Raw genomic sequence first — 120,226 nt, forward strand, 5'->3', positions numbered from 1 at the left:
TTTTTTGTCAAAAAAAAAATGTACTACATAAACATGTTTGGGTTGAAGATACATCAATCCGTGTCATAAAGGAGTGGCTTTGTAGCTACCTGGGGAACTTTCTGAATGGTAGCCCAAATAAGGTCAAAGTACACAGGAAACTGCTCTATAGCAAACAAGGTAACGGGCAAGCAAGTCACTGCATAAATGGGTCTCTATTTTTTTTTTTCATTTTTTAAGAGCTAGGGAATTATTTCCAGAAAGCAAATGCGAGCTCTTATCTTTTTTATTTTGTATTTTTTGAGAGGTAGGGAATTATTTGCAGAAAGCTTCTAATTTTTTGTTTTAAAAAATGTTGCAAATATTTAAAATTTTGCAAATAGCTCGCATTTGTTAAATTTGACCTAGAAAAATTGTATTTAACTTTTTTGTTAGATTTCGCATTTATAAGTATGACTTTTAGAAAATTAATTTAAAAAATGTTAGGAAAAAAATTTAAAATGATATCTACGAGCTCCATAAAAAATATAAAAGTAAATGTAAATATTGTTTGTTTTGTAGAAGTTGCCTTTACTAAAATGGTGTCGGTAGTAAAATGTTATTTTAAAATCTGTACGAAAATCTTATTTTTCGGAGAAAGGTTAGAGAAATTTTGTTTAAAAATCTGTAATGTTTAGAGGAATAATATTTTTTTTTATTTTAGAACCTGCACGTGGCTAAAGTCATCAAATATGAGCTAAAACAAAATCAGATTAACAATAATCTTTTTAATATAATTTACTATACATGCATAATTCTTTTATAATAACAAAAATTGGTAATTGTACGGTTGAAAATACGTTATTTAATTATAATACATTTAAATGGTGGAAAAAGTACACATGATAGTTCTTTCTATCTCATACATCAATGTTCTTTCTATTTTATAGATCAATGTAAAAATAGAATGAAATTGTTAACATGTAAGGTGTTGAGTATTTGTTGTGAATAAAATATTAAGTGTTTTTCCTTTTGTATCAAATAAATGTTTTTGATCAAATTATAATTTTCCTTTGTTATTAATGAATCGTATTTATTTGTTGACACCGATGAATATTAGTTATAAGAATATAATAGTTAATAGTCATTAATATATGTTACAATGTCAACCGTAATTTTAGAAATTGCATAACACAATGTTATTTAAAAAAAATTATATAAGTTATTTTTATGAATTGCATGTTATTTGTTTGTTAGTTGGAAAGGAAAAGGAAAAAAATGAAAGCAAAGAAAGGTTAAGGAAGACGGGCGTGACACTTGCTGTAGAGAGACCACTGATCCGATCCTTGGATGGGAAGCTTGAATATAAATCCGAGGACTTCGCATGATGGATCCGAGGGCGGATCTTCTGACCTCGGATACACTCCTACAGAAGTACAGACGAGGGATCGGATCTGTCTTAGCTCTCACGAATCCGACTTCGGATTGCTTCCATTAAATTTCCTAATTTTTCTCTTCTTTCGTTTTTCCTTCATTTTTCTCCTAATTTCTTGTGCACTTTATCCTCGGGACTATCTTCCCATTGATTTCAGCTCGTGCATGAACTTCGTATGGAATGGCCCCCACAATCTCAAAAAAAATAATGCATTTATCCACCCATTTAATCAACTAAAAAAAATGGGCAAAATTGAACATTTTGGCCATTTACTTGATATTGTGGACAATATTGTTTACAAATTTTAAAAGAATTTTCCCAAAAAAATGGACAAAACTCCCTGTCAACAACCTCAATTTCAAGAAAATTAACCTTATGACAATATTTCCAAATACAAAACCAACATTTTCAAGCTATAGACAACTAAAATGTAAAACAGTTTCAAGCCATAGACAACATTTTCAAGCCATTTTGAAGCATAATTTTTCTTATTTAATCAAATATACTTTGGAAAATGTAAAAATCCTAATAGCATAATAATTCATTCCAAGCCAAATAAGAATTAAACTTTTCTAAAATACACATAGCATTTTATCCAAAGGAAGAATTAGACACTTAAAATTGGAACATTTTGGGTATTTAATTGGAAGATTTGGAATGAAATATTGGAAAACGTTTTCGAAAAATTTTGACAGAGTTTCCCCATAAAAATGGATGAAATTCCCTGCCAACATCCTCAAATTCAGAAAAATAACTCCTCTGTACAGTATCTCCAAATATAATTCCAACATTTTGAAGCCATAAACAACTAAAATCATGCATTTCAAGACACATTGTCGTCATTGTAGAGGAAGGTAAAACAACCTAAACTTCCAATTAAAAAGGTGGTGATGCAATTTGAAACCCTTAATCATCACAATCATCCAATTTGTGTCCAAAATGAGACAACAAAGATACCAAACATGCTTAAGTAGCACAAGATGATTCAACTAAAAGAAAAATAAAATGTACAAAGTTTGTCTTAACAAAAGAAAAGAAAAATAAAGAAATAAAAGATCCAATCCGCTAAAGAGCATCATGGCTGCTGGGAACGAGGGTCTACTCCCTCCTCGGCTCCATGAGGACCCTGTGAGATACCAATATGGCCCTCCTCCTGATGAGTTGTAGGAGTAGGGGACCGGCGGATATGGAAATGATCCTCGATCGCACGAAGACGGCGATCGTGTCGGTCGAGCCGCTCGGTCATCATCCGCTCCGTTTGGTCAATGCGCTCGATAACTCGCGTCTCCATACAACAAATGGCATTTAGGAGCTCTTGCCACTTGGAGCATGGTTGAGGAGGTGGTCGCGAAATCGGAGGAGAAAGAGTCTGTTGTGCCTCCGTCCCTTGAGTTTCCGCTTGTGGTTCAGTGCGAGGAGGAGGCTGAGTGGAAGTCGATGCTTCTCCTGTGTCCCGGACCAAAGCAGCTCCAAAATCCGTAGAAATACCCAAGGATTTGAGTATCGTAGCATTCACCTCCTCGGCCGACCTAGTTACAACCGCTCTCTCGGTTGCAAGAGGAACCTTGAGCTTCTCAAAAACAAGTGATAGCAGTCGAGGAAATCCGAAACAAGTGTCGCCGGGCCTCATGCGAGCTGTGGTCCGCATATAACTGATGATAATGCTGGGTAGAGGAATTCCGGTCAACTGCCTACCCACTCCATGTATCATCTTATCCAGAAAATAGAGATCGCTATTTCGGATCTCCCGTTTGCCACTCTTTTTCGGCACCACATTAAAAGCAAAAAGATAGAAGATCAGGTGGTACCGATGTTCGAAGGAGTCGGCATAAACCGTGAGTTTTTTCGAATTTCCTCGCTCACGATACTGGCCCTTTAGACGTTCCACAGCCTCTCCGACTTGCCAAGGATCTCTAGCTTTGAACTCCTTGGTCAATTTGACGTCATCGCCTTCGTCTTTGAGTTCGACGAAGCATCTCAGTGCATCTCGATTGAGAGCCACTCTCTTGCCTCTAACCCGTGAGACAATGAGGTTGCCACTGTGGCTCTCCTTGTTTTCTACATTAGCATAGAACTCTCGGACTAGGTTGGGGTAGTAGTGCTTGGGCAACTGAAGGATGTTCTCCCATCCAAGTCTCTTGAATGCTGTAGAAATGTGATAGTGCGCGTCCACCTCCGGTGCCAAGTGTTTCTCAATGATGATCTCCTTGTCCAGTCCGGCTTCATACCACTCTTGGTTTTCGAGCGATGTGAATCGTGTGGTATCGTAGTCTGGCGGTGGCTCGTCACGGCTAGTAGATGCGGTCTTCCGGCGAGAACGAGGTGGCGACTCAGGCGAGGAAGATTCTTGCTCAGGTGACTCCTCGTGCATAGAGGGTGTGTGTTCCTCACTTGAGGAAGGAGTAGGAGTACGAATGCGAGCCCTCCTTGTGCGAGCCATAATACCTATACCAAAAAGCTTCGAACGTTCATTAGAAAACGGATAAACTTGCTCACACTTGTTAAATAAGAATTTTAGAAAATTTCGGCAGAGTTTCCCCTTGTAAAAGGGCTAAACTCCCTGCCAACATGTGCCAAAAAAACACAACCAAAAATCCTAGATAGACTACTGAAGCTCATGGTTAACAGAATACATCAAGTAAAACACAAACAAATTGAATTACGGTTGTCATATAATAATACTATACCTCGCAGTTCTAAGTTACACCATATAATGGATGCATTTTTATATGCTGAGATAGTTTTATGTTCAACTTGATAAAATTTTACAGGCAGAAATTTTTATCTGGTTTTGAAATGCCTAAATTGAGAGCAGAAAAATTTTCGAATGATAACACATTTTTTAAGGGATATATATTCCAAGTCTAGATTTGGCATATATAACAATACTATTCTACCATTCTATGGTACTCCTAATGAATAATGTCTGAATTGAATACAAAGAGTTAGGAGATCCTTGAACCGGTCAATAAACCAGGATTGCAATTAAATGAGTGTTTCCAAGGCCCTTTCCCTCCCCCCGTTTTACTTCTTCTGAAATCTTCAATATTTGGTACTAGAATCAATCTTTGTTAAGAAGGTAAACTTTTGGACAAAAGGCAGATAGACAACAAGCCAAAGGCCCAGAAAGGCATATGAGACTCAGAATCTCAAATCCTAATCCCAAAAGGCATGCGTGGAGTCTTTTGATCAAAATCATAACTATACAGTTGAAGAGCAACGGCTCCAAGATTTTGCGTGGAGTCAAGGCGACCAAAATTTTGAGCTAGAAAACATGAAGTACCTATCTGAAATAAAATCTTAGAAAGCTCAATTGCATATTTTCAAGTAAAATCGTCATCAAACAAATCAATCTTTTCAATCTTAACCATCATTTGCAGAATGTATATGCCAATATAATCATAATTCATTCATTCACAATCCATAATTGTTTCATAATATAATCATAATTCATTCATTCACAATTCATACTTCGGACATAATATAATCATAATTCATTCATTCAGCATCAAATTCATTCGTTCAGATCAAATTCATTCATTCAATGAAAAGAACATTCACAAGTCTAAATAAATAAATTGCTCATGCCCAAAAATTGAGAAAAACTCTTAAAAATATCACCAAATTCATAGTTTTGAAAAAAATAAGCATGAAAATAGCTGTAACAATCTCTTTAAGCACAATGTGGCACAATTATATCAAGAAATCCCAGCAAACATGCATTTATCATAATATTCCCAAAAACTATAAAAATTGCAGAATAAGAAATTATAAAATGTGATAGAAATGAGCAAATTGTTACCTCAAATGTGTAGATTGATAATGGAGGATGAAAATGGTGTAAAATTTTACACAGAAACAAGCCAAAATACCCCCCAATTTGAGGATATCAGCTGCGGCCTCAAATGAGGTTTTGAAGATCAAAACCCTTGTTTGATGTTGTTTGTTGGTAAAATAGATTGGGGTTACTGATCAGAAGAGGTTTTTGGAGGTTTTTATGATGGAAGATTGGATAATTGATGGTTAAAATGGAAGATTGGAAGAAAAAGGTAGGGTTTCGATGAGAAGAGGGAAGAAAATTTTTAAAAATAGCAGAAACGAAGCCTCGTTTCTGCTATATCCGCGAACCGATCCGCGCTCGGATCGGTTCAGTAAGGTCTCGGATCCGACAGGGCTCGGATCAGTTTCATCAGAAACACAGACGAGCCCTCGGATCTATCTGGGTTGAACTGGATCCGAGCTCGGATCTTTCATCCGTGGTCGGATCTTTCTGGGCACCTTGTGATCCGAGCTCGGATCCGTGATTCTCTGCAATAATTGCAGAAACTGCAATTTTTTGGAACTTTTTTTCCCTTTTTCCGGCTACTTCCAATTCGGAAATTGGACAAACATGGATCAATTCTAAAGACTAACGCACATGTAATATACCACAAACACAATGTTCCAACCTCTCAAAACACAACAAACACATTTACATTGGAAATCGAGGGGTGAGGAACTTTGGTCATTTATTCACTTTTACACTAAAAGGGAATTTTAGTGCATTAAATACATATCAAAGGCCTCCACATGCTTTTATAACCATGATATCACCAAAATTCACTTGAAATGCACAGTGCATGTATATGCAATGGAATTTCTAGGAGCACTTAAAACACAATTTGGTAAGAAAAACTGCCTTTTGACACGTGTTCTTGAACGAACATTCAAGATCGAAGTTCCGACATCTAACTGATTTCATGTGTATAAAATAGAGGTGTAGGGCTGTATAATGCATAAGAATACTCATCTAACTGAAAATATTTTTGGTAGTGTTTAAAAGAGTACTCATATAAAATGAGAACTAAAATAACTCGTTCGCGTTGGAACACTCATATTCCTGAAAATTTAGAATATATAAAAAAATGTCACAAACAAACGTATGTAATCCATAAGTAAGGTTATTTATACAATAACAATACAAGTAGCGTGCAGTCAATGGTGCCCAAGTTTCCCGTGAGTACCACATGTTGTTGGTTTGGGTATTCTTTGGCTTTGACGTGGTTGGTTTGGCACTATTGTATGAACCTGAGTAATATTCGATAACAGTGTAGCATCTTGATTTTCAGTGCTTGTGCCTTCACCTCCTTCACATTGCTCAGAAACATGGCGATGTGAGTCCCTATCGGTTGTAAACTCTGTGTACATCACAGGGGACCTGTGAGATTGGCCAATCGATACACCTCTGCCATGCATGCCTTCGGTCTGAGGTGTGACAAAAGTAGATGCGCCAACTTAGTCTTCCGTAGCCATAGAACCTCCATGGAAGCTAGTCTGTATGGTTGGTTCTGGTGATCGGAGTCTACGACGTCGCCCACCGCCATGCTGACTTCCCTGGGTATTTCTAGGAGCTCGCTGGACACGACATGTATCAGGGTATAATGGAATCTCATGTGGTACGTGTGGAGGGCGGAATGCAAGTCGGCGTGACTCTCCTACATGATGCAAAGACGTGGATGCAAGCTCGGATAACTATTGAAAGTATCCGCTGTGTTGTTCATCACTAACTATAAGAGAGTCCTGTGCCATGAAATACATTCGAGACATGGCATCGCTCTGCAAAAACAAATATAAGAATTAGAATGAGATACTAGGGTAAAAATTAGTTTTAACAGTGAATACGCTCAAAGTGATTATTAAAAGTGAGTTGGAAACAAACTGTACAAGATATTGTGCCCTAGCGCTATCACCCTGAAAGCCCTCTGGGAAAGCGGGAAATCGACTCGGATTTGAGATATAAATCACTGTCCGCTCCCGATACCACTGAACATACTCATCCGATGGATATGTAGTATCTGCAATTACAGTGCCGTCTTGTACATGCACATGTCGATCAGTCCAAATATCAAGATATTGTCTATGCGTGGTGCTCCAGTCTTGATTCACCCTACCACGGCGATCTATAGAATGTAGAGCTGCTTGATTAGCCGTTAACCTCATAGCAGGCAGGGACTGATATAATCCAAACTGCCGCATAACCCGATGCGGGAGGTGCGGCTCAACTACATCCCAGCAGATAAGATACGTTATGGACCTCCAAATGTCCCGACCTGCAGTACAATACGCAGGAAGAGAAGCGAGAACGTCCTCCGAATATGGCTGCCATATGAACTGAAAAAATATAAAAATGAAAGAATGATTTCGACAAGAAAAATAGAACTTCGTTATAAACAACGAAGGGAGCAAACTACACCAAATATCCGAGCTCGTATCGAACCTGAAAGGGTGCGGATCCATCACGACTCGGATCCACACCTTCGGAAGCACAGACGAACCCTCGGATTTATTTGAAATTTTTTGGATCCGAGCTCGAATCAATGGATACGCGCTCGGATCCGTCTGTGCACTGACAATCCGAGCTCGGATCTGTAGTTCTCTGCAATAATTGCAGAAACTGCAAGTTTCTAACCATTTTTCGCACTCTTGCTAAACAATTCGAAAACACGCGGGAGACAAACGTTTTAGGCCATCTAACCTCCCACGCACATGTAATATACCAAAAGTATAATATCAAATCTCGTAAAACACATCAAACACTGCTACATTGCAAATCGAATGGTGAGGTCCCAAACACGTTTTTCCCTTTTTTACACAAAAAAAGGCACTTTTGGCCATAACATGCACATCAAAGTCTAAACAACTATCATTACTGGACGTTAACTCCCTGCCAACAAACATCTTCTTCCACCTATGTAATGCAGTATGACAAACTTATGATTTGAATTATCCAGATATTGGCAGAAAAGACTAATGGCACGATTTTGGCAAAGGCCTATTGTCCGGACATATGTACAATACCTCTTCAGGACGCAGTCCTGTCAGCTGATCTCGGAATGCGGGCACAACATGCCTAACAACTCTGTGTACGTCCAAGTCATTATTCCACCTATATTTAATAAAGCAGGAAACCAAGCTTAGGCAAATTGAAGTTGGTTGGATTATCAAATGCCATTAAAAAAATCTAAATGGGTGCGAAACGCGCACCTAGCTGCATATGGACCAGGGTAATGCTCCAACGGCGCGATTCTGTCCGGCGTATGGTTGGTATATGTTCCCAAATCCAGAGCTGTTAGAAAATTAGAATCAATGTTAGAATTGCAAAATGATAAAATGAAAAAAATCGAAGATTGATGTTCCTATTGAGTGTAATGTACCTGTAGCAAAACTAAGGGACCGGCAATAACCGATTTGGCAGGATGCGTGGCATCACAAAGTGACCGATAGAGAGTCGCCAAACACGCACTACCCCAACTATATTGCCCAACAGTTTCCAAGTCCCGCAGTAATGGAAGATACAACAAAGGGACTTTGTTTCCGGACTTATCCGACAATAAATGTCCACCTAATATCAGTAGGATGTAGATGCGCGCACGCTGCCTACATTCGGCATCTGAAGCATCGGCTGGCAACTCTGTATCCAAAGCTCTTGTTAAACATCCCAATTTTAGCCTCTGTCCATCAAAGTATCCAACTGCAGGAGAAAATCTAAGGAGCTCCTCACAGATGGCTCCCCACTCCTGAATGCTGCGGTATGTGTCTACCCCTATAACCGGTGGACCATCGATGTGCAAACCCCACAACACCTCTACATCCTGTAATGTCACGGTAGCTTCTTCCACCGGTAAATGGAATGTATGCGTCTCGGGCCGCCATCTCTCTACTAAACTTGTGATCAAAGAATGATCAACCATCTGATATCCACTCTCTAGCACCCCCTCAAATCCAGCCAAGACAATATAACGACAAACCGGATCAGGAATAGGCGTATGCTCCCAAAAAGCTCTGTCACACCGTCTGACATCTAACTGATTGCCCTGAATATGTCCGTGAAAAATGGAATGTGCCCGGTGTGCAGTTCCCGCCGATATAATGTCGTGCACGTATGGTCTTGGATGTAGGCCTGCAGGGATAGGGGTGTCGGTCATAATCCCAGACAAATATCTGCAACGATTAAATTGGAAGAACAATGAATAAGTAAAACCCAAAAAAGTATGTTGTATCCACTTTTGACAAATCAAAAAAGGTCACGGCAAATTTTTAGCAAGTTTTGACCATATATCCGCTAAACATCGCCTAAAACTCCTTACCTCCGTATTTATATTTTTTTTAATAACATTTGTTATCCCTCTATGTATTCATAGCGTGCAGCAATGTATTTGTATTTATATTTTACCAATTAATATAAAAATTTGACAGAATCTCCCCTATAAAGCGGCCATAACTCCCTGCCAATCTATATACAAAAATGACATATCCTGTACATGCAAGAGTGCTTACATATATAACACATCTTCCAAGCATTCCTTTAACATATAAGTTACAAATCAATGGATAGGGGATTTAGCGACCAATGAATAAAACTGTTGGGCTGCACGTGTAAACTAGTTATTTCAATACATATCAAAGTACAAAATGAAGCATGCATTTGACTAATGAACAATGAAAGTCAGTAATGTAATTATTTAAAATAAATCCAGAAAATTACACAAATGAACTAGCTCCTTTACCCCCCGACAAAAAAAAATTCCTCACTGACGGCTAGGTGAAAATTTCTAGGGAGTCGATCAAATCAAGACCTATAATTCAAACAATTTCTCCTATTGTGACCCGCCTGATGACAATTTTGACATCTTCTTGGTTCGTCTGCATCCCTTTCATCCATCTCATTCTGAATTCTTCTACCTCGAACTCGCCCTGCCCGACGTGAAACAAATTTGCTCCTGTCTGCTTGCAGGTCCCACCCAACATGTTGCCAAGTATCTTGATGCGGCAGTGGGTTAAACTTCCCTGAATACTGGACGACCCACCTTGTTTTGGTAAACTGTTGGTCCACAAGCAATCCCGGATTGTCACCTCTAATCCTGCACACCGCCAAAACATGTGAACAAAGACGCCTGTATATCTGCCACTTTGTACAAGAGTATGTCTTATCAAAAAACCTGATGGTTTGCGTATTGCCTCCTTTACCATCGACACGCCGCCCTGTGATGACCTTGTATACGCCCGATGGGCCATCGAACTCAACGACTCTATGGCCGCCTGCCTTCCGTTCAGCATTCTTAAAACGCCGCCATATGTTTGGGGGAAAAGGATTGCGACAATATGAAGCTTCTTCCCTTCTCCTCTTAAATAACTCAACTGTCCGATGAAATGTCATATCAATGCATGCATGAATTGGCAAATGACGCACCCCCCGCAAGACATTATTATAGCTTTCGGATATGTTGGTAGTTAGAATACCCCAACGACGGCCATCGTCGTGTGTTAGGCACCACTTTTCTGGACTAATGGCTGACAGATAATTCCAAGCATCCGGAAACATGCTTCGCAGTTCTCTCCTGAACATTCGTCACTTGCGTAATTGTCTTGCCCTTTCCATTGCCCAACACAACTTGCGAAGGTGTAAACCTTTGAAATGTGTCATCAAATTGCTCCTAACATGTCGCAAGCAAAATCGATGGTATGCTAAAGGTTCCTCCCAATAGTCAAAGTGTGTCATAGTATAGATGATACCATTTTGGCGATCAGAAATGACACAAAAAGGATGTCGATCAAGCGCCATATTATATCTTAATTATTCCATGAACCACGACCAACTGGAAATCGTCTTCTCATCCACTATGGCATAAGCAATTGGTAGAATGTGGTTGTTCGCATCTTGAGTGACTGCAACAAGGAGTTTGCCCTTGTATTCGCCACGCAAATGAGTGCCATCAACGCATATAACCGGCCTGCACATGTGAAATGCTTCAATAGCCGGTCCAAACGCCCAAAATACATACTTAAAGGTCTTAACTCGATCCGAACTATCCGAATGATGTGACCACTCCACCACGGTGCCTGGATTGGATTGTACCAGGGCATCAAGATACTGTGGTAGTTCGGAAAAATTGGCCTCCCAAGATCCAAACACAAGCTCAATTGCTTTACGTCTGGCATACCAGGCTTTTTTGTAAGACACATCAACCTTCAAGTTTTCTTTAACGGAACTTAGTATGTTCTTGACCTTTAATCCAGGGTCATCTTCAACCCTACGGAGGATGTGCCTTGAAATAACGGAAGCTGTCAGGCTTGTATTGTTATTTCTAATCATGTCGTCCAAGCAGTTATGGTCATTGACCCATTTTGTAATTTGCCACATTTCATGAGTCTTTTTCTTTACGGCTCTAACACACCAGTCGCATAGTGGATACGATGGCGCGGTTGAAGTGGAAGGAGTTCTTTCAATTGATGATTTGCATTTAGCAAACCACGTGTTACTCTTGCTCTCAATAACTCTGAACTCCCTATTGTGGTTGATGGACCACATCCTAACTGCTCGGCTGAGCTGCTGCTTACTCTCAAATCTCATATGGAGACGTATATTATTATTCTCCTCAGTGAATGTTACGATACGCTCCAATCCATCCTCCTCTTCTATATCATCATCATCATCTATACTCCCAAGATCGGAGAAAAATGCCATTCCTCTTGGCACATATGCAGAGCTGCCAGCTGTGCTATTGCGTCTGTCCTCTTGGAACATATCGAGGTTTACTCTTAAACCCCCACCTTCATGCTCTTCATCCGAATCACTACCAGACACATCTTGCGACTCCGACTCTTCAACCTCTTCCGCATCAACTTCCCGGTCATCGTCTTCCGGATCATCTTCTTCGGAGGCACGGAGTCTATCATGTATACTAGCATATACATCATCTTCAGGGAACTGCGCCAACCCTGACCACGGTTAGAATCGATCCCATGTGGAGAAATATGGCCTGATGGCCCTGGATCTTCAAAACTTGGAATCGAATCCAGTCCATGAAAATATTCCTAGGCACCCATGGATCCTGATGTGAGTCTTGGTTCTAATGAATACATAGAGCGATCATCATGCATATAGTGACATGCCGATGAAGTCTCTGGAACGACTGAACTAGAACCAAAGTTAAACTTTGTTGGATCCATGAATGCATGTACAAGCGACATCATTGGACCAACATTACCTATTGGTCCAGTGAATACGCTGTTAACTACAGGCATTTGGACGATTTCTTCCTTCTCGATATAAATCTCCGCCATGTATGAAACTCTTTCGATCCAAAGATCGTACATTACATCAAGAGTTTCATCATCCACCACTGCGGAAACAGTATATTTCGAACTCTCCAACGGTTGACGAAGAAACAATTTCAAATTGAACACCCCTTTATCGACCCCAATATAGTGGTAAATCCTGTCAACCAACTCCCCGTATCCAATTCTATGCCTCAAAGTGAATGTCCGGTTGGAAGTACGAGGCAAGTAACAAACAAAGTCACCCTCGTAATGTATTTGTCCTCCCCAGTATAGGTTTACCCGCAGAGGTCTTTCTACAGACATGTCTGTGAAATGAATCCCTATTTTTGGGACAATAAATTAAAATTAGTAGTCCAAGGGTCCAAACAAATGAAAGAGGGTGCACTCTAGGTCGAAATTGGAACTATTAAATAGACTAATTTCGATCCAGATCCAGATGTTTAACTAAAAATTGAAAACATGTATGAAATATACTATAAATGACGATACGAATAGCCTAAAACTCCGAACGAAGTTTTTGGAAAATTTGGACAGAACCTCCCTTAAAAATAGACTAAAACTCCCTGCCAACCTATCCGAACAGGGTAAGAAATGTACACGCGTAACAAATGTGAACTCACGGAACTCGAATTTTCGAACTACGGCATCCAAAAAAAAATTAAAAAAAAAATAACCAAACCTCGCATTTATTATGAAAAAGCATGATCCGAGCTCGGATCATTTATGGCATCCCTCGGATCCAACATGGTTCGGATCCGAGGGAACGGATGATCAGACGAGCCCTCGGATCCGGGTGAACAAATATGGATCCGAGCTCGTATCCATATTATCCGAGTTTGGATCCGTCTGTGTAGGGTCTTATCCGAGCTCGGATCATGCTTTTTCTGCACTAATTGCAGAAACGGAAAATCAACTGCTCCAACATTGGAAAGTGGAAACATTGTACGAATTCGAAAAATATAACGTATATCCTCAAATCCACCACAAAAATTGCAAAAATAAGCACAACCCACATCAAATTTAAACCCAAATTTCACCACAAATCTGAACTTGTCTTGGATTCAAGTATTAATTAAAATTAAAATGCTATTACTGAGGCATTGCAAGTGAAAAAGCCTAACCTTTATGCTGTTGGAGAGTTGGGACGGCAATGCAGGCAATTTTTTGGAAACGACGCTCGCGAAACCAGTCTTTGGATGCTCCGGTCAGCTCGGGTATTTGGATGCTTCGATGTGCAGAAACCAGCTCTGTTTTATTTGTTGTGCTTTTAAAATGCAATTCCGAAATCTTTGTTTTCCCAATCGACAGCTATGTTTGGCGTTCTGCTTCAACAAACTCACTTTTCTCTTACCTATGTTTGGTGTTCTGCTTCGACAAACTCACTTTTGTCTTTTTTTTTTTCGAAATTGAGTCTTGGCGGTGTGAGGTTACTAGGAGCTCGCATTCCTGGAATGCGAACTCACACAGCTCGCATTCCACGAATGTGAACTCACAGAGCTCGCATTCTGAGAATGCGAGCTCGTACTAAGCTCGCATTCTCAAAATGCGAGCTCGCCGAGCTCAGAGCTCGCATTCTGGGAATGCGATGACCCCAATTACCGAAATCCCTCCAAAATTCGCCCTCGTTGTAGAATCCTTTTTTTTTTTCCATCACAAACTAAGAATTCACCCTAGAAACATGACTAAGGAGGTGACCGAAAAGCACGTGCAACGAGGGATGAAATTGCGAAGCAGTCAAATGGGGGCTTGGGAAATTATGGATTAATCCCGAAATTTCAGTCAGATTCGAGCTTGGGAAATTTGGGATTAACAAATATTTCCAATTTTGCCCTTGAAATTATGTCGGTGTGCTATTTTTAGCCGAAAAAAGAGCAAATACGAGCATTAGAATCAAACAGACTCATAATTTATATGTTAGGAATTATTTTGATTGATTTTAAATGTTAGGAACTAAAAAAAAATTTTTGTGAAAATGTTAGGGACCAATTTGACAATTTCTCAGTTGCATAATAAGTGAAGGACTCAAAGACCAAAAAGTGGAAAGGCACACAAAACTGCCACGTGGATCATCATCTTCCACTCTAAACTCCACCTTCTGTTGCTGCGCATATCCCCACGTGTTTGTATACTTGCAAAGATGCAATAGCAGTGTTGCTTCTGATTCCTAAAAAAGAAGAAGATTTGGTTCAAAATTCAGCTGTCTTTTTGTGTGAATTTGATGTCTTCATTGGCATTTTCGTCAGTTTCTTCGGCCCCTTTACAGACTCTTTCTTTCTCAAGCTAATAAGCTGAAATGCACTTCAAACTCTGTACCAACTTTGGATCATCAAAATCAGCCTTTTTCCGACATGGGTTTTCTCTTCCATCTCCTAATCTTTCGGGGTTTCTGTTAAAGTCTTCATCTTTCAGCACAATCAGTGCTAGAGCTGCCACAGAGAACAGCACTTATGGTATCACAGTGACGGTAAAGTGTGAATTCCTTGTTAGTGCAAATTCTGCTTTCTTTTCGTGGATTTTGTACTAAAATTTGTGTATTATTTGCAGTAGTGTAATGTTAATAGAGGGCTTTGGATTATATTTCTAATGGTGATTTAACTGAAGGAGAAAGTCGTTCTTGATTGGAATGTGCTTAATTTGGGGGTTCTAGTGAGAACGGAATATGTAAGTTTTATTTATTTATTTTTTAAATCCAAAAACAAACATCAGACTTGAGTTTTTTAAACTATGGTGCAAAAGTGAAATAGCCGAAAATTGTGATAATTTGTGTCGAATTTTGTTCTCAAGTAAGAAGTTTCAGCTGGAAAGGTTTTTAAGCAACTATTGCCATCTCCAACTGACTGCAGTTTTTGGCTATGATTGCTTCATGATATAAATGAGTGTTAGTACTGTCGACTGAAGGGTGGTCAGCAATTCGACTAGATGTACTTCAAATGTTGAGTATTTCTGGATATAGAATAGGAGAAACGGAAGGATTTATCAGTGGCGGAGCAACAAGAACAACCTAGCTTCTTAGTAATCTTTTAGTGAAGTTGATGCTGCCTATTTGGTTTAGTCTATTCCTACACTTGTGTTTAAGGATGACCACTTGAAACTGTCTCTTTCTGCTGTACTGAAGCAATTGTTTCAGGCCCCTTGGCCTGGTTTCAACACGGCCAACGTTTTGTTAGCTCCGGACTGGATTATAGAAAGGTGTAATATGAATCCTAAAATATTTGAAATGGATTTGTTTGATTTTCATTTGAAATTGTTCAATGCATTTTCCAAATTGGAGAAATGTTTGACAGAATTTGGTTTCCCAACTAGTAGTCGTAAAGTCTGTTTCTTCCTAAATCCTGATAGTGAGATTCGCAAGGAGAACTTTGAAGAGTGACACTTTCAACAGGAAGCTAAATTAATAAACATTTTCAATAGAAGTTGAATCAGTGGAATTCAAGAGTCAAACGGTATCACATTACAACTAATAGGATCATGAGCTATGCCCCAAAAAAAATAAAAAAAAGAAGAAGAAGAAGAAAGAAGATATTTTTCCTGATATGATCAAATTCAATATCAAAGTTGCAACACCTTTTTTTTTTAAAACCTTACTAGAAGGTAGAAAAATGCTCGATTAAACTAGTGCTTTCTTTCTGCTGCTTCTCTTTCTTGGGAGAACCTATGTTAAGCTGCAGGCAGATTTGTATTTTGTGCACTCAATAAGTATTAATTTTAGTACGCAGACATATCTACCATATATATCTAAGCTGATAGGAGAGTTTCAATTGGTCATCTTCTGCAACAGCAACATATGTTAATATATGGATGAATTTGATGGTTGATCTTGATAGCTAAGGAGGGAATATCTTAAAGCTATATACTATTATTGAATAGATTATGGTTATTTGTTTTGCATATTTACAGTTTGTAATATAACATTAAAAAAAGCCTTTTTACATAATTCCTGTCACTCTTGTTCTTGGTTCATATCCTCATCTCCTATCCTCAACCTCTGTCATTCAACTGATACAATGATATAACTAAACTTGTTTAATAAATGAATTCATCTAGGGTTCAAGGATTGAGATAATCAGCTGTTTTAATAGCTAGTAAAGTATTCTACTGAAATAGTAGCATTTATGTCTAGACTTGTTCTCTTGTCAACTAAAGAGGAAAGGAAATATAAAGTATGAAAAAACAAAAGCTCAGTGGAATGGATTAATATATAGACTAGGAAGTGTTGCTTTTGTTTGATTTTGGTTTCTTGAAGGTAACATTTTAAATTTATTCCCATATGAAGTGTTGAGGATTCTGAAAAACTGGGAAGAAACCATTGATGAAGCCAAAGGAAAGGAATTTTTTGCACTTTGTGACAACTACTAGAAGTGATAATGTATTGATATTTACTGTCCGTGAATACCACAAAGTATGATTAATGTGATCTTGGTGAGAATTCAAGTTCTTTCCATTGCCATGTTGATCTTGACAAACCATTGAAAAGTTAAATTCATATAAGATAACGTTTGTTAATCCATAGTGTGTCTTTGGCTAATGTTCTTGTCATTCCCAATGACCCTCTGTCTTCCCTATGTAAGGGTGATTCTGTGTAAGCTCGATTTCTATGTAAGGTCAATAGTTATGCTTCTACCCACTCTATACAAGATAGAAATCTACTTGAATTGTTTGAGTCTTATTTTCAGTGTACTTTTGGTTATGTCATACTTAAAAGTCCAGTTTTTTGAGCTTTTTCCTTAAACTGACTGTGCTAGCAAAATTTAAAACATTCAGAAAGTGTAGTTGCTATGGTAGACCTTATAAAGTTGGTTCAAAGTAGCTTTTAAATCTGAACATGTTCAGTATTCTATTATACTTTTTTGCTCTTTAAGTGACTGAAACCTTGTTATTTTTTTTTGTACATTGCTAAGTTCGCTAAATTACGAGGAGTGCTCTAAAGTTGTTTTACGAACTTGTGCATTGTTCAAGGAAAATCCAAACTGATCACTCCTCTTGTCTGATTTGAAATCCTTTCAGGTGCTTATTTGGTACCATCAGATGTTGTTTACTTGAATTGTTGAGTAAAACTGACAATGCTTCTCTGCAAAGGAAATATAACTTCTGCATCTATAACTCATTTGTCTTAACTTTTATCTGTCTTTAAGGTCAAGGATCAACATCACTTTATTTGCTTCTTGTTAGCAAAATTCAAAACATTCAGAAATGCATCTTGTAGTGAATTTTCTGAAACTCATTTCAGTTTTTGGTGGGTTTTTGTTACCGTATCCATGTTATTATTTAGTCCAGTTCTGATCTTGATATGTTTTTTATGAATCTAATCTTGTTCAAATCAGAAGGTACCAACTAAATTGAGGAAAATAATTCACCTTGGTCAAATTCCAAACTAGTCTTATACAAATGGTATCATGAATTCTGAAACCTGAATGGTCAAAGATAGGCGTACCAGCCACTATATAAGCCATATTTGATTTAAGCCAGTTTCCGAATTCTGAATTTTTGTTCTTTCTTGTCAATAAGTTTTGTCTTTCTTGGCATCTTTGTCTAAGTTTCATCTTGAAGGTATTGTTTCTTGTATTTTCCTTAATTTAGGTTCTGAATACTTGAATTGTGACCACTAAAACATTGTCTGATTTCCGTTTCCTTTTACTATGTGCACAGAAATGGCACGTCTTCCCATTTCAAATAGGAGGCAATGACGTCGGATCAATGGTATTTTGTGTACCATAGTGAAGATGTTAATTACACTATTTTATAAATTGGCACTATGTTCTAATGGCGTGCTTGAAATGCAGAAAATGCATACTAACTAAAGAGGAAAAACGGGTCAAAAGGATGCAATATTTATTCAGGCTAATTCGTGAGAGTGATAATGGTGATGTCTTGTTCCTAATGATGTGTTGGTTGATTTTTGCTTTAATCGTCAGTGTCTTTTGGAATTGTATTATGTTTTTCATGTGGCAAATATTGTACTTATATGATGGTGTCTGGAATTTTCTCTCTCTGACAATCGAGATGTGGTATTAGAATGCAGTATATGTAAATGGCGCTTTAAATCTTGATGTGTTCTTGTGTTAAATTGTCTATCAATTGATCACTGGCTTCACAGTATTTCTTGACCTATCATCAGTGTTTCTTATCAATTGTAGTTGTGTTCCTTAATGATGGCTTTAATAGTTAACTTGAGCTTGTTCTGCTGGAGTGTTCTATAAATACCTTTGCAATATTCTCTCTCACTTGACGATCGATCGTATGCCCCAAAGCGGCAAAAATTTAGACTGGAAACCAAAGATATACAGGATTATGTATATGAGTAAATCTTATATACAGGAACAGTGTATACACTATCACTATTGGATCCATAAGACATGTACAAAAGTTAAATTTCAAATTCAAATTTTGCATAATTGTCATGCATCTAACATTGAGTGTAGGAAAAGATTGATCCTATATATTAAGGATTAATCTTTCCTACACTGACAATATATACACTATTATCATTGGATAAATGACAATTATGCAAAATTTGAATAATACAATAAAAATGATTTTTTTTTTTTTTTTTTTTAAGGTTACCATTTGCATAAAACTCAAATGAGAGCATGGCTTTGCACAAAATTGAAAAGCCCTTTTAAGAAATTTTCTAAATGAAAATACAAAATAAGAAATATAAATAACATGTATATTATAAAAAAAAAGTAAATCTTATATACACTGGCAGTGTATATACTATCATGATTGGATACATGACATATATATAAAATTTAAGTTTCAAATTCAAATTTGAACTATGTATCATGCATTCAATAGCAAAAGTGTACACACTATCAATGTATAGAAGATTAATTCATTATAAAAAAAAAAAGCATCCAAAAATCTTTAAAATATACTTGAAATCCATTCTTAAGCATAAGCAAACCAAAACAACTACCTAAAGAATCCTCATGGTGGTTTAGATGTTGAATTGGCCTCTTGGCTTTTGTTAAATCAACAGCTAATCTGATCTTCTTCTTGTGATCACTTAACCAACTAATTAAGAGGGAGTATGTAATTTGGCCAATTTAGGAGCACAACAATATGAGAGAAATATATAATTGTAAAAAGAGTAAATTTAATATACATTGACAGTATATTTATTATCGGATGTATGATACGTTTACAAAATTTAGACTTTAAATTCAAATTTAAATTATATGTCATGCATTCAATAAAAAAGTATCCACGTTGTCAGTATACAGGAGATTAATTCATAAAAAAATTCATGACTTTAGCTATCCAAAGAGTCTCAATCCTTTAGTTTTTTTGATAAGGAGGACCCAGATCCAGCTCAGTGATGGGAATTTAAAACAAATTCTTAATGATTGCAAGCTACAGGTGGATAAGTCTATTGGAAAGAAGCATCACCTTTTTATCTTTGTTCGTGTGTTAGTAAAGAGAACCTTTTCTTGTCTTTGCATCCGCCAAAGGGCTGTCAATTATCGTCCACAAGCAAAAGGCTAAAAGGAAAATGTTGCAACTACGCTCACCAACACACTTGTCTGCCAAGTGAATAAATGGATTTGGTACAACTCACACATCATTGAAGCAAGCGATACACTCGGTGTCATATCCCACCGACAAAAAGCACATTGGCACAGACTCTGATTAGGGTAGATGCCTGGATGGGTGAACTGTAGCCCTGTCCCAATGCAACCCCGCCCCAGATGCACTTCTCCTTTTTCATTTACCTTTTTTCTTCTTCTTTTTTTTTTTAAGTAATTGTTACGAAGAGTTTGAGTGAATTTGATTCCGATCATCACTACAAGTCATAACATATTTTGGGATGATAGGTTACTTGTAGAAATTTTTTTTTTAGAGATTATTTATCAACATAATTTTCACGTTAATAATAAAATATGATCAAATCACGTGAGAAAGTGATTCATTTTTACCGAACTAATATGTTTTGTACCGGCTTTATTTGTCAACTTTATCATCATTATTGACAACTTCTCCATGCACAATACTCATAGGGATGGCAACGGGGTAGTTGGACGGGTTGAGAAACATTCCCTGCCACCGCCTCGTCCCTCACCTCCGTTACCCCTACCAGGTGCCCATAGGGTAAATTCATTTTTTTTTCCTTGAACAACTAAATTTATTACTGTTAGTAACTGATGCTACTGCTGCTGTCATTCTTACCGACAACCATAAATAACATACACACACTGTTTAAGAAAAACTCACATCTCAACCCAAAAGGCATGCTGACTTTCAGGTTACACTAAGAACCTTAAATAGTACACACACACATCACTCACAATCGGTGTGGGATAGAGGGAAAGGGGGAGGGGAAACACCACGATTATTGTCAAAGGCTCACCAACGGCTTTTAACCACTCCAAGATTTTCCTTATCCACCAACAACCATAAATAACACAAACACATACACACTATCTAAGGGAAACCCACAGCCCAATCCAAAAGGTTTGTTGATTTTCAGACTACACTGAAAACGTTAAGTAGTACACATACAACACTCACAATCGATGTGGGATAGAGGGAAAAGGGGAGGGGACGGCTGCTGCCATTCCTACATACTATAATTTTAATTACTACTACAATTGTCATTACTAGTCCAATGATGCCCCTTTATTTACTAATGTCATCACCACGACACTACTAATGGTACTCCTACTACGACTAGTAGTTTAGCCTAACATAACATAGAAAAGACTAAAAGAAAAGATGAAATTAACATCCTATATACACGCTGTTATAACATAATAAAATTATATACAAAATCAATTAATTGCAATTATACATAACTAATTAATACTTTTATTCTAATTAGAACTGATTTATGATAATTAGATCATGGGATAAAAAAAAGATCTCCTGCCCCATTATCATCCAGGTGTACCGCTACCGTATTCTTGTCCAATTTCAAGCATAGTCGTGAGAGAAACCTCTCATGAAGAAGGAAATTAATAAAAAAAAAAAAAAAAAAAAAAAAGTGAACTGTGAAACTTCATGGAAAACTGCACGTGCCTGTGGGCTGTCACTGGTGACAATTGGGATACCTTTTCTTGAGCTTCAGAGTTGAGAGAGTCTAAGCACATTCAATCAGTCAAATGGATGCAATATTATTAGCAGTCTTTGAATTCAGTGCTACTGTTGACTTTTGCATCACAAGCTCACAGCCGTCAAGCTATATATGCAAATCTTTGGCTTAAATATTACTGGCAATGGCAATTTAATAAAGCAATTGTCATGTTGTTAGCGCAGGACCAGGAAGGGGAAATGGGAATGGGGTTCCCTGTCTTTCAGTCAGCCTCAATGAGTGCGAAACCACCACATTATTGGCCTCATTACCTTAACTTGCATGGAAACTTCAATCCCTTCGGCCTCAGATCTCTGACTCTATCCACCCCATTAAATTTTTCCTTCACATTTTGAAGTTCTTGAAAGCACTTCCCACCATGTTCTTTCTCCAACTGCCATCTCCTCCTCTTCCAGAGAATCTTTTCTAGTGACAACTAGAGAGGACAATTCTGCAGTTTTTCATTAATTCTTTAATCATTCTCTTCGTTAAATCTTTCTTGCAATCTTGCAGAATATAGAGTATGATTCGGTCCTAATGCTTCTTTAGTTAAACTTTGAATATACTACATGTAAACTAGGATCTCATGCTTTTGCTTTCTTTTAACTGCTCTGCTTGCAGTTCCACCTCAGAGTGCTACATGTAAACTAGGATTTAGCTAAATTCTTGTTGGCATATTACTGTGGAAGAAATTTGAGGTTTTGCAGTGGGTTGATTAGCACTTCATTTCCCAAGAAATGGAGGTTTTTCGTATTGGGTACAGTTTCTTGCTGTCTTTGTTCCTACTCCTGCTTGTTCACGCTCCTAGTGCACAGCTAGTTCCTGCAGAAACAAGAATCCTTTACCGAGTTCAACAATTTCTTGAATATCCAGACGTTCTTAAAGGATGGAATAACTGGACAAACTTTTGTTCTCTCCCTCAGTCACCTTCTTTAGTCATCTTGTGCTCAGGTAATCACATTACTGAGTTAACTATTGTTGGAAATAAAAGCAGCCCTTCAAAGGTTTCAAAACCATCTGCTGCAAACTTTTCCATACCTCAGAGAACTCTGTCCCAGGGATTTTCAATTGATTCATTCTTTACAGTCATAACTAAGCTTTCCAATCTGAAAAGGCTGTCATTAGTATCCCTGGGAATATGGGGACCATTACCTGCCAAGGTTGATAGGCTTGATTCTCTAGAGGTGCTAAACATTAGTTCCAACTTCATTCAGGGTGGCATCCCCCCAGAGATTGCCACTTTCAAGAACCTGAAAAGTCTTGTTTTGGCTGATAATCTGTTAAATGGAAGTATTCCAGATCTGAAAGGCCTATCACAGCTTGAAGAGCTAGATATCAGTAACAATCCTCTTGGACCTAAGTTTCCTTCTTTAGGCAACAACCTGGTACGTATCAATCTTAGGAGCATGGCTTTGAGATCCCAAATTCCTCCAGATTTCATTAAGTTTAGTCGTCTTCAAATACTTGATATCTCATCTAATAAACTTCAAGGACCAATTCCTTCATTTCTGTTTTCTTTGCCATCAATTGAATCCATAAATCTTGCCAAAAATCAGCTAAGTGGTGAACTTCGAGCAAGTGTATCCTGCCACGAGAACCTAACCTTCGTTGATGTGTCAAATAACCTTTTAATAGGAATGTTACCTTCTTGCCTTGCATCAAATTCCAAAAACAGGAAAGTCATTGATTCATTTAATTGCCTGTCAAAAAATACAAGTTCCAAGTATCAACGGCCATCCTCATTCTGCCATAAAGAAGCTCTAGCAGTTCAGCCTCCTACTAGAAAACAAAAAGAGCGAACCACTGTCAAGCTTGGCCTTGTACTAGGTGTCATTGTGGCTGTTGTTGCAATCATTGCTGTACTTGGCGTTTTGGTCCTGGTCGTGTACAGGAGATTGGAGCGGAATAGAGCCAAAGAATACAAATGCGAGAGCTTTGTTTTTGACAAGAATGCTGCTCATACCTCTCCGGTTGTTCATGGAAGTAAGTTGTAGCATCCACTTTCCTACCTGCAATAATTAAACAGACAAATCTGATAATATTACTCCAAAGATCATTAGATGCGTTTGTTCTTGTGATGTGACATTGAAACAATTGTGGTGCAGGGCATGTGCCACGCACAATGAGAATAGTATCATTAAATCTTCCACCGTATCATGTTTTCACATTGGAGGAGATTGAAGATGCGACAGATAACTTTGACGCTGCCAACCTGGTTGCCGAAGTCTCTCAGGCTCAGGTAAAGAGTGAAATCAGCGTTTTTGAAGCTGACATTACTTGGTTATAGTTGTAGATTTAACCTGAAAACTGTTTAGGAACTAAAACCTAGTTTTATCATTTTTGTTATAGATCTACAGAGGTTGGCTGAGAGATGGCTCAGCTGTCCTGGTAAGATGTTTGAAGCTAAAGCAGAAGTACTCTCCTCAAAGCCTGCAGCAGCACATGGAAGTTATTTCAAGACTCAGACACAGGCATCTAGTTAGTGTTCTTGGACACTGTATTGTCACATACCAGGACCATCCCAACACACCAAGCAAGGTCTTCATCGTGCTCGAAAATGTGGCTAATGGCTCACTAAGGGATCACTTAACTGGTAAACATAGACTAGATTTCTATCATTCTCCATATCTTTAAGATTCAGCTCCTATTCCTTGAAAGGCAATGAGATATTATGTATTGACAAATTGGCAGACTGGAGAAAGAGGGAAGTTCTTAAATGGCCACAAAGAATCTCGATTATGATGAGTATTGCAAAGGGAATTCAGTACCTACACACCTCTGGTGTTATTGGGAATGATCTAAAGATTGAAAACATATTGCTGGATGAGAGCCTATCTGCAAAAATAAGCAGCTATAACTTGTCCTTGCCATCAAAGGTAAATCTATTCAAGCAACGCTCATTTAGGACATCTCACTAAGTCAACAAGTCTCAAATGTAGCACATCCCTAATATCATGTGTTGCTGCAACTTCACAGGTGGGTTCCGAAAGCCCTCTGAATGGACAAGATAGCTCCTTATCTAGCAGCAAAAACACGGACAAAGACGACATTTATCAGCTGGGAGTTATATTGCTTGAAGTTATTACTGGTCGACCAATCATTTCTCCAAGCGATATAGATGACCTAAAACTTCAGGTAACCAGCAACAGTTTTACTTATAATTGATAAATGAAAATCTTTACTTGCCTCGTGCTGCTTTTGATGATTCAACTAATCAAAGCTAAAATGTACTTTTTCCAATGAACAGTTGGAAATTTGCTTAGCAGAATCGCCATCGAAACTCAAAGATTTGACTGACCTCTCCATTAGAGGAACATTTGCATATGAATCACTAAAAACAGTAGCTCAGATCACCATAAGTTGTTTAAACAAAGAATCAAGCTCGCGTCCATCAATAGAAGACATTCTTTGGCACATGCAGTATTCAGTTCAAGTTCAAGAAGGATGGAATACTAGCAGTGGAAATCTAGCCACAAAATTCTAGGATCGGCGTGGTTTATCTTATTGATGGTGCAACAACTCATTGCTCTGTATATCAAAATTCAGCGAGGATGGAATACTAGCAGTGAAAATCTAGCATCAGTATGGTCTAGCTTATTGATGGTGCAACAACTCATTGCTCTGTATATGAAAATTTTCTGGTTTGAATGTTCTGGAATTTGCTGTTAACACTTTTGCCATATGAAATTGAAGGATAGATTGTACTATAATCCAATTTGGACTTCAAGAACATGACTAATCAAAGTACTTGGCAAGAGTCCTAGTTAGACGAATTTTGGCATGCTGGAAAGACCAGTACAGGCATTAGTTTCAGCTTGAATCATTCTCACCACTGTCGCTTGTCACCTTTATAACTAGTTAAACAGGAGCCTCATGAGTTTCTTGAGGCTACCACGGTTTTGGTTAATATGTTACAGTAGGATTGGTCTGATGATGGAAGGGTCACATACTTTGACACTTAGGGAGCTCCTGTTACTGCAACCTTGAAAGACCAAAATTTGAAAATTTTGCTCATATGTTTTTTTTTTAAGGAGAACATTGCTGGTCTCTAAATCCCAATGAATGAATGATAAATAGATTACATCCAGCAGGAATGAACTCAATCTCTGAGACAAGCGTAAGTAATTGTGATAGAGGAATTGATAAATTGTAACATGGCAGCAGTTAGGAAAGCCCATTTTGGTGCATGGCTCTGTATAGATTTCACATTCGTTTTTCCTCCAAATCAAAGATGGTCAGTCCAATAACTCCTTGCACTTGGCTCTTGCCAACATTTCCAAGGGCATAACTCCAAGGGCACAATTTTTCGATCTCCCAATCAGCCTTTATAAATATGGGGGAAAAAAATCTCTTTCCAACTCTCAAATGGGCTTGTTTTCTCAGCCTGCATCTCAGCAGTTAAGCTCAAAATCCTCTACCCTATTCCAAGTTCGTATATGTAACAACCATAAAATGTAAAGGATTAATTTTTCCTACACATTATTAGTATTTGATTAATAATAATCATGTAAAATTTGAATTTGAAATTCAACTTTTACATATATATTATGAATTTAACGATGGGAGTAAATACACTCTAAGTATATAAGATTTGCTCAAATTTAAATCAGCTCTAATTCAAAGGTTAAAAACTCAAGAAATTAAGCCAATCCAATGCCGAAAAAAGTTTGGTCATCATAGCTAAAATTTAACCTGTTATGCTTACTCTTTAACAGTCTTGCTACCACATTGCAAAGGATGCCTCAACCAAAAAAAAAAAATGAGGAAATGGAAGGCTCCATCCAACCAACCAGAACAATGGTCATAAAATAAAATAATATATGGTCCTTGGAAAAGTTATCCAATTTGATAAATATGTTCAAGCTACCTGATCTTTGGTTGTTTTGAAGAGAATCGAGAATCATTGGCTCTGCCCACTTTCTGCCATCCAATTGCGAGAAAGAAAGAAAAACTATTGCTGAACTGGCAAAGAACTCGTACTCCCAATTGAAAAAACTAACTCTGGTCATAAATTAAGTGGACGAAATCACAATCTCAATAGAATCCCGAAAATTGAATTTCTATTGAAAATTTTCAAGAAATGAGCCCAGAACAGGAAAGACTACGGCGGCGTAAAGGATGGCTCACCAAATTTCGCAGCTAGTAAGAAATGGGCTTTACAGAGAAGTTCTTGCTCTCTACTCTCAACTCCACTCTGCCTCAGTCCCAGCCTCATTTCTTCCCAAAAACTTCGCATTTCCTTTTCTCCTCAAAGCATGCGCCAGCCTAAAAGCTCTCTCCCAAGCCCAGATGCTGCATGCCCATATTATTAGAACTGGGTTCCAGTTCCAAATGCACACTGCTACTGCTCTCACGAATGTCTACATGAAACTGAAGCTGGTGGAAGATGCAACCAAGATGTTCGATGAAATTCGTAAACCAACTATTGATCTATGTAATGCCGTCATTTCTGGGTTTGCTCAAAATGGGTTTTGTAAGGAGGCTCTGAATATGTTTCAGCTAATTAGTTGTCGAAGGATTAGACCGGATTCCGTTACTATAGCTAGTGGCTTATCTGGGTGCAGTGATGCTGAGCAGGGTGTGCAATTGCATTGTTTGGCTATTAAGATTGGTGTCGAAACCGATATTTATGCAGCAACGTCGTTGTTGACAATGTACTTGAATTGTGGAGATTTGGGCTCGGCTGAAAAGGTTTATGGATTGATTCATTGCAAGAATGTGGTTTGCTATAATGCATATATGTCGGGGATGCTGCAGAATGGGGCTCATTTACAGGTCTTGAATGTGTTTAATGAGATGAGAGGATCATCTAGTGGAAACCCGAACTTAGTTACGTTGATCTCGGTCGCTTCTGCTTGCGCAAAACTTAAATATCTTCGCTTTGGGAGACAAGTCCATGGGTTTACTATGAAAGGATTATTAAGATTTGACACTAAGGTTGGAACTGCACTTGTAGATATGTACTCGAAATGTGGCTCTTGGGATTCTGCTTATGGGGTGTTTAAGGAACTGGGTAATGGTAGAAGCTTAATAACATGGAATTCGATGATTGCAGGAATGATGTTGAATGATCAAAGTGAGCTTGCAATTGAGCTTTTTGTACAATTGGAAGATAACCAGTTGACGCCAGATTCAGCAACATGGAATTTGATGATCAGTGGGTTTTCCCGGTTGGGACAAGAAGCTGAAGCTTTCCTCTTCTTCAGGAAAATGCTCTCTGAGAATATATTGCCCAGTCTGAAATCTGTCACAAGTTTATTAACTGCTTGTTCAGCTCTGTCCGCGCTGCACTTTGGACAAGAGATTCATGCACATGTTCTTAGGTCAGGGATCAGTGATGATGAATTTTTGGCCACTGCACTCATTGATATGTATATGAAATGCGGGAAAACTACTTTAGCCGAATGTGTTTTTAACCAATTCAACATAAAGCCTCGTGATCCAGCATTTTGGAATGCAATGATATCTGGCTACAGCAGAAATGGCAGAAGTGAAGATGGCTTTAAGTTGTTCTACCAGATGCTGGAGGAAAAAGTGCATCCAAATTCAGCAACTTTCAACTGCATGCTCTCAATGTGTAGTCATACTGGCGAAGTTGACTTAGGGTGGCAAATTTTCCGGTCGATGGTTGTTAACTATGGTTTACAACCAACTTCAGAGCAACTCTACATCATGATTGATCTACTTGGTCGGTCTGGTCAACTGAAAGAAGCTCAACAACTGTTGGGAGGAATAACAGATCCCTCAGCCTCTGTTCTTGCTTCGTTGCTTGGAGCTTGTGAACAGCATGCCGATTTTGAGCTGGGCGAAGAGATTGCTAGAGAGCTTTCAGCTTTAGAGCCTGATAATCCTATTCCCTTTGTTATTCTATCCAACATATATGCTGGACTAGAAAAGTGGAAGGATGTGGAAAGAATTAGGGATATAATGAGCAAAAGGCAATTGAAAAAACTCCCTGCCTCCAGTACGATAGGAGTGATATGAAGACAATAGCATGTAAAATTACAGAGATGAGACCTGATTTTGTGCAAAACTGTTCAAAGGCTGTGTCCACTCAAACAACGTTACATATTTGGCTGGCAAAGGCATCAACAGCCCAACACTTCTTGTGCTGCAAATCCAGAATAGTTATCGAAGAAGTTTGCCGGTTCAAAGATAAAGCAAGAAGATATTGACACCAGTAACTAATTGATCAGTTAAAAAAGTGCTGAAGCAACATGACTAGCAAAACTTGGTGCGTTATCAAAAGTGAAACTTTCAACCCTTATTTGAGACAGCAGAGGAAAAAAGCTGGAGAGCAATTGTATTCTGAGCCAATGATAGAACCTATTTGAGAACAACAATTAGGTTGTCCAAACAGTAAAATTCTCGTGTCCTAAAGTATAGTTACAAAGCTGAAATAACAATTAGCTAGGTTGTCTAACCACTGAAATTCGTGATCAACAAGAAACTGGACATTTATAGTTATTCAGTAAACAAAAGATTTTCAACTGTTAAAATAGTTAAAACCTTGACTAAAGCTGCACCAAATGGCTAACCTGATCTTTGCAAAGGAGTAAATCCTCCTCCAGGTGAATTTCTTACTGTGCAAGATTTTGTAAACATAAAGAAACATGATAAAACTAGGACTCTTAGTTCTATTTACGGTTCTTAATGCCTATTTATAAGCAGTTTCTCATCATTTATTTTTTTTCTTTTTTTTTTGTACTAATAAAACAAAATAAATTATCTGCTTAAAAAAATGGTTCTTAAGAAATATTTAGTACTTGAGGGACTTGCAGTTGCTCACAACTTGTTTCCTTGTCTTTCATGGCCATTGCAGGCTTCCATCACTTTGCCACTAATGTGGCGTCTTCAAATCCATATCGATATGGGTGTGTAGTGTATTAATATGGTTCGATTGTAGTTCAGTTATGATCGATCCTCCCCTTGACTCAGTTGGATTACCTCTTAGAATAGGTTAAAGTAAACGTAGGAGCAGAAGTAGAGTAAATGGCGATGACGGAAAAAAAAAAAAAAAGGCAGATGCAGGCAGCAACAAAAGGTTCAAAAACAATTGGGTAAAATACACCAAGTGGTTTATGTAGCGATCGATAAAGACGCAAAGGCACCAAAGCGATACGTGTAAACAACTCACATCTCAAGAAAAGTGGACTACCTTGAGACTTTGAGCAGTGAATTTTATTAAATCCGTTTGAGTATTTTAGCCTAATGATTTATGTGCAATAGTTACGTCAGTTATAGGTATAAAAAAAATATTAAAAAAATGGAGAATGAATTATGGAAAACTAAAAGTAGAGAGAATTACAAACTCGAGATATAGAGGACTAATGCCTTTGCCCTTAAAAATTAGTTTTTCCTTCTATGTTATTTGCACTCCTACTACTTCATTTTCATCTTGATGAGACTATATTACTCCTATCGTAATTTTTTCTTCTACCCTATCTTGTGTTCACATGTAAGGAAGTTGGGCACAATTGTGTTCTTTTTTTCTAAATCTACATAACTCTGGTTTCTCTTTTCTAAATCTACAGAATTGTTTTTTAATTTATTTTTCATATTCTTATTTTAATTCCAATTTTGTATATTTTTTATGAACACAATTGAGGTTCCATTGCATCATCTGGATACTAGATGCTATTATACTTTTGTTGAAATATGCTAGAAAACTTCACTCCCACTATGGTGGCTATATGAATTATTCTTAGTAGATTTTTTGAAGTATTAGTGTTATTTTTATGAGACATTATAGTTATACTTAGTTTTTGGTCATCTTTGAAGATTGGGACTTTTTGTTTTTATTTTTTTGGGTTTGAAGTTTGGAATTTGTTTATATTACATTGTTAGATTGATTTTTGGCAACATGTAGTTTTGTGAAGTTTTGTAGAAAAATACATAATACATATTAGTGATAATTTTAAATTAGCCATTTTAATGTGTAATGGAATAATTAATTGGTTTTAAAATGTAAGAGAAAATCTAGTAAAATTAACTCACAGGCAAGGAGAATAAATTAGGAAGGGAGTAATATAGTCTCGTCAAAATAAAAATGAGATAGTGGGAGTGCAATTAATATATGAGGAGTACAAATAATATTACCCTTTTTTTTTTAATAGAATAGACAGACACATTTAATCCGTTACACTTGTAGCATTCCTTTATTTTGGTTCCTATTCAGTTTCTTTGCACATTTAGTCATTAACATCTAAAATTCAACTAACCAATAACAGTGATTGGTTAACTGTACAATCCGTTGAGGCCAACCACTGCGGACCAGCGGTCAATAAATCCTATTATATTACGAGGAGAGGTCTTAGGAAATTACACTTAAAATGATGTTGGCAGTCAAACTTACTTGGAGTTTGATTCACATTATGTTGGTCAATTATTCCATGTTAGTGTTTAACAAAATCTATTTGATAGAGATTTGTATTTGTAAGATAGGATAATTTCAAACCTCCCTTTTGGGTTTCTGATGATAATTGAGGCCACCTCTCCTGTTATTTGAAAAATTACGCTTAACTTTCTTGATGTTATGAAAAAACTATGTAATAATAATCTTCACAAACTTTACAAATTTTCGGTAAAAATGAGTTTAAAAGAGAAAAATGAAATTTCTTTTGTAGTGATACTTCTTTATCCTAAACTCTAATGTCATTTAATCTAGTACATTATATTTCACTCTCAATTTTTTCTACTAGATTCATTAATCAATTTATAAAAAGGTTGACCAACCAGTTAAGGAGGCATTTGTTAAAATAAGTACTTTCAAAAATTACTTACCAAAAAAAAAAAATGTCCAAAGTACCAAAAAAGAATGCGTTCAAAACATGGCTTAAATTTTCCTATGAAATGTTTGAAATTTTCACCAAACAGATAATGGAAATAATTGACTTTTTAAGATTTAATTTGTTTTACATATTAGAGAAGGGTTGTATTGGATATTCATCGATTTTTTTTTTTTTTTGGCTTATATCATCCATTGTTATCAAGATTTACTTTCTAAAGGAGTTTTCATAGTTTTTCAAACCAGGTTTCCATAGTTTTTTAAACATCAAGAGAAATTGCTGAAATTATCCCTTGTAAGATTTGATAAGGACGAATATTTTGTCTTAATTATTTTGCTTGACTACTTTTGCAGTGATGATAACACAATTTTACGTAAAGTAAGTCACGTTTGAATTGATATTCATGAACATTTACCAAAAAGCACAAAACCCTTATTCATCTAAATTATCTTCTCCATTAGTTTCTTATTTTCATGGATTGAAAAAAACCTATTTCTTATTTGGTGTAAAATTGATAAGTTAATAAACTATCACAACAACATCTTTTTTTGCATATTCAAATTTCAAGAAGCAATCTGTCTTCTCATGCGTGCCCCTAGGAAGTTGTGGTGTCTATGCACATTTTGATTTTTCAATAGTACCTTGGATGTAATGAACATATTTGATAGGACAATAATAGAGAAAGCATTTAGTATTGTATAAAAAAGATGTGTCCCATTTGGATTAGCTATTTTTTAAAATATTTTTAAAAAATTTTATTATAACAGAGTTTTTAGAATATATTTTAAAATATTTAAAAGTAGTAGGATTTTTAGAATATTTTTTGAAATATTAAAAAAATTAAAACTATTTTTAGAGTACTTTTTAAAAGTTTTTACCGTATTTGAAAAATTAATTTTTGCAAAACACAAGGATGAATAAGGACTCAAAGCCCAAAAAAGAGAAAGGCACTCAAAACTACCACGTGGATCATCATCTTCCACTCTAAATTCCAACTTCTGTTGCTGTGCCTGTCCCGGCGTGTTTTTATCACTCACAATAGCACAATTGCTTCTGATTCCTGAAGAAGAAGAAGATCTGTTTCAATTCAGCTGTGTTTTGTGTGTGAATCTGATGTCCTCAATGGCATTTTCTTCAGTTTTTTCGGCCCCTTTGCATACTCTTTCGCAAGCTAATAAGCTGAACTTCACTCCAAACTCTGTTTACCCTGTCACGGGTTCTATTGTTTCATCAATCAAAACCAACTTTGGATCATCAAAATCAGCTTTTTTCCAACATGGGTTTTCTCTTCCATCTTCTAATCTTTCAGGGTTTCTGTTAAAGTCTTCATCTTTCAGCACAATCAGTGCTAGAGCTGCCACAGAGAAGAGCATTTATGATTTCACTGTGAAGGTAAAGAATGAATTCCTTATTAGTGCAAATTCTCCTTTCTTTTCGTGGATTTTGTATTAAAATTCGTGTATTATTTGCAATATTTTAATGTTGATAAATTGCTTTGGATTATATTTCAAATCGTGATTTGATTGCCAGAGAAAGTCGTTCTTGAATGGGACATGCTTAATTTGGGGTTCTAGTGATAATGGGCTATGTAAGTTTCATTTTTTTAAAAAAAAAAAAGAGGCAAAAACAACATCAGAATTGAGCTTTTAACTATGGTGCAAATAGCCGAAAATTGTGATGATTTGTGTCGAATTTTGCTATCTAGCAAGTAGTTTCAGCTACAGAGCTTTTCAAGCGACTATTGCCAACTTCAACTAAATGCAATTTTTGGTCATGTAGATTTTTCCTATATAAAGGAGCGTTAATACTATCGACTGATGGTTGGTCAGCAATCCGACTAGATGTACTTCAAATGTTGAGTACTTCTGGATTGAATTAAAGAAATGAAGGATTTATCCATAGCAGAGCAACAAGAACAACCTAGCTTCTAATTAATCTTTTAGTGAAGTTGCTATACCTATTTTGGTTTAGTCAACTCCTACACCTGTGTTGAAGGATGACCACTTTTTTTTCTTTTGTCGCAACTGTAGAATTCCTATAATCTAATCTAGCCTAATCTAGGGGGGAGAGGGAAGGGGATTCGATGTGAGTAGAGACTCCATCGAAGATGGCCAATTAAGGCCGCCACATAATGTGGCAATTTTTTGGTGGGAGGCAAGGGTCGAACCCTTGACCTCCCGCACCACCAAGACTTTTAAAGGCTTGGTGGTGACCACCAGGCCAAAGGCCCAGTGGCGAAGGATGACCACTTGACACTGTCCCTTTTTGCTGTACTGAAGCAATTGTTTGAGGCCCTAGGCCTGGTTTTGACAGGGCAAAAATTCTGTTCAGTAACATGAGTCCCCGATTGGATTATAGAAAGATGTAATATGAATCCTAAAATAATTGAAATGGAATTGTCTGATTTTCATTTGAAATTGTTCAATGCATTTTCCAAACTGGATAAATGTTGATAGAGTTTGGTTTCCCAACTATTAGTGCGCCTAAAGTCTACTTCTTCCTGAACCCTGATAGTAAGACTGGCAAGCAGAACTTTGAGGATTGACACTTTCAGCAGGAAGCTAAATAAGTAATCACTTTCAATTGAAGTTGAATCAATGGAATTTAATAGTCAAATGCTAAGACATTATACTCTGGTCTTGGGTTTTTCTTTTGTCACATTCCCACAAGGATTTGAAAGAAGAAGTCTTCATATTTCATAAGATAACAATAAGTTGGTTGTCCAGATTATTGTATGGTTCAAATTTATCAGAAGAAGAAGACTTTTCTTATTGTAGACCTTTTATATGGAGCTTTAATTGATTTGGCTAGGAAATGATTCAGTTGCTTTATAATATTATCTTGATTAGGCTTTGTGTGTTGAGTATTCTGTTCATGGTTCTGACTAGTACACCTTTTATCTTTTCCTTACAGTAAGTGTCAATCAATTTGGCCAAACGAATCCCATTTGTTTCAATTTGTATTTGCTACTTTATAATCAAGAAGCTTGCCCATTTCTTGGTTTGATGCTATTTTTCCTGTTAAAATCTGTTCTCTTCTATAATCTAGATAGAACAGGAATGCGTACTTCCTGCATGGTAATTATATTTCGTGCTCTCTGCAGGATATTGATCGGAATGATGTTTCACTTAGCAAATTCAAAGGGAAGATCCTTCTGATTGTCAATGTAGCATCAAAATGGTATTCTTACTGTTGGTGTCAGTTGTTGACATTTCTTTTCTTCTGTTCCAGGGGATTATTAGTACTTCTGTTGGAATCTTGAATCTCTTGGTTGATTTCTTAAAATAAGTTGTAAGACTGAAGGTTATCTATCTGACTACAAGTAATTATTTTATTCAGTGGCTTGACAACTTCGAACTACAAAGAGCTATCTCATATATATGAGAAGTACAAAACTCAAGGTGAGGTAACTTAGTAGAGGGAACTTTTTGAAGATCTTTATATTGTGGCTGTAACATCCATATGACATTTGCATCATGTTAGAAATGCAATGCATAGGATGAATAGGAAGAGCATTAAAGCTTTATGTCCATAGTTTTCTTAATTTTGCTTAGTTACGAATATGGTGGTGTAATGAGTTAGAAAATTACTAAGCCGTGCATCTTACTATTGTTCAAACTATTTTATCCAGCTATTTGCAGAATGTGATGTTTGTGAACTGGGTATGCCACTTACTAATTTGTTTTTTAAATTCTGTTAGCACAGTGGCAGCACAATTTAACCACAAGTATGAAATTGAAATATAGCATCAGGTGGTTTAAAGTTTCAAATTCAAGATATTTATGTCTTTTGAAATTTGAGCTTAGTTCTTTCATTGCGTTCTCTTTGCATCATTTACTTGCATTATGCTTGTTTATCATTTTTCATATTACTTCTTGCAAAATACTGATTCTGGAATTTAGCGATTTTCAGTCTTATCAGTTTCCTTTTCAACACATCTATGGACTACATGAAAGTACATGACTTATTTTCATATAGATAAATTTAAGTTATAGAAAGCATGTTCTCTGAAGAAAGTAAGAAAATAATCTCAGAACACCATCTGAAACTTTTAGGTGTTTGTGTGTACTGATCATAAGTGCTTGCAGACTTTTTAACCAAATTGATTTTGGGACCATGCTGGAGATCCTTCTATAAATAGGAGTTAACACCTACAATTCAAGTTAATCCAGTCATATCCATAGTTTGATTAACAATAATATTGGTTATTGTGTTGACTCCTTTAATGGATAATATAATTGGCAATCTGAATGTTCCCCTTTTTGTTGTAATTGAAACTCTTTACTCAGGAAGGTCTTCATAGTCTTTTCTGTAATCACAAATTAGCTTGCAGATGACTGGCCCTACATAGGTACAGTTATTTGCACCTAAAATTGTTGCCAACAATGTTAAACCATGCAGTGTTACATTTTTCTTGCATTGACAATGCTTCTCTTCAGTTGTGCTCTTCTTGTTAACTACATTAAACATGTGTTATTATTGAATATGACTTTTTCCCATCTTTTGAAAAGTTCCAGAGAGAGAGTTGAGATCTTAATTCATTGAGGTTAGTTCAATTCTTTGTTCTAGATTGTCAAAAAAGGTGAAAGATAAAAAGAATATAAAATGCTTTAATATCCTAGATTCAGTTTTGGATAATCATAACTTGAGGAGGGAATCTCACTGTCCTTTTCCACGTTACATCAAACTCATGGTCCTTTTCTTGATCCATCACATAGGTTTTGATCCTACCCTTATCTAATATAAGGACCTCACTCCAAGCTTTTTGTATTCCAATTTTTTCCTTGCCTAATTAGTTTTACTTATCCCCTCCATGAATTTAGATCAATGGGGTTCAGGCAGATTGACAATGCTTTCCTGGCAATCTTGCATTGATGATTAATAGAGCTGCCTGTAATGGCTGAAATATCTATTGGCATTTGCAGGGTAAAAATAGTATTTAATAGCATTTTCATTCTATATTTGTGTTTCACTGTGAGGATTTTATCTTGCTTCCTCTCTGCCGTATGAATGTATAGTCATTACTTCGAAGTTGAAAAAAAAGTTTTCTTCAAATCAGCTTAATTTGTAGGCCATTTGGTTAATAAGTTATTTCATCTTCTTTCTTCTTTTTCCTTCTCATATTTCAGATGCATTTCTTGATCTATTTGGTTTCTTTTTCTGCCTTTATCTTATTCATTTCAATTAGATAACCTAATCGGTGAGCTGTGGGAACTTCACTTATGGAAAATTCTGCCAAATTAGGCCTTTTTGATGTAATCTAATTGGATTCTGCAGAAATATGAATAGGAAAGATGATGGTGGCAATTTGAACTCTGGTGAATTTCAGTCCTAATAATCCTATTTACACGCATAATTTTTACATGCACAGCACAACTATTCATCAATTAAGTGTCTCATATTATAGCGCTAAGATCCTTATGCATTCTTTCTTTATACATAGTGTGTTTTCTTGTTGTCTTTAGGATGGAAATGTTTTGTAGCAGCGAAATGCCATATGCATATTGTTTCTAAGTAAGAGTAAATATGGAGGTATCATCAAGATGAGATGGATATCTATCTGTTACATGCTTCAGTTTAGTTGATCACGTTGTAACTCTGAATGCAGGGTTTGAAATTCTAGCCTTCCCTTGTAACCAGTTTGGAGGGCAAGAACCAGGGTCAAATCCAGAAATTAAACAGTTTGCCTGTACAAGGTTTAAAGCAGAATTTCCAATTTTTGATAAGGTGCTGTGGATAATATTGTTCTCCATCACTATTTTGGCAACTTGGCTTTTCGGCATGGTGTTAATGAAGTGCTAAAGGTTTCTATAACAGGTGGATGTTAATGGACCAAATACTGCCCCAGTCTACCAGTTTTTAAAGTCAAATGCTGGAGGATTATTGGGTGATTTGATCAAGTGGAATTTTGAGAAGTTTCTAGTTGATAAAAATGGCAAAGTTGTTCAAAGATATCCACCTACGACATCTCCTTTCCAGATAGAGGTATTGACTTTGTGATACTCCCTTGCAAAGTTAAATATGGCTAGTTCAGAATTGAAATGAATTTTGATAATTTGAGAAGTGAATAGAGCATAATTTGGAGTATTCATCAGATGCAATTTCAGAGACAACATTTATTCCTTCACCTACTGTAGATTAACATCTCTGATGCAAGGCCCTTTTATTAATGTAGCACAAGTCTGATCATCGTCATTCCAAAGTAAAATAGAATTGTCACAGGCATTTTGCCCTATGAGTATAGTTTTGATGGCGAGTTCATGATAATGCTGAAGAGATCCATTACTGGTGCATGATAAAAATGCATTAGAGAAGAAAAAATCTTTTCAAAAACAAAAAAGTACTTTATGTAAATAATGTAAAAATATAGTTCTTGCATCACTGACTTCTATAAGCACCTACTTTTACATGATCTGTCTGATTCATGGATCTTTCTTCCTGTAGCTATGAGGAGTCTATATTTATCTAATTTTTTTTAAATCTTTTTGTACAGATTGCAGCTTTCAATTTTGCAAGCAAAATAAGTGGTAATTTTTATTGCATAAACAGATGAGGGTAAATGAGAAAACTAATGAATGAGTAGTGAGGCTTAATCTGTACATCAAAAGCTTTCAGAATAGTACTCAATGAAGACTTATTATCATGTTAAAAGTGCATGCAGCAGTACATATATTAATGTCTGGTTTTAGCTGTTGTGCATCGAAATTTGGTGGTTCAAGTTGTTGCAGGCTTCACCTTTTGACTTGATCTATGCCTCTATTTTCACATGTAAATGGAGAGATTTTCCTGATTAATAAAAATCACCGGTGGACTTGTGTTGACATATGTGGCTGTTGTACTTCATGTGGACCTTATCATGAGAATATTCTGTCATGGACCGTATTATAACTGAAAAACTTCTAAGCAAAAATTTGTTTACAACTTCAAAGGGAAAAGGGGAGAGAGATAGAGAGAGAGATCTGCCAATATAGAAGCCAAACTTGTCATACACTTTAACTGACATTATGAGGTAAACACATCTTGATTCCCTGTATTATAATGTTGCCTTAACTAATTCACTTGTGATAAGCTTTCTTTACCATGTCTAATCAATTGAGGGATAATGGATGGAGTTAGCATGATCTCTTCAGCCCTTTGTTGAAGTTAATCTAGCTGCTTTTGATCTTGGAGAGAGAGAGAGAGAGAGATCTACCAAGATTATAGCTATACTTATCATACAGTAATGTGACATTGAAGCTAAGATGTTTTAATTTCCACTCTTATCTTTTTCCCTCTCATCTAGTTCACTTGTAATAAGATTTCTTTACCAAGTCTAATCAATCGAAGGATATTTGGTGAGTTAGCCTGCTCTCTTCAGCCCTTTGTTGAAGTTAATCTAGCTGCTTTTGATCTTGAAGTTGGCGGGATTTTCTGTTTTCATTGATTTGTCTGAGGTTGACAGCCCTCTAATGTAGTTAAGTTGAAGTTTTACATAGTTCTGGTTGTAAAAGCTGTTGTCTTCTGCAACCTTTTTCATTGTATGCATAATCTGTGTTGAATAAGCTTACAAGCCTCATCTTTTATTAAATATCTCTTTTTTTGTAGTTCCTTTTTTTTTTTTTTGGGCCGCCTAAACAGCAGTTCAAGTAATTCTATTTCACTGACAAACCTGTCTTTTCAAACATTACAGAAGGATATCCAGAAGCTACTTGCAGCATAAGCTTTCAACCGCTCCATTGAACCAGCTATGTAGCTACTGGGCAAAGGATAACCGTACTCGAGTATCACATCATTTGGAATAAGCACTAGATCCTTGAGATTTGTTTTTACTTTCTGCCGCCTTCTTTCTTCAATGAAATGCTCCTCGAGTACTACTGGTGTAGAACATGTTCGTGGGTAAACAGTATAATCCCATTTCGTTAAGCATAATGTTTTATACCAACCATACAGCCCTTTTATGTAAAGCTAATGTGATATGAATATGAGCTCGACTTTTCCTGCCAAGATTGCTCAAAAGGTAATGTGACAAGCTGCTGCTAGTATTTTCAGCTAATGACGCGACCATCTGATTTCCTTGTCGGAAGTTGTCTTGGCAATTAAGAACAAGAATAGCTTTGTTAACATTTTCCGAACAACAGATTGTCTTGTGAACAGATAACTGAAATGTAAAATATCTGCCTACTGGTTGTAGCAATGAAACAAAAAGTTATGGAAACTAAACTGTCCAAGTTATAAATTTTCGAATACATTTATTTGCTCTGCTGGTTGTTTCATCTTCTCTGTTGTGTAAAATGGTGTTGCAGGGATGGATTGTTAATCTTTCACCAAAAAAAAAAAAAAAGAAAAACAGTGTAGATCTTCATTACATGGATTCTTTGATGTTTATTCTATTTATGTGAAGCAAGTATACCATTAGACATTTCCTTGAGCAGCAACCATTGACAAGATTTAGTTAATTACGAGTATGATATTACCACATTTTGGGGTTGAAGTCATTCAGGTGGTGAAAATTGATGCTATAAACGGATGAAACTGGATCTTGGCAACACATTCAACTTATTTTTTGTATGGTCAAACCCTAGTTGCTCAAGAAATATATGTGTGTGTATTCTCTACGTGTGTGCGTGTGCAAGCACACCAAAATTAAAGTGACTAAGTACTTCTCTCTTGTAAATTGTAAAGTTTATGTGTGTATTCTCTACGTGTGTTCGTGTACGCACACATCAAAATAAAGTGACTAAACGTGTGGACGTGTGCACGCACATCAAAATTAAAGTGACTAAGTACTTCTCTATTGTAAATTGTAAATTTTTTAGGTGCTAAAACGATTAACCCGACTCAACATTGAAGTTGTATTTCAAGAAATTTTAGCTTGTTTATGAGGTGCATTAATGTAACATAAATTAATGAGATTTTGATACAAATACTTATGTCTAAAATATAATATGTCTTAATTCTTAACTAATTTTTCTAGCATGGGAGGAGACTTCTAGCAACAAAGAAAAAGTAATACTTTTTTTTTTTTTTAAAGATATTTGGATAGTGGTTTTGGGGTGTTTTATAGAAATTTACCAGAGCACTTTTTATAAATGTGTCAGTAAGATATAAAGATAGTTGAAAACATATTCAGAGTTTTTTATAGCGTGTTCCCCAAAAATTCCACCTTAAAATTGTCTATTCAAGTGGGAAGCTATATTTGCTCCCATTGCAAAAACCTATAATATGTATTTTTCACAAGATTTATAATCTGTCTGTATTGCAACTTGCCTGCGTGTGGCTGTAGTTGCTTGTCAGTAGCCACAGATAATATTCTTGAAAGAACATTATCCAAAGAAAGTAATAAATTAATAATACAAGCATGGATATGTGAAAGCATTGCAATGCTTTTCCAACCTTCCCAGCTAGCTTTTCTGGAATTCCAAGAACTGAATGGCTGTGCTTTCTAGCAGTCCTGTTCTTCCAACTTCTTTACAATCTTGGAACAAAATCATAAAGAAGCAAGTGCTTGAGGGGTGTCACGAGAAAGCTATTCTAAGTTTCATACATATGCAAGAACTTGGTCATTTTGCTGATAATTTTACATATCCCATTTTGCTGAAAGCAGCTGCAAATCTTTCGCTGGACAAACTCGGATTAGCCCTTCATGGTCAGATAATAAAAAATGTTTTCTGTAATCATTCTTTTGTTCAAACTGCATTGGTAAATCTGTACTCAAGTTTTGGATGCAGCAAGGATGCCTATAGGGTTTTTCAGCAGATTACCACAAAAGACATCGTTGTTTGGAACTCAATGTTAGATGCATATGCTGCTGCAGGTCAGATGGAGGATGCAACGAGTATCTTTGGTTCAATGCCTTGTAAGGACCTTTTCTCCTACAACACAATGGTGTCTGGATATGCTAGAAGTGGGAACATGATATTGGCTGAAAATATTTTCAACATAATTCCAAGAAGAGACACGATTTCGTGGAACGCAATGATTTTAGCTTGTTGTAATGCTGGAGAAATGGAGAGAGCAAGGAAATTTTTCAATCAAATGCCCTCGAGAAATATCATCACATGGAACACAATGCTTGCTGGCTATTTAGGCAGGAATTGCTTTGATTCTGCGATTGCTCTGTTTGAGGAAATGAAGGAAAAGGAGTATAATCCAGATTACTTAACAATTACCAATGTATTATCTGCCTGTGCCAGCTTGGGATTGCTCGAAAAAGGTGAAGAAGTGCACATTTTTGCTCTAGAGAAGGGACTAACATCAAGTGCACACGTAACAACTGCTTTGATAGAAATGTATGCTAAATGTGGAAGGATTCTGAGTTCTTTACAGGTTTTCTATAAGTCCCAAGTCATGGATATCTATGGTTGGAACGCAATGATTTCAGGGCTTGCTCTTCATGGTCAAGCATCTGCTGCTTTTAAACTCTTTGATGATATGAAAGGGAAAGGTTTAAGGCCTGATGACATAACCTTCATTGGCTTGCTTAGTGCATGTAGTCATTCAGGATTAGTACACAAGGGTCTTGAGCTTTTCAGTTCTATGGAGAAGAAATGTGCAGTAAACCCAAAGTTGGAACACTATGGATGCATTGTTGATCTTCTGGGAAGAGCTGGATTTCTATGTCATGCATTCCAACTGATTGAGTCGATGCCGTTCGAACCGGGAAAATCCATTGTAGGTGCTTTGCTTGGTGCTTGTGTGATTTATAGGGATACTGAAATTGGAGAGAAAGTGGTGAAATTGTTGTTGAAAAGAAATGGAAGTTTAACTGATGGGGAGTATATGATGGTGGCTAACTTGTATGCTTCTTGCAAGAATCTGGAAGAGGCTAACAGATGGATGAATATGATGAATGCTTCTGGTATTACCAAGACTGCTGGATGTAGTATCATTCAGGTCAATGGGGAAATGTATAGATTTGTAGCTGGGGATAAAAGCAACTTGATCAATAGTAATGCTATCTAAATGAGACTCAAATGTAGAATCTACGCTGCTCACACAGCCTTGTAGAAATTTCAAGAAATCAAATAGCTCCTATATGGTAAAATTAAAATTAATCTACATTAGCGTACCCATGTTAATTCTAAGGAAAAAAAATGATTAACAAAGCGACTCCAACTTTATGACTAAAGTGTTGTTAGATAAAGGATTAATTTTTCCTACACCGTCAGTGTATACACTAGCAGGGATGGATAAGTGTCACATCACATGAATTTGAATTTGAACGTCAGATTTTGTATATGTGGCATATATCTAGATCAGCTAGCATATGCACTCTCGGAAGTCAGCAATTGCCTTTTGAGTTGGATTAAGGAAATAGGTTTAATTTCTTCCTCTTAACTATTGTTGGAAAAAAAATAGCATATGCACTTTCAGTGCATAAAAGATTTACCCGTTAGATAAAATAAAATAAAAAAAAGACCCCATTCTTCATTCTCTACTTTTTCACTACATCCTCTATCTAATATATCACACAGTCCAAATTTGTTCTAAAAAAAATCTCATAGTATTCACTCTCATTGTTCAACAATATAGTTCTGAGTTACTTTCATATACACTGAAAATGTATATACTATAGTTGGATGTATGATACATATATAAATATGGATTTTAAATTTAAATTTAAATTAGTTGTCATATATCTGTATGTACAGTGTAAATGTACAGAAAATTAATCGTACTATTATACATGTGGCTTGTGTGTCAACGAAAACAAAAACCTAAGGCCTATTTACAACCAATATTGCTAGCAAGTGGAATTATGTAGACTCTTCCCTGCTTACAAGTTCAAGATTGTACCTAACTGGCGGTTGAATGTGGAGAGAGGCGAGAAGGTAGGGAAAAAAAATAATAATAAAGCAAGTAGATTTTGCCCTGGTCTGTTAAAAATAATTTTTTATCACTTTATCTTTTTTTTTTTTACCGGTCAAGATTACTTTTTCTTTTTTTTTTTGGTCAGATGGAAGCTATAAAGCTAAAAACTACAAAGAAATAACACGATGATGAGTCAATCCATACGATAATTAAGAAGTTGGGGTTAGGGATGGTAACAGGGGTAGGTGTTCGCGGGGTGAGTTCAATGGGGCGAGAAAAAATGCAAAGGGAATCCTTCCTGGCTCAGCCCCTGTCTTAGTTTAATATCATGTATATATAATACACGGGATTAGCTTTTATGTGCTGACAATATAGTGATTTTTTTTATACTAATAATCTTGAATTTATGTCACATGTGCATGATTTGAATTTCAAATTTGAATTCATGTTACGTGTGGCATGATCTAAATCTACTTGTATAAAAAAAAAATTTTTATACTAACAGTGTATAAAATATATAATATAATATAATAATATATATGTAATATAAACTGAAGAATATGATATTTTTCTGGTGGAATATAGTATAATTTTTTTGTTAAATTTTGGGGTAAAATTTTTGTTATGTTTGTTTGCTTTTTTTGCTATGGCATATTGTTTATTAAAAAATAATTATAATTGATTTAGAATTTATATAATATCAAATATAAAGAAACAGATACACAAGGTCAAAATAAATTTTAATTTTTATATTATATTAGATTGTTTATCAAATATTCAAAAGAATAATTAGTAAATTTATTATTAGTGTTATACATATATAAAAATAAAGTCACATAAAAAAATAAAATATTAATGGAGCAATGGCAGGAATTCGCAATGCAAGGCAAGGGATAGCGACGGATCAGGGGAGATTTAAGGTAATGGGCGGGGGATGTGGGGCTCCCTCGCTCCAAACCGTGTTGCAAGAGCTGGTGGGTTTACAATTTGTATTAATGAAGATGTATTGGGCCAAAGATGGACAACAACATATCCAGTTTTGGTCTCAAACAAAAAAGAACAAATTCAGTCCAACATATCCAACTAAGTGGCCTTAGACCGAAGGCCCCATTTTTCCTTAGTAGTTTTTGCAACACAAAATATATCAAAAAATTTTGAGTAGTTTTCATGTTCTATGATATGTTTATATTGGAGAAATAGAGTGATGATATATATCGGTCCAATCAAACAAGAAATAAGCATTTATTTATTTTGTGATATGTGTCTAAAAGCTTTCGTGTTGATGAAAACCTATTCCATCGAAATCCAAAATTAAACCAACGTCATCGTCACGGTCTATAAATGTGTATTGAGTGGTACTGGGGAGAAACTATACTATCTATAAAATAAAAGGGATTTCAACTCTAATTAGTGATCATGGCATTGTATAATTTGTATTATCACTATGGAATTTTCATAGTGATTATTTTGGCTTGCACGAAATTCTTGCTGTATTTGTTTATATATGGTCTTAGTTTTGAATCCTTTGATAATTAGATGAACAAACTGCATAAAAATCTTGAAAATGAACTCATTTAATAGCTGGATTCTTTCAGCATAAATTATCAAGTGCTGTTTTAGTGCTTGATGTGAAAACTTTTTAATAACATATGAGCTGTAATGGGGTCACAAATGATTAATTTTGGAAAAACCATAACATATGAGCTGTATGTGAGTTATTTTCCTGGGCATAATCACTTATATATATTTTTTGGTAGTTCTTTTAGCTTACTTTGGATGTTTATGTCTCAACTAATTCAATCCTAACTAGTTTTGGATTTGACATATAATTATTCTGGTCATCACTTTTGGGGCACAACTGGTGATCTTTGTGATATACAAATCTATCTCTTTAATATCTAATTATCTAACAAGGTTTAGAATCTAAGCTGAGGTCAAAAAACTTATTATGTTGTTTATTTCTTCCCCGGCCAATCATTTACATCAAATGCTTAATTAGTTCTGATGTCATTTTCAGAATATTAGATCGATAATCAGATAATTAACTATGCAGTTTTTTCAAACTTCTGTCAACTATAGTGCTATAGCTGGCATATAGTGGATGAAAAAAAAATGCTAGTCACATATTTGTACAGAAAATTTTATGTATCATCCGGTCAAAACATAAGCCTGCTCTGCTAAAAAAATCGGAAGAAATATATATGCACCAAAATCTTATAAAATGGGGTTCACAGATTTAAATACGTAAAACTACTGTTACATTAGAATTTTGGCCAAGCTTGTCTGCTACAAGTTTTTTAACAGTTTTAGCTACAGTAACCTCAAAAAAATTCTCAAAACTTTTAAACTCTACGTACACTTCAAAATATTTAAAAATTTACACACTTCAAAAAAATTTTCTACAGTTTCTACAGTAAGTTACAGTAAAGTTTTAGACAAACACCCAAAAAACTCACTTACCAAACAAGGCCAAAGTGTCTAAAATAATTAATTTTAGACTTAGAAATTCAATTCATAACCATGAACACTTTTGTGTTTGGATTGAACATTAATCTGTTCCAAAGCCAATCGAATTTGATAAACTATAATCTTGAAGCTTCAGCTAGAAGTTGCATAATAAAGTCGCTGTAAAAAGTTATTGTTGCGTCTTTTCTGCTTGTAATTTTTCTACACCAACCTATCTTGAAGTTGAAGTTAGTTCATCTACACCAGCCTTTTTTTGTAATAAATTTTTTTAGTAGGAAATGGGTAGGATTTAAAAAGCGGGGAGGGGGAAGTGGGAGAACTAACTTTTGATTTTTCACGTCTAAACTAACTTCTCACCAGCTTTGTAAACTTTATTTGCAAAACTGAAAAAGGAGATAGTTCATTATTTAGAAAAAAAAAAAAAAATATCAGTTGCATCACCAGATCAACTTTTCATCTTTTCAACTATTTTCGTATTTTAAATAAATCATATTAGAAAAATTATTATAATATTATTTTTAAACATGATTCCAAATAATGAACAGTTATGTATAGCAACAGATATTTGGATCGTTAGATTTACCTATAAGTTTTACTAACATAAACATGCAGCATATTTTCTCAGGGACAGATAAATCAAAGCATTTTTGACAAGCGGAAAAGGCCAGTTACCCCATTTTTTAAAGATTAAATTATCCCGGTAATCACTAAATTATTTTAATAGTCAAGATTTGGCCACTCAACTATTAATAATATGTTTTTATCCATTGAATAATCAGAAGCGTGAATTTTGAATCATTCCGTTTAATTCCACCGTTAGCTCTGCTAGATTTAAGGATTCACACGATTTACGAGATATACTATTAATAGTTAAATTTAATCGAATTGACTGTGAAATCAGATGAAATGGTCCAAAATTTACAATTTTAATGGTTTAGTGAGTAAAAATATACTATTAATAATTAAATGGCTATACAAAAAATTTAATGATTACCTGAATAATTTGCCCTTTTTTAAAAGCCAAAGGTCTTCTTTTATTGTCATTTGTTTATATAATGATTGCTAGGGGCGATTTGGTTCAATGAATACGAGCTAATAGTTTCGCTGTCAATTACCGACAAAAGCTAGACGGGGGGGTTTCTTCCCTTCACACGTCTCTCAATTGTGTTGGTGAACTGCCCAGCTAATATTTTAATATTTGCTTAGACCCCCATTGGATCTGGATTTGGTGGAAGAAATTTTTTTAGTCATTTATATCCGTACTAGATAACTTGGTAGTAATTTGTTTGTATTGTTGCCTTCGCAAATATCATACCCGACGAGTTTTTTTTTTTTGACTCCATATTGAATAGGTGTTTTTAGGATATTTTTCAAAAAAATTTTATATAGTAGTGTATATGAAAAATTTTTATAATAAATGATTGGATGTTTTTTAGAGTATTTTAGAATATTTTTAAAATTTTAATTTTTTGAGATAGTTTTTAAAAATTGAATGCCACAACCCATCACCTACCAATGCCACTAACCCCACCCCACCCCATCCCTCCTGCTCTCTCCTCTCCTTCCTCCCTTCCCCTACGTCTCCCTTCCCCTCCCCTTCCCTTCCTTCCTCTGGCCGAGACTAGAAGGTTGCAAACAGATTTGGTTGTGGTCGCGGCTAGAGAAGGAAAGGGAAAGGGAGGGAGGAAATGGTAGGGAAAAGAGAGGAGGAATGAGGAGGGTTGGAGGGTGTTGATGGTGATTGGTGGTGGTGTGTGGTACGTGGTGGTGGTAAGTGGAAGAAGAAAATGTGATATGGTTTATTTATTTACTATGTTTTTATAAGTTAAATTTGAAATTGGTTGTGTTTTTGGAGTTGTTTTTGAAAGTGTTACTGTAGACTCCAAATACAAAAAAGTTTTTGAAAATTTTTCCATATCCATATAGAATTACAAATATATTGTAGAAAAATTGTTCAAAACGTTCTTCACATTTTACAAAATAACTTTTTCTATTCCTTACTTTTAAAAGTCTAATTTTATATCCCTTACAAATTCACATTGGTCAAATTTGATTTCTACCTAGATTTTTCGACTAGTTTTTGATCAATTAGTAACATAATATTTACCATTTAAATGCACAAAAGATAAAGTATTATGCAATTTGATTCTCATATATTTTTTCATCTAAACTCGCTTCTTGAAAATACTAATACTTCAAACTCCCTTATAGATGCTCATTAGGCAAGTGCTAGGCGAAGCCTGTAGCATTACTTTTCTATCATTTAAATTCCGAAGCTCTATTAATAAGAAATTGCATCTATATATTTTAACTTTCATGGAGAGAATGAAAGAATAAAAGTGATTAACGAATTTTGCTTCCTCATCTTGGATTAAGGTCATTTTCCATTTATTACATCCTCCTTGCCTTACTTGTGCTCCACCTTCAAAGAAAAAGAAAATAAAGTTAAAACCTACTAATGGTGATTTCATTGTCTTGTTTAACTGCAAAATATTATATACACATATATACATATACAGACACACACATACATATATATACATATTTATACACACACACATACATATATATACACACATATATACACACACGTGCGCGCGCGCGTGTATATGTAGTCACACAAACATTTTATTTATTCTCCAAAGAGCAAATTTAGGTTAGGTGTACTAGATGTCATTGCCAATAGACGAGTTTAACTAATAATATTTAAGTACATGGACTTGTAGTATGAGTTCTATATGTAGTTAGGATTTATTTTTCTGGCTAAAATAGCTTTCTTTTGGAGAGAAATGGTTTTCTTTTTTTCTTTTTTTCCTATTAGGGTTAATGACAAGCACATAGATAGTAGGTGTTGAAAATTTATTAGAAAAATTTGTTCGCTTAGAAATTTTTTTTCCTAAATAACTTGACATTCTAGTTATGCTGCTTTCCTAGAGTATGTCCTTCTCATGAAGGCCAAAAGAACAATAGATAAAATTAGAAAGGCCATCTTTGATTTTTATAATGAGTATTTTGTTGCCAATGCTGTCAATAGAACTGGCAGCTTAAGAATGCACAAGGTGTTTCTTACAGCAGACAGGATCTAATCAATGGGCTGTAACTTGATACTCAAGTAAAATAATGATTATTGCGTCCCTAGAAGCCTGAATCCGCAAACAATTTGAGTAAGCCTTGCATAGAGTTATTTAATTCCATAAGAACTTGATTGTTTGGAGTGGTGGTAAGATCGATGCATAGGATGGCATACACTATATTTTCCTAGGTGACATATGATATTCGTGTAGGCATAGTTGTGTATGAGGCTATATTTTGTGCTATTACAAGGGTTATTGATGCTTATCCAGTTTCACTATCTCTGGGACAGTGCAGGGTCTTAATTAGTCCGTGGAGAAGAGTAATTGTTTAGACATCTATCGTCATGGGATAAAAAGGAAGATGAAAGGAAAAATTGGCTTGTGAGGTAAAAGTCTTTACTCAAAGGATACTATTTTGTTTTTGAACCAACGGATGTTGGTGCAAACGGAAGGAGCTTGCATTTCTTAATCATAAGGTTTCGAGTTCGAAATTCATGGGAATGGAAAAGATAACGTTGGGAAAGATTCTCTCACAAGGGGTTTGATTCGGTTCGAACAAGATTAGTCACAAACCATGAAACGGATGCGAATATCTATGGATTATACCCCAAAAAAAAAAAGAAAATACTATTTTGTTGTCTACTCAGTTATTTACATGCATTTTGTAGGAAGTACAAAAAACAAAAAGTTTTGGCTTCCAATCTCCTGATATATTAGTATAAGATGGATCAAGTCAAGTATGGTATCAATCATGATATACTACATTTTGGGTTTTTTGGCTATTTGGGAATAAAGAATATTGCTTTATTAGCATATATTTTGTTGTCTCAATTGCCAGGGATGAATTGTCTTAGCTGCTGGAATTGGCATCTCGGAATTCAAAGATGAATTAGCACTGATAGCTTATATGATTTTTCACTGATGATTTGCTGGTTTTTTTTTTTTTTTTTGGTTGGACGTGAAAAGATATTTTTGGCTGCCATTTCTGTGTAAAAACTGAAAACTAAATGATCGACGTGTAATTTGACTGCTGAGACACCATTACGATTTAATTTGTTGTTTTGAGTTATTTTAATTTCCTTACGTAATGAATCCCACCTCTCCCCTGCTTAAAAAAAATCCTTAGGTAATGAATTTATGACTTGAGATGTTGAGCATTTCAGACCTATTTTGCCGAGTTCCCTTTTTTTTTTTTTTATGGTGATATGTTGGATTTGGAATTACTCTGGTAATAGTCTAATCTTATTTAATAAGCATTTAGCTGGTGAATTAAAATTTAAACACCTGCTGGATTGGAGTTTGGAAGATTGGAATTGTTGTTTGTATTTAGTTCACTCGAGAAAAATGGCTGTGCCCATGGCTCTCCAAGAAATTTAGCTAAAATACATTGTAACTAGTGTGAATACCCGTGCTACGCACGGTGCTGACATTATTGAAAAAAATAAAATGGTGAACAAATAAAGGTGAAAAAATTGAACCAACAAAATTTAAATGTAATATCTGTTTATCAATAGTTTGAAATATAATAGAATGTGTATATCATTCAAGAATTGTCTTTTTTCGAAAGATTGATCCTGAAAAAAAATTAAAATTTATATTAAAAAAGGGAATGATATATTTCTACAAATGAATGTAATTGAATGTTGTTAAAATGAAATACTTACAAATACTAAGCATTCGATTTGATAATCTTTCTTGAAGGTGCGACCACTCTTCACACCAATCCATTTTTAGTACGAAAGCCAAAATTGATGATTTAATTAACTATGTTGAATTTTGTGGAGTGTGTACTACAAATGAAAATGCACGATCTTTGACGATATAAAAAACTGCATATTTACCATGATCACGCAAAAGTATTGGTGATGTGGATGGCTGTCGAACTTGAAGAGAGGCAATATTTTCATTTCTTTGATCTAGAAAAAAAATATACATTAAATCAAAAATAAATAATTTTTGTATTTATTTTATGTGTAGTAAGTGATACATTGTATAAGAATTGTTAACAAAAAAATACAATAGTTAATATAGAAGTAGCATCAATAGAATTTAATACAATTGTGTTGTAATCAAATGAAAATTACACACCAATAAAATTGTTATTAGCACCCATAGTTAATGAAGTAATCCCTATATAAATATATTTTGGTACATGTAGACCCCCCAAACCCCGCAAAACCAACCACCACTTATTGAAAATAAACCAATAAATACACTAAAATGCCTCCCATCTATATCTCAAATTGCACTTTAACCCACGAATTTTGTGCGAAATTATCCCTCTAATTGCTTTTGTCCTTTTCAGTTTTTTCACTTGTCGCTAACTGCTTCATTCCCTCTGCTATCACTTGTATATTAAAATCAAATTTTAATATTAAATAAAAAGGAATGTATTAGTTTATAATATGTTCATAACGTAGATAAATTCTTAAATTTGGAAAAGGGCGTATGTTCTTATAGGCTTCTTTTCTTTTTTTTTTTTGGGGAAAATGAGTTTGTTCTTGTAGGTTTTTTTTTATTTTTTGGATACAGAATTGTTTTTCAAAGATTTTGGTTCGTAGTCCCTACTATGTTTAAACTATTTTTTAATATCCAATTCAATATTGTCTTTTAATTTGGCAGCCTCTATAATTTTTAATTTATTCTTTTGGTTTAAGTTCAGTTAGAATTCGGAATTTTTCAAATATCAAGAGAAACCAGATTTTTTAAAAAAATCACTGTCTTAAGTCAGGTAGAGCGCTGAAATATGAGTCAGGATTATTTCCTTTATGCAGTTAGTTTCCTGATATCTGGTATGATATATAATTATGTCCCTTGGATTTTTTTTTTTCATATAGATATCGTTGGGTCTTTGGCATCACTGCTGAACATAATCCAAACTTAGAAGGACGCATTTTTTCTAATCCAGTGGATGCAAAAATAAAAAAATACAAAAAAATGAAGGTACTATTGTGATTCAAACTCTAAAAAGTAGGATACCATCCTTCAAGAAGTTTCATGCCTTCTTTAGCATCTCAAAAAGATGCAACACAGAACAGTTATTTGAATGCTAATAAACTCTCTTTCTACCAATTTTGAAAGCCCACCCATTAAAAGTGAAGTGAAAATTATTGCAGTCAATGCAGAGAGAAAATGATAAAAAAAAGAAAGGCTAGAATGCAATTTTACCAAAAGGATTTCTGACGAAATTAAAAATTAATCCAATTTTAATAATGGGCGTATAGTGCCTTAGTTATTAGTAGTATCTGAATTGTTTTTCTCTAATTATAAACCATTTTTAATTATTTTTTATTATCAAAAAATATTTTTTTATTTCATGCACGATTATTTTTGGAATAAAATTATGAAAATAACTATCGTAACACCTTTTTTATGTGATAAATGTGCAATAAAAAATAATTAAAAAATTCAGTAATACAAACAAATAAATTTTTATAATATACAATTTATATTAGAAATAGTAAAACTCTCAATCATGAACCTATACCATCCGCAATTATATAAGCAAGCAATACCTTATGTTAGAAATGTGATTGTGATTTTGTGTTTATACTTTATCCTATTATTGACTATCTTTGCTTTACAGTGTAACAATAAGCAAACAACCGTTCATAAGATTTTGTAAAAAATTTTCAGAAATAATGGATGATCAGAAAATCAATGCAATATCATTCATGACAAAAAACAAAACAAAAGCAAAACATACTTAAAAGGCAGAGGGGACCGACCTGGAAAATTAAGCTGGCAAGAATATACTTCCAATTCTCCACAAGAAGGTTGAGTTCTGCTGAAGTCTCTGCACATAATCTCTTCCACTACTGCTCATAAAAGAAACAAAATCAATACATTTACAAAATGAATAGAGAACCAAAAACAAATAAGAAACTGAGAGAGAGTGGGAGTGAGATAGTGGGATAGTGAGAATAGAGAATTTGTAGGAGTGATTGTAGGATGAGTTAAGATAGTGGGATAGCGGGGGAGTAAGATAGTCGGAATATTGATGGGTGATAACTGATAAGGTGGGTTATAACTCACTACATTTTATGTATTAAAATAAATACAAAAATCTAGAAAAAAAATAAGAAGTTTAGAAGTCATTGAGAGGGTTTCTGCTAAAAACCCCTTCCTGAATACATATAGATATAGATTCTTTTGGCACACAAGGAACCGACATAATGAGCAGCTTAGGCCCTCCAAGAAGTTTAGCTAAAATACATTGTAATTATTTAGTTTAGCTAAAATACATTGTAATTCTTTTGGTACATAATGAACAAACATATATGGGCAAAAAAATGAGCTAGAAATTAATTGAAGTTTGCTATGATGAAATATTCCATCCATGAAGTGAGCCCCTAATTATTATGATTTGAATAATAAGAAATTTTTAAACCCTTGTTATGTGTAAATGATGATAACTAAAGAGGTGAGAAAGTAAACATATTATTTTGTGGATTTTTTGCAAATATGATTATGCATAAACATTAAGACTTAATGTGTACTAGCATTCTGAACCATGTATTTATATTTTAATTCAAAACAATAATATATGTACTTATATATTATAGTATAGTATAAAGTATATGAAAAGGCAAAAAATTCAAAAAAGTGTATGCTTAACGTGTTAAAAAAATAAAGTTTACTTCCTGAGCATAAAATGAACTTTCTTAATTTTAATATCCTAAGTAAGTTGAAACCAAAATTTGCTTACCTATTTTCTGTCAATATATGATAACATTTTGAATAAAATAATTTATTTTATAATGATTTACATGATAGAACAATTATAAACTTATTTATCAATATATTATATTATACTCATATATCAAAATTTATAAAATAAAAAACATATATTATAACTAATCCATGATAGAACAATTATTTAGAACAATAATTTATTTGAATAAAATAATGTATTTTATAATGATTTACATGATAGAACAATTATAAACTTATTTACCAATATATCATGTTATACTCATATATCAATTTATAAAACAAAAAATATAAATTATAATTAATTCATTTTTCTCGATTTTAGAAAATTCTTTTTCTCCCATCTTGCACCCCTAAGAGTGCTTGTAGAATAGTACTCTTCATAAACTTTAACATAGATTTAAAAAATCATTGTAAGATGTGTTTTTAGAATTTCTTGAAAACTTGAAAACTATAACCCTTTCCATCCCCTACCGCTGCCTTTTATGACCTTTGTACCTCCTACCACGATGTTATTTTTTTTGCCATAACCTCACAATTCCCATATCTCTATCCAACCTTTTTTCAACTTTTCTCGCCACTTCCCCCCCCCCCCCCCGGCATCTAGCTTTATATACATGTATATATGATATGTCACATGTGTATTGGAATTTTCTTTTTTAAATAGTAGTAATTGCGATCGGTATTTTCAATTTATATTAGTCCAAGATTCCTAATTTCTCCATTATTTTTCAAAATATAACTTAACATATTGTCAATGTTATACTATTATAAAGTAAATTTGGGTAGTAAAATATGAAAATGAAAATTCAATACAAAGGTACAAAAACACCAAATTTATTTACTTTTCTTATTAGTTTTGAATTGAATGATTTCTAATTTTCAAAGGAGAAATATTATGGTTGAATCCATATTCAAGTTCTAATTTGAAAAGTTAAAATTTGAAGCAAAAAAATTTCGTAACTTACAATTTGGTTTTACATATTTAACGTATACTTATACTTGTAATTTCAAAATAAAATTGAAAAGATAAAATTTGAAGCAAAAGGAAAAAAAAAGAAAACCATAGACCTACAATTTGATTTGACATTTTACAATACATTTAACTTTAGCTCTCATAGTATGAAAACCATATAAAATTGAAATTTGTCACAACAATTGCAAGTATTGGCATTTGAAAATGGTACTATTTTTTTTTTTAAAATCCATGACCAATGAGTATTATTTTCTTTTTGTTTTCTATATAATTTGCCCTTTTAGTTAGGGTTACTAAGTTGAAGGATAAAATATTGTTATTTATTTATTTTACTTCTAGTAAGTTCGGTGATGTTTCCTAGTTATTTACCTTCATATTAATAGATTTCAAATCAAAATCCTATATAAGTGGATCAACTTTTTACTTTTAAATTCAAAAGACATAAAAGGACATACATCAATTCGAAGGAGAAGAGCTGCACCACTTGTGACGAAGATATGATGCTACAATAATTGCATTATACAGCAAACTGACTTTGCCGAAAAAGTTCTAGAATTTATGAGAAGGTACATGGAAATTAGCAGATGACGCGTTTCAAATACGAAGTGGTCTCTTCTGATTGACTTGGTATGAAGAAGAAAGGCGAGAATGGCGGAGAAGAAAGACAAATGAAAAAGACCCACAGGAAATTAAGGAAACTGGTGATTGCGTCCCTTTTTCTGGCTATCGATTCACTCAGGTAAATTGTTTAGCAATCATTGGGTAATATTACGTTATCTTACGAATCAATTAGTAGAGAGCAATATATTATATATATGGTTGGGAGCTTTTTCTTTTCTTTTCTTTTCTTTTTCAAAAGAAAAGGGTTTTATTACTAGAATAATTACTACCAAGTTTACTCACTAGGTGCTAACACCAACTCGGAAGATATCACAGATTAATTAGTTTGTAATTTAAGCATGTACGACTAATTATCTACTCTCTCTGTCCCACTTTAATAGTTCTGTTTTCCTTTTTCGTCTGTCCTAAATTGTAATCCACTTTTCAATTGAAGAATGTAGTTGTATTTTAATTTTTCTAAAATATTCTTATTTAATGTAAGTTATTGTTATTATAAACTTATCCCATTTAATGAGAATTAATTCTTTTTTTACCATCAATTTAAGTTTTCATAAAGTTGTACTATAATTAATGTGAGGGTATTTTAGGAAAATAGTTACTAAAATTGATTGTTCCAACAAAATTAACTATTTTTTCTTTAACTGTGTGAAAAATAAATCAGGACTATCAGAGTGGGAGGGAGGGAGTATAATATACTGTGAGATTATACAGCGGCTGTTGGTTCCGGAATGAACATAAGGCACACAAGGTCAAGCTGCCAAAATCATTTTTCGTGGCTGATCTTTTGAAACAGTGATTAAGAAATTGGACTTGTCCATTATCCTTCCGTGTCACTATTGCAACAATACACGTGCCAAGATTAACTTTGCTGTGTAAGTTTAATTTGGGATAATTTCAAAAACACCCCCTGAGGTTTGTAACAATTTCATCGAGGTTTGGAAAATTACATTGATCTCCCTTGACTGACTAAGGGGCTCATTTGTTAACATCACTTAGAATGAAATTGCTCATGTACCCCAACACATTATTTGAGATTAGAAACTAAAATATGAGAATTAAGTAATTATGGCACAAATCAACTAATTAAAGAAATTATCTATTAATAGCATAAAGAGTAATGTGGAAGATACAAAATGGAGCTAATTTGCTACACCAATTAGCTCCATTTTGTGATTAACAAGACTTGACATGACCACATTTCAATCGTATATAAAAAAGACTCGAGTAAAACAAAGAAAGCTAAGAGGACAAAAAATAGAAAAACAAATCTGTTCTTGAAAATTTTTTTCCCCTTTGGTTTAGAAACTAAAGAGATGGCTTTTGTATTAGAATAATTTTGTGGAAATGGCTGAAAAATAGATAGAAGAAAGGTAAAACTGGAAGCTCTTTTTTGTGCAAAAACACAAAAAGCATACCCTAAATTAGGTAAACAATTTTTACTATTCTAAGTTTAATATTTGAAAGTTATAATTTTAGTAGAAAATTATAAAAAAAATATCAAGATAATCATATCTATAATACACCTTGACTGATAATTATTTGCAACTGATAATTATTTTTACTAATACACCTTGACTGAAATGCTAGAGGCATTCGCGGAACAAAATGTTTATCTCTCTCCTGGTAGTAATTTTTTAATCATACCTTTTAATAGATGAATTGATTTTGTTATCAAATCATAAATCTCAAGAAATATTAGTATAAGTTTTCAAAATCTAAGGGAGGTCAGTTAAATTATTAGAAACCTTAGGAAGGTTTCTGAAAGTATAATTTCCTGCAATGTCACAGACATATATCATTTGCCGTCTCATCCCAATGCTAGAAAGAGAATTGTATCTGTCAACCTAGCAAGGAACAACACCTGTCAGCCTAGGCTCTCCAACATGTTTAGGTATATACATTGCAATTCTTTTGGTCCATAGTGAATAGACATATTGAGGCAAAAACATGAGCCAGAAATTAATTAAAGTTTTGCTATGATAAAATATTCCATCCATGAAGCGAACCTCTAATTATTATGATTTGAAAAATAAGAGATTTTTGAATCCTCATTGTGTGTAAATAGTGACAACTGAAGAGGTGAGAAAGTAAATATATTTATTTTGTGGATTTTTTGTAAATATGATTATGCATAATCAATAAAATTTTATTGTGTATTATGATGCCTTCTGAAGAATCCTAGCAGATTCTCTTGATTCTATTTGATATTTTGGATTCAAGAATGGTTGATTAGTTGGTGGGACGATTCCCCTAGAATATCACGTTACCAAATCAAAGAACTCAAATGAATTTAATATTTTGGTCCTAAAAGCAGGGGTAGATCCATAAAATTTATACAGAGCGGGTTTTAGCGAAAAAGGTGAAAAAAAATTAAACAAGAACCAAATTACGTATAAGTGATCGATTTGGAGCTCGAATTTGAGCACTACTAAATTATGTTATGTTAAACCTCAAACTCACTTCAATCTGAAATGCACCCCTCCCTTTCAATTCCAAAAGTTAACCAAGCGTAATTTATTTGTGTGGGAGTGGAGTAATGGAAATTTAGAACCCCCCATGGCGTAGTGGCAGCCAAATTTACCAACCGAAAATGAAAGCTAATTAAGCATTGAAGTGGTGTGGACAGGTTGGTAGTTGGTGGAACAGGGGCAGTGCAACCGTTCCTAGCAATTTTGTGCATTTTGCACGTCGCATAACTTTATTTACACACGACGTAACTTTATTTGCATAATGTGTAACTTTAGAATAAATTTTTGTGAGTCTCACACACGTTATTAAAAATAAGATACAAAAAATGATTTGGACCGTATAATTTTTTGGATCAAATCTTGACCGTAAATAACTCAGGAGCGATCCATCCGCCTCTCATCCGTAGTTAACTTATGCTGCAAATGAATATATATAATTTTCGCCCTCACCTAACGAGAAATTACACAATAAGACAGCAGTCACAATAGGGCCAACCGCCACCCCATCTGCTGACTTCACTAATCACATACCCAGTTGGCACAAACGTATTGGGCATAAGAAAACTTCTGGAGAACAGTTGCGTCATGTGTTCCGTCTTAATTATTAGTATCTAGAAACCACTGCATTTTGTGGATATGATCAAAAACTTGTGGTCAACTAGACTCGGAATTTGGTCGAAATGCAACAAAACAATGATAGGAAATCATTTGAAATAAATTTTTTAGAGAAAAATACTATAATACTTTTTGATGAGATGTATATAAGATAAAATATTAATTAAAAAATGTATTTATGATGTAAGTAAATATAATTATGCAAATATTAAACTATCCAAGCAAATAAAAATTCTGTAGTTAAATGATAGGATTTTCGAATTGTATGCAAGCAAAGTGTGTGTATATACATATACGTATACATACATACATATATATATGTATAGGACAAAATTAGAACAAATTTACATACGTTGAAACTCGAATTTTTATACATACACACATACATACATATATATGTATACATATACAAGGGTGAACACAAAGGGAACGAATCTCAAAAGTTTTCAAAATTTTAAAATCCTCTTTACAATTTTAGTTGTCAAATTAAAATTATATTACTTTTGCCCCTAAATAAAATTATCAGCAATTTTTTCATAACTCTGTTTAACTTCCTTTTTGATAAAGTATCATACACCAAACAAACAATTACTTTCCTTAAAAAAAAGTATACTATTAGCATTTGCTTTTCCAATTGATTATTAGTACTATTTTGAAATAATAATTACAAAGCATTAATTTTCTTTTAACCAAATTTCTTATAACAAACCAACTATTAATTTTTTTTTAATTACTATAACTTTAAAATAGCAACTAAGGTAACACTATACATGTTGTGTAGGAAATAAAAGACAAACGGAAAAAGTTTCAACTACGGTGGTAAATAAAACAGTAGAGAGTCTAATTTTCACATTTTTCCTCGTACTTTGTCTATTGAACTTTTATTTCATATTTAGTAAGATTTATTTGTTATAGAATATTTTTGCTATTATATCTTCAATAATTCGCACTCCTCCCAAACTAAAATCCCGGTCCGTTATATATGTTTATCTATGTATTATATCATGGGACTAGAGAACATTTCCAAACATCTGTACATATATTAAATTATATCATGGGACTGAAGAACATTTCCAAACAGGTTACTGTGAAGAAATCAAAGTTATCAAGTCCCTTTCTGTCTGTTGTCCATACTGTCTTTTTGGTCAGGCTCGCATCTTGTCAATGCACCAATTAGTCATTAATTGATGAAGAACAAAAATATCAGGGGGAAACCAAGCATTTAGAATTAGACTTTTAGGGTTGACACAAGGCTCAGCGGACCTTGAAACTTTTCCCCTTCACAACAATTTTATCTATATATTACACCACCTAATATAGCTGATTATAGTAGATAGGGCACATAATTTTGGAGTAGAGTTTTACAATGGGGAACAACCCTAAGCATTTAAGCGGGAAAAAAGTCTATGGCTATCCTCAGAATACAATGAGGATGCTCAAGGGTAGAATTACTTTAGTATTGAAAGCATGGTTATAGTAGTTTAGGCTACTTTTTGGGTCTTAAAAATTTTTAAAGCTTGTAATTTTACTTGTGAAGATATCCAATCTTCTTGCTTCTATGCAAAATCAAACTTTACTAATTACTAGTTTTTAGGTAAATGACGGCAATGAACGAAAGTGAGAAAGAGGGCCAAAGTCAAATCTAAAAGCAAACTAAATAAATAATGCAAAAGTAGCATCCCATAAACTCTGATATCAATAATACAAAAGTCTACCTTGTTAATCTTTAACCCCGTGATACTTTACAATATCCCCAAATCTTCTGACCTCCCCTAAATCGACAGGTGGATGTATCAAGATTTAGAGATAACAAAAGAGAATGGACAAGTTGTCTAGTTATAATAATTGGTGTCTCGTCTAAACTCGTCAATGCACTTAAATAATAGGGTTAATCTTTTTTTTTTCACTATCTTGTATATATTTTAGAGTAAATCTTATATACACTGACGGCGTACACACTATCATGGTTGGATATACGCTACATATATAAAATTTGAGTTTTAAATTCAAATTTAGATTACGTGTCACGCATCTAATGGTGAAAGTGTATATACTGTCAGTGTATAGAAGATTAATCATACATTTTATTAGTTTTGAATGAATGATAACTATGCAAAATTTGAATTTCAAATTCAACTCTCGCACATGTATCATGAATCTAATTGTGATACTGTATATACTGTCAGTGTATATAAAATTTACCCTAAATAATAACGTTTCACTTACAATGTTAATGGACACAATCATAATTAATTTCCCACTGTATTTAGAAACTCTACTAAATTAATTTTACTTTTATAAAAAAAACCAACACCTTGGGTCTTTTTAATATGGATATCCATTAGTCAAATCCATAATAAACTCGTCAGTATACTTAAATTATGTTTATCTTAAAATGTTAATGGACACATTCATATTTATTGCTAGCTACATTTAGAAATTCTCCTGATTAATTATATTTTTATAAACAGTCAATACCTGAGGTCCTTTTTTTTTTTTTTTTTTTGAACGTGGGCGTTCGTTAGCAAAATCCATGATCAAATATAAATAATGGTTAAATATGGTATGCATCTTTCGATGTCAACGTCTTTACAATTTTGCAATTTTCCCACAATATTCAACATCCATTGCCTACGCTTAAGATTGTGATTTGCCAAAACAATACTTCTTGTGCACACAAGTTCCCACTTAATGCACAATTGCAATCAACATATGATATGGGGACCAACAAAATTTGCCCATGCCGTCAAGCTTCCAAGCTTCAAGATAAGTGATTGACTTGCTCAATGAGCAAGCATTAGCCTTTTTCTTTCGTTTCAAGTCTAAGCATTCATGAGATCATCTAATCTCTCCAATGTCCATTGGCCTTTGTAAAATATTCTCTCTCTTCTTCAAATAAAGATTTGATTTCATAAAGCCTGTGTCGTCGTCTCGTCCAATCAAGGGTTTTTTTTAATAAGAAAAATAAATTTTATTAATAAGATTGTTAGAAATCATCTGGCAACAAATGATTGATAAAAGTTGGGGGAGAATTCCAAAAAGATTCAACGTAATCAGATGATTAGGTATAAAGAGCCAATTCATGAGTTACTTTGTTCGCATTCTTACGAACTCAATGGCGTTATGATTTGATAAAGCTATTCTAATACTATCATCGATCAAAGACTCTGCCGCTGAAGGGACATCATTAGTAGGGCGCAAACTTTGAATAATTACTAGTGCATCACTTTCAAAGAACAATTAATTATGAGATGAACCAATTTTTGCCATAAAGATGGCTTCCGCAATTGCCCCGCTCACTCCTTGAGTAATGATAATATTCCCTCCGTCCTACTTTGATAGTTATATTTTTTTTTTCACACAGTTTCAGAAAAAGTAGTTAACTTTGTTGGAAAAGTAAATTTAGATTGCTATTTTTCTAAAATACCCTCACATTAAATATGGTACAACTTTATGGAAACTAGAATTGATGGTAAAAAAAGAATCAACTCTCATTAAGGGTTAGGTCTACAGTAACAACTAATCACATTGAATAAGGGTATTTTAAGAAAATTAAAATATAACTACATTCTTCAATTGGAAAGTCGACTATAATTTGGAACAGATGAAAAAGGAATACATGACTATCAAAGTGGGACGGAGGGAGTATCACGAAATTGCTTTGCTAAGCTAGCGATAAAAATACATGTGTGATCCCGCCAACCCAGATAACCTGGGAAATTGCAGCATCAAAATTAATTTTAAAGTGGTCTGCAACGTCTGTTTATGAATAGGGTTGAAAACGAATCGAGCCGCTCGAGTCGAGCTCGATACTAATCGAGTTCGAGCTCGAACTTGAGCTCAAAATATTAAGCTCGTTAGCTTGAATATATATATATATTTTTATTTTTATTTAATAATAAAATTATGTATATTATATATATTTTTTATTTTTTATTTTGATAGTAAAATTACGTATATATCCTTAATATTTTATTATTTATTAAGAAAAAAATATTATTTTATTTATTTTTTAAAAAATAAAATAATTATTTTTTTTATTTTTTTCGAGCTCGAGCTCGAGCTCGAACTTGGTAAAATTTAGTCGAGACTCGGCTCAATTAACTCAAAACTCGACTCGACTCGACTCGTTTGCAGTCCTATTTATGAGGGACCATCAAGCAATTTCGCAATTTGCCATATGATTTGCGGAGGGCTCACGTTAGCCTCTTTAAAAGCTGCATGGAGACGAGACTAATGCCAAAGGATTTTTTGCATTTCTATTTGTACAAATAAGAATTTTGAGCATTCCAAATCTCAAAGTATAGCATAGCAAAGTACTAATTATAGGTAGCATCAAATAATTGAGGTGATTTTCATATTTTTTTTTCTTTGTGCCTAGAAAAAGAATATTTCAATTAATTCAATTATGTGTGCTTTACATCACAAACTCTATAGTAATAAAACTTGGTGGCATTTGCGTGCTTTTTACTTCTGCATTGATTTTCTTTAAGATCAAAAGAAACTCCAACGTTTTAAACTTGTTTGGAAAATGTAACTAGAAAAACTATATTGTTATTCCATTTTACTCCACCCTTACATTTTTTAGATGTAAAGAAAAGGTACGTTTTGCCAAGTTAACCTCCCCGTTTGGTAAGTGAGTTTTTTGGATGTTTGTCTAAAATTTTACTGTAACTTATTGTAGAAGTTTTTAAAAAATTTTTTGAAGTGTGTAAATTTTTGAATATTTTGAAGTATATAGTTTAAAAATTTTGAAAATTTTTTGAGGTTACTGTAGTTAAAGTTTTTAAAAAACTTGTAGCAGACAAACTTGGCAAAAAACTCAAATATCAAACAGGGTTGTAGTTTGGTTGGCACTCATTTTTTTTTTTTTTTTCCTAAACAAGCTTATTTCGTTGAATTTCAAACCAATATGCAAAGCAAGAGAAGCACATAAAATTCTGCTGAATTTCATCAGGGGTATTTTGTCTTTTAATTTGCAAAACACAATTGATTTCTTTTGTAATTATAATTCCGTGGAATGTAATTACAATTGCATTAAAACACAATAGACCAAATTTCTTTTGGTAAACTTATTTAAATCGACAATCAAGATTAGTAATATATTTACAAAAGGCAAAATAAGAAACATTAAACTTATACCCAAAATTAAGTCCCTTATGTACAGTGCTTCAATAATAAAGTTGGCCCCCAGTTGCAAAATCTTGCCTTTTCCATTGTAAACTAGCTAGGGAAAACATTCCTAAAGACAATCAAACTTCTTACCTCTAATCCTAACAAAAAGTACCATGACTCTCTATTGCAAAATTTTTTAGTTAAAATGGCAATTGCTTTCGAAATGGGATTTTTTTTTTAAAAATGTTTTGAATTATTGCAAGGTATATTGATGGGATTAATTTTTTCTACACTAAAGCGTATACACTAGCTTGTCGAGATGGATACTACATAATCCTAATTTGAATTTGAACTCCCAACAGGAGAAAAATTTACCCATGTTTATATTGTACAAATAACCAAAGTTATTATTTTTTTACCAATGAGGCTTTAATCTAATAGTTAAGATTACTGTATTAAAACTTAGGCCCCATTTCATAAAACTAAAATTTAAAATTTGAAAATTTAACTTAGGCTCCGTTTTCATAAAACTAAAATTTAAAATTTGAATTCTGAAATTTGAAAATTAAGTGTTGAAAATATTAAGTTGCTGAATTGATAAAATTATATGTGTTTGATAACTAAGGGAATTATAGCATTGAATTGAAATATTGCACAAATATTATACTTTTTTATCTTTTAAAAAAATTATCTTTATTTGGATAATTGGAGAGAAAGAAAAGAGTTTTGCGTGAGAGAAAGTAATTAAATAAGTTGAGGGATAATATTAAGTGTGTGTCTTTCTATGTGTGCTTGCAAGAATATATATACGTGGAAAGTGAGCGTAAATGTACTATTTGTGCGAGATCATGTGTTACATGTGTGAGTGGTGTAATATACATGATCAATTCAAAAAATAGGGGACAATTTTCACTTAAACTTTTCTAAACATATTAAGCACTACTTATCAATATATTAAAGTGATTAGACATTTCAGTTATGAATGAATTAATTAATTTTCAATTGAAAGTTGAATTATCAAACAGCTCCTCGAAGGTTTTATGTTCAAATCCCTCTTCCTCCACGCTTCACTTCAGCTCTTTCTTTTCGTGTTAGGACAAAAAATTGAAAAAAAAAAAACTTGTTTATTTTTGTCTTTACTTCCATTTGTGTTTTATATAATTTTTTAATGCGAGTAGGCGAGCCAGAATTAAACTGCGCAAATCGTTTTTTTTTTTCCCCATTTCGACATTTCGATTGATACAACCGAAGAAAGCTCCTATTTGTGTCCGTTTCTGTGCCTGTGGGGACTAGGTGCAGTGAGTTTGTTTGGATAAGAGTTTATTTGAATGATTTATTTGAGATATTTACTGTAGTACTTTTTATGATGTGACGTATATGAGATAAAAAAATAATTGAAAAGATAAAAAGATAATTGAAATTTACGAGGCAAATTTTTTTTTTCAAATTCTCTCTGTCCAAACAAACTCAGTGTATTCTTTTGATTCAGAGAATAATCAAAAATCAACGGTAATCAGAATCTCACAGCACAGTGCCCGAGAGATTATCTTCACACATTCAGTCGGTCTCTTTCTCTCAAAAGTCTACATGCGTGCTCCCCTTCTCTTTTATTCCTTTTCTGTCCTTATCTTCTTTCATTTCTCTACCCTTTGTTTGCTTTTACCATAAGAAGAAAAGGTTAAAATCATTATGGCTTTTTGCTAATTCTGTAAAAGATTCAACCTTGATATAGATAGATTCGTTGGTTCTTCCCTCAACTGGGTCTCACTTAAAAGGGTTCAAGAATCCAAGTGGGAAATTGTGTTTCTTTTTGAGCCCTTTTAATGTTAACCTCTTGTATATATGTTGAGTTTTGGGTTTATTTGATCTTTTATCCATTTGAACTTGATTTTGATTGTAACAGTTTGGATGTGGATTTGGTATTAGTTGTATTTTGGCTTGTGGGTTTTCTCTGTCTCATCATTGGATTTTTTTTCTCTGTTGCTTTACTTCTTAACTTCCCCGCTCAGGAACATTTTTCTTGGAAATATCAATTTTTGATCTAGTATGTTTAATTGGTGATCAAGAATCTGGTGAGGGATTGCAATTAGTAATTAGAGGCTGAGAGCTAGAAAATAAGTTGATCAGGGATGATATACGCGTTTATATTGTCTACAAGTGTTGACTATTCATTTCTTTCTACTTATGTGAGGATCGTACTTCATAAATGTGATTTTTCATAGTAATTTCAATTGGTCAAAGAACTTTCTTCTTTTATTTGTTTTGAGGAGCTTCTGGAGAATTTTTTTAATACATAATTAAGGTTCAAGGAGTCCTGTTTCTTGGAAATTGGAGTCATTTTATAACTAAATGGGATTGGTATTTTGCTCTAACATTTTACGTAAATTGTTTTGTTGGTTTTAATCATTTTATGTCTTGATCTTTGGGTTTATCGGTTCGTGACTGGCAATTTTTCTGTTTCAGTTGTAAGAGATGGGTATATACCTTAGTACCCCAAAGACTGAAAAGTTATCTGAAGATGGGGAGAGTAAAAGACTTAGGTATGGTCTATCATCCATGCAAGGATGGCGTGCAACAATGGAAGATGCTGTGAGTGCTCAATCAGCTACCCTTTCTCTGCTGTCATGTGATTTAATTTTGAATTTCTGGAATGTTACTCTAGATAATTGCTCTTCTGTCTGTCTGTGACAGTGTGATGTTGATTGGGATATCTTTGGCCTAAACGTACTATTTAGATACTAAAGTTACTTTTCTGGTAGTCAGTGGCGGCAGTTATCTTTTCACAGCTTTTGATGGTTGCTGAAAAGGTATATTTAGCGTTGATTTGGTGTGTTTGTTTTCAAAATAATTTGTCCTTGAAGTGAATGTGATTTTGATCTTGAACAGGTCAAAGGGCATTTTGTTGTAGGTGACAGTTCTAAAAATTTGGAATCTTTTGGGGTGGTGGAAAATCGGGTGGAAAAGTACAAAAGGTGCTGTGCATATGAGAGAAAATTTGAATCTTTCAGATTTGTTTTGCAGTATTTCTAAGGTTGAATGTTACGTGGCTCTGCTGATTGTATGTCCAATGATCTGCTGCAACTCTCTTCCTGTTAAAGTCTGCAATAAAGGGAAAAGAATTGGTGTCAAGGGCCTGTAACACCTTTATCAACTAATTGATTTCTTCCTTACCACTAATCTATCATTCAAGAACTTAGAGCACTACCTGTAGATGTGCTCTGAAACTGGATATCGACATTTTTGTTCTATGTTCCATCTCATATGTGTTAATTTGTGCCTTTCACTTTATACTTGCCGTGTTAGAGAACATCCATTTCTGATACATTAGTGAAATTCCGCATGAGCACATATTTTTGCTTAAAGCAAATTGGCACTGACTATAGTCTAACCATACTATCCTTCTTTCTTCAGCATGCAGCAATTACTGACCTTGACGCTAATACATCATTTTTTGGCGTATATGATGGTCATGGAGGTTAGTTTGACATCTGATTATGTGGTTAGCAGAGTGATTTTTTGAATGGAAAAGTACTTGTACCAGTTATGTTTGATATGGGAAAGGCTATCTTCAATTTTCTGTATTGCTTCTAGATTAATGTCCGTACTTTTACATTCTTTTGTTTCTATTTTATTTTCTTTGCTCAAGCTTGACAATTCCAGGGAATTCTTTTGTTTCTAATTTGGTACCTTTTGATACGAAATTACATAAGCTTGTTGTAGTTACTAATTTTGGAAAATATGTGTATATACAAGATGTACGATTTTTTAATCTATTTTTGGAGGACAGATGACATTCAAGTAAAGTGTAAGATTAAAATGGTTAGGAGAAATTGCTTCTTAAGACAAAAATTGAGAGGGGCTGTTGTGAACGGGAATGGAGTTTTTGCTTTCTGATGACCAATATCTGTTAATGCCCAATAGCATGAGTTGAGTGATGCCAGACCAAGGAATGTCCTAAATGACTGGATTTCTTTCCAAAATAAACGTTATGGAATGCAGTTAAGACATTTGATACTCTTTTTTTATTTCTGTTGCATTTTATGGTATTCCGATTTGTACTGCTGCAGCAGATGATGCACCACCTTTTACCACTGCTGTAACTAAGATTTTAAGCACTGTAACATAAGAGTGGCCTAACTATGTCTGCCGATATTTCCTCATGAGATTAATTATTCAATCTATTTTTGTTGGTTAATTCTATGAGCAGTTCATATCCTGATGAGTAGGAAAAGAACATAGTTTTTTGTTAATTTCCATGCATATTAATCCCATATCTTTTGATTTTCTTGCTACCACAACTTAACCCCAATGTGTTTGCATTAGGAAGTGCTCTGATTTCCTTTCTCTGCGTTGATTTAGCTTTCAGCTTCCTAGGATTCTGAAATTGGTTTTTAGTCGAAAGCTTTGACATCTGATGCTACTAATTAAGTAGATGACACTATATGCTAGTGCCTGACTATATTAAGTAAACTGTAATTGAAGGGGGAAAAACAGGGAATTAGATTTATGGAACTTCTAGTATGATTACCATATTTCAGGTAAAGTTGTTGCTAAGTTCTGTGCCAAGTATCTCCATCAACAAGTGTGTAAGCATGAAGCATATGCAGCTGGTGACATAGGAACTTCAGTCCAGAAAGCTTTCTTCAGGTTATCGGCTTAAACTTTGAATATCTTAGCCCATGTACTGTTTTCTCGGTAATTGCTGTGGCTATTACATGGAACTGTCAATGTCAAAGACTTGCGTTGTGTGCTACCTTTATTGAGGCACAATTTTTCTAGTTTTTTATGAGGAGTTGAGTCGGTGAAAGAAGAACTGGATTATGCATCTTGGTGTTATAATTGTTTCTTCTGGTGATGTTTGTTTGTGATGTTCAAAGACTTGTGTTGCGTGTTACTTTTATTGAAGCACAATTTTTCTATTTTTTTACGAGGAGTTGAGTTGGTGAAAGAAGAACTGGATTATGCATCTTGGTGTTATAATTGTTTCTTCTGGTGATGTTTGTTTGTGATGTTCAAAGACTTGTGTTGTGTGTTACCTTTATTGAAGCACAATTTTTCTATTTTTTTACGAGGAGTTGAGTTGGTGAAAGAAGAACTGGATTATGCATCTTGGTGTTATAATTGTTTCTTCTGGTGATGTTTGTTTGTGATGTTCAAAGACTTGTGTTGTGTGTTACTTTTATTGAAGCACAATTTTTCTAGTTTTTTACGAGGAGTTGAGTCGGTGAAAGAAGAACTGGATTATGCATCTTGGTGTTGTAATTGTTTCTTCTTGTGATGTTTGTTTGTCATGTTCAAATTCTGAAAGGAAGTTTCTCGAGGATCTTGAAGTCATTGATGTTGTAACTTCTCCTAGAGGTCATTTTGGAGATGTAGAACGATGCCTATTTACTAACTGTGCAAATGTCAAGGCTAGAGGAAAAGGATGCCATTGCAATGCAGACTGCGCAGCATATACTTACCTTTTGGATGGATTTGGTCAATCTCCCCTGTAGTTTTTGGTGCATACTAGTGTTTCTCTGTATGTATAGAACTAGTTAATTTTTTTGAGGATCTCCATTACAAGGTAATTGCTTATATCACTATGAACAATTTCCCCTATTTATTAGTAATAGAATGATCTCATGAATCTAGAGTTGCTTTATCTCTCAATGTGGCCCAAACCGGCATTTGCTTGCTGTCAGAGGTCTGGATACGAGAGTTAATCAAGTTGGTGCAAAGGTGTATGTAAACAGGAGTCGTGGGGCTGAGTTGGCATACTTTCCAGGGGGAGCCAAAGGACTTTGTTTAGAACTGTTTTCCCAACTTTTATGCATGCATTTGAATGCCGTTCCATTTAATTTTGTGATTTCCAAACCTAGATCATTGGGACTATGATTCAGCTCAATGAAGTAAATACGTAACTTGTAGCAGCTCATTAGAGATCGACTAATCAGCAAAAAGACGGAGGCTAAACTCTCAGTTTGCCTACTCTTCACTTTTCTTCTACTTATAAAGTCTGGGAGAAAGTCAGCCCCCCAAAGAACAGATCCTCACCCTCTGCCATATAAAAACATGTTGAAAATATACACACATGCATATAGCATTTTAAGCTAATATATAGGAATTTAAGGTATCAGAAAAAGATGCTCATATAAAGATATATGAAGGATTTCTACAAATTCCAGGACACCTTTAAAATATCAAGTATAATCTACATCCTTCCTTCCCTTCTGTTATTAGAGATTCTATGCCACCTTGATTGTACACGCCAAAAATGTGATCTAGGCTCCCATATCTCAATGTATACTATGTCATAAATGTGATCTAGGCTCCCATATCTTAAAGTATACTATGTCATATATGTATTTAAAGTTCACCTTTGCATTCACTTTGTTGCAGAGCCAAGAATAAATATCTTTTTCATCAAAGATATGACACTTTCTTTTATGCATTCTTTGACTTTTGAGAATCAACTGCTCTATGTTGCTCCTCTTGAGCTTATGTATTGAAACTTACCAGCATTGCACATTTTGTTAATTTCAAGATTGGCTCTGATAATCTCATTGACTTAATTGTAATTTAAACTCTTATGGAGATTCCTTTCAGAACTATATTCATTTGGCATTGGTCAATGTATAAGTCAAGTCACACCGTTGCCTTTCAGGGTAGAAAGCAATGTTTATGATTGAATTCATGAGTCGCCTATAGCCTGCTTTTTACTTACAAATCTGTGATTTGTGCGATTCATTGTTTTTTTAGTCATGGTTCATTGAGGATTGACTTCATCTCTTGTCATATATGCATGTGGAGACATTGCTGAAATAGAATGTACATATCATTGGCAGTGACAAAATCAGTTACTGACTGTTTGGGTATAAAATTTAGTTTTTAGATCTCTCTGTGTGGCTTAAACCTGCTGTTCAATTCCTGGTGCAGAATGGATGAAATGATGCGTGGTCAAAGGGGTTGGAGGGAGTTAGCTGTTCTCGGAGATAAAATAAACAAATTCACTGGTATGATAGAAGGTTTAATATGGTCTCCAAAAAGTAGTGATGGACATGACCAGGTTGATGATTGGGCTTTCGAAGAGGTATTTTTGCATTCCAGTTGTTAGATTTCTTGATATCTTTTGATAACGGGATATTGATTACGATATGCTTCTTCTGGTGGAAGCTGCTAATCTGAATGTGCATGGTCAAAATATGGTTCAATGAACCAATTGATGTCCATATGCTGTGGGTTAATACTTATAAGATCTCTTTTATTGCGCATTTAGGAGATAAATTAGTCAGAACCATTGTTGTTTAATAGTTCTTTCTGCTACTATTACACACCTTACTAATACAAAGTCACTGGTCTTGTTGAAGTTAATTAACCTTAATGCTGTGGGTTAATACTTATAAGATCTCTTTTATTGCGCATTTAGGAGATAAATTAGTCAGAACCATTGTTGTTTAATAGTTCTTTCTGCTACTATTACACACCTTACTAATACAAAGTCACTGGTCTTGTTGAAGTTAATTAACCTTACGAATATCTGGAACAAGTTAGCTGGACTGATTGACAAACTTTTACATTGTTCTGCAATTTAGTTGCCATAGCTTTTTTCTTACTGTCTCTATCAAACTTGGTAAAACAAAGACGCCAAATACTAAGCCATGCTTGTAATTAAAGCTCTGTTTTTATTCTTTTTTTGTTCTGAGTATTGATCTGTTGGCCATAAACCGTGTACTGTTTCCTTATGCTTTTTTCATCACATCTTGACTTGGTTCTTTTTTATTTGTTCTTTTAGTGTATTAGGCAGTACTGGCACATTGTCATTGATTTTTTCTAATGATTTCCCCATTGCAATCAGGGACCGCATTCTGATTTTGCTGGTCCAACTTCTGGAAGCACTGCATGTGTTGCAATTATTAGGGATAATCAACTTCTTGTTGCAAATGCTGGTGATTCTCGCTGTGTTATATCTCGTAAGGGTCAGGTAATTACAACTTTTGATGTTGGATTTACAAGCTTTGCTTACAAATGATTTACAGGAAGAGAATATATATACTGCTAAACAGACCTTAAAACATGTCAGTCCCTCGTGTCTTCACTACTGGAGCAGTGACTTGGCACCTGATATTGCTCTTAATTTGCACATTGGATTTACTTATTCTTTGTGGATGCAATTTTTTGCATCTTTGTGCTTATGAAAGCAAATTTGTTGCTCTTCGATGCTTTACCTCCGTGCAGGCCTACAATCTTTCTAGGGACCATAAACCTGATCTTGAGATTGAGAGGGAGCGAATTCTAAAAGCAGGAGGTTTTATTCATGCAGGGCGTGTTAATGGTAGTCTGAATCTTGCAAGAGCCATAGGTATGATCCTGTTTACAACTATAGTTGATGTTCTTTTCCAATATTTTCTATCACAATACATAGAATATTGGCTGCCTTTCCAGTGCCTATGAGAAATGGAATTTTTATATCCAATTGATAGTACAAAACTGAATCTAGTATTTATGTTGGTTTTAAAAGTTTCATTACCAACCTGCAAAACCTGGATGAAACAATCACTTTTTAATTTTTTGCAGGCGATATGGAGTTCAAGCAGAACAAATTTTTGCCTGCTGAAAAGCAAATTGTAACTGCTAATCCAGATATAAATACTGTAAGAATCTTTAACTAGGAGTGCATTTTTTTGTTCTGCTCCACCATTTTAATGCATTTTTCTTATCGCTATGGTTCTGAAGACAAAGCTATTTATAAAACAATCTGCACAACTTTACTTATTATCCTCATGGCCATGGTTCTGGATAGCAGTACCGACTTCTCAACTAGAGTCAGATGCAAAGCTTTGCAGATTGAAAGTCTGTCTGTTTGAAATGTGATTGGTGGTTGGTGATATGCTTAATCTTGTTGGTTTATGTTTTATTCAAGTTGTAGTATGACTTTCTTGAAGTGTTCCCAATAAGATAGTGTGGTGTGGTGTAATAAAGATATCATGACCATGAAGAAAGTAAAATATGCAAGACTGTTGTTATCATTGTTGTTTTTGTTGTTTTATGTTATGATTGGTCCCCAGTTGATCAATAGCTGTGCCTTTTTTGTTCTTTTGGTTGAACTTCCAGGATTATAGGTGATTATACTGGGTGTTAGAGGTAGGGCAAAGAGGGGAGTCTGTTGTTTTCAAGGACCTGCAGTTTCAGTTTGTAATTTAGTGGTCACTTTTTGATTATTTTACCGCTCAATGTATCAAATCTTTTTGCCAAGATTATTATGATGAGTGTTGATAGTTTCCTGGTTCTCTGATCAGGTGGAGCTCTGCGAAGATGATGATTTTGTTGTGCTAGCATGTGATGGTGTTTGGTATGCCATATCAACCTTTTTGTTTTAGTTTAAGATTTTAGATTCCAATATGTTTACTTAATGAAAACTCAATAGCGATACTTCCCAGGTTGGTTTCTTGATTGGATGAGCTATTAGTGTCCCCCCCCCCTCTTTATTATCGTTTTAGCATAAAGTTTTATTAAGGAGTGAATGCTTCTAAGAAAAGAAAAAGTCTATTTACAGCCTGAATTTTTGTTCAGTCATCCTTGTGTGAGCTTATGGAACACATTTTTACTGATTTAATTTTATATTGCTCATGACCCTTGAATTAGTGAATAGCTAGTTCTAACAGTGAATTTAGAAGTATTTTAAATTGCTAATTAAGATTTATTAATCTATCTGAGAAGCTTGTAATACTTTGGTGCAAATAATAGATTTGCTCTACATGCTGATTTTCATTTCATACTATTTTATCTATTGGTATACGCCGTTTTCTCTCTTTGACCTTCCAAATACATGTGTTTGGATTCTTAGTCTCCCATTTTCTGGTTGTGCAAATGCGCACACACATGTTTATAAAAAGTGGTATGCATAAGTTTCCATTAGCAGAGTTTCATTTTGTTACAATTGCTTACAGTATATATGAAAGGTCATCTGTTGCCTGATTTTGTGTATTAATAGTATGGGAGAGCAAGAGTACTGGCTATTCTAGGATTTTTTTTTCTTTTGGGTGGGGGGGGGGGGGGAGGGGAATTTAGTGGTGAGAGACACCAGTTCTAGTTATTTGAGTTTCATATGTTTGGTCAGACATCTGGATTGTGACCTATGTTACTCGGACTTGGGTACAGATGTCGGATTTGGGTACGTGTCTAAGTGTCTAATTTGTCAACCATCTAAGGTCAGGATACAGGGACACTTCTGAAGACTCAGACATGGGTACGTGGGTACGCAAAAACTTCTAGACAATATAAGAATTATACAGTACAGCCAACATACAAGTCATAGCTCACAAAGGGATTGGTGAATTCTAAAGTAACCAACAAGTCATAGCTCAAAAGGATACTAGTGTAATAAGGACTCCAACGCAACGAGTCTTCTACATCTATGAGCTTTCTCACCCTAGTCTTCTCCTCTTGCTTTGACGTCAGACGTCACAAAAGTCAAAGTGTCCAAAAAATTTTCAAAGTGTTCCATACCAGCACCAGTGTCATGTCGTGTCAACATGGGTTCTTTGTCAAATGAAGAGTCCGAGTAACATAGGTTGTGACTATTTCTTGAACAATGAGATTATAGTATCACTTTCTTGTTAAATATAGTCACCAGTCTGGAATGTATTTTGACATTCTTGATGTGTTATTAAGAGGGGACAAAAAGAACAACTCAATAGAAGTTCTAATATCAACCATAAGTATCTCAATATGTCATGTTCTTTAGGTTCTCTGACAAAAGTTGACTTCATATGACAAATTTTTTTTTTTTATTTGCTCATCCTTTAATTTACGCTGACAAATCTGCGATCACTATGTATTCCCTGCTACAAGTGTATCAACTTTGTATGATAGTTCAAAGCCTTCTTTGAGACTGAGTACCCTACATTTTAGTTTTTCTCTCTGTGTTATTGCTGCTTATATAATTGCACGGGCTGCATATTGTTCTTGAGACAGCTATGTACAGCCTTTTTTCTTTTACTGCCACTTATTTGTCTTGAAATGATTGTAGTAAAATGCCTCCGAGGTTTATTTTACAGTAAGAAAGTTGACTTGCCAATTCTCGATTCCTACCTCAAATAGTGAAGTTTACTTCTTCTTGGACCCATCTATATAACGATTAGTCTTTCATTAATTAGTCCATTTTTGCTCTGTCTAATTTTGCATGTGAGATCTGGTGCAAGTTTACAAGATTAACTAACTCTCCAGAAACTCTGTAGAGAATGCAAAGTAATTTAGCAACTGGACAGAGATCTTAGATCGGGCCTTGAAGGAATGTCTTTGGAGTTCTGTATAAATGAATAGGTGAATTTTGCTAATGCATCCTTTGAAATAGCAGTATTGATGACATCAAAGATAAGAGGTACCTTAATGATAGTCAGAAGACTCTTTAACTATTCCTACCTGACCAACAAGACTTGGCATGTTATCACAAAAGAGACTTACACTGACTGATGAATGCACTCAATACAAATTTACAATTCAGTAATTTAAGCTCTCATTCTACTTTGACATGTTGTTTGTAAAAAAGCTAGTGTTTTGTTTCCCATATTTTCCTTCCGAATTTAAGGGAGAGATGATCAGATGGAAGAAGAGGAAGGGCAGAGGCAATTGAAGAGACATTAGTTAATCTATATTACTAACTTTTTGAGCAAGCAGTTGGCCATCTTGAATGTTTTTTCAGGTTGGACTTGAATTTTTTCTGCAGAGGGTTGGGAGAGGGAGGGAGATAGAGAGGCGAAACCTTTTTCCTTGTGCTGATATTTCCTACCTATTACTTTGCGATAAGCATTATTCATGCATGCAACAACTGCTTAGTGTTTACACGATCGGCATTTGTACAACATGTTGATCACCTTCTTCTTGTTTGATATTCCTCAGGGATTGCATGTCAAACCAGCAACTTGTAGATTACATACATGAACAGCTGAGTTCAGTGAGTACACTCTCAGCTTCTGGAAATGTGCGCATATTTGTGGTTTACATGTCTATCGAACTTCAGTTGAGCAACATCATTCACAATGGGTGGAATAATTTAATGGGTGCTAGGACTAATTTAATGGGTGGAATACAGTAACCCACCCTTAATTAGAGGCCACTACCACAATGCCCCCTTGAACTTCTAATTCTGTTAATATGCCTTTTGAGTTATCAAATTGCTTCAAATTAGTCCTATCCAAGTTCTGTCAAGAGTGCCATACAACAGGACTGAAATTCAGCCTTAAGAAATCCAGAGAATTCTGGCTGGTTTTTTTTTTTTTTTACTATTGATGTTTTCCAGCAGTCTTTCGTGTCAATTTTCTTTTGATTTCTGTCTCTTTCATTCTGTTTTGGATTCTGTTTTGGATGCAAAGTTGTCAGCAAATCCAAATTTTAAAGCTACTTTCTTTTATTGCCCGCAATTCAGTTTCACCACATAACTTTTAGCCAAAGATACAATAAATTTGATGAAAATCAGTACTAGTATTGTTAGAATAACCAGCAATTGCTACAGATATACTTAGTGACTCTCAATTCAACAACAAAAAAGAATCCATAAAAATCCCTAAAATCACTATTTGTTGCCAAAAAAAAAAAAAACTTCAACAATTCTAAGTACCAAGGAAATTACAGAAATAAGATTTCAATTTTTTACTTTCCAATTGAATTTTCTACAAGATAGGATGCAATAAATTAAACACCACCACTAGTTGACAATTTTTGAATTACTGATTCAGTGAAACTCCCAGGCTTTAGTGGTATCTTTGTTAATGTCTCTACCAAGGTTTTTGGAAGAGAATGAGTGAGATGGCAGAGATGATGGCAATAACTTTATCAGATAGTTCTTGGCTTCGAAAATTTTTGTGCGTAAAACACATGCTGGTTCTGGTAAACATTCGATGCTTTTGAATAGCTAGACATTTGAAGACAAAATGATAACCTCAAAGAGTTAACTGCCATGATTAGAAGTTTAATAAGGTTAGTGGACTATAGTCTATGGGGGTTTACTGTGTTTTACCCTTGATTTGGTGTTTATTCAAAGGGTGCTTTGAGTTGTTGACCAATATCTTTCCTGGTCTATATACTGTGAGTTTTTAGTCTATACTGTGACTTTTTAGTCTTAATGCTGGAGATAAATGTAGAGGAGGATTTTAGTTCTATTGGCGTTTGAACCAGTACAGCCGTTCATGCTTCTTAAAATTCATCAAAATCTTATCGCTGAGCATGATCTTGATTACAATTTGGACCGGAGTTTCAAGATGTCCTGTTTGACACTGCATGTAAATTATGCAGGAGACAAAGCTTTCCGTGGTATGTGAAAGGGTACTTGATAGGTGTCTTGCGCCATCTACAGCTGGAGGTGAAGGATGTGATAACATGACAATGATATTAGTGCAATTCAAGAAATCAGTCGAATCAGATGAACCAGCAGCTGAAAAGGCTCCTGAGGAAGTTGGCACTGAATCACAACCTTCATCTGAAAATTCCTTGGCTCCTGAGGAAGTTGGCACTGAATCACAACCAGGGCAGAGTGGATCGAGTTAATGGCTGCAATTCTGTTTTCGTTGGTTTGAAACCTCTGAGTCATTCTTCAGAAACTTTAGTCTGTAACTTGTAAATGATTTTTGCCAGTGCTGAAAAGGGACATGCAGAATATGCTTTCTGTGCTCTTCTTTGTGCATTACCCAATTGAAACTTGATCGTTGAGAAGAAGAAAATGTATAGAGGATTGACACAAGTTTGAACATGAGTGATACAGTTCTGATATGATCTGTTTCTTTGCCTGGAATATAAGAGCTTTCTGTCCTTTCCTGGCTTTACAAAATGGAATTCTCGATGAAGACCGGATTAAAGTTGGCAAGTCAACCTTGGAGATATGAGATTTTGATATTATGAGTTTATGGTGCTAGTATCTATTGTTGGAAGTTACTACTTGGGGACAGCTTGATAGATACTATGACAGTAAAATGAGTACCATGCTGCACATATCCATTCAGCATTTTAGTTAAACGCCTTGCAGGAAATTATATGGCTAAGGTCCGTGGGGATTTTTACATGCCCACTGTATAGATGTTGTGCCTTGATGTCAAAAATCGGATTTGACCAGAAAAAGTAAATTAGGAAAAGGGTTTTTTTTTTTTTTTTTTTTTCATTTTTTGGTTTTTTTGTGCACTGTTTTTTGTTTCTTTTTTGACTCTGTTTTAATGTTTTCCTTAAATTCTCTTGACTTGAGTTTGATACTCAAAACTTTTATAGTATTCCTTTTTTATTTTTGGATAATTTGGACAACTATAAATGCTCGTGAAATTTTTTAATCTCAAATTTTTTTTCTAAATTTCCATATTTTGTCAAATAAGTATAATGAGAGTTTTTTATCCAAGGGAAACTCTAAATCTTATAAAGGAAAAAGCAAAAAGAAGAAAGGAGATGACTTAAAAGAGTCAAATCATTTTCTGTGTGATCACTTGTGCTGTTTTTCTATTAAGTAGGTTTTGGACACGACATAAACAATGAATTTAGTTATAAATGTGTTATTGTTCACTTAAAGTCTATAAACAATAAGAGATATATTTAAAAATTGTAAGTGGGTGGTTTTGAATGCTTTTCTATTTATATATGTATAAAAAAAAAAAGATATCTTCAGAGATATTTTTGAATGCTTTTTTATTTTATGTATGACTAAAATATTGAATACTATACCATGTCATCAAGTTCACTGAATTTTTACCAACTCATTGACCTTAACTTCCGTCTTCATCCCAGTGATTGTCCAATCCAAGTTTTAAAATATTGGTGATTAGTGTTTACGTCGGAAAGATAATCCAAGTCATCTTTTACTTTTTTTAGTACATAATTTTTGGCTCTCCATATTTAAAACAATGCAAAATCATCCTTTATATTTTGAAAAACATACCAATATGTCGTCCCAAACCCTAATGTTGATCAAATTTCTAACTAATAGCTAACATACTTATTGTATTAGGGGTACAAAAGGAAAGATAAAATTATTCCAAAATTGACCAATTTTATCCCTCCCATTTTCAAAAAAAAAAAAAAAATCATATCCTACATTTAAAAGGATGCATAAATCCCTAAGATGTTGAAAATGCATTTTTGTCCCAAAACCAAATCTCAGTCAACTTTTGAACATGACCCTTGCCAGTTCTATGTCACATTAGAACTATTAGTCAACCAAATGATGCAAAAGTAAAGAACAAACTAAATCTTTTGCTTCACTAATTAATACATTTTTTACTAATATGAATAATTGTAATCATGTCCTCAAATCCAGATAAATTTGCCCTTAGATATGATATGAAATGACAAATAAATGCTACATAAAAGGAGAAAAAAGATTTAGCTGAGATTGACATGCCATAGCTACGTCTACATTATTTTAATGGTTAATCACAATTAATCGCTTAATGTATACCCTATTTTTCACCTTACCTGTCACTTTTTTCTGGTCTCACTTTATCCCCTATTGGACAAAATTACCTCTCTTTATTCTAAATTCATTTTTTTTGTTTTTTCTTTCTTTTGTATTTTTTTCTTTCCCCTCTCTCTCCTTTATTTTCTGTGTCTCTTTGTTCTTTTTTTACTTCTTCCTCTTTCCTACAAAAAACTTCATCTCAAATGGTCATTAAGTATGCAAGACCCTTTCTCTAAAATAGTTTTTTTTTCTACTTTTCAAGTCTTTTGCTTTTTTCCCCCTTCATTAATGATTATTAATTGCAATCCGTAGCACATGGCATTGTACAAAAGATTGAAATTAACTTTTGATGCATTTTCCAAGCTTCACCCATAAACCCAATTATAAAATCCAGATAAAGTTTTCTATTGAGATGAAGTTTTCTATTAGGAAGGACGGAAGAGAGAAGAAAAATGAAAGAGAAAAAGAAATAAAGTAAAGAAAAAGAATAAATGAAGGGTAAAAAAGTCCCAATGGTCCTCCAACTTTATTTAAGTAAAGTTTTAGCCATTCAACAACTAAAAGTTTTGACCCTCGATTTAACAAAAGAGCATATTCGTGGCATTTTTGTCAAGCCAAGCAATTAAGATCAACAGAGAGAATCATCATTCGAGATGCACGGTTGAATATCAAGGGCATTATAGTTTGTGTAGGAGCATTTACTGAGTAAAAAGGCAGTTTCTTCCCTTACCTTCAATCCCTAGTTATATTAGAGTAAGAAAAATCTTCATTGCTATTAAAGCTAGAGTTAAAAATGTGAAGATTGAATAGTGCCCCTCTCCTCATGTGTAGATGTGACAACGAGACCAGGGTGATAATTTCATGGACCTCAAGGAATCCTGACCGCAAGTTTGCTGTGTGCATGGACTGTTGTTGCATATATTGGGCATGGATCGACGAGAAGATATGCTACCAATTGGCGGTGATTATACCTGATCTTCTTCGAAGGATTAATGTAGTTGAAAAGGACGGAGGTGCATATGAAGAAATAGCAAGAAGAAATGAAAGGAAAGTAGCAAAGTTGAAGGAGAAAGTGAAAGAATTGGAAAAAAATCTGCTGCAAGCAATCGGTCAACAAGTTGCTATTGAGATTGCTTTTTTTAACACGATGCTGACTTTTGGAGCCAAGCAAGTGGAAACCTTGCTAGTTTTCAGCAAATAGAAGGTTGCTTATGAAGAAGATGAACCAAGTTGAATTGAATTTCTATGTGAAGAAGATGAACCAAATTGGTCCATGTTATGTAAATTTTTTTCCTTATAATTGTATGATGTATTCGCAAAGTTTGTAATGAAATGTGTGTTTTTGGTTGCCTGAATGAAATATCTTCCTGTCTTTTCTTATTAATTGAAAATGTTGCAGTTTATTTACTCAACTCAATGAATTGATTTTTATCGCAGCTAGAAAAATATCATAAAAATAGTGCAATAAGATGAAGTAGATAAAGACCATTGTATCGTATTAACTAGACATGTCCATACATTTCCAAGTATCAAAAGTTGGTTACAATCCAAAACAAAATTAGTAAGTCACTAACAAGGAAATACTGGACACAAAAAGAAACTACTAGACATAAAAACATGTTCCCATATGGTCATGAATAGTCACCATAAGTTTACACAACATAAGACAAAAAGAGTCAGTCAAAAAGTGTCCATGAATACTGCTCTCTAGATGAAATATCTTGGCTGAGTTCCCCTTCCAATAGCTATTCCTCTTTCTATTCCTCGTCCAGCTTGTCTTCTTCTGCCCCTGCCTTTTCCACTCCATTTCTCCCTCCAGTTGCCAACTATGAATAGAGGTTCTTTACCCAAATAAGCATAGTTAGCATTGATGGTTTCCTTTTCTGCATCAATAAGTGGCTTTCTAGTTGAGGTTTTCTAGATGGTTGCTGCTATGGATGAGATTGTTGTTGGCCTTATTGTGATTGCTGTTGCCCAGTTTCATCATGATCTTGTTGAGGTTCTTGCTGCAAAATTTAAGAGAACTGTTTTGTTTGTTGCAAAATTTGAGAAGACTACTCTAATTGTTGCAAAATTTGAGAAGAGTGGTTTGGTTGTTGGTTCCTACCAATTTGTAAATAGATATATGTAAGTCCATGACTAAGGATAATAGTGAAAAATCAACAGATATGATACACTCGCTGTAGTCCTCCTTTTCTTGGTTGGTTGCTGCCTTTACTGCCTGTCACCAATAAGCTCGGATGACCTGTTAGCACCTTCTTGGCCTTCTTCATTGGGAGGCTTCTTGCACATAGCTGCATTATGTCAAACCTTACCACATTTGCACGTAGTGAATGACAATGTTCCTCATCAATCTTCTACCATGATCTCTCCCCTCAGTTGCATCCCTTCTCCTGGCTTTTTTAGGCTTACCAGGTTAAGTTGATGGATCCAATACAATCGTGATGGATGGGGGCCAATGATCCTCATCACTAATTGGATGTAACACGTTCTCATAAATCTTAAAGAAAAACCCATGCTATAACAACCATCCAGGTACTTGTGAGGAACCTCTTCTCCCATAAGGTGGCAGCATGATAGCATGGAATTCCACTAACCTCCCATAACCTGTAAGTGCAATAGATTTTTGCATATCTACTACAAATTGGGCCCCTTTTGGACCCTTGACTTGGTAGTCATGTAGTGCATTCCAAATTGGCATCCACTGACTTGAATGTTTGACCCTATTCTCAACTATTTTAGAAATCAAAGGTCCAGTGGGCCCCTTATATTTTTCCATTGCAGCTCTTTTTCTCTATATCCTCTGCATAAGATACTTCCTTATCATTTCCAATATTGTGATGATAGATTGGTCTCTAGAATCAATAATATGAGCATTAAAGGACTCACATAAATTGTTCACTTTCGTGTCACTCTTGGTGTGAGTTGGAAAGTATGCCTTGCACCAATATCAAGTATGAGGAGCTTTTTGACCCATTCATATGCCTCCTTATCAAAAGTTTGAAGTTCTTCCATAGTTTTGCTGTATAGCTCCATTGTTGTGCAACATACTATATTCCACAACCTCTTTTTGCCTGCCAAACCTGGATGTATTTTCTTGAAATTGCGAAAATACGTTGGACATAATATCTATCCTCACAAAGTTCCACAAAGTTAAATAAAAAAATTTACATAGTATAGTAGACAATTCTTGATAAAAATATATAAATTTGAAAGTTTAACAAAGTACTTGTGCTTACAGTTTGGACGAACTTTGTTAAGTGCCTTGTCTAGCCCTTGCAATGGAATTTCAATAAATTGTTAGTTTTACAAAATTTTAAGGAAAAAGTTAAAAGCTTAAGCAATTGCTAATATCCATACCTTTTGCTGATTTGATATAAAGTTATAGTGGAACTGGTTTTTGATTTTCAAGTCCTTACTTAAATATTTCATAAACTAAGCCTAATGCTTAGTTGCTTCTCTCTCTACAATGCCCTGCAATGGGCCATCACCCATTATTCGAATTTGTAGCAATGACAGCTAATAACTACCCTCTATATATCCCTTTTAAATGGCAACCATTTAGGCCTATTATTGGCCTACAGCCATCCTTGAATCCTTTCTTCAGTGGCCCTAACCAGTAGTACAACCTCATGAATTTTAGATTACCCCAAGTTCTCTAATTGGAGTAAACATTACTTCCATTGTACTTCCTTTATCTCAACACAATACTCCCAAATTTTCTTGTATTGTGTTTCAGTCGATCCTTGTGTCATTTTGGAAGCCATTTTTCTTGCAACCAACCCCTGTATCATTTTGAGAGCCATTTTTCTTGCATTAAAGCCACCGATTTAGAAATCTATGTATTGTACCCCTCACTTACACTTTGTCTAATCTCTCGGGTTGGCATACGAATATTTGATCTAATCCTCTCCATATACCTGTTTGACAACCAATTGGCTTTCAAATTTTCATTTTTCCAGCATGATTACAGTTTTTAAACTTGTCATACATGGTCTTCACTAGCAAATCTGCCGTGCCAAGTGCCTTTTCAACTAAGACAAACACATACCATGGCGATGGATCTTTACACTTGTCTCTCTCCCTCTTGGCTTCATTTTTCTTTGTATATACTGGCTTTCCTATCTTAATACCATATTTCTAGATAGCCTTCCTTAAATTTCAACCCTAACTCGAACCTGGTACCAATTCTAAAATTTTCCCATGAAACATCTTTATATCTCCCAGCAAATTGATCAACTTCGTGATCTTCTTCTGATGAATTATCAACACTACTTAGATGATTTGAGATTATATCTTCTCCAATTAATGCATATGTTTCAAATCCTTCTTGGGTTTGCTATTGCTGTTGTGTATTTCTCCTTCTCCTTGTTTTTTTTGTGTTGTGTTTGGTGCTGCTATGCATTGGGCTGATTCTGCTATTGCGATGACTCTTGTGTTTGAACCTGTTCAGTGGTAGCCTATTGAGTTGAAGTTCTTCCTTGCTGTGAAGGTCTTTTAGTTTGCTCTTCTTCTAATGTGCTTGTACATTGGGTTAGCTCAAATGTCAAATCATCAAGTAGTGGTGCCTCATCTCCACAATAGTCTACATCACCATTAAATCTGTCACAGTTATTTTTTGATCCAGAATCTTCATCATCTCTATCTTGTCCTTCATCTTCAATAGCCTGATTGTTTCTTCCTTCTTATTGTGTATCTGTCTCACCTACATGCTGCTGGTTGTTAGTTGCTTGTGCATCACCACTTTGTCCACCACTTGAGCCACCTATGTACTGTTGCTGGTTGTTAGATGCTTGTGCATCACTACTTTGTCCACCACTTAAGCCTCCTACATGCTGCTACTAGTTGTTAGATATGTGTGCATCACTCTTTTGACCACCACTTGAACCTCCTATGTGCTGCTGCTGGTTGTTAGCTGCTTATGCATCACTACTTTGTCCACCACTTGAGCCTCCTACATGCTGCTGGTTCTTGGATACTCTTCTACCATTACTTTGTCCTCTACTTGAGTCCCTAATGAATAGCCTCCTTTTAGGAACTACATGAGAAGATGGTTCCCCTACTATACTTCCCTTTTCATCCAACTCTAAAATCAAAACACAACACTTCTTCTTCTGTGCTAGTTTCACCACTATGGGAGACTTGTAACTATTAATTTCTTCAGCTGTTTGGTGGTTACAATAGATTTCCATGACCTTGTACTTATAAGCCCAGGCACAAAGTTTGTTAACATCATCAGTGGTGCACAACTCTCTTAAACCATTTGCTAGATCCTTGTTTGGTTCAAGGTAGTGGTACATTATGGCAACTCTACCATGTCCTAAATTCTTTACCATTTTGTTTAGTTCAACTGTTAACATTCTTTCAGCATCACAAACATCTACATAGTCTACCTCTCTGTTAGCACACCATACATAGTGTTTCCACAGAATTCTACTCCCATGATGTATTTGAATAATAAACAATTCAGAATCTGGCTCTCTAATGGCAATTGGGATAAAATGGTCAACAACACAGGGAAAAAAACACATAAAAATTCACGAATGAAATAGTCAATTAGTCAAATTCAGCCAAAATAAAGACCCCAAAGAAATAAAGTCGTCACTTTTCAGCCATTAAAATATATAAGTTTCTATACAACCCCTTTTGTCTGACATGGTCAATTTCCAATAAACAAGGTAGGAACACAACTTTGAATGCTAATTTCTACTATGGAACCCCCAGATTGGACCACCTAGCTTCCCAATATCACCATACCCAAACATATAAACAAATCTTATTTCCCTTCAATTACACATGCATATAAACAAATCTTATACACAAATGGATTAGTAAACACGATTTTGAATTACCGTAAACGAGATATATATCAAAGCAGTCATATCTCCTATGCATTTGCCACTCCATTTACATCTTCACAGCCACTCCCTTGCCGGCCATAATCACTTTTTTGTTGCACTTGGATCTTCTTGTTTGATTTTTCACATTAGGGTTTTGAAGCAAAAGGAGTGGGAATTGTGCGATTTTTCATGGTCAAAGTACTTTTACCACCTTTTTACTCGGTAAACGCTCCTGCATAGACTATAATGTCCTTGATATTTGATCGTGTTTCTCACATAATGATGGTTTCTGTCAATCTTAACTGCCCGGCTTAATAAAAGGGCCACAAATATGCTTTTTTTGTTAGATCGAAAACCAAAACTTTCCTTTTTATTGATAGAGGGTTAAAACTTTATTTGAATAAAAGTTGGAGGGTTATTGAGACTTTTTTTCCTAAATGAAAAGTCAAAATAATGGAAGGGTAATTTTGTTCTACAGGGGGTTATGTGACAAAAATTAAAGATTAAGGAGTAAAGTAAGAAATAGAGTATACCTTAAAGGGGATTAACTATAATTAACCCAAAATTTTATTACAATTACTTTAGAATGAAACTTGTACATTTTCAAGATATCAGAAGTGATGATACATCGTTTCAAATATAAAAGAAAGAAAAAATTTTCGAAATTTTAAAGCACAAAATAGGTAATTTAAATTGTTACATTTTAAAGAATGTAAGGGGTAATTTTGCATTGATTTGAACGTGGAAAGGGAAATAAGTACTTAAAAAAGCGAGCAATGAATACACTCATTTTGCCTACTGTGATTGTTCCTCCCCCTATTCGAGAAAGGCTAATTTCTGACCACTAAACTGTGGTTGTCCAGCCCCACTTATCTATTATAGCCCCTAACACGCTCCCGCCAAGGGCTCAGAGGGAGGGAAGGGGGAAGAGTCTTTCATGCACCAGCCAGTTCCAGGGAGCAACTTCCAGCTTCCCCTGGTGCTGCCACCCCCTCTCAAACTTGCATTTCTTGGTTAGTTTTTTCTTGTCATTTTTTTTCCTGTAGCTTTTTTTTTTTTTTTTTTTTTTTTTTTTTAAACTTCTCTTTTGCGAGATTCTTGGCCAGATGATTTATAGTGTGTCAATGTTGTGTCTTTGCTAAGTTTCTATATGCTATGAAGATTTTGAATTTATTTTTTTACTTTTGTCATTTACTTGGCAGATGAATTCTTGATACTTGATAGGAAAAATGGGATTTTGGGTTCAGTTCTAATGTAGTGTTCATATATATCTATCAAGTCGGTGCTGATGACTGATGGAGAGATGGGATGTTTTGACCTCTATCTTTTTTTTAACTTTTAAAAGTAGTATTACCTAATAATGTATAGCTAATCATTTAGCATGTTTCTGACCAAAAAAAAGGTGGAGGATTCAGTTTTTCCCTTGAGTGAACTGGAAATGGTATTGATATCAACCTTTATTCATTCTTGTTTCTTCTTGCAAACAAACTAGCCTGCTTAAGTGATTTTGTCTGTCTATTGAAGTTTTCTTGTTTGTTTGGTTTAAAGCTCCATCTCCTTCCCACTATGGTCACTTACTTTGTTTATGGAGTTGGAACAGTGTTTCAACTTTTCATTTAATAGATTCCACTTTTTTGGGAACAGTTTATTGAAGGATTTTTGTTTGTTTTGTACTTATGGCCTCCTAAAGTTTCAGATTTGTGACATTGGTGGAACCATGTCTTCACTTCTACTTATTCATCCTTTGTCCATGTACAGGATTGCTGCTGTTCATATCTTGTATGTTTGGCAAGGTTCATCTGAGGTATGGGGCTTCAAGTGATTCACATTCTATCAAATGCTCAGAACTTGAGCACCGAATTATTCAATTTGCAGGTCAGCTCTATTTCAAATACACACAATCGGGGTGCCAGAATATGTCCTTAATAGTTTATGTACATATGTTTCACTATATTTCAGGTGGATCTTTATTGGTTGCATGACTGTTGTTTTGAGTTTCTTTTTGAAGTTTAGGTGAAGCATCTACTTTATTGTCCCAATTTTACTTGAGACCTCTGTAACCTTAACAAGTGTTCGGTGATCTGTTACTTGATATATCAAATACTGTACTTTATTGTTTGTTTCCTAGATGGTTTGCTTAGGTCACTCCTTTGGTTGTTGATTAGTGTTCTTTTTGATAGCATTGGTTTCAATTTGTGATGCTTTTTTTTTTTTTTTTGGGATTGCATATTGTAGGCAATCGGTGGACCTCTTAGATCTATTGCTGCAGAGTTTCATCTTGATTTTCATTTGCTAAGTACAGTGTTTGAGATATATTTGAACATGTATAAGGTTATTGAAGACAAGTTCAACTCTTGACTGAAGCGCTTGTTTGACAATCATTGCCAATTATAGGCCATTATCTCGTCCAAGTGCTTCTTTGTACTTTAATTGCTTCTTGGAAAATTTGTGTTTGAAGGTAATATTAATTTGCCATCTGGCTTAATTAACATAAAGACTTGAATTCTCAGTAAGTTGATTCTTAGGTATGTGAAATTGATCCTGTCTAATGAAAGAAGCCTCAGGTATGAATTTCTTAAATTGGTTCTATCTTAATCTAACTTTGTTCTAGCTGACCCATTTTGAGGGGTTAACTCTGCAGTAGAAAGTTTGCCTGTCTATGAAATTTGGGCATGCTACGTTTTTGTTGCATGTTCCAGGGAAAGAATTAAGACATTTTTGTAGTATGCCTTATCTGAATAAGTAGTTGTAAATTTGATGCATTAGAAATCGAAGATAGAGCTACTGTTGTTATGTGGCTTAACAATCTACAATTTGAAGGATTTGATGATATCCAGGGATATTTCTGGAGATTCTCCACTGCTCTTGAAAGTTAAAAATGATTATCTGTTCATCATTCTTTGTGCTGGTTCATGATCTCGTCTGATTAATTTGCTTGTTTTCTCATTAAGTCCTTTCTGGGACATTGTTGCATGTTGGCTCTTAACATAGACAAGTTGCAGGCAAACTGTCCGAGTGCCTCGAGGAAGTTTAGGACATCAATGATGAGGTCTTCTTGTTTGACATCTACCTCTAGAATAGGCGGGCTACCAAGTCTAATGACGAAATTGGAACGAAGGTTCTTTCTTTCAGTTGCAAATGGTGATCGTGTCATGACAGACAATGGTAAAAATGAGTTTAATATTGCTAATACATCAGATTCAGATGAACAATCCTCTGCCACAGATCTCCCACTCGCGGATTCTTTGGAAGGGGGTGATGAAATTCAATCTAAAGCTGAAGGAGGTTCAGTACCCAAGCTCTCTGATGTTAATAATGGGTCGCTAGCTTCCATAAACTCTAAAGAAGAATCACCTTCATCTAATCAAACGCCAGCCATCAAACGATCTCCATTAACCGCAAGAGAGAGACTTAGGGCAGCTCGGGTCCTTAGGCGTTATACAGAGTCCAAGGCATCCAAGCCAGAGCTAGGAAGCAAACTGCTTGATGCTCTTAAAGAAAGTGACAAAGGAAAAAGATCTGGCCTTCCTGAAGCCCCTGCAAATTTATTTGATGACAGCAAAAGAGGGATGCCAAAACCAGGATGGACGTTTGAGTTTCCTGGGGGATTTGATTTGTTTCTAATTGTCTTTTCATTTGTGTTCATCAGCACGGTGATGTTTGCAACGACATATATTGTGTGGAAACTTGGTGGCATTCATTTTAATGAATACTAACAATGTTACGGGAATATTTTGCTTGGCTTGGATATACACATCCACACATCAATGGGACTGAAAGTCATCGCAGTTTAGGCACTGCCATCGCTTCTAGCTCATGGCTCTAGATCTGTTTCTTGTAGCAATACATGACCTTACAGAATTCAGCTTGACCAGCAATAGTATGTAGTAATTTTTACCTAAATATTTTTCAGATGGTATACTTCTTAATGAGATGAAAAAGCTTATGCGAGCTACATTGTAATGCTTTCAAGTGTATTGATTCAATTGGCGCTGTGTGTGTGTGTCTCTTTCCTCCTGGCAGATGTAAGATTTAATTCGATATATGTGGAGAATTATGTGGAGAATCAAAAGATAGCTGCTAGGAGGGGGATCTTTTGCAGGTTTTAATTTTTGAACTTCTTATTAACATCTCGGAAAGTCACTGCCATTTTTTGGAAGGAAAGATGGGAAACCCTCCCCCCCCCCCCCCCCCCCCTCCCACACCAAAAGAATAAAAGCAAATTACAATGATAATACGTAGTTCTCCTCAACCCTTTTCTCCTTACCAGAATTAACTTTTTGAATATTTCCATGTTCTTTTTTGAAGGCAAAAGTTAGTCACCATGCAGTCCTTCGAGCAGAATAAATACTTGTTTGAAATTATGAATCCTACAGATTTCTGGTTGGAAATGAACATGGGATCTGAAGTAAAAAATTTTCTTATGTTGGTTTTCAGGGATTATGCATCATAAGCTAAAATAAGTTTCAGGGAGTACGTATCCTAAGCAAAATGAAAAAGTTAACGAATAAATCCTGACATCAATCATCTTTTGGTTATCTTGGATTTTACCTCAACTTGAAATGACTGAAACTTGCACTTATGTTTTAGAATAAAACAATGTAAACGAAATCATTTCCCCTCCACCCTCTCTTTTGCTTTTCATTCTTCATTCAGGAAATCCAAGTTCAAATTACATGCAATATTATGTTCTTCATTACGAGGACTTGAAGTTTTGAATATGGATTCGTCCAAAGAAGATGCAGTCCTACATGAAAAGGGCATCACTAACCTTAACAGAGCAAAAAGTTGCTACAAGTCACAGAAATGATAACAAGATCCGCCCTTTCTCTCTCTCTTTCATATGGCTTTTTGAGCTCCTTCCCAAGTGATCAAGCATCTCTCAACTTAGAAAGCAATTGTTGGTTTCCATATATGACGGGTAAAGTAGGTTGGTAATCTGGAAAGCAAGTCCAGACTACAGATGTGTGAAGTCGAGAGAGGTAAGGATACTCTCTCGGCAACCTTTACAAGCTTTCCTTTGGTCATGGAAGAAGCAGAAAGGAAAAAAGACACAACCGCAACTAACAAGTCAGAGCTGTGAGGAAATCTTTGACATCAGTAGTCTCCCACAGCTTTGTCAGAACTCGATACATGCGACAGGTATCCTGCTAAAAAGTACTGAAGAAAAAGAAATCTGAGCCAGTACTACCAAGTCTTTCAAGGACTGGAGCTTTGTTTGGATTGAGCATTATTTACCCAGTTTTATTTGCTTACATCATCATTACAATTTCCAATACACCTTTTTACCTTCCCAATTACCTTTTTATCTCACATACATCACATCACAAAAAGTGCTACAGTAAAAATATTCCAAATAATCCCAAATAACTTACAATCCAAACAAACCCGAAGGTCAACTTTTGTATGTTACTTGTAAATGGCATGAACGAAATTGACTAACAATAAGAGACTATAAGTACAGCAGTAGCAGAGAACTGAATAAAAAGCTCAATTACATGTGCAGATGAAATTAGCCAACAAATATTGACGTTAAGATGCTTCATAGATTCCAGGAAGACAGGATAATACAACAGAAAATGGAAATCATTCTGAATGTGTTATTTCCCTCCCTGCCCCTTCTATGCTGACACATAAATATGGATTTGAAGTTCCAACACTGAGAAAAAGGGTCCCAATATAGAGAATAGAATAAACAATATGTGTTTAATATACTCATATAGAAGGGTGAACGAGTGACCATTTTTTGTTGCCCTCCTACCACTTCAGCAAGCCAATAGAGTCCACGTCTATTATAAGTATAGAAACTGAGCTTAGAAGCTCAATTTTTGTTCTGGTTTCTTCACTTCATCTTGCTGAATCGCAATTACAGATTTGGGTCGTGAAAAACTGTGCATTTTCCTTTCTGATTATACACCGACTGGAGCATGTGATTTAGGCTACTTGAACATGATTTTACTATCTTCATATTTTCAGCCAGAGATAAAATTGTACCTGCATTTTGTCCTATCAAGCTAATGGCTGTACCATGAAAGCAACAGATAAATACAATAATATCATGTCATGCTCGAAGTATTGGCAGAATAGAACAAAAGTCAAACTATTCTTTTCCTTTGCACAAACAAAGTACATCTAAATATCTGTCCTATTCTAATGGAACCAGAGATTGGCATAGGACTCTTGACAGCAGCATATACGTGCATTTTATTTTCTTTTTCTTTCAAGAACCGCTGGATTTAGGTTATTGGTCTGCAAGTCTTGTTCAGATCCACATGGGTTCTTGTTTTGATGAATTGCTTAATTATTTCAGGCAACAAAAGTTTAGGAAAAATTTTTTAATTATTTTGACAAAAAATTTTCGGCAACAAAAGAAATTTAAAGCAGAGAAAACCTTCTTAAGCGATTGTAAGTCCGAGCAACAAAACTATAATTTTTAAAATCATAACTATCATTTTCCAGTGACTAATATGAGTGTAGATCTATATCACTATTCAACCAAAGCCCAAGGACACACTTCACTGGGACAAATATCTTCAGGCTATGAAGATTATGACACAGAGAACCAGAGCCCAGTACTTCTACTAGAAATAAGACTGAAAATGCAGACTGACAGTACCTGAGCCATGAATTGTAGTATAGACAAGAAAACAGATTTTGCATATTACATCAGAGAATTAAGGTGTATATTTTACAGGATCAGATATTCATAATGGACAGAAACCATCAAAATGTACATCAACTTTATAGTTATGACTGTGCAGTAGAACCTTTCAAGGCATTGTAGCTGAATCAACAAATAGAGTCAGAATGAAGCTGTATGATTTGACTGCAACAGCATGAAATCATAACACCCTTGCAACCAGTAATTACTCTTCAAATCCTGTACAAGTATACTCTTCAAATCCTGTATCAGGATGAAGCTGTACAAGTATACTCTTCAAATCCTGCATCGATAACACAAGTATACAGATAAAACAAACTTTAAATGAGATGAAGTCAAACTAGCTGACTACATCGCATAAGTAGAATACACATATCTATACATTCAATCAGAACTCAAGAAGTAATGTCCTTTTAATTGTTTCCTTGTTGGTGTACTGATCAAAGGTTGCCACGATGTAAAAAGACTCAGAGGAGCTGCAATACCTTGCAGCTGTGTCCCCAGGGATGGAGATGAAAAGTAAGCTACATTAGCATCGCCTATAAGCATGTAATCTGGACTTAGTTAGGCAGCTGAGCAAATGTCCCACTGTTAGGGCTACATCCCCCAACCATCATCTTCTCAAAGACTTCATATGCTCCATCAGGGTTCCCAGAGATGCTATACCCTCTAATGAGAGCATTATAAGTGAAAACATTCGGTTCAAGACCTGCTACCTTTAGTTCTTCAAACATCTTTCCTGCTTCCTCCAACATCCCCAGAACTCCAAGATTGAGAATTAGAGAATTGTAGGTATATAGGTTAGGAGAAATTCCTCTGCTGCGCATCTCACTAAAAAGAGCCAAAGCTTCATGAATTTTTCCCCATCTTCCAAGTCCGTTAATCATAAGGTTATAAGAAACCAAATCGGGATCAAGGCCAGATGACTTTAACTCCTCAAAATAGTAAGTTGCATCTTCCACCTTTCCAGCTATGCAAAGACAATCAACTAGAATGGTGTAAGATTTCAAGTCAGGTCTTATTCCCTCCCTAAGCATTCTATTGAAATATGAAATTGCATTTTCCACATCCCCTGCCTTACCAAATCCATTGATAAGGATGTTGTATATAGCAGAGTTAGGTAGACATCCATAATCAATCATTTCCTCAAGCAATTTCTTTGCTCCATCCAAATCTTCAAGTTTGAGAAGACCATCTAGAAGAGGACCATAGGTGCAGGGAGTGGGAGAAAAGCCTCCACTTACCATATCATAGTATAAATCTATGGCCTTGTACACATCACCAGCCTTAACAAGACCAGAGATGAGTATGTTGTGCGTTACAGTATCAGGCGTACATCCTCTATGACGCATCTCTTCATACAATTCAAAAAGTTCATCAATCATTCCTGACTTCGCAAGATAATCAAGCAACAAATTGTATATGGAAACATCAGGAGCACAACCAGCCTTTTTCATGTCCAAGAAAAGTTCCCAAGCCAATTCTTTATGATGAAATTCAAGAAGGCCATCAATTAGGACACAATGTATTTCTAGTGTCGGTAATATCCCAAATGACCTTCTGACTTTCAAAAACAATTTATGAGCATCAAGGACTTTCTTTTGCTTGCACTGAAATTTAATAATAGGTACCATGATCGATTCATTTTTGCACAGACAATCAGAAAGTAACTTTTCCATAAATGAAATGCAGTAATGCAATTCAGCTTCACAAATAGTTCCTTCCATTAGATTTTCCCAGAAAGATCTGTCTAATGTACTTTCAACTTGGTGAGCAAAATCCTTGACAATGTGAAAAGCATCATCAATCAAACCCTCTTTCATGATACCAGGGAGGAGAGTGCACAAAGTTACACAGTCAGGGTACAACACTTTTCTCATTTGATGGTAGAACCAGAAAGCTTCCCTCAACCTGTTTTCTTTAATTAACCCAGAAATGATTGTGTTGTACGTAAAAACATCAGGATAGCATTTAACTTCTGTCATTTGATAAACTATCTTCACAGCTGAGTCAACCTCATTATTCTTGCAATGACAATCCAAAACAGTATTGAATGTTATTGTATTGGGAGGACAGCCACGTGCACTCATGCTGTCGAATAACTGAAAAGCTGCTATATACTTGCCCTCCTTTCTCAGTCCAGCCAACAAAGTGTTGTACGTAACAACTGAAGGAACAAGCCGCATATCCTTCATTCTGCGGAACATTGCCCACGCCTCATCTGGACGATCAGCCTTGTAAAGCATGTCAATTAAAGAATTGACAATGATAACATCTGGATCACAGCCAGTCTCAATCATCTCATTCAGAAACTGAACAGCCTCATCAACTTTTCCTGCATTGGCAAAACACTTTATCATCATGTTATATGTGATGGAATCAGGTACAAGTCCACTCCTTTTCATTCCATTAAAAGTATCTTTTGCCTCCTTAAGCCGACCCAATTCTGCTAGGCCATACAGAGATGCATTGAAAGCGACAACATTTGGAGCAATTCCATGAGCTTTCATCTTCTCAAAAGTTTCAAGAGCCTTGTCAGTTTGACCTAATTTTGCATAGTAGTCAATGAACAGGATATATGTGAATGCAGTATGTTGCACGCCTAATGATTCCAAGCTACCAAATAGCTCAAATGCCTGATCAGACCTATTTTCTTTCAGAAGGCCACCAATCAAGGTATTGTAAGTGTGTAGATTAGGGGCTAGTCCTTTCTCCTTCATGGTTTCCAAAGTGGCAAATGCTTCATCAACATTTCCCACTTTGCACAAGGCATCAATAAGTATCGTGAAAGTAACAACATCCCCTTTATAACCATCAGCTTCCATTTTGCACAGATATTCCCTAACAGATTCCAGGTCTGCATGATCAGCAAATTTTTCCAGCAATGTGATGTAAGTTACACGATCAGGTTTTTGCCTTCCACATTTCATCTTTGCAAAAACTTCTTTTGCAATGTCAAGCTTTCCAGCATCACAAAGAGCATCAATAAGAACCGTGTAAGTGACTACATCAGGCATACAACCCTCCTTATCCATTTTTGTAAGAATACCATATGCCTCATTGATCTTACCCGCCCTTCCCAGTGCCCTAATACAAATGGTGAAAGTATAAACATTGGGTCTCAATTTTAAGCTCTCCATCTCCTCCAACAACCTCATGACTGTTTGTGTATCCCTTCGCTTCCCACATGCCACCATCAGTGCAGAGTAGGTTTTAAGACTAGGCTTGAGCCCTTCTGAGACCATCCTTCTATATACCCATAAAGCTTCCCTCCAAAACCCTTCTTTAAGAACCAAATGTATCAATCCATTATACGAGTAGGCATTCAACACAAACCCTGCTTTTCGCATCCTCTCAATAGCTACCACCACTTCCCGAATCCCTCCAATTATGTTAAGACTTCTAAATATAGTCAAGTAGGTATTCAAACTCCTATATATTATCCGCTTTTGCATCAAATCAAACACCACAGCCATGTCATTTATCCTTTTATGAACCCTCAAAAGCTCAAGCATGTAATTACATGTCTCTGTATTGTGAACTACAGTAGGCAATTCAGCAACGGATTTGAAGAAAGAAAAGGCTTGATTTGGGTCAGATTTTGACTTCAAAACCCCCAAAAGTTCCTCAGGAGACATACTCTTTTTGAGTTTTCCATTGACAACCACAACATCATATGAACTTTTTATTCCAAACCCAGAAAAACCCACTTGCTTTTTCATGATTTTCTTCCACCTCAACATAGACCCACATGGGAAAAGCCTCATAGACCCACATGGGAAAAGCCTCGAAGTTCCAATCTTTGTCCCTCCTAAAGGCACATTGTAACTTAAACCGTATGGTTTGCTGACAGTTGGTATAGCCTCAGCTGCACCTCTGCAACTGAAATTACTACAACAAATTGTTGAGGAGCAGACTATAATCACAGCCATACAGGAATTATGAGACGAAATTCAAGAAACATAAGAGTGGTGAAATGCAGGGGAAATCATAGCAAAAATTTATTAACTTGCATGACTACTATATGTTTGTTGAATTGCCTAAGAGAGAGCTGATAAGTAGTAGAAATTTTAAAGATGGGAAACAGGGAATTATCTGCTTACCGATGTCCTTGAATGTGTGTCTGGAAACTATGAAGGACTCCGAAGAGGAAATATCTTTGAAGAATGGAAGTTTTCTAGCTGTAAAATTTAATAAGTGGACGTTAATTGTCATTGTCAAGTATAATATCCTCTAAAATAGTACATAAATTGTAAAAAATAAAATAAAATGTTGCCATCCCCCTTTTTTTTTTGTTATTTGCACTCTCACTATTTATTTTATCATATAATCTAATAAATGAAAACTATACGATTAAAATAATAATGAAAGTATAATTAACAAAAATAGGTGTGCAAATAATATTTTTCAAAATGAAAATGCAACAATTCTAAAAATATTCATATCGTTAAAAGTTAGAAATAATCAAAATGATAGGGCGAGTGACTAGAAATAAAATAAGATAAGATATCAAATGCGAAATTCTATAAAGGCCATTTGTGTCCAAAACAAATGCATGTCATCTTTTTTATTTGTAAATGTTGATGTGATCTTTAAAGGAGATTAAAAGTTTCTATTAATATGGTTGAGTGAGTAAAGTGAAACTAAGAAGGTTCTATTTATTTATTTATTTATTTTAGTATAAGTGAAAATGTTCGAACCTAGCCTCTCACTTACATTTCTTTCATTCGAAACACTTAACTCATTTCTACCCCAACTAAGAAGGCTGGTTCAAGGGAGTAAAACACAATCAAACCTATTTTCAATTTAATGTTTTTGGTTATTCAATACAAAACAAAATATGAAGTAGCTTTAAAATCTTTGTTTTTTCCTTTATTGGATTAACTCTAGTTTGCACTCTTGAATTTGTATCACTTTCTCACTTTGCATCATAAACTTTAATTTTAGATATTTTACACCCTAAATTCTTAAATTTATCCCATTTAAATTCAATCAATGATAATATTCGCAAAATTAACGTGATAAAGGGCAATGAAATTTAATAATAATCTATCATTTTGTTCCAACTACGATCTTTTAACTCTTTTGAACTGTTTTTAGCATATTATCATTTATTCATATGGTCTCAATTACTAATATTATTAGCAAAATTAACGAGATGAAGGGTGGTGCAAATTAATGATAATATATTATTTTATTTGGGCTATCATATCTTAGCACCTTTTGATTACTTTCAGGACATTATTATTGACTTATTGGATCCTCTATGTGATTAATTTTGCAAAAATTGCTATTGACTGGTTTTAAATAGGACAAACTTGAGAGTTCAAGATGTAAGATGTCCAAAATTGAGAATTTAGAGCGCAAAGGTTTTTAAAATTGAAGTTTAGGGTGTAAGGTGAGAAAGTGATACAAGTTCAAGGATGCAAAGTAAAGTTTGTCCTTTTTTTTTCTCGATTAGTATAAAAGTGAAGACAAATACTTGGTTTGTTTGGATGTCATCTTATTTGCAAAAAAAATTTCACTTACATGATAAACATATTTTTTAAACACCTTTTTATATCCCTAACCGGTCTTTTTATCTCATGTATATCATATCACAAAAAGTACTACAATGTTAGTCATAGATATCTTCTATGGAGGATTGGCTTTTGTGGTTATATCTTCTATGGAGAATTATCTACATATAAGGTTATATATTCTACAGTGATAGCCATTATATGATTATATCTTCTATGGAGAATTAGCTTTTCTCCCCATATAGGTCGAATGGATGTAGGAATGACATCTACTGACCTTGACATTTGGGTCTATTCCAAAAGCAAGAGAAAGGGATAAATGTGGAAAACCCCTATGAACTTTTATAGCTGTTGCACAATACACTTCAAAATATGTTTATAGGCACTTTGCACTCTAACTCCATTGATACATTACCACTGAAATGACAACTGCATCCTCAAGTAATAATTGAATGAACAAAAACACCCTTTTGGTGGGGACCCATTGTGACATGTGGAGTAGGAAGATGAAAAAGGATATTTGTTTAGAATTAGGGCAAAAGAAAAGAGGGGACTAGTTCTTCATAACCTCCATTCTTGAGTATGCAAAAAAATTTTCTTTTTTCTTGCAATTGACGAAGAAAGCAAAGAGGAATCACTATAAAGGCACACCAAAAGTGAGAAAATGACGCTTTGAAGAATCTAAATCAAGGTGGAATCTTTATAGAAATTCAGCAAATTAGGTATTATGCAAAGCCTTACTTTTTTCTTTCTTTAATCAACTTTTTACCATTTTATGTGGATCTGCTTGTTCGTACTTGTAGTTTGGGTTTTAGAATACGTATTTCTATGGTTGTTGTAGAATATAATTGCATGTGGTCCTTATGTTGGTATGTCGTGCTGATTGTGACCATTTTTTGTTTTTTATTGTTTTCATGCAATAATTGGGTTGTTTATAAGATTCTTTACAAGATTATATTGTGTTGAACATGGGTCATTGTTTGTTAGTGTGCTTTAAGCTTATTTTTACTGAGTACTATATGTTAACTAAGTAGTAACGGTGTTTTTGTGGTCCCTCACATGTATTACTATAATTTTGTCTCATACTAGTGTGGTCATTGCAATTGAAAGATATGTTCTCATTAGAGTAGTTAAACGAATCGAGCTATTCGTTAGCTCAGCTCGCTTAGGCTCGTTCGTGTTCAATAAGGGTTCGCTCAAAATTATATATGAACCGAGTTTGAACAAATATTTTGACTCGATAAGTAATCAAATAAACACGAGCGTGGTCGCGAGTTTAAACAATCGTTCGTCAACATGGGCTTAATGGTCATTTCACAAAATTTAGGGTTAGTATTGTTACAATTTTTATTCTAATTCCTATCCTATTCCAGTTGTTCCACTTTCCTTTAGCCTTTGTTAGCTCGAATAGTCCAACGTCATAAAGTTGAAAGTTTTTGATCTTCACTTCTTCCTAATTGCCGGCGTCGCTTGCCACCACTACCACTCGTCCGTTAGCCATCATCAAGTTCATCACCACCAAACCTTCCCAAATTTCTCTTTCAATTTCACACCACCAAACCTTCTCCTTTTAGGCTTCTACAAATGGCCACGATCCTTACTACTACAGGTGTCATCACCGAGGGTCCGAGGTGCCTAGCATTATCTCTCTAAGGTATGCTAATTTTATTTGCTTAAAACTTTGATGTTGTTTAACTCTAATTTATTGAATTTTAGATTTTTCAATTTTAACAATTTTAGGGTTACTTTCTAAACTAGTTACTGACTATTTATCTTATTTTCTTCCCAAATGTCTTTTGACTTCGAGAATTGAATTTTGGATCCTCTACAATGCTAGTAACAACTAAATTATTCTCTTTGTTGAGCTTAAGAACCATAGAAAAATCTTGTAAATTCTTTTGCCCATTATGATTTTCTTCTTGTTGCCTATTTTGTTAGAATTTTCAAAAATTTTAAAATGTCGAGTTAGATAGACATGCAAGTCAAGTTGCTTATAAAATTATGTCATTAATTTGTCACTTCATTGAAGACGAACCTAAATGCAAAGTCTAGTAAGGTTTGACAGTGAAAATCTAATCAATTTTGGGAAATCATAATAGGTAAGGATCTAAATATAAAGTTTAGTGATTTTGACAGTGAAAATCTAGTAAAGTCTTGTTTATCAGAGAAAGATCTAACCACATCCCACTTGTTGACTATTTATGTTATTTTCTGCTCAAATGTCTTTTGATTTTTTATCTCAGTTGGTTTTTTGTTAAAAATACAAGTAATTGGATATTTCTATTTGTATTTTCTTAAACTTTAGAATGAGAGCTCAATTATATATTTTTACCTTTAAATTGAAACTTTAGTTTCTGGAGCGATTAATATTTTATATTTTTGTGTTGTGTTAGAAAATGTCAAATTCATTATTGTTTATCAGTTAATAGCGTCTTTGTTAATTCATTAGTAAATAGTACATATTTTGTTTAATTATACTAATATAGTTTCTTTAATTTTCCATTGATCAGTAGTTTGATTTTTCTAATTATTTCTTTTCCTATTGCAAGTAGGGTATGTCAAGTTCCCCTTATAATTCAAATCAAGGTGCTTCCACAAGTCCTATTATGGATCCTAGTAATGAAGATGTGATGCTTGTCATTGGTGATGAGAAAGATGATGAGATGCATGATGATGTTGAAATTGAAATACTTGTTGAAAATAAAGGGAAAAATGACTAAACCATTTCAAAAGAAAACTAGGGCATTGAAAACTAAAGTATGGGATGACATGGATTGAGAAACTTAAACTGATCGATCAATTAAAATAATATGTAAGCATTGCAAAGAGATATGGGAGATGAATGCTAGTGATACCACAACTACTTGCAGTAGGCATTTAAAGAACTGTCTACAAAAGAAGCTAGAAGATGAGGGGAAAAAGAGGATTCAATAACAAGTTCTATTTTTCACAGCAGAAACACCATTGGATGGCATGATTTCAATAATAAACTTCAGATATGATTATGCTAAAGTATGGGAACTTGCATCCCATATGATTTTGGCATATGAATGTCCCTTTGCAATGTTGGATCATGAAATTTTTAACAAGTTCATGAAAGTTGCTTCTCCATATTATATAAAAATTAGTAGATAGACTGTGAAGAAAGGCTCCATTTCTACTTATGAATTGGAGAAGACGAAGTTGATGTCATTACTAAAGGGGATCAATAAAGTTAGTATCACAACAAATTTATGGAAATCAAACTAGAAAATTCAATATATGATTGTAAATAGATACTTTATTGATTCGAATTGGGTGCGGTAAAAGCATGTACTGAATTTCCCCCATATACAGGAGTTATTATCGCTGATCCTCTTAACTAATATTTTATTGAATAGGGCATTGAGAACAAATTTGTATTATTACTGTGGATAATGCTTTGTATAATGATGTGTGTGTTGGGAGGTTAAAAGATGACTTTTTGTTAAGAAAACAATTAAATATTGGGAAAAAATCCTTTTATGTTCGTTGCTGTGCATATATACTTAATCTTTTGGTACGAGATGACCTTAGTCAAATAGGAAAATCGATTGATATTGTTAGGGAGGGGATTAAGTACCTAAACATTTAAAGTCTCGCCTCAATGAATTCAGCAAGATAAAAAAATAGCTTCATTTGTCTCCGAGGAAGTTTTTATTTTTTGTTTCCAAGAAAGTTGATTCTAGATTTGTCCTATACATTGGAATGAGACATGTTTGATATTGGTTTCGGCTATAGAATTTAAAAATGTGTTTTGGAGATATACAAATATTGATCTTGACTTTCATTATATTTTTAGTTAATATGATTGGATGAAAGTTAAAAAAGCGTGTCAATTTTTGGGTGTTTTTCATGAAATAACTAAAATGATTTCTAGATAGGAATATCCAAATGTTAATATTTTCTTGCCAAAACTTTATGGAATTAAGGAGTTTCTAAATAAAAAAATTTGCGAATCCTTCTAACCACATTAGAGCCATGGTTGCAAGTATGGCTTTAAAATTGGACAAATATTGGGTGAAAGTAATATTCTGCTTTCTTTAGGTGTTATTTTAGGAGTAAATTTTATATGCACTGACGGTGTATATACTATTACGGTTGGATATACGACACATGAAAATTTTGAATTTTAAATTTAAATTCAAATTATGTATTATGCATGTAATGGTGAAAGTATATACACTGTCAGTGTATAAAAAATTAATCTGCTATTTTAGATCCAATATATAAAATGGCACTCATTGACTATACCTTTCCAATTATTTATGGTAATGAAGCAGGTCCTAAGTACATTATTGAAATAAAAGTGGCTTTTCATTATCTTTATAATGAGTATGCTTCTTCAATCACTTTATCTTTTGCTAAATAAGAATTTGAAGAAGATCATTCGTAAGATGACTGAAATACATCGGGATTGGCATGAGAAGCTGTCTTACGCATTGATGGCGTACAGAACTACTATTAGGATTTCAACCGAAGCAACTCCTTACTCTCTTATGTATGGAATGGAAACAGTATTGCCTGCAGAAGTTGAAATTCCTTCCTTACGCATTTTAATGGAAGCTCAGATAGAAAAAACTGAATGGATCAGGAACGCTATGAGCAGTTGTCTCTAATTGATGAAAAGAGGTTGAATGTCGTTTGTCATAGACAATGTTATCAGAAAAGAATGGCTCGTGCTTACAACAAAAAAGTTAAGCCTCGTTTGTTTGAAGTCTGAGATAAGGTCTTAAAACGGATTCTTCCAATGCAAGAGGAGGCTAAAGGAAAGTTTGCTCCCAATTGACAAGGACCATTCATTGTTAAGAAAGTGCTATCCGAAGAAGCGCTTATCCTTATGGAAATTGATGGACAACTTTTTCCCCAACCAATCAATACAGACATGTGCAAAACTTTTTTCATTTGATTATAAAAAATTTTCTTTAAAATTACTGTAAGAGACGGATTTAAAGCATACTTTCTCTCATTTTCCATTTCGACATCCTATTCTTAATTTTTCCTTCTTGACTTTTCAGAACCACCTTCCTTTTTTGCATGGTAGTCCCTTAAGATCACTAACCCTATATTGGGGCAATTTTATCTTTTTGTGAAAAAGAGAAAAGAAAAAAAAAGAAAGAAGACAAAAAAAGAAAAAAAAGGAAAAAGAAAAAGAAAAGAAAATAGAGAAGTTCGATTAGAATTAAATTGGGGCAAAATTTTATCTCTTTCCAACCCTAAACCAGAGCAAGTTTTTCTAAAGAATGCTATTTCAAATGATTGCAAACCCATCATATGATCCACTTTCAAGCCTTAACCTCTTCTTCTTACCCCATCCGATCCTAATTACAAGATACCAAAGTTGCCGACTTTCATCTTTTGCGATATTTTGGGGAAAATTTTTCTTAATCAAATGACAAATGATATAAATACAACTTTTCTAAAATATGTCAGAGATGATTGTCTTACTGATGCCACAAATTCTCAAAATATGACTGGATTGATACAGTTGGGGTTTAAATTGTCTTGTCTATGTCTTGAAGTAAAAACCTGAAAGGACACCTTATAAAAAATAAAAAAAGGAAAAAAGAAGCACAAAAAAAAGGAAAAAAAGAAGAAGAAGAAGAAGAGAGAAAAATGGGTGGAGTAAAACCTTAGCGAAAAGCTGAAAAGGCGCTAAGGTAGGGTTTTGAAATACAAGAGAATCAACAACAAAGAAGAAAATGCTGAGGTTTGAAAGCTGGTGACTATGTTGATTTGGGTTTCTTTCATATTGTTGTTCTTTTGCCGACAATGAATTCCAAAATGGATGACGTCGAAGGGGTCAGATGGAGCATTTTTCTTCATCAAAGACCGTCCTCTAAATATGTCTCCAACTTTTGATCTTTGGATCCACGTTCATAAATTCAACAATTTTATTTTACTATTTTATTTACTATTTTTATTCATTTATTCTGTATCATTGTTTATTTTATATCAGTATTATTGCATGATGAATACTACATTTTTTCAATTGTTTATATTTCTCATTTATTAGGTCATATTCAAAAGATAATCCTCTATAATTTATCCCAAAGGAGTTAGAAAATTGAAGGTCCTATGATAATAAAGCATGGATAATTGATATTAGAAAGTTACAAAGATTCTGAAGGAATTGTGGACCAAATCTAAGGGAGCGATTTGTTGATATTGAAACTCATGTTTACACGACTCTCAAGGCAAAGGGTTCACATAGTGGTGGCAGTGTTTCTATCACAGTTGTTTCTTTTCCTTTATTCTTTTTTGTAGGAAAAATTATGTGACACAATACTGATTTAGTTAAGCATGATTCATACTAGGACTAACGGTAGAAGGATTGAGCTCCAAGTTTCGCTGTACATTTCCTTAGAGAGAAAAGAAAAATCGTTATTCCATTTCTTTTAAAGTTCAAAAAATCAAAAGAGTTGTAAGTCCACCAAGTAAGTCTTTCTTGGTTTATTACCTTTTGAGCAACATGCATTCTGATCTTTCAGTTCGATAGCATAGAACTTGTATTTTCATTTCTTCCGCTATTTAATTGGGTTTGGATTTTATCCCACCAATTTGTATTTAATTAGGCTCAGGTTTTATCCCATCAATTTGCATTTAATTGGGATCGGGTTGTATCCCACCAATCTCGACAAGTTCGGCTTTATCTCACTTACCATTTTATTGGATTCGGGTTGTATCCCACCAATCTCGACAGACTCGAATTTTATCCCACTAATCGTTTTATTTTATTGGGATCGGGTTGTATCTCACAAATCTCGATAGACTCGGGTTTTATCCCACTAACCGTTTTATTTTATTGGTCTCGCGTTTTATCCCACTAATTTGCATTTAATTGGGATCGAGTTGTATCCCACCAATCTCGACAGGATCGGATTCTATTTCACTGACCGTTTTGTTTTATTGGGATCGGGTTATATCCCACAAATCTCGGCAGGTTCGAGTTTTATTCCACTGACCGTTTTATTTTATTGGGTTCGGGTTGTATTCTACCAATCTCGGCAGATTCAGGTTTTATCTCACTGACCGTTTTATTTTATTGGGCTCGAATTGTATCCCACCAATCACGGCAGGCTCGAGTTTTATCCCACCAATTTGCATTTAATTAGGATCGGGTTGTATCCCACCAATCTCGACAGGCTCGAGTTTTATTCCACTGACCGTTTTATTTTATTGGACTCGTGTTGTATCCCACCAACTTTGGTAAGTTTGGATTTTATCCCACTGATCGTTTTATTTTATTGGGCTCGCGTTGTATCCCACCAACCTTGACAGGTTCGGATTTTATCCCACTGACCGTTTATTTTGTTGGAATTAGATTGTACCCCACTAACCACGGCGAGTTTGAATTTTATTCCACCGATCGTTTTTATTTGCATTGGGCTCGGGTCTTATCCCACCAATTTGTTATTTCCTAACAATCAAATTTAAATTTCTGTTAGCGAGTCTCAGCGTCCACCGCGCACCCTTCTGCCTCCCTTCTTGGAGTGTAACCGCGTCTCTCCGCACATCTTTTTCTAAATCATGACAACCCACTTTTCTTGATTATTTTGATTAATAATTGTGCTTTATCATTCATTTTGTATTTCATGTTTAGAAGTTTTGAGAGTTCAGACTTTTTCGACTTTGCAAAGATCACACATGGTCAATGTCCTTGTTTTATTGTGGTTCACTTGTATTCGAACTACGTTTGACCTGATTCTCATGTATTCGAACTACGTTTAACCTGATTCTCATGATGGGATACATAGGCAACTCTATACGAGTCCGGTCACATTTTTTGCAACATTTTTGCCCAATAATTATAGCCAAATGTTGGCTTGTTGTTTTAGCTCAGGCGCAGTTAGAAGAAGCAGGTGAGCATTTTGGTGTCTACGTCTTTGTTTTGAATTTCTTCGAAACTCTAAACAAAGAGGGGCAAGTTGTAGACACAAATTTTTGTCAAATTTTTATGTGATGAGTCATTTATTTTCTTTTATTTTAATGTATATTTTTACTCATTTTTTGTAGGTTTATTTTAAGAAAAGAAAATTATGAAAAAAATCAATCAAAATCAAAAGCAAAAAATCAAAATCAAATCATGACTAAACTTACACATTTTAATCATCTTCCCTACAAAAATCACTATTAACCCATTCCTACACTCAATTTTTTTGACCTTTCTTTTCAGTTGAAAATTTCATCATTTTTATCCCATGGTTCTTTCTTGTCTTTGGCAAAAAAACTATCATTTGGACCAACCTAACACTCCAACTCTTCCCTCAATTGACTATTTGGGCTTTTTCTTATTTCTCCCAATAGAAAACACACCATCAGAAAACTAGGAAAAGAGGACTCCACTCCAGAAGATTCTCTCGGCCATTTGGTTTTCTTGCTCTCAACTCACAACATCTTCTCTCTAAAACACACACAAGAGACAAACACACCATCAGATAACTAAGAAAAAACCCCAAATCACTCTCGGCTCTCCCCTTCCAATTTCACACACCCAATTCCTCTTTCTCGGATACAAGGAGAAAAGAAAAGAAAACAGAAAGAAAAGGCTAAGAAAACAAGTAGGGGAGGTTATCATCATCAAAAATCGCCATTGCCGCTACCGCTGTGTAATTTCTCCACTGCAAGACAAGGTAAGGTTTTCATTTTTGCTTTTCCTTTGCTGTTCCTTGCCTTAAATTCAAAGTTGGTGCTGAAATTTTCCTTGATGACTCAAGTTCTTTATGTCCCGTACTATAAGCATGTCTAGACGTTAGTTTGTTTCTTTCTCTTGTTGGTTTTGTTATCATTATGTTGTTGGGAAATGACTTGAGCTAGATTAAGGAAAAGAAAATGGTTTTTGTACATGCATATTAACTGTTTGAAAAAATGCCAAAATGAAAAATAATCAAAATTAGTGAATTTTTATGCATAGTTTTGTTAAAATGGATGACCCGTAGCTAGTACAGGGCCTGGAAAAGATGTTTGATTGTCCAAAATTTAAGTTTTGACCTAAAAGCAAGGAATGAATTTTTTCAAAATTAGGGGCTGTTTTACCTTAATTTAGACTTTTGTTGTTGTGTTTTTGTCAAAATAAGATCATAGTCATAGTTGTAATATAGAAATTATAAGGAGTTTTGTAGTATAATTTTTATGTTTTTTTTTGTGAAAGATATGGTAATTTGAAAAAAATAAAAATTGGGCTGCCTTTTGCTATTTTCGCCACTTTCGGTTCATTTTTTGTAAAAACTAAGGCCAAAAATAGAATCTCGCGAAAAACCGAGTGAGGAGATGTATTTTGAGAAAATTTGGTGACTGAGAAATTTGCCACCGGTCCGACAGCGGCACCGCCGGAGGCCACCAGTTGCGAGGAGCTTCATGTTGCCAGGCAAGAAGAAGAAGATACGGAAGGGGGAGAAAGAAGAACGAAAAGAAAAGAAAGGAAAGAAAAGAAAAAGAAGAGAAAAGAAAAAGGATTGGGCTAAATGTTTTTTTTCTGGTAAGCTTATGGTTATTTTTGGTTGGGTTTTGGGAATGGTTTTGGTTTGTTTCTTTTGGGTTTCGATTTGGGTTAGGAGGTCAGAGTCCATGCTTTTTTGGTCAGGCTTGAGTGATAAAAGGATGGGTTGGATCGCTTTTTTTTTTTTGGGTTTCGGCTGGGCTTAGGTAGTATCCGGCCCAAGCAAAAATAAAAGAAAGGCCCGATGGCCTTTTTTTCTTGTCCAAATCAAAAACCAAAATTTTCACTTTAGCCTCTGATTTTTGGAGTAATTTTACTGTGGCCTAGAATATTTTAAATTTCTTTCACTTAGGCCCTTATATTAAGTGCACTTTGGCACCTGAACTTTATCTTTTATTTAATTTTAACCCTTAAACTTTGGAAAAATTGTATTTTTAGCCTCAAAAATTTTTCCATTTTTTGCAATTTAGTCCCTAGTGAATTTTGACTCTTTTGATTATGATTTTTTTTTCTTTAATAGCTCATTGTGTTACTTTTGAATATATTTAACTTGTAATTTTTAGATGCCCTTAAGTTTCTTTATATTTGACATATTAATATGAGTTCAGTATTTTTATCATTATTATTATTTTCAATTAAATTGGTGTCATGATTCTTTTTTTATTTTGAGTATAAATAGGGTAATTTGACTTCCATTTAGTCACCATTTCAAAAGGGAGATACCCCTATTATCATTTAAATGTCAATTACGTGCTCTTATGTGCTCATACGTGCTCTTATGTGTCTATATAATTTTTATATGTTTTGTTATTTATTTGATTCAAATGTTTATTCCAATTCTCTTATGTTTGTTTAGTTAATTTTTTAATTATTTGAGAGGTGTTTAAATACCTCAAGATGTAATAGATATGTAATATTTTTTTTTACAAAAATTGTAATTAGATAGACCAATGTAATAGATAGGATATGTAGATTTATTTCATACTTTCCCCATTTAGATTATAGTTAAACTCTCCGATGTAATAGGTAGGTTGTGTGTTTATGGGGCTTATGCGTTATATGTTTTATCCGCTTTTCTTAGGATTTTTGCATCTATATATTATGTTTACGTGTTACGTGTTATGTGCTCTTATATGTTTATTTATTCTAATTTATGTCTTATTTGTTTTATTATGTATTATTAATGCATGACATCACCACACTAGTCCAACGTTAGTTGTGGCTTCTCCCTCTATTTACTTGCTAGTCCAATGCTAGTAAGGACTTTTAGAAATGAGCTAGTCCAACGCTAGACCGTTAGATTGTTCATGCGTTAGATTCATCTTTGTGTGATATTCATTACATTTTCATACATATTTTCATTTTTAGGATCTTTTCTCATTTACATGATATTCCCTATTATATTATCCCTTATCCTCTATCTGTGTTAATCATATCATTTAGAATTACATCTCATTTATGAAATTGTAGAATAAGTTAGTTCATTTGCTTGTTCATATTAGGAGAATTATTCTTTGAATATGCATATGGGATTATAACTCTTTAGTTTAAATACTCTATCGATCCCTGTATAAGAAAATTATGTCACGAGTTATTATTTCCCGTACCCATTATGTTACATTCCTATGCTTTGGTCACTTACACATATATATATAATTTAACTTTCTTTTCTTTTAATTTCATCATTCACACACTCGTGACCCCTTTGAGAAATTATTTTGACCTTCGCAATTAATGCGATTGGTATCAATTAAATTCTTGAATGGATATTTTGTCCCTCTCGACGTTTTTATAAATTTAGATTTGCATCCATGTAGGAAACATCCAAACATGATAAAATTAAGGGTTAGATTAGCAAAATTTTGACTAAATCTCGCCACTAACTTACACTAGATTGAAAGGGTGCCTTAGGTTTGAGTTAATCGAACATTTGCCTTCTCTTTTTTCAACTGTGACTCGCGAACCCATTTTCTCTTATTTTTCAAAGACCTGGAGTTGTCGAAAAGGATTTTATTTTATTTTATTTTTGTCAAAAAATATTTTTGGGGTCACTTGGTACACCCAAATTCAATATTAAGTGGTGACTCCTATTTTTCTTAAATCCCTTTTGACTAAATTTTTGGATTCAAACTGTCACATTTTTTAAAGTCCCATTTCAGGTTCCTTTCACATATTCTTTTCACTTATTTTAAATAAAATCACATCTTTTATAAATCCTTTTTTCCATCGCGAAAAATGGGGCGCGACAACTTGGCGACTCCATTGGGAACGATAGGGAATCCAAACACTTGATTTAGTGTCTTTTCTCTTTTTAACCCTTTTATTTATCATATTTGGATGTTTTAGGTTATATTTTTTCTTTTTTAGGATGTTTTGCATTTCACACTCGTATTCGTTCATCGTTTTTCGTGTATTGATGAATGATTTATCTATTTACTTTTGATTATTTACTTATTCGTATTGTGCTTTGCATTTGGGATGGGAAGCGACATTACCTTAGAGCTTTCATTTATATTTAATGGTATTACTCTCTTCCCTCAAAGGAGCACTTCATACGTGCATACATTATTTCTTTTAACCCTTTATCTTATTTTTTTTAGTGGTGTCACTCCACTCATTCCTATCATGATTAGGATCGATCCATTTGGACATGTGACCGTGGCACGACGTGCACGTAACAATGTCTGAGAGATCACTCGAGCCACTGACTAAGGGCTTTGGAATTGATGACCCTTCGCCCTTTTGTCTGAAGGCTTGGGAACCTGAAATTTTATCGAGTCTAAATGCATTAATGAGTCTAACCTCATGCATCCATTTAGAAATCGCCTAAGATAGAGCTTTCATCTACCCTATTAAGAACACTAGACACGAGGGGAGAGATTCTACCCCTCTCTCTTTCTTTTTTTATCTTATATTTTCTGTATCATTTTGTTGCTCAAATCTGTTATGTGTTGTTTATTAAACTAACAATTATTTTATTTTCTTATATTGCATTCATAAGCCCTAGAAACAAGAGTCCTGGCGTGGTACTTATTTAGGGCAGATCACCTTTTATAAATAGCACGTTTAAATTTCAGTTTATCGCATTAATACTATGTATATATATGTATGTCATTTTAGACTTACCCTGACATCTAAATGGGGCACCTTTAGATCATATTTCAATTATCGTATTGCATATTTATTCGTTTAATAAACTGGCATCATACACTAACCCTAGAGGGAATGCCATTTAGGAAATTCCATTTTAAGAATGTACCAACCTTATTTTCCCTGGGTAACTAACCCTCTAAGAGGCATTCATGTTTAAATTTTTGTAAAACTGGAGAAGTGAGGCCTGTAGGTAAGGTATTTAATCGAGATTATGTGCTTCAGATGGACAGACCTCAATGAATCAGTCAACTGTTAGCGGTTCCAATGGAGGTTCAAAGATGGCCAGGGCTTCTCTTATTTAGTGAGATGAATCAGATTGCCTCCTACCTCGGGCCAATTGGAGATTTTAAAAACATTAAATCAGATGGGTATTTGGTAGAAGATTTAATTCAACTGTGGGATCCCAACAGTTCAACATTTAGAATAGGAAACAAGAAGCTGACTCTGACAATTGAAGAGGTAGCCGATCTTCTGAATTTACCAGTAAAGGGTACAACAATGATATTTTCGATTGCTTCTGGCAAGATCGAATTTTGTCATTTTACTGGATTAATAGAGTCTATAGTGCGAGGATCAGATCAGAGCATAGATGTAAAATTTTTGTTTGACAGATTCGCAATGAAAGACGGATTTGATAAGCATTCGAAGGATTTTTCATTTACATCTAAGGCAACATGGGAATGTAAGAGGCCACTGGTGTATGGACTTGTGATGGCAGGGATTTATTTGTTTCCTAGAAAAGATAAGAAAATTGGTTTCAAAATCATTAAACTTATGTCTGACTTATTTTTTGGGATTAAGGATCAACAAGCCTCTATAGTACCGACTGTGTTGGCTGACATTTTTGTTGCGTGTACCAATTGCCAAAAGGGGTCAAAGTTCTTTTATGGGTCAAATTGGATCTTGCATATATGGGCCATGGTACATTTTCGAAGACAGTTGCCTGCTCCTGATAGTCTACTGTTGATTGGATATAATTGGATAGTTACCCATCATAAGAGAGTTGACAAAAGCAATTTGCCAAGAAATGCATCAAAATGGTTGGACTTTCTAAGGGTATTGCCAGATCAAAAGATAAGATGGGTACTAGATTGGACCGAATGTTACAACCCCGCTCTGCGCGCCAAGTCATCAGATTTTATACCGCTATTGGGAAGTCAAGGCATCATGGCATACACTCCAAAAAGGTTTCTTAGACAGTTAGAACGCATTCAAGGAGTACCACTCACACCTGATTTGCTCGATTTCACTATCAGTTTTGACAAAGGGATCTGTTCGGACAAAATTCTGATGAAAATGCCAATTTTCGAAACTTGGGGGACATTGTTCGATGATGAAGAGATCGCTTATGTTCCACAACTTAAGCAGATGGCTTTAGTTACCCCTTAATACGAGGAGTAGTTCAAAGAATCTAATGCTGAGCGACTACTGATGGAACAGTCCAAGGAAGTCAAGAAATTAATCTGTAAAAGTGAATAAGAGTCTGGCAGAGAAGAATAAGAGACTGTGTGAAGAAATGCAAGAAAGACACCAGGAGTTGAAAAAAAAAAGTGTGGCAAGTTATATAATCAAACTAAACACATGCAGAATCCCTATTCCAGAGAGTCAAAAGACATTGTGATAGATAGATTGAAAAAATTTAATGATCTTGTACGAAATCAACTTCGAGAAATGATGTAGATGATGTATGAGATTTTAAAGTTCATCAATGAAATGATCCTTATCTTTTGCACAGTTATTTTCGAAACACAGGTTTGGTGAACAGGCCTCATTTCGAAGGTGTTGCATCATATTAGACCTACTTTTGGCAGAAAATGGCTCCCCATAGGACATGTATCCGAATTATCTAAAATTTTCCTAACTTTTTTCTTTTTTCTTTTTCTTCTTTCTTTCTTTCTTTCGAAATAAAAGTTCGGCAGGTCTAGTTGAGAATTAATTTCTGAACTAATTTCTCCTTTAATCTCTCAGGTATTTTAAACACAGCTTCACGAAGGAGCCCTATCATAACCAAGTCTCGAAATAGAGCCTTGAGATAGCCTGTAAACATGAGTTCAGTGCCAGAAACTTCTGAAAGATCTGCTATAGTTATGTCACCAGGTTTCACAGCATTGGGAGCTTAGTTAAGTGAGGTACTTGGCAAGTTCAATGAGTTAAGTGCTGAAAAGGCTGCACGAAGGCGTGTAATTGATCAGTTGGTCGCAAGCAACAGTAGTAGTGGTGTCCCGAACGACCGAGAACCTGTCGATAATCATCCATCTGTACAAGACCATCAACCACCCCACACATCTAATGTCCAAATAACTTTCCTTCCTACTTTCGCTAATCCTCTTGAAAATACGTTTACCCGATAAAATTCAAACTTTTTTTATATGCATCTGAATTATAAATTGATGAATCCAACCAGTAGTCAAATTCTTCAAACCCATCCACAAACCAATCTGAACATTCCTCCCAACTCTCAAGGATCCCACCACCACATTACAGAGACTTTTGTACTGGATACTGCATCTCAAGAGAAGGCAGCGATAGAAGAACAACCCGCACCTGTTGACAAGGACCTGTTGAGAAGGTTGGATTGATTCGATGATTTTATGAAAAAAAAATCAGGGATTGAGCAGGCATGGTGGATTGGACTATGATGAATTATGTCTTTTTCCAAATATTCAGCTACCATTGGGATTCAAAACTCTCAAATTTAGCAAGTATGATGGAATTGGAAATCTTAAGACGCATCCCAAGATATTCGCCAACAAGTTAGGTAAACCCGTGGATGATGAACATTTGCCTATGCGTCTATTTTTGAAAAGTTTGGAGGGAGATGCTCTAGATTGGTATTCAAATTTGAAGTCTGACGAAGTAAAAACCTGGTTGGATCTGTCAACAGCTTTTGTGAAGCAATATGAATTTAACTGTGAGTTGGCACTGACGTGAACAACATTGGAGGATACAAAAAGAAAGCCATCGTAAGGTCACAAGGCCTATTCAAAGTGGTGGAGAAAGTTAGTTGCCAAAATGGAGCCTCCTATGGCTGAGGAGGAGATTGTTCGTGCTTTCATCAAAACTCATGATCCACCTTACTTTGAAAAGATCTTTCGCATGACTGGAAGTTCGTTTGCTGCTATTATTAACAAGTTAGAGGAATACGATGAGTTTGTCAAAGTAGGGAAGATTGTTAATGTATCGGCATTAAAATTACAATTCGATGCTCTACAAAATCAAAACAACAATGGAAAAAATCCCCCATTCAAGAAGAAAGAAGGAGAAACTGCTTTTATATGAGATCAAGGCCCGTCTTTCAGACCCAGAATCCAAAATCATCCCACCTATTCTGTTCCTTACCAGTATTACACCAACTCTCAACCAGTCTACCACACTACTACCCAATTTTATCATTCCTGACTAAGTCATTTGAATATCTCATCGTTACCGATCTTTCAAAATCACTCCCGTCTCATTTTTCATTCCAGACCAACCCTGCAAAATAATAACCCTTCTCAAAATTCTTTTCAAACCAGCGAAATTCAAACTCAGAAGCAATTTCGATCCTTCACCAATTTGGGCTGACCTATTGATCAATTGTATGAGCAATTAAAAGCAGTTGGAAAAATTGGCACCGTTCCTCCCAAACTCTACCCCAAAGGTGTTTCTTCCGGTTATGATGCGCAAGCAATTTGTGCTTATTATTTTGAAAGCCCAGGTCATACCATTGGCAATTGTTGCGCTCTAAAATATAAAATTCAAGATATGATTAACTCTGAAAACATCTTTCTTAGAAGAAGGGGAGAATAAGGACTGAATGTCAGTAAAAATCCTTTACCTGAGCATGGGAGCACTGTGGGAGTGATCATTGCTAATGAAGATTTTATTAATCCAACTTAGTACATTGTAGATGAAATTGAGGTGTTTGGCGTAATAGAGACTGACCACGTGAGAATGAGAAAACTGTTGTCTACTGAAGAGTCAATGACTAAGGATAATATTGAGGAAAAGTTGAAACCTTTTGTGTTTGAAAAAGAGGAGCCATTTATAGTAGAAGGAGGGAGCTTCCAAGGTTGACAATTCTAAAGCTCCTTTTATTCTGCATTTACCATCTTTGGAATGGAATATATCAGAGCCTGTCATTCTTGAATTTCTGGAACAAATGCCTATTAATAATTTACAAGAGGTGCCATGGAACTACGAGAAGTCTATTCTGTTGATTGAAGATTAAAAAAAATGCTTAAAGGAAGAGGTATCTACTATTACTAAGTTTGGGAGAATTGTGAAAAACTCTGAAATTGATGTTCAGTCCAGGGCCAAGATTAAATCTCCGATGCCCAAACCTCTTGTGTCTGAAGATGAAGCTGTGAATTTTTTAAAGATGTTGAAGAGAAGTGAGTACAAAATAGTAGAACAGTTGGATAGGATGCCTGCTCAGATTTCTTTTTTGAATCTTCTCTTGATCTCCGAGCTACACAGAGAAGCATTGTTCAAAATCTTGAACGAATCTCAAGTCCCTAAAGATATTTCAGTCGATAAATTTTCTAACATTGTGGGGAATGTACTTGCTGCTAATCATATCGCCTTCTTCAATGACGATTTGACTACAGAAGGGATCGGGCATAATAGAGTCTCGTATATATCAGTCCGCTGCAATGGAAAGTTGTTGCGGAGAGTCTTTGTGGATAATGGGTCAGCGCTGAATATCTATCCATGGAACATTCTCATTAAACTTGGATTTCTTGACGTTAAACTCCGCCCGTCTGCAATTGTAGTTAGAGGGTTCGATGGTTCAAGGAGGGAATCTATGGGTGAAACAGATTTGGTATTGGAGATAGGCCCTGCTCAATTTCAAGTTACTTACCAAGTAATGGACTTCTCCAGTGTTTACAATATTTTGTTTGGAAGACCTTGGATACATGCATCCAATTCAGTGTCATCTTCTCTGCATCAAATGTTAAGATTTATTGTGAATAATCAGTTCATTACTGTGTTTGCTGAGGATAACTGTACCATGATCGTTGATGCAAAATTCAAAGATGAAAACAGAAAAATGTCTCCAATTTCATCTCATCATGTTGCTGACATCGTCTCTGTGGGATGGGTATCTAGAGATAAGTTGCTGACTAAATCAGATTTGTCAGAGGCCAATATCATGATGGCTAAAGAGATGATCCGAGGTGGATATGAAATAGGAAAAGCTCTTGGGCGGAAATTGAAAGGAATTTTGGTGCCAATAGAGATTACGACGCAAAAGAATACATTTGGATTGAGATTTCATCTAACTGCTAAGAATAGAAGAGAAATGCAAGCTCGAAAACAAACTAAAAAGGAGGGTAAGCAAATTGTCCGATTCATTCCACCGCTATATCACACTTTTTCTCATCCATCAGAAGTGATCATGCCAGAAACAAAGGATCATGTGGAGGAGTTTGAAGTGGACCTATTTCAATTATTTGTCGGGGCCACTTGTGAGGAGGAGCCATCAGAGAATTCAGAATTTTTGCCTATTACCGAAGGAGCCATTCAAAATTGGACTGCTGATTATCTTCCCTCTTGAAGGGAGTTTCAGTAAATTTAAGAGGATTGTCTTTTGGTCTAGATTCATATCTAGATAGGGCGGTAGTATAGATCTTTTGTTAAAAGAAATTGTTTTCATTTTTTGAATCTTTATTCTCGTTTCAGTTAATATAATTTGTTTTGTTCAAGGAAATTGTTGAAACGAAAATAAAGGTTTCGGCTAGATATGTCTTTAAATAGCAATCATGTCTGTATATTTATCTTTTTGTGAAGTCTCGATGCATTTTGAATTTAATGAAATGGAAGACTTCTCCTGTATTTTCTATTTATTTATTATATATGTTCTATTCTATTTTCAGATGGCCATAAATAAAACCCTCTAACCCTTTGGATGTCACCATTTTGGAATTCGATAGCAGCAATCTCGATATCTCTCATAAACTTGAAATCATGCAATCTGAAATTCAAAACGAGAGCGATACTGAGGAAGAATTTGAGTCCATTTCAAAGGATTTAAAACAGTATGAAGAGAAATCCAAACCCAACTTAGAAGAAACAGAAATCATCAATATTGGCACTAAGACGGAGGTTAAAGAAGTTAAAGTCAACATTCATTTGAATAAGAAACAGAATGAGGAAATGATTGAATTCTCAATGCTATTTCAAGATGTGTTTGCATGGTCATATGATGATTTGGCAGGGATCTCTACGGATATAATGGTTTATAGATTGCCAACTGATCCAAAATTTTTACCTGTAAAGCAGAAGTCATGTAAATTCGAATAAAAAATGAGTCTCAAGATAAAGGAACAAATTGTGAAACAGCTCAATGCCAAGATAATCATGGTGTCTCATTATCCTAACTGGCTATCAAATCTTGTGCCAGTGCCTAAGAAATCTGGAGAGGTGCGAGTATGTGTTGATTACAGAGATCTAAATAAGGGCAGTCCGAAAGATGATTTTTCTTTGCCAAATATTCATTTTCTTTTGGACAATACTGTTGGACATGAAATTGAATCTTTTGGTGATTGTTTTGTTGGGTATCATCAAATCTTAATGGCAGAAGAACACAGAGAGAAAATTTCATTTATCACCTCATGGGGAATCTTTTGTTATCGAGTGATGTCTTTCGAGTTAAAGAATGCTGGAGCTACTTATCAGAGGATCATGACTATCTTGTTCCATGACATGATTCACAAAGAAATGGAGGTTTATGTGAATGATATCATAATTAAATCCAAAAAAGTCGAGAACCATTTGGTTGATTTAAAGAAGCTGTTTGAAAGATTGATGAAGTATAATTTGGAATTGAACCCTGCAAAATGTGCTTTTGAAGCTCCGGCTGGTAAGTTATTGGGATTTATTGTCAGTAAAAAGGTATAGAGATAGATCCTGTGAAAATAAAAGTAATTTGAGATATGCCAATTCCGAAAATCCAAAAGATGTGAAGAATTTTCTTGAAAAGATCAATTTCATTGGCCGATTCATTGTACAATTAACCTGTATCTGTGAGTTTTTGTTCAAGTTGTTGAAAAAGAATGCATCAATGGTTTGGAATGAAAATTGTCAACAAGTTTTTGATAAGATCAAGAATTACTTGTTAAATCCTCCGATCTTAGTGCCGCCTCAGCCAGGAAGACCTCTGATTATATATTTGTCTATTCTCAATAAGGCTATTGGTTGCATTCTAGGACAGCATGACGAATCTGAGAGAAAGGAACAAGTCATCTATTATCTGAGCAAGAAATTTACAACATATGAGGCCAACTATTCTTTCCTTGAGAGAAGTTATTGTGCTTTAGCATGGGCAGTTCAGAAGTTGAGACATTATTTGTTCGATTATACCACTTACCTGATTTCTCGTTCTGATCCTCTAAAATATCTGTTGGAAAAGTCGATGCCCACGGGACGTATGGCTAAGTGGCAAATGATCCCTTTTGAGTTCAATATTGTCTTCACAACATTAAAGGCAGTCAAGGGCCAAGCCATAGCAGATCATTTGACAGAAAATTCAAGAGATGATGATTATCAGCCATTGCATACCTACTTTCCTGATAAAAAAATTCTGTTTATTGGAGCAGTTGAGGGCATGAGTGAGCAGTATCCTAGATGGAGGTTATTTTTTGGTGGTACATCGAATTCTTTTGGAGCTGGAATTGGAGCAATTTTAGTGTCGTTTGAAGGGAAACACTATCCTGCTACTGCCAAATTACGGTTTCCTTGTACCAACAACATGGCCGAGTATGAAACTTGTATTTTTGGATTGAAAATGGCATTGGACATGAAGATCAAGGACCTGATAGCATTCAGTGATTTCGATTTACTTGTGCACCAGACGCTTAAGCAGTGGGTAACTCGGGATTCAAAAATTATTCTATATCATTGTAGTTTGCTTAGTTTGGCCAACACATTTAGGAATTTGGAACTAAAACATATTTCCCGCACTCGTAACGCCTTTGGTAATGCTTTAGCTATTCTGTCATCGATGATCCAACATCCAGATAAACTGGTGATTGAACCTATACAGATTCAATTTCAGGATAGGCCAGCACATTGTCTCATTATGAAAAGGGTCTTTAATGTTCGCCCCTGGTACAATAATATTAAGGAATTCATGAAGACGGGATCCTACCCTCCTGATGCTGATTCTGTTACAAAAAGTTTCTTACGCAGAATGTCATCAAGATTATTCTTGAATGGAGAAGTGTTATACAAGAAAACATCTGATTTGGGCCTTTTGAAATGCATCAATGAAGAGGAAGTCGATTATATGATGAAGAAAGTGCATAGTGAGGTTTGTGGGCTACACATGAATGGGCATCTACTGGCTAAAAAGATCATGAGAACATGATATTTTTGACTTACTATGGAGCATGACTGTGTAAATTTTTTAGAAAGTGTGTTAAGTGTCAAATGCATGGTAATGTTATACGTGCTTTTCCTACAGAATTGCATAGTATGACTGCTCCATTGCCATGTTCGATATGAAAAATGGATGTGATTTAAACTATTGATCCTCCTATTTTGAATGGGCATCGATTCATTTTAGTAGCGATTGAATATTTCACAAAGTGGGTTGAGACCGCATCCTATAAGCATGTGACTAAGAAAGTGATGTCGAATTTCTTGAGAAATGATATCATTTGTCGTTTTGGGGTATCGGAAACATTGATCACTGACAATGCCAAGGATCTCAATAATGATATGGTGGACGGATTATGTGAACAATTCAAGATCAGGCATCGAAATTCTACCATTTATAGGCCTCAAATGAATAGAGCCGTCGAAGCCGCAAATAAGAATTTAAAGAAGATCATTTGTAAGATGACTGAGGCATATCAGGATTGGCATAAGAAGCTGCCTTACTTATTGATGGCGTACAGAACTACTATCAGGACTTTTACCGGAGCAACTCCTTACTCTCTTATGTATGGAATGGAAGCAGTATTGCCTGCAAATGTTGAAATTCCTTCCTTACGTATTTTAATGGAAACTCAGATAGAAGAAACTGAATGGATCAGGGAACGCTATGAGCAGTTGTCTCTAATTGATGAAAAGAGGTTGAATGTTGTCTGTCATGGACAATGTTATCAGAAAAAAATAACTCGTGCTTACAACAAAAAAGTTAAACCTTGTTTGTTTGAAGTCAGAGATAAAGTCTTAAAACGAATTCTTTCAATGCAAGAGGAGGCTAAAGAAAAGTTTGCTCCCAATTGACAAGGACCATTCATTGTTAAGGAAATGCTATCTAGAGGAGTGCTTATTCTTATGAAAATGGACGGATAACTTTTTCCCCAACAAATCAATGCAGACATATGCAAAAATTTTTCATTTGATTATAGAAATTTTTCTTTAAAATTACTGCTAGAGACGGATTTAAAGCATAATTTCTCTCATTTTCCATTTCGACATCCTATTCTTAATTTTTTCCTTCTTGACTTTTTAGAACCACCTTACTTTTTCGCATGGCAGTCCCTTAGGATCACTAACCATATACTGGGGCAATTTTGCCTTTTTGAGAAAAAGAGAAAAGAAAGAAGAATAAAAAGAAAAAAAGAGGAAAAAGAAAAAGAAAAGAAAATAGAGAAGTTCGGATAGAATTAAATTGGGGCAAAATTTTATCTCTTTCCAACCCTAGATCGGAGCAAGTTTTTCTAAAGAATGCTATCTCAAATGATTGCAAACCCATCATATAATCTACTTTCAAGCCTTAACCTCTTTTTCTTACCCTATCCGATCCTAATTACAGGATAACAAAGTTGTCGAGGTTTTTTCCACTAATTTGCATTTAATTGGGATCGGGTTGTATCCTATCAATCTCGGCAGACTCGGATTTTATCCCACTGACTGTTTTATTTTATTGGACTCGGGTTGTATCCCACCAATTTCGGCGGGTTCAGATTTTATCCAACTGACTGTTTTATTTTATTGGGCTCGGGTTGTATCCCACCAATCTCGACAGGTTCGAGCTTTATCCCACTAACCGTTTATTTTATTTGAATTAGATTGTATCCTACCAACCATGGCGGGTTTCAATTTTATCCCACCGATCGTTTTTGTTTGCATTAGGTTCGGGTCTTATCCTACCAATATGTTATTTCCTAACAATCAAATTTAATTTCCTGTTGGCGAGTCTCAGCGTCCACCGCACACCCTTTTGCCTCCCTTCTTGGAGCGTAACTGTCTCTCTCCGCGCATCTTGTTCTAAATCATGACAACCCACCTTTCTTGACTATTTTGATTAATAATTGTGTTTTATCATTCATTTTGTATTTCATGTTTAGAAGTTTTGAGAGCTCAGATTTCTTCGATTTTGCAAAGATCACACATGGTCAATGTCCTTGTTTCATTGTGGTTCACTTGTATTCGAACTACGTTTGACCTAATTTTCATGATGGGATACGTAGGCAACTCTATACGAGTCTGGTCACGTCTTTTGCAACATTATTGCATCATTTTTGCCCAATAATTATAACCAAATGTTGGCTTGTTGTTTTAGCTCAGGTGCAGTTAGAACAAACAGGTAAGCATTTTGGTGTCTACGTCTTTGTCTTGAGTTTTTTCGAAACTTTAGACAAAGAGTGGCAAGTTGTAGACACTAAATTTTTACCAAATTTTTGTCAAATTTTTATGTGATGAGTCATTTATTTTCTTTCATTTTAATGTATATTTTTTCTTATTTTTTGTAGGTTTATTTTAAGAAAAGAAAATTATGAAAAAATTCAATCAAAATCAAAAGCAAAAAATCAAAATCAAATCATGACTAAACTTACACATTTTAATCATCTTCCCTACCAAAATCATTATTAACCCATTCCTACACTCAATTTTTTTGACTTTTCTTTTCAGTTGAAAATTTCATCATTTTTATCCCATGGTTCTTTCTTGTCTTTGGTAAAAAACTATCATTTGGACCAACCTAACACTCCAACTCTTCCCTCAATTGACTGTTTGGATTTTTTCTTATTTCTCCTAATAGAAGACACACCATCAGAGAAC

General features: G+C 34.8%; 7 protein-coding genes and 3 long non-coding RNA genes across 23 annotated transcripts; 9 read left to right on the forward strand and 1 right to left on the reverse strand.

Moving 5' to 3' along the window:
* The first annotated feature begins 14,542 nt into the window (after positions 1–14,542).
* LOC113722507 (uncharacterized) lies at positions 14,543–18,599 on the forward strand. The gene is made up of 2 exons (XR_011820626.1): positions 14,543–14,957; positions 18,140–18,599. It is a non-coding gene; the product is annotated as an uncharacterized lncRNA (long non-coding RNA).
* Positions 18,600–21,643: 3,044 nt separating this feature from the next.
* On the forward strand, positions 21,644–25,333 carry LOC113722533 (probable LRR receptor-like serine/threonine-protein kinase At1g14390). Its single transcript, XM_072063673.1, has 6 exons — positions 21,644–23,543; positions 23,666–23,799; positions 23,910–24,153; positions 24,252–24,436; positions 24,537–24,695; positions 24,808–25,333. The coding sequence occupies exons 1-6, from the start codon at positions 22,298–22,300 to the stop codon at positions 25,042–25,044; spliced, it is 2,205 nt and encodes a 734-aa protein (XP_071919774.1). The 5' UTR covers positions 21,644–22,297; the 3' UTR covers positions 25,045–25,333.
* A 1,085-nt stretch (positions 25,334–26,418) lies between these two features.
* Positions 26,419–28,992, forward strand: LOC113722534 (pentatricopeptide repeat-containing protein At2g02750). The gene has a single exon (XM_027245819.2). It carries the CDS (start codon positions 26,679–26,681, stop codon positions 28,542–28,544), a length of 1,866 nt encoding a protein of 621 aa, XP_027101620.1. The 5' UTR covers positions 26,419–26,678; the 3' UTR covers positions 28,545–28,992.
* A 3,311-nt stretch (positions 28,993–32,303) lies between these two features.
* On the forward strand, positions 32,304–39,380 carry LOC113722524 (probable phospholipid hydroperoxide glutathione peroxidase). Its single transcript, XM_027245813.2, has 6 exons — positions 32,304–32,740; positions 34,452–34,528; positions 34,688–34,749; positions 36,957–37,075; positions 37,166–37,333; positions 39,018–39,380. Exons 1-6 carry the CDS (start codon positions 32,462–32,464, stop codon positions 39,045–39,047), a joined length of 735 nt encoding a protein of 244 aa, XP_027101614.1. The 5' UTR covers positions 32,304–32,461; the 3' UTR covers positions 39,048–39,380.
* Positions 39,381–40,756: 1,376 nt separating this feature from the next.
* LOC140013489 (pentatricopeptide repeat-containing protein At3g29230-like) lies at positions 40,757–42,289 on the forward strand. The gene has a single exon (XM_072062784.1). It carries the CDS (start codon positions 40,757–40,759, stop codon positions 42,287–42,289), a length of 1,533 nt encoding a protein of 510 aa, XP_071918885.1.
* Positions 42,290–64,661: 22,372 nt separating this feature from the next.
* On the forward strand, positions 64,662–76,972 carry LOC113722523 (probable protein phosphatase 2C 60). 10 transcript variants are annotated; one of them, XM_072063562.1, is made up of 11 exons: positions 64,662–64,750; positions 65,650–65,775; positions 66,598–66,661; positions 67,725–67,833; positions 70,105–70,258; positions 71,024–71,149; positions 71,404–71,527; positions 71,743–71,819; positions 72,465–72,517; positions 75,067–75,148; positions 76,459–76,972. In XM_072063562.1, the coding sequence occupies exons 2-11, from the start codon at positions 65,659–65,661 to the stop codon at positions 76,708–76,710; spliced, it is 1,158 nt and encodes a 385-aa protein (XP_071919663.1). In that variant the 5' UTR covers positions 64,662–64,750; positions 65,650–65,658; the 3' UTR covers positions 76,711–76,972. The 10 variants fall into 10 exon arrangements, with proteins under 10 accessions (XP_071919663.1, XP_071919664.1, XP_071919661.1 ...); XM_072063563.1 differs by having other exon boundaries at positions 64,672–64,746; XM_072063560.1 differs by having other exon boundaries at positions 64,729–64,863.
* An 8,283-nt stretch (positions 76,973–85,255) lies between these two features.
* Positions 85,256–88,401, forward strand: LOC113722503 (uncharacterized). 2 transcript variants are annotated; one of them, XM_072063731.1, is made up of 3 exons: positions 85,256–85,451; positions 86,197–86,313; positions 87,430–88,401. In XM_072063731.1, exons 1-3 carry the CDS (start codon positions 85,376–85,378, stop codon positions 88,152–88,154), a joined length of 918 nt encoding a protein of 305 aa, XP_071919832.1. In that variant the 5' UTR covers positions 85,256–85,375; the 3' UTR covers positions 88,155–88,401. The 2 variants fall into 2 exon arrangements, with proteins under 2 accessions (XP_071919832.1, XP_071919833.1); XM_072063732.1 differs by having other exon boundaries at positions 85,294–85,451; positions 87,441–88,401.
* Positions 88,402–89,950: 1,549 nt separating this feature from the next.
* On the reverse strand, positions 89,951–95,331 carry LOC113705245 (uncharacterized). Of its 4 annotated transcripts, none has more exons than XM_072063362.1 (3): positions 91,585–95,297; positions 91,206–91,382; positions 89,951–90,432 (listed from the first exon to the last, which is right to left on the reverse strand). In XM_072063362.1, the coding sequence occupies exon 1, from the start codon at positions 95,029–95,031 to the stop codon at positions 91,660–91,662; it is 3,372 nt and encodes a 1,123-aa protein (XP_071919463.1). In that variant the 5' UTR covers positions 95,032–95,297; the 3' UTR covers positions 89,951–90,432; positions 91,206–91,382; positions 91,585–91,659. The 4 variants fall into 4 exon arrangements, with proteins under 4 accessions (XP_071919463.1, XP_071919464.1, XP_071919465.1 ...); XM_072063363.1 differs by lacking the exon at positions 89,951–90,432 and having other exon boundaries at positions 91,075–91,382; positions 91,585–94,990; positions 95,203–95,331; XM_072063364.1 differs by lacking the exon at positions 89,951–90,432 and having other exon boundaries at positions 91,075–91,382; positions 91,585–94,981; positions 95,203–95,314.
* A 2,674-nt stretch (positions 95,332–98,005) lies between these two features.
* On the forward strand, positions 98,006–99,968 carry LOC140013852 (uncharacterized). Its single transcript, XR_011820681.1, has 2 exons — positions 98,006–98,272; positions 99,171–99,968. It is a non-coding gene; the product is annotated as an uncharacterized lncRNA (long non-coding RNA).
* A 4,883-nt stretch (positions 99,969–104,851) lies between these two features.
* On the forward strand, positions 104,852–107,190 carry LOC140013909 (uncharacterized). The gene is made up of 2 exons (XR_011820758.1): positions 104,852–105,269; positions 105,958–107,190. It is a non-coding gene; the product is annotated as an uncharacterized lncRNA (long non-coding RNA).
* The last annotated feature ends 13,036 nt before the right edge of the window (positions 107,191–120,226 follow it).

This window comes from Coffea arabica, chromosome 8c (assembly GCF_036785885.1).
Source record: "Coffea arabica cultivar ET-39 chromosome 8c, Coffea Arabica ET-39 HiFi, whole genome shotgun sequence".
Taxonomy (NCBI): Eukaryota; Viridiplantae; Streptophyta; class Magnoliopsida; order Gentianales; family Rubiaceae; genus Coffea; species Coffea arabica.

What these genes read in the sequence shown, in the direction of transcription:
- LOC113722533 (XM_072063673.1), top strand. Translation starts at nt 22,298, where the DNA reads ATGGAGGTTTTTCGTATTGGGTACAGTTTCTTGCTGTCTTTGTTCCTA. An exon ending in CCGAAGTCTCTCAGGCTCAG is followed by an intron (nt 23,800 to 23,909) that starts GTAAAGAGTGAA and finishes TTTTTGTTATAG; the next exon opens with ATCTACAGAGGTTGGCTGAG. An exon ending in TAGATGACCTAAAACTTCAG is followed by an intron (nt 24,696 to 24,807) that starts GTAACCAGCAAC and finishes TCCAATGAACAG; the next exon opens with TTGGAAATTTGCTTAGCAGA.
- LOC113722534 (XM_027245819.2), top strand. Translation starts at nt 26,679, where the DNA reads ATGGCTCACCAAATTTCGCAGCTAGTAAGAAATGGGCTTTACAGAGAA.
- LOC113722524 (XM_027245813.2), top strand. Translation starts at nt 32,462, where the DNA reads ATGTCCTCAATGGCATTTTCTTCAGTTTTTTCGGCCCCTTTGCATACT. An exon ending in TTTATGATTTCACTGTGAAG is followed by an intron (nt 32,741 to 34,451) that starts GTAAAGAATGAA and finishes TGCTCTCTGCAG; the next exon opens with GATATTGATCGGAATGATGT. An exon ending in TGAGAAGTACAAAACTCAAG is followed by an intron (nt 34,750 to 36,956) that starts GTGAGGTAACTT and finishes CTCTGAATGCAG; the next exon opens with GGTTTGAAATTCTAGCCTTC.
- LOC140013489 (XM_072062784.1), top strand. Translation starts at nt 40,757, where the DNA reads ATGGCTGTGCTTTCTAGCAGTCCTGTTCTTCCAACTTCTTTACAATCT.
- LOC113722523 (XM_072063562.1), top strand. Translation starts at nt 65,659, where the DNA reads ATGGGTATATACCTTAGTACCCCAAAGACTGAAAAGTTATCTGAAGAT. An exon ending in ATGATTGGGCTTTCGAAGAG is followed by an intron (nt 70,259 to 71,023) that starts GTATTTTTGCAT and finishes CATTGCAATCAG; the next exon opens with GGACCGCATTCTGATTTTGC. An exon ending in TTATATCTCGTAAGGGTCAG is followed by an intron (nt 71,150 to 71,403) that starts GTAATTACAACT and finishes ACCTCCGTGCAG; the next exon opens with GCCTACAATCTTTCTAGGGA.
- LOC113722503 (XM_072063731.1), top strand. Translation starts at nt 85,376, where the DNA reads ATGCACCAGCCAGTTCCAGGGAGCAACTTCCAGCTTCCCCTGGTGCTG. An exon ending in TCTCAAACTTGCATTTCTTG is followed by an intron (nt 85,452 to 86,196) that starts GTTAGTTTTTTC and finishes GTCCATGTACAG; the next exon opens with GATTGCTGCTGTTCATATCT. An exon ending in CCGAATTATTCAATTTGCAG is followed by an intron (nt 86,314 to 87,429) that starts GTCAGCTCTATT and finishes CTCTTAACATAG; the next exon opens with ACAAGTTGCAGGCAAACTGT.
- LOC113705245 (XM_072063362.1), bottom strand. Translation starts at nt 95,031, where the DNA reads ATGGCTGTGATTATAGTCTGCTCCTCAACAATTTGTTGTAGTAATTTC.